At 36.5% G+C, this 144,179-nt stretch overlaps 4 protein-coding genes across 8 annotated transcripts; 3 read left to right on the forward strand and 1 right to left on the reverse strand.

Annotated features, from left to right (window-relative positions):
* The first annotated feature begins 1,069 nt into the window (after nucleotides 1-1,069).
* ankrd28b (ankyrin repeat domain 28b) lies at nucleotides 1,070-69,452 on the forward strand. Of its 3 annotated transcripts, none has more exons than XM_088601581.1 (28): nucleotides 1,071-1,469; nucleotides 34,301-34,384; nucleotides 41,205-41,283; nucleotides 42,525-42,595; nucleotides 45,299-45,499; nucleotides 45,875-45,962; nucleotides 47,864-48,006; nucleotides 48,506-48,718; nucleotides 49,803-49,881; nucleotides 50,398-50,512; nucleotides 51,954-52,036; nucleotides 52,485-52,548; nucleotides 53,323-53,391; nucleotides 54,133-54,273; nucleotides 56,110-56,221; nucleotides 56,491-56,517; nucleotides 57,285-57,359; nucleotides 57,802-58,003; nucleotides 58,283-58,370; nucleotides 59,241-59,358; nucleotides 59,701-59,920; nucleotides 61,892-61,979; nucleotides 62,066-62,149; nucleotides 62,675-62,820; nucleotides 63,498-63,580; nucleotides 63,952-64,034; nucleotides 67,288-67,379; nucleotides 67,631-69,452. In XM_088601581.1, the coding sequence occupies exons 1-28, from the start codon at nucleotides 1,443-1,445 to the stop codon at nucleotides 67,915-67,917; spliced, it is 3,162 nt and encodes a 1,053-aa protein (XP_088457707.1). In that variant the 5' UTR covers nucleotides 1,071-1,442; the 3' UTR covers nucleotides 67,918-69,452. The 3 variants fall into 3 exon arrangements, with proteins under 3 accessions (XP_088457708.1, XP_088457707.1, XP_088457706.1); XM_088601580.1 differs by lacking the exon at nucleotides 1,071-1,469 and adding an exon at nucleotides 31,637-33,384; XM_088601582.1 differs by lacking the exon at nucleotides 34,301-34,384 and having other exon boundaries at nucleotides 1,070-1,469.
* A 2,047-nt stretch (nucleotides 69,453-71,499) lies between these two features.
* Nucleotides 71,500-80,510, reverse strand: btd (biotinidase). Its single transcript, XM_088601583.1, has 4 exons — nucleotides 80,372-80,510; nucleotides 76,171-76,403; nucleotides 75,007-75,156; nucleotides 71,500-74,199 (listed from the first exon to the last, which is right to left on the reverse strand). The coding sequence occupies exons 2-4, from the start codon at nucleotides 76,384-76,386 to the stop codon at nucleotides 73,027-73,029; spliced, it is 1,539 nt and encodes a 512-aa protein (XP_088457709.1). The 5' UTR covers nucleotides 76,387-76,403; nucleotides 80,372-80,510; the 3' UTR covers nucleotides 71,500-73,026.
* A 59-nt stretch (nucleotides 80,511-80,569) lies between these two features.
* hacl1 (2-hydroxyacyl-CoA lyase 1) lies at nucleotides 80,570-98,639 on the forward strand. Of its 3 annotated transcripts, XM_088601587.1 has the most exons (17): nucleotides 80,595-80,678; nucleotides 82,543-82,647; nucleotides 82,881-82,921; nucleotides 83,163-83,243; nucleotides 85,385-85,457; nucleotides 85,807-85,884; nucleotides 86,287-86,381; nucleotides 86,547-86,659; nucleotides 88,756-88,891; nucleotides 89,483-89,588; nucleotides 90,092-90,175; nucleotides 90,705-90,806; nucleotides 91,594-91,748; nucleotides 92,835-92,993; nucleotides 93,457-93,564; nucleotides 96,328-96,514; nucleotides 97,840-98,639. In XM_088601587.1, exons 1-17 carry the CDS (start codon nucleotides 80,628-80,630, stop codon nucleotides 97,870-97,872), a joined length of 1,707 nt encoding a protein of 568 aa, XP_088457713.1. In that variant the 5' UTR covers nucleotides 80,595-80,627; the 3' UTR covers nucleotides 97,873-98,639. The 3 variants fall into 3 exon arrangements, with proteins under 3 accessions (XP_088457711.1, XP_088457710.1, XP_088457713.1); XM_088601585.1 differs by lacking the exon at nucleotides 97,840-98,639 and having other exon boundaries at nucleotides 80,570-80,678; nucleotides 96,354-96,503; XM_088601584.1 differs by lacking the exon at nucleotides 97,840-98,639 and having other exon boundaries at nucleotides 80,570-80,678; nucleotides 96,236-96,355.
* Nucleotides 98,640-113,523: 14,884 nt separating this feature from the next.
* colq (collagen-like tail subunit (single strand of homotrimer) of asymmetric acetylcholinesterase) lies at nucleotides 113,524-135,470 on the forward strand. The gene is made up of 17 exons (XM_088601588.1): nucleotides 113,524-113,896; nucleotides 115,839-115,948; nucleotides 116,803-116,901; nucleotides 118,571-118,615; nucleotides 119,455-119,481; nucleotides 120,367-120,438; nucleotides 121,227-121,289; nucleotides 122,396-122,422; nucleotides 122,786-122,830; nucleotides 123,931-123,966; nucleotides 124,202-124,282; nucleotides 127,975-128,071; nucleotides 129,120-129,259; nucleotides 130,104-130,223; nucleotides 130,733-130,859; nucleotides 132,348-132,450; nucleotides 133,237-135,470. The coding sequence occupies exons 1-17, from the start codon at nucleotides 113,800-113,802 to the stop codon at nucleotides 133,304-133,306; spliced, it is 1,359 nt and encodes a 452-aa protein (XP_088457714.1). The 5' UTR covers nucleotides 113,524-113,799; the 3' UTR covers nucleotides 133,307-135,470.
* Nucleotides 135,471-144,179: the final 8,709 nt, after the last annotated feature.

Consider the following 144,179-nt stretch of genomic DNA (forward strand, 5'->3'; position numbering starts at 1 on the left):
GCTCTCAGGTTCACGTAGGTATGCCCCTTGCCACTGCCGCCTCAGGTCGGTCCCCCACTGCTGGGGACTCGAACCCGGGCCTCCGGCGTCACTCAACAGGGACCCAGCCAGTTGAGCTAAAGGGAAAAATCCCCTCAGCCCAGTGGCTAAGGTCCCGGCTATTCATAGGGAAGGGCGGTGACGTCACCGCACCTGTAAACCGGCTCGAACAACCTGCAATGTCGGCCGTATGCGTTACAATATGAAAGCAGGAACATAGTTTTACTCTGGTCAACTCGTATTTCAGACTTATTTTCAGTGCTGTACACATAACATCTCACTCTAATCTCAGAAATACGTGAGAACAAGCAAATGATTGTGTGTCCAAAGGACTCAAAGAATTCTTTCTTCCCATCAGCAATGTTAGCTATTTAACCAAAGAATTCCGAAGAATTTAGGTTAATAATACATTTTAACACAAACTGTTCAAGGCTTTTTTCCTAAATGAATTTTAAGTGCACTTATTTGTCAAATAATTACATGATATTAAAGTTTATTTGAATATTTTCAATACAAAACGTTTACAGTAATTAAAGTTAATTTACTTTGTTTTTCTTTCACTTGCCCTCTAGCTCAGCACCCAGACAAGTACACAAAGAATGAGAGGCATTAAAAAAACAACAATGCTATCGAATCCGATAATATTTTTTTTTTTTGCGTGACCATGCATCCCAGTATTTATTCCTTTTACAAAATTGGCCTGTTAATAGTGGCAGTATGGTCACGGATGGAATTTCATAATTATATTATTATAATATTCACCTACATTTGTAATTAGTTTGGCAGATTTATCACTCTTTCTATATCATTACCTAGTTAGAGGCATTGGTTGATTTTAGAGAATATATATGTGATATAAAGCTATTTGAAATCACTTATTTTCAGCCCCAAAATAAACTTTTGTACAGTAGGTTTACAAAATGGAGTCCTAAATTTAGACAACCATCAGCCAAATAGTACAGTCACTGCCCCGCTTAATTTCACTCGTGTGTCCTGGGAGTAAAGAGATAGCTCATAAACTCGAAAGCTACTTCCTTTCCCCTCACCGCTCCCCTAATTCTCCTGGCTTTAGCTACAGTTACTGTGCCTTTCAGCGGTGTTTCACTCTCCCTTCCTGATGTCTATCAGCGGCCTTCAGCCAACCGCAGTTTCCCTTACTTTTTCGCCATCCCCCTTTTTTGTCCAACCGGCCTCCTTGTAATTACTGGGTGAAGGTGGCGGTAATGTTGTGGAGTTTGTGCCTCCTGTGTTTGTCTATTTCAGGAAGGAAAGCGGAAACCCAGGCCGAACGCAAGCCGAACTAAGAAAGGGAGGAAAAATTAACCCGCGGGAGTCTGGGGTCCCGAAACGTACCTGTAAACGAGGAATTATCCCTGTATGAAAGGGGGCACTGCTCTTGAAACATGGTGGTTCTTAAAATCCGGGACCAGGTATGTGTTACACTGTTATTCTTTCTCTTTTGTGTTTAGACTTCAGTGAGACTGGGGTACAACAGGGAGCTCGATGACGAAGTCGTAAGGATATCCCTGTTGCAAGTGATCATCGTTATTTTTAAACTCGATGCGCACTCGATCACCTGTTTTATTTATTTATAGTCACCATGAAGTGAGATGGAGAGTTTGAGAGGCTGGTGCTCCTCTTGGGCCTTGTGCGCTGCGTGTTGTCATCTAGTATTGGCCACCCCGCGCCCAGATATGAAGGGAAAACACTGAATGATGCAAAACGACCGATCCGTGTTCGAGAGTTTTTGCGTTAGAAAGTGGACACGGTGTTCTTGTTTAGTCACATTAAACACATTTTGATTAATCTGATCAAACTGTGGACGCAGCTGATAGATGGGAATAAGCGTCAGATAACGGCGATTGAACAACTGTTTTCGGTTAATAATAATATCCACTGCGAAGGAAAAAAGGTTTGCCTGTTCTTTCACATGGCGGTTGTTTCTAGAACATTATGGATTCTAAAGTTTTTAGCATTTAATGTGCGCTTTATAGGCTGGGAAATGAGGTTCGATACCAGCACTTGCAGAGTTCCACTTCTGTCCATGTAGTTCTTCACAAGGAAAAACATAAAATTAATATAACAAGTTCACGGCTTTGACGTCTTCACTTATTTCTAGGATTTTTGCTAAAGCCCCTGGTGTTCTTCATGGCGAACTGTCATGAAGTATAAGGTTATGTGCTTTTTTCTTTGTCAACGTGGTTGGCATGAGATTCTGTTGAGACGTCAGTGAGCGGTTGTGCTGGAATTCGAGCGTCGGTTTTGACAAAGCAAGAACAAATAATGGGTTGCTTTTGTTTCTAAATACACCTGTGCAAGCAGTAACCCACATTTGTTGTTCAACAGATCTGAAGTCTTTCATGACACAATTCCGTGGTTCAGACGACCTATGTCAGCGTTTTTACGGTTCCTGTAAAGTGCTCCTTATGAGTTTTTGAGTGCCATTTCTTAAATGACGCAAAAAAACAAAACAAGAAAAGGACTCATAAGTGCACTAACTGTGCGTGTTACTGATTAGCAGTTGGCATCATAGAGAACTTGACGATGGACAACAAAAGAAAGCTTTTGAACAGACGAGACCCGTAGGCTGGTTAAAGGCAGAACTGCAGGATATCGTGTTCTGTGTACGGCTAATCCAGAGCCATTGTTCCAGGGATTGGACAGTGTTCAAAACGTAGTTACTGCACGCATGTGGAGCAGCAGAAAGGGTTATGATTTAGACCAGTGCTATATGTACTGCATCATAATTAGCCAAAGACGTTTACTGCAACTACATTTAATTGTCCTTTTCCACTATTAGAATCCATATGCTTTGCGGAAACGATTCATTACAAAAGCGAACAGTACCGTACTAGTATTTCTGTAGCTAGATTTGTTTCTCTGAACCTTCCATTTGATTTGATGTTAAAGTTTTACTTTTGAGGAACAGTTGCCTCCTAAATAAGAGGTTTGTGTAGTTATCTTTGAAACAGTGTATTTTGAAGTAACAGACATCATTAAAATTATTAATAGAAAGGCCTAATATGACTTTCTTAATGGATCAGTAAGTAAAACTGATAATAAAGCAAACTAACCATTTATTTCTTTTCATAACCCCATTTTACACAAATTTACAGTTTTCTTTTTGAGGAAATTTGACATTTTTAATAAGAACACGCTTGGTATAAATATATTATATATAATATAAAAAAGTCCTCTGTAACACAAATATGTTAAAATACTTTTACTGCTAAAATCCATAGAGACCCCCCAAACACTACAAATCAAAACGAACTGAGAGGTTTGACCTTCCCTTTCACAGCACCTGTAAGTCAGTGATGCTGACAGAATTTCAAAATGGGGAATAATTTACTTGAATACAGCTTTTCAATCCAAATGATTTCAGGGCTCTTTACATATATGAGGGGACCCATTTAAATCCAGAACAGATGTGCAACACCCATGTGGCTGACAAACCAGAAATTACTTCACTAGGTAGATCAAGGATCAAGTAATCATTAGCTGAGTTTGACATTTAATCTGAAAATTATTTCCTCCATCTGTCTGTTTTTCTCACTGTCTTTTCTTTCTTCTGCTCTTTCTGGTAATTTCAGGTATATTTATAGTTGGCCTTGTAATTTCACATAGTTTACACCTGGTTTTCACATCAATTTAAAAGCAAATTCTCTCACCTGGTTATGGTTTGCTGAATCTGAACATTATTTTGTGCTGAAAGACTTGCATTGCTACTACTCTCTTATAGGACAGACTTTATGATTCTGTTATTGACCTAACAGGTTGCATGGGCAATCTCCTGTGTACCTTCAAGAGTTGCTATTTCCACATGTCCACTGGTTTTAAGGACTTCACATTGTACATTGTGGGACCGAGCTTTTTAAGCAGTAGTCTCCTGTCTTTGGAATACTCTTCAACACCATATTAAAAATGCAGCCTCTGTTGACATTTTTAAATCTTACTTTAAAGTGTACTAATAACCTGTTTCTTTAATTTCACATTCATATGCTTTCATTGTATTTTTTTGTTTGCTGCACTTTTATGTCTAATTTATGTTAAGTTCCTTGAGAATGTTCTGGTTTGAAAAGTGCTGTATAAGAATAAAATTGATTGATTGATTGAACTCTATCCCAGAGGTTGGCCCTAGCCCAGCGCTAATGCTAACTGTGTGGTTATCGTCTGCCAAAGTGGTTTGCAGTTATATTGGGGCTATGCAAACTTTGCTAAATAGGGCCCACAGTGTTAATATCTTTAGATTTAATTAGCAGTCAGATCTAATAAAATTTGAATTGAAAGACTATGGAAACAATCACACAAACGCTGTTTTAAATACTCTGAAAAACTGATGTTAATAAGTCCAGTCAAGACTAATTATTTTTTAAAATGGCAGACATCTGTCCCAGAACACCTGCTTTGAAATCTTAATTTCTGGTTACATACAATAGGTAGTAAACCTGTGGTGTTCTTTATGTAAACTTTTGCATTTTGTAATTATTGCAGTACTTCAGATATGTCTTCAGGCCTGTGAATGCTGTAGTTCATTGTGAGGGTATGTTACAAAGGATTGGACCACTATTATACATAGAATTGTATTATGGAGGCACCTTGATCACAGTAATTCTTGGTGCTAATACCATTGACATGGCATTGATAAAACCTTTTGAGATACTACGTCATTAAACGTGAAGTATAAGGACTGCAGACATAAGGCTTCCTAATAACTACCCTTGTTTGGGCATTTTTTTTCCTAACCTGGTAAAGAAGAATACTTGGCTCATTGAGGTCAACAGGGATATATTAGAAGACACTTGGAAAAAGACTTGGTAGCAAGAAAGTTATTTCACATAGGATGTTGCTGTGCTGTGTGAAACGTGCAGCGTTGAAGAACCAATTATTCCAAACAGCATAAGTAAGAATCAAGTTTAATCACTTTCTGTTTTTGGCTTTAAATAGCTCAGTTAATTTAAGTATGGATTTTTTGTTTCATCTGATAATTGAAAATTGTCAATTCCTTTTCTTTTGTCAATTTCTTCATTACCGTCATTGCATTTTTCAGGTTCAGGGATATTTTTCTTAAGAACTCGCCTATTGCTGAAGTAGATGGACTTTTACAGTGAATGCTCCATTAACTAACTAGATTTTGAAGCTTTTGTGTTGAACTAATGATAACCGATTCCGAATTAAAATCAACCTGTTTTCTATTCGTATTCGTCCGCCTATAACGAATGCGAGATTTGCAACGCAACCACTCAAATAGTATAACGTCACCGAATCATGCAGTAACGCTGTGCAACAGGCTGGGAAAACTCAATCTGATAGAGAATACATGTGGATTGATTTAGGCTAATTCTGCTTGGGGGGGGTAGCTTGCCAATAAATGCGTGTGGGGAAATTCCTGCATTTTAAATGCTGGATTTGCGGGAATAACTAAAATTGTGCGGCGTACCCGCAGGTGCGAATAGAGGGTGCCGAATAGAGACCCTTAAAATGGCAGTTTGGTGTATAATTTTGTACAGTAATTATCTGAAGATGATCTGTAGGGAGTTACATCAGCATGCGTAGTCTGCAAAGGAACAGGTAAAGGTTAATTCCATGCTGAATGGTAAAGAAAATAAACACAATGTTTCGGCAATTGAGACTTCTTCAGGTGTGTGAGTTGGAGGAAAAATAGCAAATAAGTAAGGCATAGGAAAACAAATAGTACCTAAGAGGTGGTGGGAAACTGGGGAAATGGGCCTAAACCAGGTGTGAATGGATACCCAAACTCAGAGAGAACAAGAGGAAAGGTGTGGATAGCCAAAATCTGCAAATGAATAGAGAGGATTTAGAAGCAGATGAGTCTGTTGTTGAGAAAAGGGGAAAAGTGATATCCAAGTTTTAGGATAATTTTGGTTTGAGTGTCTTTCTGTAATAGGAGTTCTGAAAACCTTGTGTGAGGGCACTGATGGAGAGATCTGAAAGATTGTCACAGAGGTGAAATGTTTAACTAATGTGAAATGTTGAATTAGGAATCGGTTTGGAGAGATCTTTGTTCCTTACAACTCTGACAATGTTTCCTGATACAGTCTGCCAGTCTTCTTCTTGTCTCACCAATGTGAATGGCTTGTTATTTTATGCATGAGATGTAGTAAATGAGGTTTCTGGAAATACATTTATTTCTTCTGGACTATACTGAATTGTCCAGAGGAGCCTTGAATGTGTACTGTGTTTTATCTACATATTGTAGGTGATGCAGATTCTGTTGACGGGGAAAGTGCCTGGTGTTGTGGATGGTTCCTTTGGGCTGTTAAGGAAGCTGTGAACAAGAAGGTTGAGCAGATTAAGTGGTCGGTGATATGAGGTGATGGGGTAGTCAGGAAATGGGGTTCCAGTGGAAGGGTTTTGTAAGAGTTGATGTTCTGATGGCTATTTTTTGATTGGGTGAGTGCCCTGTCTATAACATGTTGGGTATTCTCTATCAATGAAAAAAGAGTGCATTTTGAGGGCTTCTTTATGGAAGTTCATGTTGTCACTGCATAGTCATCAGAGTTTGAGGGACTGTTAAAAAGGGAGAGAGGTTTTAGTATGTGTGGGGTGGAAGGAGCTGTATGGAAGACAGCGGTGTGAGTCATTGGGTTTGTAATAGAAGTTTAGAGTCGTGAATGGTTAATGGAGAGGTTTATGTCCAGAAACAGATGAGTGGTGGAAGATATGTTAAATGTAAACTTAAGGAATGGTGAAAGTTGGTGAAGTGATGCAAGAAATGGTCTAGTTGGTCATTAGAACTTGCGGTAGCATCAATGCAGTCATCAATGTATCTCTTATTTGGTATGTTTATAAATCTGATCTGGTCTTAATAAGGGAAAAATAGAAAAAAAATAAAACTTTCCTTGCTTTGTCAATTATATGTGATTAAACTCCACATTGTCTCCACATACAGTATGTGGCGTGTATATTGGCTTGGTTTTTTGTTCTGTTGTTTAGAATACAGTATGGTCTTGACATTTACAAAGGTTTGGTGCAGAGAACAATTTGCCAATTTCCAAATGCTGTTGCATGGTGTACTGCAGTATATAGTGTGTACTATAAGGTTAAAAAAAAGTCAACATAAGTAACCCCCATTATGTGGTAATAAAAGTAGTAATGCAAGTTAATTAAAATAACACAGATCAACTTAAACATCACAAACTTTTAGTACATGAAAGTACATGAAACATTAAACCCTCCTCAGCATACAGTGGATTGCTTGTACTTTCACTTTCTGCCTTGCTGATTAGCACTGTATTAAAAAGAGCAATATACCTATCGGTGAACTTGTGAAGTAATTTCAAGCCTCTCAGTCCCCATGCTAGCGACACACAACTGAGAGACCTCCATCCCTTTTCTTACTGCTTAATGCCATTCAGGGTCGCATGGGAGCCAGTCTATCACAACAACCAGTGGCAGGATGCACTCTGGATGGGACACCAGTCCATCACAGGGCACACACTCACACCAGGGCCAATTCTCTCAGCAGTCAATTAACTTACCAGTATGTCTTTGGGCTGTGGGAGGATACCTACGCGTAGATGGGAAGAACATACATATTCAACACAGATGGCACTTCAGGTTTGGAAATGAACCTGAGCCCCAGTGCTTTTTTGAAATGTGAAAGTTGCACTTACCAACCTTCAGCTCCATTTCATCCTGCTCTGTTTTTCTTCCTTCCAGGTCTTGACCCTGTCACCCAGACCAAATTCACAGATCTTGAGACCCTACTGTATATCTATTTTACCAAGTGTAATTTATTACCGCATTACTTATTAGGTTCTGTTAACACTCATGCTCACAAAACTACAAGTTTGACAACTGCTGCTATTTCTTTATAAATCAGGTCTTCCCACTGGAGTCCTCATGACTTCAGTGTCTGCTGTTTTTGTTACAGTTGAGCTGTTAATTGTGTAACCTAATTGAGCTCCACGTTTTATTTAACAACTGCATCCTTTAACGTCAGGAAAGAAAAACGAAGGTAAGGTAAGAATCAGATTTTGTTCAATTAAGTCTTGAATTAAGCAATTAGAAATCCATTTATGTAAAACATCAGCAGACACTGGGGTCATTCAGATTTAAATTAAAGACTTCAAGCATTTCTTTGAGTAATTTAAAAACCTATTTTCCAGTTCACATAAAGTTTACTTAATTTTCACAAACATACAAATTTAAATAAGCTCTAAAATAATTTAAAATTTCCAACTGTGACTGTGCTACTTTGCATTTATCAAGTCTGACTTGCAGGTATCTGGTTTTTGGACCTTTGGACTCAATAAAGTATTTTATGTTTTGGTTCTTATTATGTTTAAGTAGCGTGCTTACAAAAGCAAAGTGTCCTGAAGAAAGCAGCTACAAACATAACAATTTCACAGACTCAAAATGGATAGATCAAAGCTTCTTCTATCAGTGGCACTAAACAAAATACTCAACTAGTGTAGCAATTCAAAATCTAAAGGCCAAAAAAGGACACGATTGCATGGATTTAATTCACCATACTTAAGAGTCCTTGCAATTCCTATAAGGTTGACTAGTTTGTAAGGTCAAGTTCAGTATGACTTCAGTGTTCAAGGTTTCCAGCTCTGTATTTCCTTCATTGTTGTCGGGCCCAAGTCTCGGCATGCTTATCAATACATCTGGTTACCTCAGTTGGTTAGAACATAGTCCTGACAATGTAAAGTCGTGGGTTAGACTCCTGTACAGGTCAGCAATTCCACATTTTGCAGGCAACAGTGTGCAGTAGTGGTTAGTGGTCTGGACCTGGAAACTGGTAACTGAAGGTTGCATGCTCAAATTCTGGATTTTGCAGTAATATTGTGCTATTGAGCAAGACCTTTCATATAAATGTAGTTTGTAAAACCCCTTACTACACTAAATCATCTGCAGAACAGTGTGGAATACCACAGTATGTGATTGGCTGGCAAAAATGACCGACAGGCGGCGCTCGTGGTGCATTGGTCGTTAGTGAAACGATTGCTTCATTTAATCTCTTTACTGTGCATGTTTAAATCTGCTTAATATTGGATATTTATACGGAATTTTACAGCTAAATGGAAATTTTGTAGTGGTAGTTTAAATAAAAAATACACAACAGTATTCCACTTTCTTCATAAACATTTTAAGCATCAAAGTCTTTCATTTGGTTACTTACTATGGTTATTTTGGAAAGATTTTTACTTTCTCCTTCTGACTGTATTAAGTTTATATACTTTATAAACAGATATAATGTTTTAACCTTTTCTATGAATACTTGTGCTAGTTATCATGGTAAAAAAAAGAATTATTTTTAGAATTTGATTAATAGAGAATATAATATGGAATCGCATATAAAGAAATTAATTATATTTAAGGATTTATTCATTTTCATATAACTCAAAGTACTACCGTAGTCCACTTTTTTGTAAACATCTACATTAATTTGACTCATTCACTCAGTTCACATTTTGCCTGCCCTTTTCAGCTATAGCTTAAATAGTCAAGTGGCGCGTTGGTGTAATGGCTTTGGCGTGTGACTTACATGCGGGAGATCGGGGGTTCGAACCCAGATCCTGGCATGAGTTTTCCTTTAACAAAAAAATATTTCTTTGAAAAACTAAAATAGTGAATATGGACACTATATTGAATTTTTTGGTATTTCTAAATATCACAACATGTTCAAAGTTAAGTGATTTATTAATAACTAGTAAATAATAATAATAATAATAATAATGATTATTATCATTAATTAGTTATTAATAAATAATTTATTATTGTTATTATTATTATAAATAATAACTTCTTGCATTTTAAAATTGTATTTTCAGGGTGATTCGTCACTGTTTTCACAGACTTCAGTTTATTAAACATCTATTTTTGAGACAGTGTTCAAGACCTTTAATTTCTGAAACTCCCTCTGTATTTCCTGTTTTCACACAGATAAGAATAAACTACATATGCAAATCTTTTCACAGGCGGAAAGATGTTCTGTGCTCAATAGCTCTTTTACCACAGTACGCATAATGTAACATCTTTAAGCATCAGTCGAAGCATTCTGAAAAATCATAAAAAATGTTTCCAGATAGTTTTGGTGAAACTGTTACCTGTCCTGGATAAAGCGGTTAGAAACTAGATAGGTGGATTTGCACTTGTAAAAAATGTTCCAATTTTAATGTGATATGGAAGATATTAATAATAATTTACCTTGGACGGCCTGTAAGCTGAAGATTTATAGAGGAGACACATTGAGTCTTTTCTTTTCAGCGTGGAATTAACTTTTACCTACTACGGTATATTCCATTGCAGCCTATTTATGTAACACAGCTCCGTACTTCTCACAAAGGCTAGGCTAGATGTTACACCCCGCTGCGTTTATGTAAAATAGACAGTTCTGCTGGGGGATGGGAACTAATTTTCAGTAGCATATTCTGTTGTCATTGTTGCTCTTTAACATAAGACAACCAGCAATCCAATGTCCTGTTTTTTCTTAAGACTCGTTTTTTACTACTGTAGTTTTAAAACTTGAACAAAGACCTGCCACATGCATTTAGTGCGATGTTGTATAGTTTTAAAGCCACTACAGTATAGTGTGGGAAATACATTTATGTGTCTAGCATCAAAGTTTAACTTGTTCAGAGCGTCCTACGTTACAAGCTCTGAGCGTATCATTTTCTATTGCAACAGTATCGACAGCAATGTAGTTAAAAGGAACATGTCAACAGAACAATGTTTTCAGTAATTTTATTAACAGGCTGTTTCGTGTTCTTTCTAAGATTGTTGAGTGCAGTGGGGGACATTCGGGAATGTGATTTCGCGAAAGCTTTTGTTCTGTTGTTCTTAATTAAATGGATAAAAGCATTTAATTAAACACACGTTTGCGATTTTAATCAAAAATGGATAAAAATAGTATGAAAATGACTCTCCATTATAAACATAAATATAAAGCTCCAAAATAAACACACTGTAATAAATAGTGTTCTGCATTGATCTTTTATCACTTTATTTAAGTGATAGACAAAAAGCAGGGTAATGACTTTCTCTGCAAGCTAGTCAAAGAAGTAGCCGATTGGCACCCAGCAGCAACAATTATTAATACAGTGTGTATTCTCCTGTCATGATACAAAATAGAACACTGTAGAGTATATAATGTGGTTATGTATCGGGATCATTTGCAAATGTTGCGATAATTGTACAGTATATGCTTTGCGAATTAGTTTTCGAGCAGGTAATTGCTCACTTCTGCTGGCGTAGAGTGTTTTGGAATCTACATGCTCTCCCCGCATAGTTATCGACAATGAAAATGTCTCTGGAATAGTCTCCCGCTCCCAGACAGACAAAAGGGTGTGATCTGTGTTTCACAAACTCTGCTTAACAGAGTAAGTAAGGTGTAAAGTGACCTTCTGTTCAATTAAATAAAGCTACAGTACAGATTTTAAATTCTTCAAGCAATCATTTGCTGTTTGTCAAAATCAGCTGCTTTGTAAGCTGCACACAACCTCTTAAAATAATTCAAAAAGGTACCTTTTGTCTCTCGTGTAAACTCAACAAAAGTTTATTTTTTAGAATTCTGAAATCTGAACAATATGCCTCATTCATATTAGCCTCCCCCCAGCCCCCTGCGAAGTCTCGCCTCCCGCTGTTCCACACACGCAAATCAAATCTACAAATATAGAGTGCCTTGCAATAGTATTCTTGCTTTGTGCTCGGTTTTGCTGTTTTCTAAATAGTCTTTCAGTGGAAGGCGTAATATTCCTAATGGATGATTCAGCTGGAGTTTTCACCCAGTTTATTCTCTCTGCTTTAATCCTCGCCATTGCTGATGTGTGTTTCGCTTCATGGATTTCCTTCTTTGAATTAAACTGCCGTTTTCACCCAAAACGAACAAGAAAAAGAGCATTTTCAGAGAGCAGTTACTTTGTGTTTATATCTAAAAAGCGATTAGATTTATGAACTAATTTCTTATTTGTGTTAAACAGTGAAATTTCAGCTGCAAAAAGATCGCACCAGAGACTAGAGCACTAGTTCTCATTGTCATGTGAATTAAGCAATGTCAAGTGCAATACTTCTGTGATCAGTAATAACAGCTTAAAAATTAAATCAAAATGTATTCATCAAATGCACAACAATACAGCGTGCAGCAGTAATTGCTGACAATGAAATTGGCGGGGGGGGATCACTAAATGAAAAGTTACATAATAAGTTACATAACAATAGTACAATAAAAATAGAATTAAATTAACTCAATATGAATAGAACTGCTGTATGGTGTCCAGGGTGTACAGGACGTCCAATACATTATGTCCAAGTAGTGTAGTATGCCAAATACAATGAAAACTTTATTCCCAAGTAACCTGACCATTTAATAGAGCACTGTAAAAATGCTGGGAACTTCATAATGAAAGGGCTCTGTAGGACAAGAAACAAAAGAGAAAATTAAACTTTTTTAAGGCTGAAACTAAAATTCAATTAAAAAAAGGTAAGGCAAATGAAAAATTGGAACATTAAAGTGTTAGAAATGTAAATAAATGTGAAAAAAAATGCATGAGCAAAACGTTTTAGAATTGGATCAGGTGTCACCTTGAAATAACCAAACAGAAAAAAGCCATGACCAGAGTGCAGAAGGGATGCAGGAACACTTGCAAAAGCTTAGATGTACAAAAGAACATGTGAACCTGAAGCAGATTTGGCAGAGAGTTAGGGGCTTGAATAATCAAGTGCATTTACGGAAGGGAGATTATGAAGGTTTGATAGGATAGAGAGTCAGAAAATTAGCACACATGAAAAACAGCAGTTTAGTAAGAGAGCCCTTATATAAAGTAATAGCAAACATGGTTTCATGGAAGGCTTCTCAAACAGCTGGGCATTCAGGTAGATTGCTAGGGGAAAGCATTTGTAAATACATTTTGTTAAAGCAAGTCACTTTTTGAAACACATTTTTCCAAGAAAGTAATTTATCCTTTGTCACAAATTGAACTACTAAATAAAGATCTATAGAAATCTAAAGATTTTTTTTATTCAATCCTGGTAGCAGTTTGAACTAAAGACTCAGCAGCTGTTAGGTTGAGCACAGTGTATATTTTGTCACAGAGTTGGTGCAAGATGTTAACAGTGAAAACAGGTAATTATAAATTTCCCAATTCAAGAAGGAGATTTTCAGAATAACTATAAATCAAGCAGGATAGGGATAGGGAAACCACAGAAAATGGGTAGTTAGATTGATCATATCCAGAGAAGTGAAAAAGCTAACTCCTTCAACCAGCACTATAAAAGAATTTATCCTCAATGAGATCCTGCCATCTCATAGTGAGTTTCTATCTGTGTATACAGAAGTTACACAGTGCCTTTAGTTCCATCCATTTTCTAAACTCTTATCCTTTACAGAGTAGCTGAAGTCTATCCCAGCAAGAAACGGATGCAAGGCAAAATACACCCTGGACATAGTGTCAGTCCATCACAGGGCAGACAAACGGACACAAACCCACACTTAAACCAGGTTCAGTATTCCCATAAGCCAATTAACCTACCAGTATGTTTTGGACTGCAGGAGGAAATTAGATTACCTGGAGAAAACCCACATGAACTCGGAGAGAACATGCAGATTCCACACATACAATACCTCAGGAATTGAACCTAGGGCCTCAGCACGGCAAGATAGCAAAACTAATCACTGCGCCACAATTAAAAATGGATGGATATCTTAGTCATCTTTCTAGTTTAAAGATAAAGTGCAACAATTTATTAATGTTTTAATATTATTGATTACTAATAATTTATGTTCACACCTGACTTTCTTATTTAGGTGTATTTAAAATGTTGAACTAAGATGTGCCATAACATTCAGAAATACAATCGAGAATAGTTTTGTGGCATTTGTATAGATGGCACTTTGCTAAAATGTATTAAAAAAAAATAAAAACGATTGCAATCTAATGTTTCCATGTGTGATGCCATTAGGAAGTACAATAAGCTCCTGCTTTGTTTAATGATGGTATGAAAAATAAATCTAAATGGTGAGGAAGCTATGCTGAAAGTTAATTAAAGGACTTTGACAACAAAGATAACGATTTTAAGTTGTTTAATTTTTAAAACTAAGTGATGCAGTCGCAATTGTTGCTATTAGCACTCCGTGCTAAAGAAAGCTCATGTTGTGCTGCTCCTCTTCTGTCTCTTGGTGCCCCCCACCAATTAAACTTTTTTTTTAATTCCAAGTTAAATTGTTGGCTGATTACTGGCTGCTGACATTTGGATTAAGGCAAAATATAGATTTTCTCAATTCGGATGTAAACCTGAAAGAGACATCATGTTCACAATAAGCTGTAATAGTGGACTATTTTTATGCATTCGGCTATATGAAAAACAAACAAAGTAATGCTCTGAATGCGCTTTGAGCCACCTGGGTGCAGCTCGCTATATTACTGTGCTCATTTCCACTACAAGGACAAAATAAGTTTTTTTTACAATAGAAACCAATGTCAAAATGTTTCCAAAACTTGTGATATTTTAGCTGCTTAGTTACATGATTCCATATGAATATAACTATCAAGTTACATTAAATCATTACAACATTTATCTTTTTACATTAACAGCAAGTAGTGTTCTTATTACATATTCTTAGAAAGGATAAAACGTTATTACTTTTTATGAAGTACAGAATATAAGCATGTTAAAACCAAAACTCACTGTAAGTTACCAAGTTAAAGACTTTGATGCATAAAATATTTATGCATAATTAAATTATTTATGATGGTGGAAGGTTATGTACTTTTGTACAACTGAGCAATCTTGCTTTTATGAAATATACCGACTTTGTAATGTTTAACATGCTGTAATACACAGTTCTAAATTATTCAAAGTCTAAACGGTATACAACTTAAATTCTTAATTGGAAAAAGATTTGTCCCTCAGTAGTGACCGAGTTTTGAAACTGGGCATTTTCTGGTGACAACTCAAATCCTGGCAGTTTTACAGGGTACTTCCGGATACTATTATCCTATTTAAAAAACTTGCGGTATGTTGCGCTGTGTTGTGGTACGTCCACCGCGTTTTAACACAGCGTACCTTGGTCATTTTAAATGGCTGGATCTGTAGATGAGTCCATACTTGAGTTTAAGAAACAGCAAGTTGCTACAGGTTGTTGGTGGTCTTTGAAAATATTGATCTTCAGGAAACTGAATGAACTGAAATAGAACATCTATATATCTATACTGTGAGAAAGTAATCCTAATTCCCCTGTTATTGCACATTTTTGACACTGAATGTTTTCAGGTCTTCAACCAAAATCTAATATTAGATAAAGGGAACCTGAGTTTTTTAAACTTATTTCATTAATTTAATGAATACAACTATCCAACACCAACTGTGTGAAAAAGTAATTGCCCTCAATTAAAGGGATAATTAGAGTCAGCTGATTGAACACAGCCAGGCTTGATTACAGCCAGCCCTGCTCAATATAAACCTCACTTACTGTATTTTAACCCTGAACATCAGAGTCAAGTCGCCAGTACAAGGATTCAACAAACACATTATGCCGCGATCAAAGGAAATTCCTGAAGAGATCAGAAAAAACGTTCTTGATGTCTATCACTCTTGAAAATGGCTTGGGGTATAAAGCCATTTCTAAGGCTCAGGGACTCCACCGAACCACAGTGAGAGCTATAATCTCCAAACGGAGAGCACTTGGAACAGTAGTGAATCTTCCCAGGAGTGGCTGGCCAGCCAAAATTTCTCCAAGGGCGCAGCGTAAAATCTTCCAGGAAGCCACAAAGGATCCTAAAAAAACATCCAAAGAACTGCAGTCTTCTCTTGCCTCAGCTAAGGTCAGTGTTCATGACTCCACAATCAGAAAAAGACTGGGCAAAAATGGGCTTCTTGGGAAAGTAGCAAGGGGGAAACCACTGCTAACCAAGAAGTGAGAGAGGTAGTATTATGTTTATAGCTATTCTTTTATTCTCTTGTTGTATCCAGCTAGAAATTCAGAGTCGCATCTTCCCAATTCGCTGAAAAATCTCTGGCTTTTTTAGGCTTGTGAAAAACTTTCCTGATGGAGTACAGTACGTGTGAAGCCGTTTTGTCATGTATTCATTTTTGTAGCAGCAAGTGCACGCCCCTGTTCTGTTGAGGAAATCGTCTTCCTACATGTACTAGATTAAAAACACTGCATTTTTCTATGAACATTGAATAATTAGTGGGACAGTTAATTAAAATATTTGACTAAATTTGCTGGACTCTGTAATGGTTTTGTCCATAAATACATGTAGAATTGGCACTCTAAATTCATAATGCTGTCGTATTCACTTTACTTTCCATTATGTCATGACACTCATTTGTGCTGATTTGCATGTTTATACAAATAGAGCTGTAATTTGTAAATCTGAATCTTTACACCTGCAGAACCATCTGCATCATGTATTGGGTGATTGGGAGCATATTCTTAATTAGCCTGCAGACATAGTTGTTATAAAAAAAGACCATATATGAAAATGCACAATAAATTCTTATTAGTTTTAAAGTCCATGTTTCTGAAAGAATGCAGGAAGTTATATTTTGTATTATACTAGAGAAGTTATCTTTTTCTAAATATCTGTAGATGGTGGGGTGGCACAGTAAAATAGTGGTTAGCATTGCTGCCTTCCAGCACTGGGTCCCTGGGTTCAGTTTCAAACTTGGGGTGCTATCTGTTTGGCTTTTGTATGCTCTCCCCATGTTCTCATGAGTTTTTGCCACAGTCCAAAGACATACTGGTAAGTTAGCGTCTGGGAAAATTGGGCCTGATGTGAGTTTGTGTGCCCTCCGATGGACTGGTGACCCATCCAGGGTGTATCCCACCTTGTGCCTGTTGCTTGCTAGGTTAGGTTCCACCTCCCCCATGACCCTGAATTGGATGAAGGGGTTAGAAAATAGATGGATGTTGATGGGGGAACGCTGTGGGGTTCTCTAAATACTGAGTATATCAGCAGTCTTGCATACTGTAGATTAAACTTCATCCCTAGAAATTATTTCTTATCTTTCTCACTGTTACACAATTTGCATGGCTTGGAAAGGTGGACTTGCTTCTTTTTTAGAACAACTTTTCTAATCCTTGTGTACTTGCTGTTTGAACTCTTGTGTAAGTGTAGCTTTTAAAGCAAATGAGTGGTATATCCCATAATGCACATGAAGATCTGCGATCACATTCTATACAGTATATCCGTTTAATCTAATCCTTTAGCGGAAGAAAGCTGTCTTGTCAAAGGATTGGTAGACATTGACATTATTAATCTTGGTTGTGGTTCAAAGGGAAGATGTCTTCAAAGACCATTCCGTTCACTTGAGCTAACTATAGTGATACTTAATTTGCATTAGAAAATTCATCATTTCAGATCTTGTGAGTGATAGCTCATTATGACTAAAGGTTTGCAACTACAATGTTTCAGAACACTGCATTTACCTCTAAACGTTCTCTGGCACATGAATAGCATTTCCATGTAGCAGCGAAAACTTTCAGTGCAGTCATATTAAAGAAAGCAGTTATATTTTTTAGCATATTAGTATATCAGTTATATTTATTGTAGCTCTCGGTATACTTTGTCTTATTAAATTAAAGGTACTTTTTCACTGAAATTACATGCATTCTATGGCATGCAGCCATATCACCCTGCAGTTTACAACTGGCAACCAATTGAGGCTAGGTAGGTGTGAGCCTGGTCAGTACCTGGATGGGAGACTCCTGGGAAAGCTAAGATTGCTGCTGGAAGGGGGCGCTTCTAGTAGGGGGCGCTCGTGCTGCAGCCTGTGTGGGTCATAATGCCCCAGAATAGTGATGGGGACACTATACTGTAAAAAGGCACCATCCTTCGGGTAAGATGTAAAACCGAGGTCCTGAGTCTCTGTGGTCATTAAAAATTCCAGGGAGTTTCTCAAAAAGAGTAGGGATGTTACCCCAACATCCTGGCCAAATTTCCCATTGGCCTTTACAAGTCATGGCCTCCTAATAATCCCCATCTATGAATTAGCTTCATCACTCTGTTCTCTTCCCCACTGAATGCTGGTGTGTGGTGAGTGTACTGGCGAACTGTCAGCACTATCATCATCCAGGTGGATGCTGCACACTGGTGGTGGTGGAGGGGAGTCCCCATTACCTGTAAAGCGCTTTGAGTGGAATGTCCAGAAAAGTGGCATTTAAGTGTAAGGAATTATTATTATTCTGTGGTGGTCTGCATAAGGTTGGGATAAACAGATTTTTGGATACAAATTTATGAGAAAATACTTTTCTTGCACTGCATTTAATAATTTGGAACAAAAATTTAGTCTGGGAAGTACTCAGAAATTTTTAAAAAATATTAAATGATAGTGTATGCAGGGCTTGGTCAGTATTGGGATGGGAGACTTCCACATGAGGTTGCTTCTGAAGAAGTATTGAGAGATCAGTAGGTGGTGCTATTCCCTGTGGTTGAGAATGTACAAACCCAGTACCTAAGAATGGTGATCCCACTGTGCTTTAGATGTCCCAGTGTTGAAAGGTCTTTAATCTTTGTAATGAAAGATCTTTAAAAAAACGAGTAGGGGTATTAGCAGGGCATCTCTAGTTTGGCCTACCTAAACCTTTCCTTTAAACCCAGTTTAAACGAAACATGTTAGTACATAAGGTGTGCTGCATATCATGCAAATGGATACTGCACTTTGGTGATGGATGAAAAGAATCCTGTCCTGTATGCAAATGCATGGAGTTTTCTTTTAATCTCAGAAACTGTTATTTACTGTTTTTTAATGTACTGTGCACATTGTGTGGTGTTTTCTATTGTACTGTGCATGACTCTAAAGAACACCCTAAATAAGAATCCCAATGTATGGATGGCTATTAAACTCCTCTCTCAGATGAAATTTGTGTTAAGATAACAGCTAGAAATCTGCAAAAATTGAAAGTTAACATAACATAGCTGTACACCTGTGCTTCTTCCATCCTTCAATAACACAAATGTAGCAGTGACCATTACATTTATTTCAGTATAAGTCTTTTTGTCTTTGGTCATTGTGGCCTCATATTCTAATCATATTTAAAAATCTGGTTACATACTGTACTGTATATTCCTACTACCACTTGAAAAGCATTTTTTTAAGACCTTGATAACCCTGCCGAACAAACTTTTTAAAAAGCAGATACAATGAAAGTATGTTCTATGACACGCCACACTGGCCAGGAAAATTGCTAAGCAGGCGAAAGAGGATAATCCCATAACCAGAAAATTAAAGTTTTCTTCCTGTTGCAGCTCTCAATAAAAAGTAAGAAAGTCTAAAACCTAAACTAAAGAGATGACCAGTCCTGGTCCTGGAGAGCCACAGTCCAGCATGTCTTCTAAACCACCAATCATAAATTTGAGAAGACTTGAATCATGTGACTTCTAATTAGTTTAGCAAATCAACTCAAAGTCGGGGAATTATCAACTTTTCTTGAGGGCTACAGGGTGCTTGCATTTTCTTATGAAATGAACCCAAAACTACTTGTACAGAAAACCTCCTTAGGTGATCACAACAAATGTACTTCAAGTGTTTAGAAACTGGAGATGTAATGGTGGCCCACAGGAGCTACACATATCTTCAGGAGGTGGACAAAATAATGGAATCACCAAGCAATATATGAATTTTAACTAATAATGGAGTTGGGCTGCCCTTTGCCTTCAGAACACCTTTAATCCCTCTTGGAATACTGTATATGAAGTTTGGAACTGTATCTAGTCGGATATTTGACTATTCTTCAAGAAGGAAAGCCTCCTGTATTTGATAGATGAAGGAGGTAGAAATCTACACTACACTCTACATTCCAGAACTTCCCTATAAAGGTTCAATTATGTTTACATCTAGTGAGTGAAGAGATGGCTGACCACATCAGGTGTCTGGTGGCCTAAAATGGCTTTGTATTGCTTGCATAATAATTGGAGCCAATGACACCCATAACATGGCTGCCCATACCATAACAGATTCATCATCATATTTAATAGCTGGGAACTGGCGCAGTGTGGGTTGAAGGCTTGCTTTGGCTTCTCCATACAGAGTAGAAGATTCAGTTCTGTGTTATTTTGTGAGGCTGTTGTTTTGTGATTTCTAGCAACTATCCTGTTCCATCTATCACTGTTTTCTACCACTGTTCCTCTTTCCTGATGCTGTTTTTCCTTGTTTGGTGCATACTGTAATGATTTAGTTACTTCAAAATACAAAGCCCATTTGTGTTATGTTTCCATTATTTTGTCCACCCCCTGTTGTTTTGTACTCTAAGATTAGGGTTGGCTGCTCCTGATATTGCCATTTTGAAATTGGATGCATACACTGGATCTGAACAGAAGCATTTTGTGATGCATCATAACAGTACCAAAATGCAATGTAAACTGCACCAATCACCCCCAGTAAACAACCAGTTAGAGTTTGAGTATCATACATAGGTCAAGATCAATCCTTAAGACTTAATGTCTTTTTCACCTCCACTGAAAATGTCAAGTCTCAGATGCATATAAATACAGTGCAGAATAAACATGACATTTAATCAGAACCCATAATTTGATATCGTAATTAAAGATCCCTACATGAACTGTAAAGACAATCTTAATAGAGAGGGGTCTAGAAGCCGGCGGACTTAAAATCCGCTTGATTGGCTTGACCTGAGCCCTCTCAGGAATTTAAGGAAATTAAGGAGGGAATGGTCATCTTTACCAACCTGTTTAACAATGGTAGGCCAAGTTAAGATCACCATTAAAAACGTGTTTTAATGCACTGCATGAAGCGGGATGGATAAAATTAGGCACCTGGCAAAGTACTGTCAGTGGATTTTAGGGTAGTTTTTAATCAACCTTTTCTCGGACTATCGTTTCCCATTTTCTGAAAGACTAAACACTAAAACCTTATGTGATATTCAAGAGACTTTTATTAGCTGCATTGTAAGTTAAAATTGATAAGCTTCTGTACAAACCAACAGAAAATACAAAGAAGTTCACTTCCTGTGAATATGTGATGAGGCTGAACCATAAGAATTCTTTGGTTTTGATTATTACAATGTCTGACGTAGCAGCAGTACTTCTGATTTTTTCCAGAGTACACAGACAATGGTTAACAGGCCAGAGGTTGCTAAGAAAAGCAACTTTCCTTATACACAAAGAACAATAACAAAAAAAAAAGGGTCTGAGTGGTTGTAACACTACTAATATCTTTATACCAACTAGCAAAGCTTAAGATGGATTAAATTATATTATTTATCCCTCCCCCAGTAGACATTTCACAACTCCTGCATATTCAAACTAACAAAGCAGAGAAACTAAATAAGCACACAATACTGTTTACTTGACATTTAAATTTATTGTTTGTCATTACTCCTAGGAAATATCTTAGAAAACATGCATTATGGCTTGGTATTTCATCCAGTCTGAAAACTGGGATTCAGAGCTAAGCTTGAGGAACCTGCATACCAAAGGAAAAATTGAAGCCCCACTGCCCTTCTTAGTATCTCTCTCCTCCTTAGTATAAAAATAAAGAGCCCTGCCGGTAGAAGCTACCCTAAAAGTTTCTGGGGTCTTGAAATATTGCTACAATAATTATTATACTGCTTTTTAGGGATAACTGCTTAAAAAAGGCAACAAGTTAGCATATAAAAGAATCAATATGAATATCATGTTAATAAGACAAGAAAGTCTTTTACTTTCAGATAAGTCAGATCTGCTGTAAGCAGATCTGTAAAAATGTGCAGTATTATGTTCAACAAATAAAAGGTTCCTGTTGGGCACACAGGCAGACTAACCACAAAGCCAACTCCAGCTTTATTTCAAGGAAAATTAGTCTCAACTAAGACCTTTAGATAAGTTAAGGTAAAAAGACCTCCTGTTCAGCTATGCAAATTGCCACTTTGTTCCATTACCTGTACGTGTTGTGCTCAATTTGAATCGCACAGGAAGATGATGAAGACAGACTTAGGAGGCATTCTCAATGAACTGTGCCAATATATGAAGCTTCCTCTTTTAAAGAAAATCTCTTTTGATTTTTTACAGTAGTGAAGTGCAATATATTTTTTATATTGTGCACGATTGTGTGGAATTCTAAATCATGCCCAAACCATTTTTTTATTTACAGATTCTAATATATTATTTATTTTTTATCATTCACAAGCTTAAAACCACACCAAATATTTCCTTTTTCCCTGTGTGAAGTTCAAGTGGACCTTGTGAAATTTATAGTGGACCGGTTAATGTTTCTTTTCCTTCTGGTTTTGAAACTAATGAGCGAGTATGATGCTGTCCTTTGGATAAATCACTAAATGGGATCATTAAACAATTCAGATGAGTAAGTGTGTTAACCCTGGAAGGTCTGGATTAATTTCTTTTCAGGAAATTCAGGATCTCCTTGAGTTTCTGCCCCTAAGTCAATTGGCAAATTAATTTCATGCTTTACATTAGTGTTCACACTTTACACAATTCTAACCAAATTGCAATGTAGTGGGGCTGCTGGAGCATTCTGCCTGCTGTGCATCACTCGGGTAGATGCAACACTTAAATGGTGGATTAATGCTGCTCTTTTTGATATATAAAGTGCTCTGATGTGAAGTATTCAGCAGAAGGAAGTATCATTAAATACTAAGTACTAAATGTGAGGAACATACTTGCCCTTCTTGATTCTTCAGTGGAAATTGGATAGTGTTATCAGATATGTTCTGTCAGGATGACTGAGTAACGTGAGTTTACTGCTATCATCACTAGAACCTAGGCAAAAAATAATATAACTTTTGTGGAATTAAACTCTTCCAGCTTACTATTACAATGTACTACTATGAGCAATATCTGTTATGTAAATTCAAGTTTGAAAAATTTAGTTGTGATATGTATGCATTCTTTTAAAAAAAAAAACACAATACTGATTTTTGTCCAGATACAAGCCACAGTTTAATACTCTTTACAGGGAATAGGATTCAAGGCTGCTTGAAACCTTTTGGCAGCAAGAAGGGCTATGATTGACATGGCTGTCTCTAAACCATTGTTTGGTTACAATTAAAAGGCACACAAAGCTCCTGTGACTAAAATAGAAAGACTCTACTTTGAAAAGCACTGGAAAGTGTGTATGAAAATTAAACATCCTTCTTTTAATTAATGCTCAGTGCTAACTGGTGCAAATCTTGCTGTAGGTGTTCCAAGTTGCAGTCTTTTGTGATAAATATCATGCATGCAGCAGAATTCTAGTATCCATGGTGATAGTATTTGCCATCAAGACTTTAGTTGGCCACGTAGGAGGAGGGAAATAAGAACAACCTGGACTCTGTCCCACGAACTGGGCGCTGTGCAGAACTGCTGGAACATGGGAAAGCTAAGGGTAGTATGAGACTTGAAAACATCAGTAATGCATAGGAAAAACTGCTCTGTCATTCATTTTAATGCTGAAATGAAAAAAAACAAACAATTCCTAGACATGAAGCTGCTTTATCCTAGCAGGGAACCAGTGCCTAAACAGGCACAGGAAGCAAAGTGGATAGTGACTATACCCTGGATAGGCATTTGGTCCACTGTAGGGCACACACACATACTTATGTGGATATCCATCCATTTTTTAACTGCTTTATCCAATACTGAGCTACGGGGGATCTAGAGCCTATCCCAGTATGTAATGGGTGCAAGGCGTGATACACCCTTGGAAGGGATGCCAGTTCATCACAGGGCATCACAGCACAGACCCAAAACGCGCATACTCACACCAGGGCCAGTTAACCTACCAGTATGTTTTTAGACTGTGGGTGGAAACGGGAGCACCTGGAGGAAACCCTTTTGAACACAGGGAGAACATGCAAACTTCACACAGATTGCACCACAGGTCCAGAACTGATCCCAGTGCTGCGAGGCAGCACTGTTAAACATTGTGCAGTCCTGCCACCACCTGAGCACAGAGAAAACATGCAAACTTAACACAGGCAGACAGATGAGAGGCAGAAGGCAGACTAGTATTGAATTGCTGACTCAAGAGCTGCGAGACTGTGACAATTGCCATGCCAGCATGCTACCCCAGCCCTGATGAATAGAGCTGGCATTAATGTACCATTACTTACTGATGGTTTTGTAACTTTATTATGAAGAAGACTTTTAAAATTCTTATTTAGGTATGCTGTGATACACTTTGAACACCTTGGTTTTCAACCACTAGAGGGCATCTTAAGGCTTTAATGTAGCAATTACGCAACGTAATTTCCTTTAACATGAGCTTTTTATGTTTATTTAACATCACTGACAATCTCAGTGAATTAATTTAATAGAACGCATTTTGTAACAACATTTCTACCAATACAGGCTCCTGGTGCTGGAAACTTAACCAGTCTATTCAAACATATATATTATGACTGCTTAATTAGTAGCCTCTAAGGTAAGTCTTTCAGAAAATTCAGCAGATTTTTAAAAAATATTGTGAAACTCTTATTATTTGCCTATTAGAACTTGTTTTCTAAACATTTTAAAATGTTTATAGACTTTTTAATATTCATTTTATTTTGGCATTAATGTCAATTGATAAATTATTTGCAGTGATGACTTGGGGATCTCATTTATGTTGACAGACATTTATTTGAGTATATATCTACCTGGTGGGCCAACACAGAGGCACACAATGGCATGTACAGCAGCACCAGCAGCCATGGTTGAGCAGGCTATGATGTAAGTGTGAGTAGGCTAGGTTGATGAACTTGGTTTTCAGTCTGTATTTGAATACTGAGATTGACTCAGTATCCAACAACAGCAAATTCTCTCCTTAACTTCCTGTCAAGAGCCCTAACGACTACACCACACTGCTGCCTTAAATGCAATCAGTTAAGTACAAATAAATGTTAAGAGTGTACTTTTATCTGAGTGCTGAAAATATGTTATGGTATAGTTTGAACAGTGTGTATGAAAGTATATACAGTTAGTACATATGTGAATATAGAGTTGCTTCAGAAAACTCACTCACGTTACAACTTCAAAGTACAAGAAATATTTGCCAATTCTACATATTTCAGTGTTCCTTACAACGACAAGCTCTTTTGAATGGTCAAGGTATGATTCTACCACACTGATGAGCCCTAAGGAAGGTGCAGTAGCTATCTTTCGTTGTTTGCCTTTCTGTTCTATATGTGAAGCAGAATTGAGTCTCTTCTTGATATTGTGAAATTATCCTGTATCCCTTAATCCATAGCAATGTCTGCCTGCTCTTAAACACACTCAGAACACTGTTTCTTTATAACCTATCTAAGCTGCTGAGAGCCAATTTAAACCAAGCAATTGTAAGGATAAGAGCTGTAAGGTTTACACAAGAATTTGTGAAGAGAAACATTCAACCCATCAAGAAAGATTGATGACAATTTGAAGACCACATTTCCATTATATCACTTTCAATTACTGCTTGTCCAATTCAGGGATGCAGGGGAGTTGGAGCCTATACTGGGAAGCTTTGGACACAAGGCGGAACATACCTTGGACAGGGTGCCAGTCTATTGTAGGTACACACAGAAACAAACATGCTTGCACACTCTCACCAGGGCCAATTTTATAGAAAACAACTTACTAGCATGCATTTGGATTGTGGGAGGAAACCAGAGCACCTAAAGGAAAAAAAGAAAAAAACATGCAAGCTCCTTGAATATAGCACCCCAGGAATTGAATTAAATCCAGGGTCCCAGTTCTGCAAGGCAGCAATGCAAACCACTGTGCTACCCAGATCATATTTATTTTAAATAATATTTGTTATTCTCAATATCTGCACCATTTTCTCAGTTCACAACTGCAGCAAAACTCCTTTAACAGCTGGTATTTTCTTTTTGGTGAATTATTTGCAGCATGTCTCATCTCAAATAATTGGTAGAATTTGTGTTGATCTTTAGTCCTGAATTCCTACCTAACTGGATCTGTAAGTAGAATAAGATTGCTGTTGTTAAAATCCAAAGTGGGACAGCCTCATTTTTGTAAAACATGGTTAATATTTCTGTTAGTTTTTCAGCATGCAGATTTAAAAATGTATTGAAAATAAATGAAAGAGAAACTTCCCCTTTAGAGGACATAGCCTGTTGCTCTTTGTTTAGAGAAGCGTGAGAGAGGGGGCAGGGAGAAGGAATGGCAATGGACAGGAAGCTGGCTTCATAACTTTTTCAAATAGTTATTTCCACATAGGCAAATTCCCCATGGCTTCATACACTAAAGTCTATACTTTTATTCAAATTATTGTTACAAGTCGATAGGTTATAAGATAAGTGTGATGTAGTTGTATGACACAGGCTTTCTGAGGATTGTTAATGTCTGAATTTTAAATATGAGTTGTATACAAATAATAGGGATGGCATGTCAGACTCTGAAATTGTATTATTTAGTATTATAGGTGAACTGCAATATGTGCTTACATGTAACTGGGAAATTCCAATTTATTTTGGTTGTTTACATTTACTTGTTAATCTGCCTGACGGGCTGCTTCCTAAAATTATGGTATTGATTGCAGCTTTTGCAGTTGTTATGGATACAGTAATTTGGGATCTTTTGCATCACTAAAGTATGTTTCTAACTTTTGGGAATGGAGTTAAAAAAACGTAAGGCTCTTTCATGTTGTCTTCCTGGCTTTTCACCACAAAAATGTTCCTACGTGACCTACATGGAGAGTTAACAAAAGTAAGTTGTATTTGTTGGCAAACCCGTCTTGAAGTTGAGACCAACATTGCTATTGGATTAAAAGAGATGTATTTACAAGCCTTCTTTTTTATAATGTAATAGGGCCACTTTACCTCACCGGACGTTTGGTTCCCTCATTCTGAATCGCAGAATAAGGCTGTTTATGTTTGTAAATCTTGTCTATTTTGTGATGTGAATTGGAGGTTGTGGATGTTACTGTAAATGTTTTACTTTCGTTCTGGTTTGAAATGCACTCACCAGTGTCGATTATTTCTTACTCTGAAATATAAAAATAGCATTGCAGATCCACTTTTAAGTTGTCAGAGTTCCTGTGCTTAGTGGTGAGCTAAGAGTTACCTCAGTAGTAAAGGTTTAGATAGTGTAAAGTGCCTTTCCATTATACTATACTTTTGTAATGTGTTCATCCACACCTTTTCAAGGTTCATTCTTTACTGAACATTGAGCCGTGTTTTAAAAGTGGTTTTACAGATTTAAAGTTTTATTCATATTTAAAGGAAACCAAAGTGAAGAAAAATGTTTCATGTAACAGTTTAAGTTTGAAAAGAATAAAATATGCTCTTGCAGTTAATGAGCTGGAATCCATACTTAGTCATATGTTCTTGTGGTTGGAAAAGCCCAAGGCTATGTGAGTCACCAACCTTTTTTTAAAATAAAAAAATGCCTTCGAAGACTCCACCCTAGAAGTCTGAAGTTTTATTTAAAAATATATATTTATGTCAAATATGACTCAGTTTTCCAGTTGCATTTGTCGTTAAGCCAGATGTTCTTTGTGGGAAGCCTTTTTCAATTTGAACAGTAGGCCTCTCCAGTAGAACTTCATGTGTATTCAGTGTTGAATAGAGGTGCACGGTAAAACCTGCATTCCGGTTTTAGACTGTACCGGTAAGCTCTGTAATTTCCGGCAATTTCCATCAGTGGTTTTATTTTTTCAATTTTAACAAAGATTTTCTACTGTTTACATTCATAAAATCAAATTTGATTATAAAAACAAAATGACTGTGATAATGTTGTTAACTTTAAAAGGGTGAGTAAAAAAGTCATACTAAAGGTATTTCCTGCATATCATTGGCTATAAAGTTTAGAAATATGACGGGATTTTGGAAATCACGCGAAAATAATCGCAGCTGATTGGTTCAGAACGACCTTCACTTTCATCGATATGGGCATTCCCAATCAAACAAAATTGCGGTATGAGATAATCAATAACACAAGGGCCAAATCTGATGTTTGGGAACATTTTGGACTTAACAAATGTAAATCGGATTCAAGAATTGAGGAAGGTAATCTTTAGAGAGATTTAATCATTTAATGATTGACAAAATTCTGCATGTTGCTTAATTGTTCTGTTACACTGTTCAGTGTTATTTCTAGTTCTTTCATTCCAATAAAACAACAAAACAACATAATTTTCATTACCTTATTTTGTATACAACTCAATATGCTTAACTAATCATGAAATGAGAAAGTCTCCATATATAAAATACAAAATAGTTAACAGTATACAGCGATATGTTTTCCACAGGCGGTACCCAACCCTAATGTTGAATGGTGCTTCCCACCGTGAAATGTGCCCATTCTATATACAAGTACTAATTTCATCTGAAGAGTGTATAAGTAATTTGAAGGAATTTACTTTGGAAATACTTGGTCACAAATTCTGGGGTCTAGCAAGGAGGAGGGTGATTAAGTACAATAAGTGCTATTATAGTAAAGTATTTTTTTACTGGCTGTTTGAAAATGAACAGTTAGTGGCTGATATTTGTTCTTGTGAGCCACTTATGTATTTTGTTTTTCTTATTTTTTTATGGATGTTAATTTGCATGTGTTCAGTTGGAGTTACCAACTGATAACTGAAGTAACCAACCTGAGATCACTGTATCTTTTTTAACGTTGTGTATGTGCTACAAATTGGTATTTGTCACCATAAATAGCATTATTATTTTATTAGTATATAGAACTTGAACCTGTATCTGCTAATTGATATGATTTTATGTTAAGGCTGTAGTTTAGTTTACACTAAATTGAATGATTTCCAGAAAATGTATTCCAGAGCTTTGTTTTAAAAAGAAAGTTTGAATTTAGTTTATGTCATTACTTCAATTTTAGCATTAGGCAGTATTTTAGTTGTATTCAGAATGAATTATTTGGCTTTGTCTTCTTCTGCCTTTTTATTTATACATTGAAGTGATCCGGATTCTTCGTGATTTCTGTCATTCTTTAGGCAGCAGTAGGAAAGTAGTGGTTGGGGCTTTGGTATTTGGACTGCCGAGATGCAAGTTCATACTCCTTACGTGTATGGCGCACTGCTAATGTACTGTTGAGCAGGGTACTGCATTCGGATTGCTTTAGTTTGCCCAATATAAATGGGTCTTTAGTACACGAGAATTTGTAATTGTGGTCTAAATCTAAAGAGAGAAACATTGGCCATCTGCAACATTTAGTATCGGAGAGTTGCATATTTCTATGTCTTCTATATCACAAATCTAAGAATTCTGTGCATTTGCAACTGTTCCTGAACTTGAGTGTTTTCTGATTTGTTTGCATTCAGTTTACAGTTGAGACGAGGTCTGTGTTTAGCTTGTTTGATTGGAGTGAAGTTCTTACTGTATTTTGTAGGTAGATGGCAGCCCTATTTTGAATTGTATCAAGACCTTTGCCAAACTTCAAAAAAGAAAAATCAGTTTTAGCCTTTATCTTACAAGCCTTAGCATGTAATGATATTTACATATTAAAGATTTTATAAACAATTATTGCTTATTTTTATAAAGTAATGTTTTAGCCTCTTTTGTTCCAAAAATGCAATATTTTAGCACTTTTGTGCATTATGTATGACTTGGGGTGTCTTTTTTAGAAAAGTGTTTTTGTCTTCTTAAGTTCAAATATTAAAGCGTTCAATGGACTGCAATAGTACCCATGTTGCTGATTTTAAGACCAGCTCCACTGACATAGTGATCACTTTGTTTGGAGAAACTATACCATACTGCAGAACTACCATCCATGTCTAAAACAGGACACTTGTAACCAGTAAAGGAAAGACGGAGGGTGGTGCCTTGTTGTTTCAATAATATGGAATCTCCATTGTTGCCAACTCTGAATGAGACGCACTGAAATTCCTTTGCCTCCTCATGACTCTTAGTTACTAACATGCCAAAGTCTTCCTGTAAATGCTTGAACTGCTTTGTGTTGTTCATTATTAATTGTCGTATACATAATTTATTGTTTGAATTTCTTGGTTGTACAGTTTATTTTGTAGTTGTTCTGTTGTATTTTGACTACAGTGCAAAATGACCCATTTGAAAGCCCCTTTGGGATTTCTTTCTGAAAATTATACTTTTAATTGAATTTTTTTTTCTTTTTCCACAAAATATGGGAGCTTGATTATTGTTACTGGTGAGAGTCTTGGCAGCTTTTTTGATTAAACAAATCGTATATGGCTTCATATAGTTTTTGCTAAAAATATTCACTGAATATATCTGCCCTTTTCCATTCTTGACCAGCACCACATTTCTATTAGTCTGGTAAAAACCTGTTTGATGGTAACAATACGGACAATGTGACGCTTGAAATGAAATACCTCAATAAAGAGAAGATAAGTCAGTGAAGAAAACAAAAAAAGCAAGGCAGTGTGATCAAAGGTGTATTGTTAACCTGTGGTAGAAATGATTTAACATTCATTAAATGTAATTGCATTTTGGATGTAAGATAAATTGTGCCGAAAGGTCATATTTGACTTTTAGTACCTAACCTCGGACATTCTTGGAGGTGTAAAGTAGCAAGCCATAGTTTAGCTTCTGTGCGTGTTTACTGCACCTACTGTCCTTCAAAGGTCTCATCTCAGAGTCATGGGCTCTAGTCTTTTGTAATAAGCATGACAGGGTGCATTACTTTGGGTTGTTGCTATTTTTAAAGTGATCTAATTGCCTTTGCAGTTTTTTATTTAGGTTTTCTGCATTCCACTTTAATGTTTTATAGATTAACATTCGGCATTTTATACATTTTATTTTCAGAATTATTTCATTTTGCAAATACTTTGTAAATCATGTTGCCTGTTTTGTGCCAAAAGGAGGTAAGGTGACTCAAATATTAAACGGGGAATCTAACCTTTTTTTCTTTTATTGGAATATAATCACCATTGTAAGATTTTCCTTTGTTACTTTAAAATATTTTCATAGGATAAGGGAAATTGCCATGTTTTCTAGTGTATGTATTTTAAGGTGTTTAATTATTCAAAATTATAAATATCGGCACCATGAACAACTTGGTTTGTGGTTTGTACTTTATTACATTATTTGGTATTGTTATTTATCTCAGATTTGTTTTGTATTTTTATTATACAGATTGCTCAAAAATGGCTTTCAGTCTGTTTTGCTGGCATTTAAATTTTGATGCTCTGAGAACAGTAGTACTGTAAAAGTGAAGGACTTATTTTATAGCTAATAATATGTATCTTTATCCTGTCATTTAAAATAAAAAAATGATTCTTTACAGTTGTTTGAGTATGTACTGGCAAAAGGAAGGTGATAAACATTTTTAAAGCAATGTTCAATATTGTATTGGATTATACAATTAAGAATTGATTACATTTGATTTATTAGTGCTCAATGTAATGACATGAAGGCTTTAAAACAGTTTTCATTGTAAATGAAGGCAGAAGGGGCTGTAGTGAGACATTTTAAAACAATAAGCTCTACTCTACTTTTGCAGATTATAAAGAGTTAAGACTGTGTGGTAAGGCTGAAATGCTTTAACATGCTGGTTCATATGAAAGCAGTTAAAACTGCCTGCTGGAGAGAGTCACTCTCCTATAAAGAGGGAGACTAGAGAACCACTTGCCATCGATGCCTGATTGTTTCCAGTTTCCACTGGAAAAAATATGTATTGAAGCCTAGCCATTTTTCATTTGCACAGTCCTATTGGACGAGCTGATTAGTCACTCCTCTAGCAGACTGTGCGTCTGGGAAATCCGCCTACAAGGCAACATAGCTCTAAAGAGAAAGGCAGTGAGAAGCTACTGAAAGATCTTTTGATCCTGGTCTGGGTGGAATTATAGCACTGTGATGTTACTAGGTGGTTCATCAAGGAGAAAAGAGAGTGTGCTCTTTGGTTGTGCTGTATTGCTGAAGATAGTGATTTCTCTTCTGCAGAGCTGCTGTTTTTTTCACTGTTAAATTCACATTTTAAAGGCTCCGAGCTTCTGAAAGTGGAAATTGTATACTAAAGAGGACGGCTTCTTGCAAAAGTAGTGTTTTTGAACAGTGCTAAAGAATATTAAAACAAATGCTTGAGGAACTGGACTAGGCTGTAACATTTTACTGGATTTCTTAAGAAATGAAGCGGAAGATAATAACCTCCCTTTTTATTGCTTCGTATCAAAGCAGGCATTGAAGTGATAAAGGGCTTCTGCTGGAAGTGCTCAGTGGTAATTATTCCAGCTTTCACACACAACAGTTCATTCACTACTGCAAGTGGAGCATACTAAACTAGCACTGCACCTCCCCCTCTTATTAGACAGGAAACTGCAGTGAATTCTGCATCTTCAGGACTAAGGGGACACTTGGGCATAAGCACAGAAATCTCAGTGCCTATGAGAATATCCTGTGTTTGCTGTTTAATTATGTGCTTCCTAGCACTGTAGATGGATTCCCACTGGAGCACATGGACTGACTCATTGGACTTTATGGAAATATATTTCAGTTACCCAGTAGCAGATCTGCTGTACACCCACCGTGCTCAGCGGCAAAACAGCACATAAGCATCTTGTTTTGTGTCAGCTAACTGAAAGAGGGAAGCATGCACAAGCAGGAAGGTGCGGGATAATCTGTACAGATAATCAAGTGAGACTTGTAAGCCTCTGTGAGCAGCTTGGAACAATCTGACCTGAGGGCTACAATGGGAAAATGGCACTGACCTTGTCTACAGCCTGACTTTTTTTTGTTTGGCTTTCTGTGCGATTGTTGCTGCTTCAGATCTCTCTTTCTGTCTTGGTAACATGGCTTGCTGCTTTCCCAGCTGTTTACAGACTGCCGTCCTGTCACCCACAACAATGATCACTCTGTGCGGATGAACAACCACTCGGGAGAAGGCAGCCTGATCAGCAGTGTCACTATCCCTGCTCTTGTACGACTGGTTGCACTCAGAGTTAAAGAATATTCTCATGTATGCAAAGGATCAGATGAGCTTAGCATTGTTTTAATGTGCCTGACTAGCTTGTAAACAGGAAGAGTATTGTCAGCGCAGTTGCTGGATGCAGATGTGAGTCATATTGCTACTTTCAGCAGCCTTCTGAATGAATGGGGAGTTCGGTGGCTTTGACTATTGGCTTAAAATAATCAAAGTAATTGATCCATAACTAGAACCGTCTATGTGCAGGTTCTGCTCCTTTGGGTTTCAAATGTAAAATGTGAATTTGTTTCTCCTTCTTGATTAATATAATGAGCATCTGATTGAAGCGTGCTTTAATTATGAAACTTGTAGTGTGGACTTCTGTGCTTCCCTGTTCTCTGTCTTAAAACAGCGTTTGTTGGGCAGCTCTGTGTATCTTACTTTGTTGCGGGAGCAGTGCATTGGAAACTTTGGAATATTATAGAAGTGCATGAAAGCAGATCGGATGAGCCGAGTGTGCATTGTTGTTTTAGAGGAGGAGGAAGATGATCCCTCCACTTTTGTTTCGAAAGTTTCTCAGGAACATTATCCCCTGCCTGCATCTAACTCAAATGCTCAAGATGGAAAGGTGAGAGATGTAACTTTTATAAAATGTCTTCTGTCTTACTAGCTCTTTAAAGAAAATGAAGTTTTGGAAAGAAACAGTTCAGTAGTTACAGTGCCTTTGTGGCACTTTCTCAGAGGCTGGAGGGATTGTGTTTTTGTCTTAGTCTTGTAAATAAGACAATTACATTCAAATATTTAGAGCATTTAATGTGTTACTCTGCTGCGTCTAGTAATGTGACTGTAAAAATGAGTATTTTTAACACTGTCTTAGTTATAGAACTCAAAAAAATATTTTGATTAGAAATTTGATGTTCATAAGAGTACAACGAGTCTTGTCTAAATTGAAATTTAAGGTAACATTGGTCAGCTTTTTTCAGGGATGCGTGCTGGGCCAATCCTTGTTTTTTATTGCATGCAAAATATACAGTGATATGCAGAGATAATTTTCACTCAAAAAGATCAAAAAGAGTTAAGACATAATGCAACGTTTCAGACGTTGAACATTTTTAGGTGTCTTTTTTTACTTTCTAGTGTGGAATTAACTTCTACTTTTTCCTTTGCAGCTCACGCACAAACACAGCTTCCTGTTGTAAACCGAAATTGTAGTTGATAATTTGTGCATTTTAGACAAACTATGAAAAAAAATAATTCTGGTAATTTTCTACAGAAGATCTGTTGGAAATTTGGACAATTCCTATCGAAAAACAGACATTTGAAACAAATGGCGTTGGCATTGTCCAATTTTTGAACTGCTCATTTTATACTGGGAGGAGTCCATTTTCCTGGAAATGATTAACTCCTGCTTTTATACTGAATATAGTATTTGATGCCAGCTACAACAAACTGATGCGTAAGCGATCCCATGGCACATGGTAGTCCTAACATCTAATCCTGTCAACCGGATATTAATATATTTATTCCTCTCTCCTCTGTTTCAGCCACCACTGCTGAAAGCTATATTTAATGTGGATCCAGATGAAGTTCGCTCCCTCATATTTAAGAAGGAAGATGTAAATGTACAGGTAACATGTCTTGTGTAACAGAAGATGATTTTCTGTAATGTGAAATTTCAGCTGCAAAATAACTTCAAATTAAAAAGTAGTTTGCTTGGTTAAGTGTTTCCAAATAATACATTAACTTTTATCTTTGGCATTGCTCACAAATGCCATCTTAATGAATATTTTTGGGCATTATAAGTAGTAGTATAAGGATCATTTTGACTTGAATCTTGTGTGAATATGCATTTAAAAATGTTTTTCATATGACATATGGTATTATTGAACAAGCAGAACAATGTCAAACTTGATCAGTGCACTTAAGTATGAATTCAGAATTCATTTTTTTAAGTAAACATTGTTTTCTTTTACAAACCTACTCCATAATTTTCATTTGATGAAAAAATGAGTGTTGGAAGACAGCTAGGATTTGTTCTTCAACTGCTTCAGACCCCAGACATGTAAAACCGCTCCAGTGATCTGTAAATATCACTCCTAACATTTCTGGCTGCAGACAGAATCATCTGACTTGTTTTATGGGAGCTTCCATTTTACGCCCTTTTACTCCTAGTGCATTCACTTGACTGGTGGCGTTTTGAATATGTTTTGCATCTAGGCCCTTTGCTGCTTTAAATCATAGCACATTGTGAGATTGCTGAGGCTTCTGCTGGTGTAAATGCATTTTGGCTACTCTGTGTTTTATGATAAGGAGAGCTTCAGTAGAAATATATAAGAAGAAACAATAAACAGCCACACAGCAGCACAGAATTGCAGGTTCACCTGGGTTTATTATCCTTTAATGGTTAACAGGTGTGTGCTCTAATGGAGGGGAAGTAGGGAACAAGAGAGATTATAGCTAGCAGTTCATGTGGAAGGAAAATTATCCTTTTAAACAAGGGGAGGAGAAATTAAATAATGACAAATGAGAAACATTTAAAAACCCTTTAATTAGAATAATTAAACACCAACTATAGCATACACATAAAAATATACAGTATTAATTTGAATTAATTACAAATACTGTACATTTAATAAATCCACACCGTATGGTTCAGGTTTGTGTTCAGTTATATACAAAGGAAAATGCATAGTAAATAAAACCATTTGGATGCTTCCCTGACAAGATTGCAATACAGCTTACTGACAATGTTCAGTGAAAGTGCGAGATGATATGCGAACGTTATCGCACATGCATGAAAGCAAAGCAAGACTGAAGTGTAAAAAGGGGCCCTGGTGGAAGCTGGTGGTGACTGCATTATGCTTACTCTGCTCTATTCATCCATGGAAGGAACTTACTGTACTGTTTGCGCTTTGCTTATCCAACATAAAACCTCATTGTCTTGAAAATGTTAATATGGGGCCCATGGGAGGATTTATGGAGTCGAGTTTTCATAAGTTTAGTATTGCCTAACCCGGGGAGAGATGCGCATTCTAGCATACTATATTTAGTAAATTGGTTTTCAAATAATTAAACATTTCCAGTGCTTTAACAAATTCACACTAACGCCTGCGTGTTATGACACTTTAAAGTTGTAAAATGTAAATTGAAAAATATATTATTGGTATATATGACATTGAGTGAAAATGTGAATATTTTTATCTATTGAAATTTTTTCCTTATGTTTGAACTTTGCATTTTTTTTATTGGGGATGAGCAATAGGGATGTCTTGTTGACAATACACTTAGCCAGATAATACCGTATTTAAAACCTTAGTCTTTTCCAAGGTGTTACACTTTAGTTGCTTTACAGAATCGTTCAAGTCAACAGTCACTGGTTTTCCAACTCTCCAGCATCTCCAGCCAACGTTGCAGTTTTTTACCCCTCGAATCTTGACAAAGGGGTAATCAGTCATGTGTGCAATGAAAGTACCAATATACGGTCATTATGTGTTTCAAGGTACTTTTCTTTCCCTTGTGAAGGAAGTTATCCTAATTTCATGTCTGAAATTAAAATGGTAGGCAGTTCATTGTAGACCTCAAAGTGGTCAGTAACACCGAGACGCAGCAAGTTTCTTGCCATCCAGTCATTGATAAATTGAGTAAAAGAACGAAACTGAGCAGAGCACTGAGTGAGTTGATAAGGGATTAGCAGAGCCACTGAATCTGATTAAAGAGGAGTGCTCAGTCTAATGACACTTCACCAAAAGGGAATTTGAAGTGGAGTTAGTGTCTATGTAAACAGGGCAATAACAGTCCACTGGTGTAGTCAAGAGTCAAACCAATCAAGCAAAGTTAGCAGCAGTATTTTGCATTTTGTATCAAATTTGTAAGAGAAAAAATAAGTAAGGAAACCCATGTACCTTTTAATGTCTCAAGAGTCACTTTAATATTTAATCTGGCAACTAGCCTAGCCTTATTCATTCCTTGTCTGGCAGCTAGACTTCTTTATTCCTGTCCGAAGTGTAGTTTTCTTTGTATGACAGGGGGATTTTGATGTTTCTAAAATACATTACTGAATGTGAGGCTTGAAATTCCATCATTCAGATTTTGTGTTCAGTGTAAAAAATCTGTTTTACAAGCTATAAGTTAAGCTTTTATTTCTAAATTAATAAATATTAGTCCTGTGTTAAATGCTAGAGTACAGTGCTAACACAGCTGCAGATATAAGTTGAAACTCGCGGCTTTTTACTTAATTAACATTAGCCTTGGCTAATGTCTGCACAGCAAGTGCTAATTAGTAAAGATTCTAGAACGTTTGTCATTGAAACCGTCATTTCAACATACCCATTGTTAAAAGTGAAAGCATACACACAAAATACAAATTATAAGATATGGTATACAAAACTATGCAATACTTATGATGTAGAAAGAAGAAAAAAAGTCTTATTTGAAAAATGACTAGGTCAGTCACAAAAACTCTTCCCTGCTGGATTTGTGCTTGGTATGCAGAGCAGCATTGTCCTTGAGGTGTTGAGATATTTATCTGATCGATAAGAACGGAACATTAAGGCTTTCCTCATACAGTATAGTTTTTAGTGGAGCATCTTCTAAGTGCTCTAATTCTAAACTCTCATCCTGTTTCCACAGAATGCAGAAATGTACTCTTTGATTTAACTGGATAGGGCTTTTGGAAATGGGATTGCTTTAAACTGTAAAATATTTTTTCTTTTGAAGTTTTTTTAGTTCTCAAAAAATTCACTTTGGTAATTCACTGGCATTGTTACTACAGAAGCCTATTCAAAGAAGTTAAGATTGTCACTGACCGTACCTTTCATTGTAGCAGCAAAAGTATTGCTCTTCTGCTGTAGACATTATTTCAAGGGCGGTAGTTCAAAGATAAGTTAGAAATTCAACAGGTGCTTTTAATTGGCATCAGTACCCATTTGTTGCAGTTTTCATCCTCTGTATTTTGAAACTTGCAAACTTCTTCTCAGCAGACAAATTTTATAATAAAAGTTAGGAGGGAAACCAGCTATACAATTACAGAGATATATTTTTTAAGTAATAATCAGTGAAATAAAACCATAGCTACACTGCGATTAATCCAGCTTTTTATTTTCCAAGGAACACTTATTTATAAAAAGCTTCTCTTAACTGCTTGTAATTTAGATAAAGAAGATTTAAAATCTGCTACATTTTAGCACGACACTTGATGCCTCAGGTGGATAGCTGTGTCAGCGTGGGTAGGCTGCAAAGGAACAAGTAATAGGTTTATTTCATGCTGAAAAGAGAAGAGAAAACGCAAGGTTTTGGCTGTGGAGCCTTACACCCGAAGAAGGCTCCATGGCCTAAACATTGTTTCTTCTTTTCAGCATTTGATGCCTCATCCTATTTCTTAACTGAAGTGATGAGTTTGCCATGTAGCAAATACTTGATTTTCTATGATAACATTTGGTTGAATATTTACCATCTTTTTTATTGTTTAATGAATACTGGCATCATTATACTGCATTGAATACTGCATTACTTAATGCAATAAGTTATATATTCACTAAAGTGTGCAATTTTAAAAAAAGTTCTGCAATTTTCTTACAGATGTCTGCTTCCAAAATAGTATTGAGCATTGTGCATATCATTAGGAATTAAGTCAGAAATTTTATTAATTTCCCATTTCCAACATTTTTTGCTTGTATTTTGTTTGGAATAATTAATACATTAATCTGGCAGGTGTTATTGATTAGATGCCTTGGCTGCTGAAAGCTACTTACCCCTGTTTTGTTCTGATGTTACACTCAGACGTAGTGGATTTCTGATCTTATTGATCTGTGTTTTTATTTGGATACATAGATGTTATTTTTTTATTGGATTAAGGCTGCAGTCTCATTTTTTGCAGGGATGTTTTTGTCCTTTGTAGCTTGTTAATGCAAAAACATTAACACCTTTTTAGCCCCTCAAACTACTTCTGAATTAGATATAGAAATTCTAACTATCTTTCCATTTTCTATTCACTTCATCCAGTTCAGGGTTGTGAGAGAGCCTATATCCCAGGCAACAGGAATAGATTCAACAGGTGCAAGGCAGGATATACCCTGGATCACAGGGTACACACAGATACAAACAGGCACACATTCACTCCCAGAAGTCAATTAACCTGACAGTATGTCAGTGGGCTATGGGACCAAACCTGAGCACCTGGAAGAACCTCGCAGATACTTGGGAAGAACATACAAACTCCATGCAGACAGCACCCCAGGTCTGGAATTGAGTCCAAGCTCCCAGTGTTGCAAGGTAGCAATGCTAACCACTGCACCACTCTACTGCCCCCTCAAAAAGTCATTTGTAGTGTAGAAGTCTACAATTGTTCTTTCCATACCTATTGGCTAATTGACTTTTTTTCAGTTTATCTCTGAGTAATTGAAGTGTGGAGCCAGATCTGGTCTTATAGAGACACTTTTACATTGCATCGTCACTAGTCTCATCCTGTTCTTTTAAAGTGCAATTGGTCTAACACAGATGAATGGCTTGAATTGCATTTTTTTCTTGATAGCATTTGGTGTACCGCTAAGTATATGAATTTACATTCTTAAAATACGAATCATGGAGTATTTTTCCTTTGTGGTGAATTAGAGACTCAACATTGACTCATTCCCTTTTGAGAGAGGCAGGGGAGGTCTTTGAAAGTAATTTGGAAAGTAATTTTTAACCTTTTAAGTTCTAACCATGTAAATGTATTATATACATCTATATATAGTGTGTATCAAATAGTCAGAAAATATGAACTGACATTAAAATAGTAACAAAAATAAAAGAAAGTGAATGAGATCGGGTCATTCTTTTCATCTTGCTTGTTTGGTAGAGTTGCTAAAAACATCAAAACCTAAATTTCAGGTTGCCATTTCAGTAGTTTGTTCTGGTACTTACCACAGAAGGGAACAGTATTCTATGAGGAACTTTACAGTTGAAGACTACAATTTGAATATAAGAAGGTATTTAAATAAACAATGTTTATTTAAAAATAATTTGTGATGGAAATATATATTGGCAGTCAAAAACTTGTAAAGATTTAATATTCAAAAATATGAAATAATTTCAAAACAAGATGAGAATGTAAATGGTTTTATTTTCTTCAGTTTGTTTTCCAGAGAAAATATTTTCTTTTACTAATTTAATTACTGTATATATATTGGAGGGTAAACACAAGTGAAATTAATGTTATTCTCAGCTCATTAACTGAGAACTAGTGGTAGTTATCATCTAGAAATTTTGACATGTTTCGGGAAAAAAACATGTTAGATTTGACTGTAAACCCAGATTATATGGATCCAAAAAGCTAGTGTGTTGACACTTCAGCAAGCTACTCCAAACATGTAAAATGTTCCAGCTTCTTGATAACTACTTCTTTGACTAGAGTCCAATTCCTGAGGATCTGGAACTTGTCTTGGGAATTAGCATTTTTTTACAAAAAGTATTTTTTTACAATTCACAAGATTTGCCTGCCTTCTGTATTTTGAAGTGTATCCTTGCATACTAATTGTGTAGCTCTTTAATAAAGTGATCCTTTTGTATTTAAGAGAAAGGGTCCCATTGTCTAAGCAGAGGACTGATCAAGGGGTCCCATTGTGTAAGCAGGGGACTGATCATTTAGCTTTTAATTTAATCACCTGGTCAATTCTATAATCAAATTGAGCTGTTTTTTTATGTCCTTTACCCCATGTTTCAGAGAGAAAGTAAGCCAATGACTTGTATTTTATATCCTGTGTGACTAAGTAAAGCATTTTAAGTGCTTGCTTTTAACCCTAAGATGTTTGGAGCCAATTTTGGGGGCAAACTGGTATCTGAACCAGAAATTTTCTGTGTGATTTTACTGAACTCCCAAATATAATGGGAATATATATTTTTTTTATTATTGAAAGAGGTGTGATGAAATCTATCTGTTAGCTCAAGATTCCACTTGAGACGCTTCTGTTTTGTCACAAGGAGATGGCCAAAACTTTTTGTCTCAAAAATATTTTAAAGGTGATGATTCATTCAGAGTATTTCCTATGGGCACTGAATAGCTAAATTACAGAAACAAACTGTTCTCTACTTTATCTGCAGCAGGCTGTTGAATGTAAGTCTGACTTTCTGCTTGAATCCTTTCAAAGCAGATGTTGAATTTAAGATCTGTTGTCTCGTGGCTTTAACTGAGTTGTAGGCTTAGCAATCCTGTTAATTTCCTAATTTCTTACGCCTTCAGCTAAAATGCTACATTCAGCAGGATCTCAGTGTAAATGTTGTAAGTTGCATGTCTCTTTTTCTTATTAAAACTTAATTAAAAAAAACCTGAAAGTTGTTCTTATAAAGCATTTGAAGGTATTATCAAATAAAGATCCTCATAAAGTATGAAAGTTATTGGTGTGTCTGGACTTCATCCTCCAGATGTTTTTGTGTGTGACGTGCATTAATATGTTTTGGTTTGTCCTACAGGACAATGAAAAGAGGACCCCATTGCATGCTGCAGCCTACCTTGGAGATGCAGAAATTATTGAACTACTTATTTTATCAGGTAGGATACATATTCTAAATGTTTTTTTAATACAAAATTGCTCACACTGTATTTGCTCATCATAGCTCTTATTTGCTCGTCAGCTTAGTCCATGTGGTAATTGTGTGCCTTTTACAGGTCACAAAACCATCACAGAATTCATGATCTTCTCTTCTATTTTGGAAGATGATAGGCCTTGTTCAAACTTTGTGTTTTAGACATTTTTCTATGTACACCACAGTAGACACGATTTTGTGGCTATTGTGCAAGTGATTTGTGTATTATAAGAAGAGGAATGTCTAGCCTGTTTTTAAAGCCTATCTGAATAAATTGCAGTAGTTGGGAATCCATCATTGCATCCATTTACCACTGGAGAACAAATTGTTTCAAAACAATAGGTTTTAAATTTTGATCAACTGGGCACTGTAAAATCTTTAAACAGTTCTAAGTAGAGAAAAAATATTACTGTATATTTTTGTATATACTTTATACCTTCAAAATGTATTATGCTTTTATTTCACGTTTACTTGATGAAAGGTTATTATTACATTGGAAATTGTAGTATCCATAGTTAATATTTGTGTGCTGTTATATGTTATAACCTTGCATTGACTAACAGAATGTCTTCAACTAATTGAAGGTCTGTCAGCAAAAAGAACAGATCTTCAAAGGGGTAGTTGTGTGCACGCAGTGGGTTTTTGGGTAATGCCAGGTCTTAGTGCTCTTTTTCTGCACTGATACTGTACATCTGTGGTGTACTGTTTTTTTCCTGGAAAAGCAATGTTTTCACAACATCTTTACTGGAAAGCGGAAGATCATTTGCAGTCAGTTTACGATGGACAGTAACAACAGATACATGCTGCTTATTTTGAACAAGAGCAAATGTGATTACAGAAGACTCCCATGCTATTTATGTCCCTCTTCTTTCCTTACAAGACCATAAACAGTGGGGTCCATCATGGGGCTACAGTATATTCTAATTCACATTTTATTTTCATTTAATGTCAGAGAATCTTAAATTCAAACCTGGTTTGAGAATTTCTTAATTATTCACAAAGACATTGAGCAGAGTGACACCACATGTTATGGAATAACATTTAATTTGTTTTATTTTTATTTACTGTTCAGGGAAGTATATCATATATAATGAAGCAAGCCATGAATATGGTCATTTTTATTATAAAAAAAATATATCAAACACATGTTAAACAGATTTATTTTTAATTTTAATTGTGATTTTTAATGTTGGGTCTTTATTTCAGGGGCTAGAGTAAATGCCAAAGACAACAAGTGGTTGACTCCCCTTCATAGGGCTGTTGCTTCTTGCAGTGAGGTATGTGAGTGCTATTTCTGTAACAGAGAGATTAAAGTGAGGAAACTGCGTACATTTAATTTAGGGTGGGTTTAGAAATATGATATGAAACCTTTAAACTCTGAGTGGCTCAAGCCAGCTGTATTGCAAATGTCACAACTTCTCCACCGTTTCCACACATACGTATGTTAAATGAGCATTGCTGGTCTGCTGACAGTTTTTAAAGGACAAGGCAGTACATGCACTTCTGAATTGGAAGATGTTAAGTAGCAGTCACTAAAAAATGTAGGAGTCTAAATAGCATTCAGTACTAAATAGCACACTATATGATTTTGACTGCTATTTAATATGTTTTAGTATGGTACATAGGAGAACAATAAATATAAGGTCAGTGTATTACATTTTTGACGGACATTATTTTAATATATTTTTCTTGTTATTTGACACACCTGTGAAATTATAGATTTGCTAGCTGTAGTTTTATAAAGTATTACAGTACAGTGATTTCGGCTTATATTGTCAAACCTCTCAATGATGCAGCAGCCTCCCACATTGTTTACAATGTAGACATTTTATATTGTCAGTATCAAGTAGTCATGTTGCCTGAAGATCAAATGAGTATATAAAAATAACTTACTCCACCAGGCATTGAAAACAGTATTTTTTTTAATTTACCATTTCTAAATGGTGTCAGAAAATGTAATTCAACAAAATCTACCCATCCTTATATAAAGAATCTGTACCTGATCATTTTTACAGAAACAGAAGCTAATCTTCAGAAAAAATATGATAAAAGAAAGGAATTTACAGTTTAATTATCAAGAGTCTTAAAGTTGAAGTTCCTAAACAAATTGGTTAACCAGACTGGTTAATCAATCTAATATTACACGTATTAGATTTTAAGCTTCATGGGCTGGATAATGTTGCTGAACAACATTAAATATCTGGAGGATTAGTTTAGTAAGCAACTTTTCAGCTGTTGTTTTATTATAGCTTCAGTCCACAAGCCGATCAATAAAATCATTATTTTACTTACCACTGCAACTTTGTGATAAAGGAGGTTCAGTTTTATTACCCAAAAATGCAGTCTATTCTCAAATTGTTCTAGCTGAGGGGAATCTTGTTGCAAGCAGTCACTTCTACTATTATCTTCTATGATTAGAAGATCTGATCAGAGTTATGGTGATTATTAATAATGAAGTACACATAGTTCTGTATTTACATGCTCTTAATTTGTGTATTTTACGTTTGTTTATATATATATACTTAATTGACTTAAAATTGATTGGATGTTCAAGTTTATATATGCTGTGTGTACCAGTGGTTTGCATGTATAAATAGAACCATGTAGGTAATGTACAGCTAGCTGGGCAATCTTTGTCTCAGTGTTTCAGCCACTGTTCATCTCCTTTCATTTAACACATCCTAATTAAATCTAAAAAATGCCTTTGTTGTACCATGTTTATGTTGTTACAAGTGGGGGGTTATGTTTAATAAGTAAATTAACTATTCATAACTCCTAAATTGTAAATGAGTTTGGCAAGAATGTTCCCAAGAGGTTGGTTTAGTTAGAGGTACATGAATTATCTGTTCTCTGACATAGAGTAATAATTCAGGCACACTTGGTTAAACAGATATTTATTAAAAATGACCATACACACTACAAACAACATAAACATACAACACACAAGTTACACTATGTACAAATTTACAATAAGGCATCCCTGAGGCCCAGCGTCCTAACAACCTAGAAAACCCCAGACTGTTACCACGTATTCAACTCTTTAATAATGCATACAGAGGCAAAATGTAGACATTAGCTGCCTTCTACACTAACCAGAATACAAACTGCAGTTAAATCTCTCTCTAAACCTAGATGCCACCAAATGAATGGGAACCTATTTCTCTATTCTAAAATGTACTCACAAACCAGGAACTGAGGGATTCTTTACATAGGAATTCAGAGTTGAAAAAGAAATACAGAATAGCAAGCTCTCTTAACCAGGTTCAATTACTTAGCTTCAATCTCGTCTTCCTGGGTGATCTGGAACAAGGAACTCTCAAGGAACAAAAACATAAATATAAGATACTTCATTATTGAAAAATTATTGAAATAAAATTCAGTGCAAAGTAATTATAAGCAAAACTTAGTCATTTTAAAAAGGAAAAAATTATAACGAACCTTTACATTTAACAAATAAAACAATTAAACCTAAACCTAAATAAACAATATTCATGAGACATAACAAAGCATTTAAAAAGCTCACTTGGAGTAGGACCAAAAATAACAGCAGTTTAGATGCATCTATTGGCGTGACTCCTGCACCTTTGACCACTAATAGCATCTTCGCATTTTGCATGAAATTGATAAACATTAAAATATAATTTTTTTTTTGGACGAAAATACAAACATTTTATTTTTCTCGATTTTCACTTGTAATTACTTTTCAGAATGTTTGAGCTTTTGTTTTTCACTTGAAGGTTGTGTGTTATAATGTGGAAATAAAGCCAAAAATAAATTCTGATTGAATGTTTCTTGAATTTAGGCTGTTAAGCCACTAAATGTAAGATGTAAATGTAATGTGTGTTGACTTTCTGTAGGTTCTGGTTTAGGGCCATAGTAAACAGATGACCTGATGCATAACTGGTTGTCTCCTTGTTTTGGTATTGTCTGGGTGCAGTCTGTTAGGGGCCTTTTTTTATGCTTGTTGTTTTGCTTTCCAGGAAGCTGTTCAGGTGTTGTTGAAGCACTCTGCTGATGTCAACGCTCGTGATAAGAATTGGCAGACGCCTTTGCACATAGCTGCTGCAAACAAAGCTGTGAAATGTGCAGAGGCCTTGGTACCTCTCCTCAGCAATGTCAATGTCTCTGACCGGGCAGGGAGAACTGCATTACACCATGCTGCCTTCAGTGGTCATGTGGAGGTAACCATGGCATTGCTTTTAAAAGCTTCAGAGTGTTTTTTACTTATTGAACAAATTTAGTTTTAAATGAGTGTGCTTTCAAAGAAAAAAACACACTCTAGGTGTCCCATTGTGTGCATTGTGTTCCCATTCATTTTAAAATGTATTCTAGTTTTATTTATTTTTTTTGCAAGGCCTTATTTTGAGTTGTTTACCTCAATCCCAATTTAAGGACGTATGTTTGAGATCATTATACAATAGTTGTCCTTGGACATGTATCCAGGTTTGAAAATCTGGAAGCGAGAACATTATATCAGTGAATTAAAACTTCATACAGTTAATAAAACCATTAATGCATGCAGTGTCATACAAATTATATTTTTCTTTTATCTGCAGATGGTAAAGTTGCTGTTGTCTAGAGGTGCCAATATTAATGCCTTTGACAAGAAAGACCGACGTGCTATTCATTGGGCGGCCTATATGGGTAAAAATTTCAGCATTACTGATATGGCTTGATATACTAATTCATTTTAGCCCCATGTAGTGACAGAACATCTTTCTCTACTCTTTAAACCTACACAGATTTTTTGTATTCTCATGCTGCCTATGAAACTATTCTTAGATTTGCATTTAGTTGTAGCTAGATTGACAGATGTACTTGTGATTGTATTTTTAAGTTATGTATCGAAGAGTAAGTTATCTGTATATGGTTATTACTTCTATTGTTCACAGTATGTTAATCATTCATTTCAAGGAGTCAGTTTGGCCAAATTTCAGGTTTGGTTTTTTTGCTGGATATGCATACATTAGACTGGACTTTCAGTGGGAAGGTAGCTAAAGTAAGTGCAAATGTGCATTAACCTGTTATATTTCATTTTCTGCCTGTGCCCCTGATTTTATGGTTTGAATAGTTTTATTCATAACACAAATGCAGAAACTGAATACTTCTAAGGGTAAGGTAAATGACACTCATAGTCACCAAAGACTTAAGAGATAAAAAGTTAAATATGTGGATTGTATAAGTATTCAGATACATAAACCCAGTAGTTGGTAGAAGCACCTTTGGCAGCATTAACCCAATAAGACTGCAGCATATCAACTCTATCAGCCTCTACCAGCTTTACATATCAACTTTACATATCAACTTGGTGCAATTTGTGCTCAGTTTTCTTGGCAGATTTGCTTCGATTCACATGTTGCTTGGGGGTGGTTTATGGACAACAGTATTCAAGTCTTTCCACAGGATTCAAAGCAGGAGTTTGACTGGGCCTCTCAGGGGCTCCTGTGTGGTTTCTGCTTGGTGATTTGGATTATTGTTCTTCTGAGAGTTGAATGTTCACCTCAGTTTAAAGTCTTCATCTTTCTGAAACAGGTTTTCTATTATTTACCTATACTTTGCTCTGCCTGTGTTTTCAGTCCTTTCCAGTACCTGCTGAGCATCCGCATAGAATAATGCTGCCATCACTGTGCTTGACAGTAGGGCAGTGTTGACTGGGTTGTGCACTGTTGGTTTTGCACTAGAATTAAAGCTTTGCAGTTACACAGGAATGTCCCAAATTTTGGCTACATGTTTGCAATATCACTTACATGCTTTGCTGCAAACTATATATTGGATCTGAGGTGGTTTGCAACTCTGCCATAGAGGTCAGCTTTGTGGAGTGGCTGGGATATTGTTAACTCATAGGGCATTTTGTGTTTCATCTTAGCTGAGATCAACTCACAGTGGCATTACTTACTAGATTCCAACTTGCCCAGTTGTTCAGTTCAGAAAGATGACCTTATCTAGGCAGTGTCGGGGTGGAGCAATGTACATTCAGTTTCTTGATGATTTAGTAGAGTGTGCTTACAGAGATATTTAGGTATTTATTTACCCTTCTGATCTGTGCTTTTCAATTACTTTATCCCCCATGTGATTTGAAAACTCCTCAGTCTTTGCTTGAAATTCACTACCTTACCAAAGAACCTCAGAGATGAGTGTTTTTATTCTGAAATAATGGGAACCACTGTTATTGTATGCAGACAGAGGCCACTCAACTAATTAAGTGACTTGTTAAGTTAATGTTGTGCACCTAAATATAGGTTTGCCACAACAATTGGTTTGAATATTTAAGTAATCATGATTTTTCTGTTTTTCTTCATATTATATATTTACTTTGTTTTTAGCTTTAGATGTCTTGGGTAGATTATGTATGTAACAAGTATTTGCTACTTCAGAATGTACTGACACTAAAACATTGACTGTGACTGACTTTTCTTGGCGCTCACCTGTTGATTTATAATTTTAATTAAAACATTTTTTAGTTTTGTCCCATTTTGTTTAATTTCCATCCAATAAAAAATACAAATAATATAGAGGTGGTAAATGGTCAATAATTGTATTTTCAGGCCATATTGAAGTTGTAAAGCTTCTAGTGTCCCATGGAGCTGAAGTGACCTGCAAAGACAAGAAAGCCTACACACCCCTTCATGCTTCAGCCTCTAGTGGAATGATCAGTGTGGTGAAATACCTTCTGGACCTTGGGGTTGATGTGAGTTCTTAATTTGAAGTTCATTTCCTTTCCACTCTTGTTCTAGGTCCTAATAGGTGTTGTTTACTTAATAACATTAAATAAAATAAGAAATCATCCGTCATTGGTAATATGTGAGAATACCCATTGAACTAAAATAGAAAAGTTGTATTTTATAGCTCTTGCTACATATTCAGTACGTTCTTTTCAACATATCTTTTGAGAAGGTTTTGGTTGAAGTGATTTTGATAATGTGGGCTTGTGTGATACTGTCTTTGATGTCTAAAGCCCTCTCAGGAAATAATATAATTTTTCCCAGCATTCTTAGACACTATTGCAATTAGATGAAAATCAGTATTCAGTTATGTATGGAAGACTTTTGCCTTCTGAGTGGAATGCTTCGTCTATGGAGCAAGGATATGTGCAGGTTAATTCTGATACTGGAAGACTGTCTGGTTACAATGATTTGTCCCTGTGTTAACTTAATGTATTGTTTTCATAATTTTGGGTGATCCTACAGATCAATGAACCAAATGCATATGGAAACACACCACTTCATGTGGCCTGCTACAATGGACAGGACGTTGTTGTGAATGAACTCATTGACTGTGGTGCTAATGTCAACCAAGTGAATGAAAAAGGCTTTGCTCCTTTGCACTTTACTGCTGCATCTCGACATGGAGCACTGTGTTTAGAACTTCTCGTTGGCAATGGTGCAGATGTCAATATCAAGGTGAGAAAGATGTATGCTGTAATCGTCTGAGCCTGAATTATTGTTTAATGACTTCTGCAACAAAACTAGTTAAGAAACCCTATCCATTACCAACACTGATGCTCTTATTTAACACCTATGATCGTGCAGAGCCCTTTAGATAGGGTATGTGGGTTCTAGAAAACATTTGGAGAAGTAGATTTTTAAATAATTGAACTTGAGTCAGTCAACACTTTTGATCACATAAATATTAGCATGTTATTTTTTTGCACATTTTAGCCAATATTAATACATCTTAAAAACATTAAAAAGTGCACGATTTATTCATGAAAATCAGTTTGTTCATTGAGGAGTTGAGTTTTCTAAAAGCCTTCATGGTGAAATATATTATTTAAGGTTCAATTGACAGTTGCCAGATAAATGCAAGCTCCTCTGTTTTACAACATTTACCCCAAAACAAAGAACAATAAACTCCTCAGGTATTTAGTCCACAGTATATGTAACAGTAGAACTGTGTATACCTATAAAAACTAAATTGAAAGACTGACATTAAGTTGTGAACTTTATTCAGCAACCTTCAAAAGTATAACTGATATACTGCACAATGTAGTTGGATTATGACCAGATGCTGGACAAACCCTTAAAAATCTACAATGGTTCCTGTGTTGCTCATACTTTGTCATCTTACTGTCTTTCTCACTTGGAAGGTGATGGCATAATTACCTGCAGCTAGTGTCTCTGAGTGCTTGAACGTTAATTTATTCCAGTGTTTAGGCTGACCTACTTTCCTTAATGTGCAACCTGAGGTTTCCCTAATGTACAATGATATATGGTTACGTAAACTGTTTTAACTAGGGCCAGTTGTACTCTATGTTGTGAGATACTTAATATGCACTTGCCATTTCCACTTCCACAGTATCAGGTCATAAATAACCTGTTTAACCCATTGGAAATGATTACATTTGAATCTTGTTATAAGTACTGTACTTGCCAGAGGCCCTGGTCTTGAAATGAAATGGCAGATTGTTTTCATGCATGTTGTTTGTTTTACACACAGTTGCAACTGTAAAAAGGATTTTTTATCTCACTTTTCTTTCTGTTCTAGAGTAAAGATGGGAAAACTCCTTTGCACATGACAGCCATTCATGGCAGATTTTCTCGGTCACAGGCGGTCATTCAAAGCGGTGAGAGAACCATTCCAGTTGGGTAAAATATATTAAGAATAATATGCAGTTTTCATAAAGCAAATGGTGGAATTAATATATTATCACAGAGCAAAACAAAGATTCTGATATTGAGCAATATTTCTATAAAATAACCTTGTTGTTACCTGTTTACAGTTTATTTTAGGAACTAAGTTTCTGATATTTTATTGTGGGTTATAGTCTTGCCAATGTACAGGTTCCCATATTGGAATCTGATATTAAGTCTATGTAATTGTATGACCTCATAGCTGCTACACACAGAGAGGGTTGCATTTCTGTTCTTCTACCTTCTTTTGACTTCTGTTTTTTATGTAGGTGGGGTGAAAGGGTTGACCCCAATGCAAATACAAATGATCAAATTGGGTCAGACTTTTTTATTTTAAATAACATTGAGTTTGATAAAACTTTTGCAAGTTCGTGTACTGTATAGAATATTTCAGACTTGTTTTTGTAATTGGCTTGTTAGTTCAACAAAGTACTTGTGTGTTCTCTCAGGTGCTGAAATAGACTGTGAAGATAAGAATGGCAATACTCCTTTGCACATAGCAGCGCGCTACGGCCATGAGCTGCTTATAAACACTTTAATCACCAACGGAGCTGACACTGCAAAGTGAGTGGAGTGTATTGATCCTGACAGAGGTGATGGCAAAAGGGAATGCATTCACCTAGTGATTCATGTCTTAGCAAAAGCAAAGCTGCAACTTTGTTTTAAACAATCATCGGTAACTTAGAATGCCGTGGCATTTCATTAGTATTTTATTTGTTAGGTATATTACATTTTTTCTTCCTCCCTTCACACACACCCCAATTAAGAGGTGTCTTTGTGTTATATTTACATATTTCTGACAATGGAAACATTCACACATGGAAACATTTCTTTCCTGTAATAAACCGTTTTGAATCCATAAATAATTTTCATGACAGCTTCAAAACTTGGGGACGTGGGGACTTTTCTTTATAAGGTTTCTCACAAATTTAAAAACTTTTGTGATAAAATTAGTACTTTCTCAATATTTTTGGTTAAAAGTGCTCCTAATGTTTTTCTATAGAATTAGTTTGTAAACTTTCAAACTTGTGTAAAAAATAATGAACAGTTACTTTGTTTTCTTTACCTTTTATATGTAAAAAAATGGTATTCCAAAAACATATGGAGAAGTTAATAATAATTACTTACACTTATTTAGCGCTTTTCTGGACACTCCACTCAAAGCGCTTTACAGGTAATGGGGACTCCCCTCCACCACCACCAATGTGCAGCATCCACCTGGATGATGCGACGGCAGCCATAGTGCGCCAGAACGCTCACCACACATCAGCTATCAGTGGGGAGGAGAGCAGAGTAATGAAGCCAATTCATAAATGGGGGTTATATTAGGAGGCCATGATTGGTAAGGGCCAATGGGAAATTTAGCCAGGACGCCAGGGTTACGCCCCTACTCTTTTCGAGAAACGTCCTAGGATTTTTAATGACCACAGAGAGTCTGGACCTCGGTTTTACATCTTATCTGAAGGATGGCACCTGTTTACATTATAGTGTCCCCGCCACTATGTTGGGGCATTAGGACCCACATGGACCACAGGGTGAGCGCCCCCTGCTGGCCTCACTAACACCTCTTCCAGCAGCAACCTTAGTTTTTCCCAGGAGGTCTCCCATCCAGGTACTGACCAGGCTCACACCTGCTTAGCTTCAGTGGGTTGCCAGTTGTGAATTGCAGAGTGATAGGCTAAATGATGGTTCTGTTGTTTTTTTGTACATAACTCTAGAATTATATTTTTAGTTGCTATATTGTGTGTGTCTTGTTGCACAGTGCAAACCTTATACTGGATGTTCAGTTTCTTAACTACCAAAAAGTTTGCTGTAGTTCTCCAGTGATTTGAGCAGCTTCCTGGCATGTGTCCTGTGTTTTGACAGAACTATTCATTCAATAGCAGTACCCGTGTGAAGATAACTGAACTGTTCTCCATGTCAGAACATCTAAATAAGAACACAGAATTGCAGAGTGATTAATGTGGACAATGTGAGTCATTTAGTTCACTCCATCTTGTTGTAGGAGGGGCATCCATGGAATGTTTCCACTGCATCTAGCAGCCCTTAGTGGCTTTTCTGACTGCTGCAGGAAGCTGCTTTCATCAGGTAAGTGTCTTATCCCAGAGGATTTTCGAAAACCACACAATTTAATTTTATGTGTTAGCGTAGTTGTCATCTAATTAGAATATATTTTGAGAGTGTGGATTTGTATGTTTTAACCTCTTTCATTGTGGGTTGGCTTCTCACTTTTCCTGATTAGACTGGAATTGCACATATATACAGGTTGTGTAGTTTCTCTACTCTGATTTATCTGAATATCTTTTTTGAAGGAAACTGCTTTGCTTTCCTTCTGAACCAAAACAGGCTTGATGGGCTGAATGGCCTCCTGTTATTTGTAAACTTTCATGCTCTCTGTTAGATGATCTCTCTTCATTTGCTCCACTGATAGTGAGCATGCCTAACAGCCCTGCAAAGCACTACCCATACAATAGTGATTTTGAATATTTTGACAGTAATCCTGATTTCAGTGTGTCATACTATATTTTTTTTGCAGGCTTTGACATTGATACTCCAGATAATTTTGGGAGAACCTGTTTACATGCTGCGGCAGCTGGGGGGTAAGGTTTTATTTCAGCTGAGTAAGGATGATTTTGAGAGGTAGAGTTAGGGAGAAACAGCACTTCCTGAGCTGTAAGTTAAGTAACAGGCATTAATGAGTGTCTTGATTGCTTTCCCTAAAACATAATCTAACTGTGACTTTACTGATTATTCTTTATGAATGGTGCATTCTGTGCTGTCATCACAACTTTTACTTGAAGCTAGGGGTTAATTCAAATATAGAATCTGCTAGGATGAACTGTAAACAACTCCCTTTGATTTTAATTTTAGTTCTATGTTTTTTTTTAAATTATGAAATGTGTTTATAGGAATAACATGATCAAAACAAAAAAACTTTACAGTGCAGAATTACACTGTAATTACAGAATTAATCTCTGAATAATTTCATAGCGTTAGTTTGTGACAGCATGTATTTGTTAGACATTGTGTGGCATTGTGTACAAAATATGCTTTAATGTAATTAAAATACCCTAAAATGTTAGTTCTATTTAAGCAGAAGTATAATGAGTGCATATTGGCTTGGTGGAGGTTAAATTATTGTAGCTTAATATATTATCTTTTAAGAGTGAACTGCAATACCTAGTTTCCTTTTTCGAAGTTAGGAAACTTCTATATGTAGTGCACAGCATAACTGTTCAAAGATAAAGGATGTTCTTGTGGTCATCCAGTCCACATTACATTACCTATAAACCATTTTGTAATTTAACACAAATTTAGTATTTTTAAGTGATAACTTTGCATTTGTTTTGATTCTATGTTTTTTCTTAAAATAGGAACTTGGAGTGTTTAAACCTTTTGCTTAACACTGGAGCAGATTTCAACAAAAAAGACAAATTTGGAAGGTAAATTGCTTCTTTGCAAAGCGTTTATAGATTAGACATCTATTACAAATTCATTTTTGCTGTTACTGAGAATTTGAATTTAAAAGGGTTTTTAATCTGTAATTTGTTATTCATTATAACCAAATGGTAATGAAGTGTCTTTACCTTAGAATAAAAAAAACTTGCTACCCATTTATTGTCAGTTTTACTTGTAACACCAAGGACTATGCCTTGATAAGACTGAGGTGCAAATGTGTATTAAATAATTTGTGTCTTGAATTCTGCCTGGTTCCTTTTTGTGCACCTTAAAAAGAAAATTAAAAACAAAATATTGATTTGAGACCATTGCTTTTAGGCATTTTATAACATATTTAAAATGTCCTTTTACACTGAATTAGTGAGATTTAAAATAATGCAGGTTGATTTTCTTCCATTTTTGGTCTTTTACAAGTAGTCCATGGTCCAACAAAGTGTGTAATGTTGTTAAAACTGATGGACAACCCCGTTATGATTTACGTATGCAAAGTGTATCAACAATAAGAAAGCACAGTTGAATCATTACACTTGACTGTTCCTTTGTGCTCTGCTGGGGAGTTAGGTAATCGACTTCTCTATTCTGTATAAATCAATCAACTTCAGTAAAACACAATAGCAGCCTATGGGAAAAGCAATGTGAAACAGATTAGCAAAGGCCAATTTAAAAAATGTTCCTCTCAAAGAATCATTAAAACGTATTAATACATTGTTTTATTCTTCCTGCAGGACCCCTCTGCATTATGCTGCTGCCAACTGCAACTACCAGTGCCTGTTTGCTCTTGTAGGATCTGGAGCAAGTGTGAATGACCTTGATGAAAGAGGTTGCACACCACTGCACTATGCAGCTGCATCAGACACAGATGGAAAGTGAGTGATTCACAGCCTTGGAAATTCAAGCTGATTGACACAGAGCTGACGTACCAGTCACTTTGAATTCTATCCCAAGACCAGAGTTGCTGAGGCAGCAAGCATTGCCATTTCCTTTGAGAAAGGATCAACAGAATGCAGTTGTTAATTATAGTAATGCAGCATGAGAAAAATAAGGGACTAACACAGAAAGGAGGGTTATCTATTTTTTTGTACTTGACATGAGCACTGTTTTACAAGAATAAATGGTTGATGCATTGAGTTTTGAATGCAGAATACTGACACGCAACAGAATTTATTGATGTCAACTGTCCACTTTTCTTAAAAACCCTTGCGATGTCCTTAAATAATAAAAAGCTTACTGTATGTCATACTAATATTTAGGCTTATTGCTGTAATTATCTGTGGTTAGCATTATTAATTTTAGTTCAGGTGGGTAGCTGTGTCAGCATGCGTAAGCTGCAAAGGAACAAGTAATAGGTTTATTCCATGCTGAAAAGAGAAGAAAGAAAACACAATGTTTCGGCCGTGGAGCCTTCAGGTTTCACACCTCTCCTCAGCTCTCTCGACCTCAAACCACTTGATTGGCCAATCTGCCTCTCCCCTGCTCCTGCCTCCTCCTCTCTCCTGGCTTCTGTTTCCCAATGTTATATTATCTTTGCTGACTGCCCTATCTTTCTTACACCTGAAGAAGGCTACACAGCTGAAACTTTGTTTTCTTTCTTCTCTTTTCAGCATGTAATACACCTATTACTTGTTCCTTATTAATTTTATTTTTTACATGAAAGATATTTATGCAGGTAGCATGGTGGCACAGTGGTTAGCATTGTTGTCTAGCAGCACTGGTGCCCTGGGTTAAATTCCTGGGGTGCTATCTGTGTGGAGTTTGTCTATTTTTCCTGTGTTCATGTGGGTTTTTGCTGGGCGCTCTGGTTTCCTACCCCAGTCCAAAAACCTACTAGTAGGTTAATTGGTTTCTGGGAAAACTGACCCTGGTGTGTGTGTCTGTGTGCCCTGCAATGGACTGGTGTCCTGTCCAGGGTGTCTCTAGCCTTGCGGCCATTGCTTGCTGAGACAGGCTCCAGTTCCCTCATGACCCTAAATTGGATAAAGCTGTGCGAAAATGGATGGATGCTCCTTATCTGTCTTGTCTGTTGCATTTCAACAGAACTATATTCTAAAAAAAGGACTAATAAATGACAAAGAAAGCCTGTGCACAGTCAGCAGGGTGTAACACCATTGATCAGGCAAGAAGAAAGACTTCTTGGGTGGATATTTGCAAGCCTATAGCTAGAAAATATATTTATCAAAGTGAACAGATTTTCACTTGGGAATTGTGTTTAAAAGAGCAAAGGTACTAAATCATTCATAAACAATTGGTATGTTCCTTCATTACAAAATAATGTGATTAAAGCAAAAGCAAGTACTCTCTCAATACGTATTACTCTATCAGCGTTTTTATCTCAAACCAGGGAGATTTTGGCCATATTGGCTTGTGGGGGGGTCAGTGTTCTGAAATTGTGTTGTACTTACAGTAAGTTAAGAACATGTAAAGTTTACAGATCCCTACAAAACTGAAGAAACTTACTAATTCTCTTATATTGTCATATGTTCTCAAATGGTTTTCAGTTTAGAGGCACTCAAGTTTAGTTTTGTTACCCAACAATTTGTTTTTCACCAATTTTCTCTCTGTAAACTTAGTTTTATGATTTACATGTAAAATACCTTTAATTCTCAGTGTAAATCTTTTTGTTGACTGTTTTAATGATGGGGTGCTGTAGGGCCATTCTATATAGGTCTGCTTCTGTGATTCTGATGTTATTGAATCTTCCATAGGTGCCTGGAGTATTTACTCCGGAATGATGCAAATCCAGGGATTCGAGATAAGCATGGATATAATGCTGTGCATTACGCGGCTGCTTATGGCCATCGCTTATGTCTTGAGTTGGTAAGTCATGTCCTGTATTGTAATCAATGTTTCCAGTGAAGACAGTCCCAGAGTTTGTCATACCTGGTTGTTTCAGTCAAATATTTGTGTAGTAGTATTCCTTATGTAAAGCTGAGACTGAAGAATACATCAGAAAAGCTTAATATTCCAGAAAGTAACACTTTTTATATGGATTTGTTTTTACATGAGCCTTCATAATCTCCAAGTGTGATTATGTACAGTAGGTCACTGGAGATCATGGTTTCTGAAGAGCTTTTATTCTATTTCAGATTGCAAGCGAAACACCTCTAGATGTGGTAAGTATTGACTGTTCATAGATCTTGGTATTAGTTGTTGCAAACGTATTTGCATTCTAAATACAGTATAGAGTAAAACGTCTCTAAAAACCAATGACATTTTTAGATCTTAGAAAACTCCAGTTATGTACTATGATTTGTTGGTAGATGATGGAATTAAATATTTTGGTAAATTTGCAGCCTGATTACACTGATTTTTACAAGTTTTATTTTGGAAATTAACTATAGTTGGTTTGGATTTACTGTATCTTGTTTCTTATTGCTGTTACATTTAGATGATGCTTGGTTAAGATTCTACAGTCAGAATGACTGATCTATCACTAATAGGAAATGCACAGAGAATTAGTTGTATGTTAGCATAACTGGTTCCACATTTAACATAGATCAAAATATATCATGTAATTTAACATCATGTAGGAAATATGTTTAAATCTGGAAATGAACTTTATTATAAATCACTTATTTCAATAATGGCTATCTCCTTCTGAGAAGCTCAATATTTAACAGATTTATCAGTGTTAAGTTACTAATCAGTTACTTCTGGTATTTGGTTGTAAGATCAGTGGTATTGGTAAACCATTTAAGAATCTTTTATTTCTGAATGAAGTGCCTTGATATTTCTTAATCAGTATGAAATGTTTTTAACTTAATTTAGTGGCAGATATATGTAATTTGACATCGTTATATGGTATGTCTAACAGTTAATGGTTAGATGGAAAAGGGCCAAATAAAGACAATTCTGCTGTTTTTAATGTTTTTATGCCCAGTTAATGGAGACTTCTGGGGCGGACATATTAAATGACTCTGATGCAAGAGCACCCATTAGTCCATTGCACTTAGCGGTGAGTGAAATACTTTGTTCATTTCGACATGTAGTTTTGATTAGATTTATAGTCTCGTACATTTTACAGTGTACTAAGTATGACTTGTTTGTGAATGTTTCTATGTTTCGTTGGATATTGTTTCTTAAATCCTTTGTAAGTTGTAAGTTAGGAAAGTTACTTTTGAAGAGTAGCGCTCACCCATGAAATATCATAACCTAGGGCAATCAACTGTTAAACTTGGATTTCATTCCTGAGGCAGCCAGCTACATTGCTGTCTAAACTCATGCAAACTCAGTTCAAACAGAACCCTCCAGGAATGAAATGCAGGCACCACTGTGTCCAGTTTACATCATAGCTTTGATTGAATTTAATTAAATGCAACTTTGAGTAAAAGTTATGTGGTATCTATGATGTTTCAGAGATTTAAAAGAGTTATAGCATTTTTTTATTTTCATTGTAGGCTTACCATGGTCATCACCAGGCCTTGGAGGTGCTTGTTCAGTCCTTGCTTGATCTTGATGTCAGAAACAGTAATGGTCGGACACCACTGGACTTGGCAGCTTTCAAGGGCCACGTAGAGTGTGTGGATGTGCTAATTAATCAAGGCGCATCAATACTTGTCAAAGATTATACCTTGAAGAGGACGCCCATCCACGCAGCAGGTAAATTCCTGTTATTTGCCATTCTGTTTTAAGAAGTCCATTAGATTATAGTGGTAAACAGAGCATGAAGTAGCAGTAATATCTTGCTGTGTTGTGATGAAAGACACTATCTTTCGTGTAATTCTCAAGTTAAATTGTTTTGGTTATACTGCTGGAAATTAGCTCATTGTGTAATGAGCTAATCAATTTTAGGTTAAATCTATATTTAAAACCTAATTATATCTATAAAAATATTTTACCTTAACAGTGTTTGCTTATGTAAGACTTTCTTTCCTTAAGCCACTAATGGACATTCAGAGTGTTTGCGGCTGCTGATTGGCAATGCAGACCTTCAGACTGCTGTAGACATTCAAGATGGAAACGGACAGTAAGTTTAGGAATTAATCTAATTTACATCTTTATTTGCTCTTAATGTTCTGTTGCCTAATATACTTCTTGTGTTATAATGAAAACCTTATCACTTGATGCAGTACAGTAGAGTCTGGACATCTGCAAATTCTACATTCACAAGTTCGCTTGTTTTCGGTTCAATCTGGCTGAGGGGGGTCTTGAATGGAAGAAGAGCAAAGTGGGATGAAACTGAGCTGAACTTTAAGAGGAACTTTCGAAGTGGTCGTGCAACAGGCAACGATTGTGAGACTAAGTCTAACTAGTGAGTGAGCCCTGTCCACACCCATATACCCACTACCTAGTGTCCGCATCCCAACATTGTTGTTTTTAAATTGTAATGAAGATGTAACGGTTCCTTGTGAGTGGCATGGGGGACAGGCTGGAAATAACGTTATAGGCTCACTGACAGTTTTATTGCCCTTTTCCTTACAGTGGGGTATGATAGTTATGGAGCAGGGAAATAGCTGGGAAGGCAGAGAGAAAAAGTACAAGTGTCTGTTGGACGTAGAGGGAGGATTAATGTTGTGTATTTAGGCTGATTACTGTAAATTTGTGATGACTGTTGTCTTAGTTGATCAGTGCTATTTTAATTAACTGAAAGCCAGTGCACTAGTACTTTAATTATCATATAGGTAAGGGTTATTTATGTATTTTAACATTGGATACTATGTAATGTTGTACATTTTGTAACGGTATGGGGTGGATGTGGATATATGCAAATTGGGAAATAGGTAATGATTCTCTGCACCAAACCCTTGCACATGTTGAGTCCCTGCTGTATTAGAATTAAAATTGTTAGTTTTGTTTTTTCACAGAAACAACTGTTAATTTTTCTTGCCCTGGCTAGGACACCCTTGATGCTGTCTGTTTTAAGTGGACACACTGACTGTGTGTACTCACTGCTGAACAAGGGAGCAAATGTGAATGCCAAAGACAAGTGGGGAAGAACGGCTTTGCACAGAGGGGTAAGCGATATTTAGTGTCAGCCTTTAAATGAAAATTTAATGATCTCACTTTAAAGTGGTTAAGGGATGGTGCATGCAGCTATCATCTCCTCTTATCATATGGCTACAGTTGTGTTTTCTGTGTCCTCCCATGCACAGGTAAACTAAAGAACATAGGACTTTTCTACCGATAGCTGGAAAAAAATGTGTACACTGGTTGGTCTATGTTCTTTACAATTTTGCTGTCCTATTATTTACTTGTTTTAACTCCTCTCTTTTTTTCTCGACACACTGTGTTCTTATGTGTAGGCCCTTGTGATCAAATATATGCAAGTATGCTTAACTATTTAATTTGGCATGTAGGCAGTAACTGGGCATGAAGAATGTGTGGAGGCACTGCTCCAGCACAATGCCAACTTCCTTATTCGAGACTGCAAGGGACGGACAGCAGTGCATTTAGCAGCTGCATGTGGTCACATCGGTGTGCTGGGAGGGCTATTGCAGGCTGTGCAATCCATGGACACCGTTCCAGTCATTACAGACAATCGGGGCTACACACCGCTGCACTGGGCTTGCTACAATGGTACGTCATTACTAAAAAAATAATGAAGTTAAAATATATCTTTTGTTAATGTGTAGTCTCCATTATCAATGTTCAAAATGCTCATTTGGACTGAACAGCATTTTTTCATTAACTGTTTTCCAAATTAGTTCACTCTTTAGTATATGTAGAAAGCTCTAAAACAGATTTCTTGTTGTACCATTAGACTATGGTGCCACCTAGTGGTTTGCCAAAACATTTTCAAGAAATGCAGTAAATTCAAGATAGGCTCCAGGTCTATAGACCTTTATCCAGAATGTCCTATCCAATATACCCAGTTAGAATCACTGTGTGTGAATAGTCACGACCTCACACAGATAAAAATAAGGAAGTGGGTAGGACAACTCCCCCGATTGATGCACATTTGAGCCTCTTGTTGGGGTTCTGACATGTCCTGGAAAACCTGGAAATCTAAGATGCATATTTTAGGCCTGGAAAACACTTGAAAATAAGAAGAATGTCCTGGAGTAATTCATTTGTAGTCTTTCAATGGGTGTGATTAAATTGACTTAAATAGATATATTAAACAAACTGAAGATCACAGTTTTTGTTGTATTACAAAAAAAAAGGAAATAACAACCTGATACAAAAGTATTCTGCTTCATGAATACAACAATGCCTCCCTTTCTTGTCTCCCCTCACTACTTTGTGATGTTCCACTCTCCATTCACACTCAGACACACACCCCTAATCACCTCCACATATATGTGGGGAAGAGAAGAGTGAGGTGTATCAGTGTCCAGAGTCACATCAGCTGTGGGAATAAAACAGGAAACATCAGAGATGTCTGTTGAGAATTACATGAAAATTGTACCTGAGAAATATGCAAGTCCCAAGAAAAAAATTACCTCCACCCCTCCACATCTGTTTTATTTTTCCAAAAGCAGATGTGGAGTGTAATAGTCTTTGAGTGCATTACAGTGGGTGGACAGCACACAAATCCACATATAGAAGGAGAGCACCAGCTTGCCTATATACCGACCGAATGTTCCAATTATAAACATCTGATGAAGGTGCATTTTCCTGCTAACAGAAACTACTTATAGTTGCTTGATGTAGTAGATGTAAACTTTATAAATTCCAATGCTTTTATGTACATTTGTGAAGTGCAAGATATAGAATTATAAAATAAAACAATGAATATTTATTACCTGAGTCTTTGCAGGAGTATTTGCAAATAGTAATATTTGCAGTAATTTGGTGTATTTGTTCAAATCCAAAACACCTACCCTTGAATTGGATAAAGTGCATAATGTTTGTGGTTGTTGAAAGATATTTAAGTACCTTAAGTTCAGAATATAAGTGATTTTAAAGGTGAAAGGACACGTTTGGCCAACTTTTTCATCTAATTGTTCGGATCTTTTTCCTTCCACTCATTTACAGTATAGCTTGTTGGTTCCTGTACAGCCATTCCTGTTGTCAAGATTAAGTAGCACTTAATTTGCATTTTGTCCCTCTTTAACAAAACGGTTTAGGTCTGACTTTTTAAAGTACATTTAAAACATTGTTTCCTCAAATCCTTGTTTCTTTCAAATTAAAAAGACATTTTACTGCAATGTATTAGCACATTACATACCCTCCACACGTATTCCAGTGGTCCTTCTCTGTACTCTTCTTAATTCTATAATATATTTTAGTAACATTTTGAAAAGAACTAAGCAGTAAATATAAGGTAAATATATCCCAGATGGGCTAATATTTTAGATATTTAGAGTGGCTTCCTATCATTTATTCATTCTTATTTCTTATTTGATTCCTTTTGTTGCTGAAGAAGTTAAGTACTCCTCCCACCCCATCTTAATTGTGCATTCATTCATGTATTAATGATTTTTGGAATGTTCTGCCACAGAGTACATTGCTCTGTAGGGCAGTAAACAAAATATTTGTCCTCTGCTCTTTTTAGTTTGCGATTGTATTTAGAGGGTAGGTGTCTTTTGTCTCCTTGTTTTCCAGGTCATGACACCTGTGTAGAGCTCCTACTGGAGCAAGAAATTTTCCAGAAGATGGAAGGGAATCCTTTCAGCCCTTTGCACTGTGCAGTGTAAGTTACTATAAGTATACAGCCACCAGTTTTCTGAATGTGTTGAATAAAGGAAAAAAATGACTTTTTGTCATCTGATTTGGCAGGATAAATGACAATGAAGGAGCTGCTGAAATGTTAATAGACACACTGGGTGCTGCTATTGTAAATGCCACAGACTCAAAAGCAAGGTAAAAGAGCTTCCCAAGCAAGTATAGCTGCATTATAGGAGAGTTGATTAATATTCATCGTATATTTGCATTGTTGCTGTTAGTGACCCTTTAAAGGAATTTCCCATTATTTTTCCCTGATGTTTTTTAGACCTTACTCTTAAAATTCTTAAAAAGACTGTTACATCCTGTCTGATAAAAGAACAGCAGCATTAATAAATTATCCAATTTTGCTGAGTGTTAGGTTAAAAAATCCTCACATATGAATACTTTCTTTTATAAGAGACCTATGATTAAATTGAAATTGTTGTGAGGACAGTGTAGAATGATTGGTTAAAGTACACTAGAATTTTAAAGTCTTGCAGCATCAACTGAACTCCACTGGTATATGACTGATTTAAGTCCTATTGCATTGGGAATAGGAAAGTGAAGGTGACCGTTCTGAGAATTCCTCTGCAGTGGTGCTAAAACTGCTTTCAAGGCACAACTTGAATGGCTGAAATCTGTAATTCTTTGTAAACACCAGTCTTCTGTCCTCTATACTAGAACCCCTCTGCATGCAGCAGCCTTCACAGACCATGTGGAATGTTTGCAGTTGCTGCTCAGTCACAATGCGCAAGTCAACACAGTTGATTCCTCGGGAAAAACACCATTGATGATGGCAGCTGAAAATGGACAAACCAATGCCGTTGGTATAAATGACTTTTTAAATGCATGTGTACGGAATGTTGGTTTCTAATATGCTTGTCTGTTACCAGTAGTTTAAAATAAATAATCTGGAACTATGCACTAATATTCATCTAAGTCTTTGTACAAGTAACATTGAATTAATGGATCTCAATATTATAGATTTCACATTTAATGGACAGTCTCTGATATTCCTGCTTTTTATCCAGACCCAAAAAATGACTTTTTGCTTAATCAACAGACAGTAGCCCTTAAACCTTAATATTTCCAGTATTCCGGTATATACAACAGTATACATTATAAATTCTTGTTATGTATTATTGCATGTGTGATCACTATACATTGTTACTAATATGTTTAAAGTAAAAATAATTTAATAATGCTTATTAACATACATTTTGTTAACATATCTATGTGAATAAATGAAATTTTCCACATGTGTATGATGTTGGAATAACTACACAATTCTAACTAACCATCTTCCCATTCTGTTTACACTCTTGCTAGCAGCAACATATCAAATCTTCATGCATGTACTTTATTTGAAAAGGTATTTGTGTCTGTATTTTTCTTAAGATGACATCAAGTGAAACCCTACAACTACTGAGAAACCTTTGTAGGTGTTCAGATTGACATTTTTTCTCTTACTTAACAGCTCTCTTTGAAATTTGTATTTGCACAGAAGTGTTGGTAAGCAGTGCAAAAGCAGACCTCACTTTACAGGATTCCAACAAAAATACAGCTCTTCACCTGGCTTGCAGCAAGGTGCGTGACTTCGCAACTATGTATAGAAATGAAATTGCACTAAGAGATTCATATAATATATTCTATAAGAATCCTGAGATTGAAAGAACTGATAATGAGAATTAAATCTGACGTAGTCTTAAAAGGGTAGCACAGAAATTAAATACATTCTTAAAAGGATTGATTTTCATTTAGAAATTCTGTGTATATAGCTGACAAAAAGGTTTATTAATGATTCTGATTAGAGTGGACAATTTAGTATAAGCATTTATTCCAGTTATGCACAATTATAAACCACATTTTAGTCAAGCTTTAGACATAGAGTTTATAATTTGGTGTTTAATATTAATATAAATTTCTTTTAGGTTCAGGTTATTCTTTTTTTTTTTCAGGGCCATGAAACTAGTGCCTTGTTAATATTGGAGAAGATAACCGATCGGAACCTCATCAACTCAACAAATGCAGCTTTACAAACGTATGTGCTACAGAGACTGTTTTGTGAAAGTTTTATATACTAATGCTGTTATTGACAGGAGTACACCTGTGAGTACTACTCAGGTTTAAATAGTGAATTACATTTACATTACATTTATTCATTTGGCAGACACTTTAATCCAAAGCAATTTACAACATGCAAAGGGTAGTATAATAGTAGAATTTATCATTTAACTTTTTTACATGCCTTTTTTAAACCAAACTGCTAGTACATCTCAAAGACCTTTGATATTATTTCTATTGAATGTGAGTTCAATAATACAAAACACAGTATTTGTACAAACAGCCTCTCTGCAAACCTATAGGTTCTGTAACTGTCCTCTTTGATATGTTGCATCAAAAATGTTTTGTGTTTCTGAAATTAACCTGATTTTATTATTTTGACAATCAAGAGTAAATGTATTATTATTTAGGCATACAGTACTGTGAAAATGTTTTTGATACCTGTGTGATTTGCATATTTATACATCTTTCACTTAACCCAAGTAAAGGGATGATTAAGGTCAGCTGATTGGATACTTTGGTTAACAATCAAGATGGATTTAGAGGAACAAGTAAAGGAAGAAGGCTCCACAGCTGAAACATTGTTTATTTTCTTCTCTTTTTAGCATGGAATAAACCTTTACTTGTTCCTTTGTAGCCTACACATGCTGACGCAGCTATCTACTTAAACTACTGTTGTAACAGAAAGAATAAGGTTCTTGATCCCGAGATGAAGTTAAACAGATGAGTTTATTGCATGCAAGGAACAATAAAGCCGAAGTCTTGTTTCCCGCAAGAAACAACAAAACCGAAGTATTGTTCCATGTGCCGGTACAAACTTTTGGGTTATATAGTAGCTTCTTTTCCGTTTCTGACGTCACTTGGTCTGATGGTAAAGAGGGGGGTCATGGTATTTGGCCAGTTAAGAGATCCTGGCCAAATGGTCAGTTTAAGATTACACCCAGGGGGGTTCCCAGCTTGCATCTGGAATCCTTATCAGTTAACCCCCTTTCCTCCCATAAACCCCAGCTTGTGATTTAGAAGTCTAAACCTCATACAGAAAGGATTTAATTTAAACCCCCCGTCTTCACATCTTTCTTCACTACCTAAGCCTGATTTAGGTCAGCCCTGCCCAATATAAACCTAACTTTGGTCCTTACGGTCAGAGAGAAATTGTCAGCACACAAGATTTACAGACGCATTGTGCCAAGATCAAATTAAATTCCTGAAAACGTTTTTCATGTTTGTCAGTCTGGAAAAATTGCAAAGCCATTTCTAAGGCTCTGGGGATCTACCGAATCACAGTCAGGGCCCTAAATGAAGAAAGTTTGGAATGGTAGTGAATCTTTGACAGGACAGCCACTCCTGGGAAATCTCTCCAAGAGCAATGTGTAAAATTGTCCAGGAAGTCACAAAGAACCCCAGAACAACTGCAGGGATCTGTCTCGGCTAAGGTCGGTGTTCATGACTCCACCATCAGAAACACACTGGGCAAAAATGGGATTCATGAGGAGGCAAGGAGAAAACCACTGCTCACCATGAGTGCATGTCTCAACTTTGCCAAAATGCATCTTTCTCCTCAAGTGTTCTGGAACAATGTTCTATGGAGAGATGAGTCAAAAGTTGAACTTTATGGCCAACATGGGTCCTATTATGTCTGGTGAAAACCACACACCATTCCACAGTATGCACCTCATACCATAGGTGAAGCATGGTAGTGGTAGTGTCACAGTTTGGAGATGCTTTGCTGCATCAGGGCCTCGACAACTTTCCATCATTGAAAGAACCAGGAATTCTGCAGTATATCAAGATAATTCTACAGGATAATGTCAGTCCATTCATGAGCTGGATCTGAAGCGTAGCTGAGTCATGCAGCAAGACAGTGGTCCTAAACACTCAAGCAAGTCTACAACAGAATGATTGAAGAACAAGAAATTTAGAATTTTGGAATGGCCTACTCAAAGTCCAGACCTAAACCCCATTGAGATGTTTTGGCAGGACCTGAAATGTTCTTGTTTGAAAACCCACAAATCTCACTGAGTTAAAGCAGTTCTGCAGGGAAGAATGGGCCAAAATCCCTCCACAGCACTGTAAGAGACTGCTCAATACTGCAGGAAACGTCTGGTTGCAGTTACTGCTGCTAAAGGTGGCATAACCAGTTATTGATTTCAAGGGGGGGCAATTACTTTTCTTAAATATGGCATTGTGTGTTGCATAACTTTCTTTATTAAATGAAATAAGTTTCAAAACTTTGTCTTATCTGTTCACTTAGGGTCCCTTCTATCTTACATTCGGTTTTGGTTGAAATGTGGAATGCTATAACATTCATGCTTATTGTATTACAGCTGCTGTATTGTAGTTACTGTATGCCATGGACACTCTTTACCAGACTTGAGCTCCATTGAGCACTTGTGGAATAAACTGGAATTATGCATGATATCTAGAGTTTAAATATCAATGAATAAAAACATGCTTGTCTGTGTTCTTTAAGGGAAATTGGAGAGAGTCCTGTAGACAGCTTGTGCAACCTGATGCAAAACATGTACAGAAGTAAATCTTGTATTGCTACCTGTACTGGCTACACTTATTACTGTTGATCAAAAGGGGGTATTTAGATCTCCGGTTGATCAATCTTGTTGATAACAAATGTTAATCAGTATAATGAATTTGCTTGTGTTATGCCTGTGAATCTTTTGGAGTTATAAGTAATAAGCTTCTGTTGGTCAGAATAAAACTAAATGTTATTGAACCTAATGGTGGTTACATTACACAATAAATTACAATAGTTTTCGAACTTGTAGTTTGCATGGATGTTTTGTTAGTTTTTAGTGTTTTTTATAATTTGTTTGGGGTATCTTAATTTCAAGGAATTAGTAAAAGATGGAAGATGTTACTCAAAAGTAGTGTATGGTAGTTGCGGTTCAGATTCCAGGTGGCGATAACACTGCTCTATGCTCTATACTCCTAATTTCTGTACCAAACATGCTTAATTTGTTTTCCACAAATGTGTATGGAAAAAAAATGAATAATTGCAAGCTCTTCAATGAGTAATGATGATGATTTGTTTGGTAGTTTGTTTTCTAAAGGTATTATATGAAGTACTTGTCCTTTGTATTACAATATCAATGAGTAATATTTGCAAATTTACTAGTATGAATGTTTATTCTCATTTGGTTAAATGGACCCATTTGAAGGCTACACTTCAAGAATAGTCTAAAACTTCTTTTAATACATTTTATTTCCTTTCCTAGACCCTTGCACGTTGCTGCCCGCAATGGTCTTACTGTAGTGGTGCAAGAACTGTTAGGAAAGGGGGCCAGTGTACTTGCTGTAGATGAAAATGGTGAGTATTTGTGAGGTTTTATAATGTTTAGGTGTTTGTTTATTAAACAATAACTGTGTAAATGTAAAATTAATCACTTTCACTTATTAGTAACAGATTGAAGAATCTTGACTTTAATTGCATGAAATTACATTGAATGTTTCTTACCAGCAGAGTGCAGTGTAGCTAAACAAAGAAGTCCATTCTTTTTTATTTTAAATAACAACAGTCATGTATTTACAGTAAAGTTTTTGTTTTGTTGTTCTTTGCAGGTTATACACCTGCCTTGGCGTGTGCCCCAAACAAAGATGTCGCAGACTGCCTAGCTCTAATTTTGGCCACCATGATGCCTGTGTCTCCAAGCACTACTATGCCCAGCCTGAGTTTTAATGCCATTAATCACTACACCAACCCTTCGAAGACTGTGACTTTTGACACATTGCCCATCTTGAGAAGTGAACACACCTCTTACTGCAGCTTCAACAACATCGGCAGGGAGGATGGATACTCTTTTAATGAAGAGGATGAACTCAATGACTCTGATTCCGAAACCTATTGATCAGGATATAGAGTGGTTCTAATACACATCCCTGTCTTAATGACCAACAGCCCACTGAAGAGAAAACTTCATCTGTCTGACTTGAAAAGCTGAAAGCAGATTTGACAAGCTGCTGATGTTTATGGAAAACTTTTCTCATTGGGGCCTTAAGAGTCTGACATGGAAGGATGCTGAGCTTCAAGACATATGTGAAGTCTGTCAGAGAAAACAAGAAAAGCGAATTATTTTTCTTTACCTATTTAATTTGCTGTGCCAGAAGTCATTTCAACAGTGTACGCTAGAATAAAGTGTGTTATTTTCAAATGAAAACATTTTAAAGTAAAGTTGGAGACTATATGAATAAAACTATCAATTTCTCTAAGGCAATAATGCAGTCTGAGACGCTAGCACTTGAAGAATGAGTTGCCAAAGGGACCAAAAGTTTCAAAAATAATTTATGGAAAGGAAGAACAAGAGTCAATTCAAATTAATTAAGACTTGTAAGCCAGGATTAATTTATTATAAAGGGGGAAAAGAGGAAGTACTTATACAGTGGCATAGAGGGTTTTGAAAGTTCATGCCTCCGATATTTACAACATATAAAATATATGTGGGAAAACAGGAACTTATTTTTGGGGAAAAAATTCTAAAAATGGCCTTGTCATGCAATTTCTAATAAAAGTTTGAGACCAGCTGTAGTGGTACAGTCAGGGTTATACATTTTACACTACAAATAAACAGAAAAACATTTTTGAAATACACTTTGAACATTGATTTACTGTATTTTTATGATTAGGACTTAAGATTTTGAAAAATGTATGAGGAACATCCGTTCAAGGTGAGTTGATAGCAACAGCAAAATAAAACTTACCTTTCCAGTATTGCAGCCCTAGTCACACCATTCTTTCAATAATAAATGTTTATTTTTAATTTGTGTGAATATCTGTACATTTCTTTTTGTTTTTTCACATGCCTTCATGGTTATTACAGCTAGTTATTAGGTTTGTGAAAGACATTTTCTCAATATGGCTGTCTCAATGTTTTTAAAAGACCCCAACACAATTTTAAATTTGACTCCCAGTTTTATGTTAAACGATAATACTGTATTAAACCCAGAAGCTGCAAGCATTATTTGCTTTGTATTGAAGAATACTGTATATACCAATGACAGGATTGCATTGGACTTTCTTTAACCAATTTTTTTTCTCTTAACATCAATGCCATTTTTACAGAATTTGCTTGCTTTGGTTTTTACATACAAGACCTTCTTAATCTTGTTTGTTGCTGTTAAAGAATATTTTTTTGATAAGAATTTTAATCTAAATGCATATAAACTGGAATTCTGTAAAGTATATCAGCTGGTTTTCTGAAAAGAAAGTGTGGAACAGAACAATTTGATTTATTACAATTATTTTTTGTTTTTTAAATTACATTCTAGCATGTAAATAGAAAGTAGTGACTGCTTGAATATTATACCTACCTGCACTCTTTAAATACATCTCTGAGATTCCTGTATATTTTATGGTTAATAAAATCCAGATGTGGGTTATATGTAATTTAACAGTTTATTTGTTTCATCGTAATTTTAGGTTAATGTTTCACATTAGCTCTCTAATGTCAGAGCCTAATTAATGTTTGGTAAAGGGGATGTTTATTAAATCATAGTTTGATTTCAGGTTACTATAAACCTAAGCAAATCTACTTGATGTACAGGTATTATTTGTAATAGGAAGATTGATGGTTGACAACATTTTCTGGAAATCCTTCATATACAAAAGTTACCAACAGTAAACATATCAGTTTTCAGAAATGGATTCATATATTCTGTCCTGAAACCTATATCTTCTTTAAGATGTTCAGAAATGAATTACATTTCTCAAAGCTTTTTTTTACTTTATACTTTTGTTGAATATGTTTTGTGGAGTATGAAAACATTGAAATATATATCATTGCTATTGTAAATTAAAAAAAAATTATACAAGAGAAGTGAAAAATGAATGGAGACCACAAAAGAGTTTGAGACAAGCATGGTTGTTCAGTAAACAGCATTTAGAAATGGAGAATGCATTGAGAATATGTAGTTTGAATGATTTATTCCGACTGCAACTGGCTTTTTATCCAGATTCATGTCTCCACTATAAAGGCACTCATATGTGATTCCCAATGACATGAGTGACTTTCCACCTGTCAAATGTCTGGGTGCTCTTTGTACACTGTAAATTAATTCTAGAAAGTCTTCCAAAGCAAAGCTAGATCCCAAAGATATTGTGTTGATTAAGGTGAAACATAATGTACTTAGGCTTGTAGTTTGTCCTTTTTAATTTTAATCTTCCCACAATCTAGCCTGTATTTCACATTTATGATTACATGCATTATTTTATTCTGAAAAATTCACAGCTGTCAACAAATGTTGAGTGCGATTGGCTGGAGAACAAATGCAATAGATAAATCATTTTCCCCTTATATGCAGATAGATGTCCACAAATTCCAAATTCTAAGCACGTGGAAATGGACCAAATCCAATTTGTGAGCTCATTTACTTCCAAGAAGAATAAAGCATTGTACATCAACAAACATTTTATATGGATCTGTAGTTTTTGATGACTGGAAAAGCACTAATGCATCTATTCTTAGCAATCACTGTATCCTTAGAGGGTTGTGGTTGAGCCAGAGCCTAACCTTGCAGGATTAGCAGAAGATTCAACGTAATGTTTGAGCATTAGGCCTTTACACCTAAATTTATAATCCATGTCAGTAATACATGTGTCTAACAGTCTTCACTCACAAGTACTGATTCTTAAGTAAAAATGTCTCAACGTACCTATTCAGTATAACCTAAAGAAAGGAAATTGTCACTTCTGTAACGTCGGCCTAATTTCCCTACATTTTTCATTTATCTTTTGAGTGTGTAATGCCCTCTAAATTTGTATTAGTCAAGGCTGTCAAGGTAAATGACTTGAAGTATTCATTCTTAAAGCAATAGAAAAGGCGTAATTGAAAGCAGTGAAAACCTCCGATCAGTAAAGACTGTTCAAACTTTTAGGATTCAAAGGTAAACCAAACTAGACCTTACAACAACTAAATTAATTAATAAATAGGTCAGGTTCGTATTAAAAGTTCCTTAATACTGGTATTTTTTGCCAATTCATTTGTACTGTCATCCATTTTGGAATCTGCAATTGTTCATGAGTGCTGCTACTCTTGCACCAACCCGGATGGGATAAGAACCATTCGTGGTTTTGTGTTACTGGTCACGTTTGAGCCATGTACCCCACTTCACATTGAAGGTCCTAAAGTGTCTGCAGTGGTGCACTGGGTGCCAATCAAGCTACGGCAAGCCAAAGACACCCAGGCCAACGGAAGCATGACTACTTCTGGAGGTAAGTCAGCCACTTTTCTGTGGCTGCTTGGGAAATCCACCCATCCATTCACCCATCCACCCATCCATTTTCCAACAGCTTTATTCAATGCAGGGTCGTGGGAGAGTAAGAGCCTCTACTGGCAAGCCAAGGGCACAACGCAAGACACATTGTGCACAGGACCATATGTTGTAAGAAGCCCGAGTTGCTCTTTTGTTTGAGATAAAGCAGTTCTAGACATTACTCAACTAAGGCCAGTTTTATTATGCATTTTGGTGGACTCTAGTTGAAATGCTATCAACAGCTTCGTTAAACAGATAACTGATGTGCATAATGTGGAAAGACCAAAAAGGTCTTTGGGATGGTCAAAGAGACAAAAACATCATGTTGTGATAAAAGGAAATTAAACTAAATTTTGATCAACATAGCATATTTACATTGCTGTACACACACATATATATATATACACAATTCAGTACTTTATTCCAAATGACTATAAATTACCTGTTTGATCAAGAGATTTACTGTAGACAATTTAAGTTTCTCTATGCTTTCAAAATTGCCCAGTTAAGTCATAAAGAAAATACGATGGGGGAAAAAACAAGGAGCATTTTTCTTAAGGTTCTCAGAGGTTTTTTTTTCTTAAAGTTGCAAGAATAAATCCAGCCACAATCTCTCTTCCTTTGCCCATTAAATACAATTACAGAGATTGAATTCATAATAACATGGAATAGCCTTTCAGATGATGAAAGAGAAGATACAGCCTCTGTACAAAAGAGGCACATTTGGACATCTTCATAACAAAAAAGGATCAATAGAATGAAACTCCATAAGTATTTTGGACATAAATATTCATATCTAAATGATGATCAGAAGATGTCTATATGCATTTCAGGTACTCTAGTGGTTTAATGGATAAAAACAACCTAAAATGTTCTAAAGTGATACTACATGATGCTATCACATTCTGTTCTATACAGACCAAAGTGAAGATAAGTTTACAGATATTACTAGATTTTATTCTTTTTAGCAACCTTTTACTTGTTAAAACTATTTTATTTCATCTGCAAGAAAGGTAATTATAAAAAAAACATATGGTGATTGATTTGTCTATTGAATAGCAAATGTAACCTTATTTGGAGATCATTTTGTTAAACTGAGCATACTCATTTTAATATGTAAATATTTTTTTATTGTTGTGTGATAAACAAATACTGTATATGCACTTTAAGATGAGCCTTCATCAGAACACAAATCCATTTCTTCAGGATGTTACACTCTCTGTTACACTGTTACATTTACATAAGAATAGCCTGCCTTCCAAGTAGTGCCCACAACCAATAATCCAGATATAGTATTTAAAATTGAATGATAACAAATTAATTCTTCAAAAAATACAAATATATATTTTCCTTGATCATTTTACAATTTTTCCTTCTGTTTATGTCTTACTTCTGTAAATCATGCCAGTTAAACTGCAGTCTTGTTAGAGAGTCCTCATTTGATTGTGCTCAGAATTAGCCTAGCTCTGACTTAGTAGGTTATTGGATAATGGGAACACACATAAATACATATGAACACAGCTGAAATGTATTTAGCAGAATGTCACCATTTAAAAAACACAACCGAAGTATTGCATTAATAGACACAAAATGAGGAGGTATTGCTCAAGTTCTGTAAGCCTCCATGGTTCTGATCATGATGATCTTTATAGTTCATTTTAGTCTGCCAAGATCACAATGGTCCCCAGGTTTCTTATTTCAGCAGAACTTCAGTCTTTTTCATATACCCTTCCATAAAGAACAGCTGTGACAAGGCCAGAAGACATGCTCTTCTTATTCATAAAGTAGCTTTCCTGCTCCCAGCCCACAAGGTCTGGAAAAGCCAGCTGCATTCCACTTGCCAGTATGCTGGGGAAAATGTATTGAGTGCTAAAGTTGCCCTCTATATAGAAGTCCATGAGGGTGCTGGCTTCAGCAATCTCTCCTCCACAGCTGTCAAATGTGGAGCCAGCACACCTGACCAGAGCACAAACCTCCAGATAGTAAGTGCCATGGACGACGTGAAGGCCATTAAAGACACCCAGAGCATACAGCTCATCAGAGATGTGGGATCGGTGGTACAATAAATGACAGCACAAAAGTCCATCGCAAACTGTGAGATCTCCGTCTGTTCCCATTACAGGAATAAATGTGTAATTATCATACATCATAACTGAGTGGAATGTTTCAGCACGAACTGAGTCTGTCATTAGTTTTGGCACAAAGGATTTGGCACACTCCCGGTTCTCATTTAGGAAGAAATGATTAATTGGATGGGTCTTTGAGGAAGGTGGTGAAGTTTTGTGACTAGCAGAAAGTCCACTGTTTGTTTTATTGTAGAGAGGGAGAGGAACCTTACTCACTAACAGCTTACCTTCACTTGTGTCCAGGTCATAATGGTAGACTGAATGTGAGGGAGTGTATATACCACTTCCAGTCATTCCAAGTCGAGAATTATGAATGTTAACTCCTAGAAAGTTAAGTTCAAAAGCTGTGGCAAATGCCTGCTGGATCTGAATTGCAGACAAAAGTGGGAGCTGGTTCATCCAGGCTGCTGGATAAACAACTTGTTTTACCTTGTATTTTTCTAAAAGAGTAATGCCAGGGTCATAAAATAGGATGTCAAAACATGTGAAAATACCAAACCTCCCAGCAAATGTAGTATCAAATATTACATGCTCACATTCTGGTGGAGAATCAAATGCTGACTCGAAATACAGGTTCTGCTTATGATACTTGGCAATTAGTGTTCCGTTGTCATTGAAGATGACATCAGTGTTGAACTGGTATCTGCCATCTGGTGGACAGTGAGGATCGCTGCTTCCACAGTCTTGGCTATCAGGCATATTTGCAACCAAATACACTGCATTGTTTTTTGCCATACAGCTTAGACGGTGTAAAACCTACAAGCAATAAAATAAAAAGAGAACATAGATTAATTCTTACATTTAAAAATTAATTATTGTATGCTTTGTCACATATAATGAATAAAACACAATGTTATAAGATCACTTTATTGGCCATTTTCTTGTATTAGGAATTTGTCTTTTTGCATACCCCAACTTGCTCTCCATGAGACACACAGACAGGGAGAGAAGCTTGAGGGTCAGAGCGCAGGGTCAGACACTTATACAGCACCCCTGGAGCAGTTGGGATTAAGGGCCTTGATCAGGGGACCAACAGAGTAGGACTCCTCTGTTGGCCATGGGATACAAACCGACAACCTTCAAGCCACAGGCACAGATCCTTAACCACAGAGCTTATACATAAGACATTTTTCACCACAAACATTTTTAAAAAAAATAAAAATTCCTCAAATTCTAAAATTAAAACAAAATGGGACATCCAAGTTATTCAACTGGTGGCTCTCACTGATGTCCCACACCACTGTGTAGTATTATTATGGGGAACAATATGTAAGTTGATTTTGGTCATAAATATTTTATGAAAATAATGATAAATATGTTGTACTCCTATTGTAAAACCCCTTGAGTCTTTGGAAAAATATTTAACTCATTCTGCCTACAGATTTATCACACATCTTGCTCCTCATAATTAAAACGGCTACAAACCACGACTGTTATCTGCAGGAGTTCATGTCATTTGCTCTTAGTACTTAAAAGAGGAAGCCTTGATTCAAAAGTAAAACAAATATACTGATATGAATTTCCAACCAGAGACACTGTGAACAGTGAAAAAAATACTTCTACCTCAGTGTGAGGAAACCTTCCTGGCTGTAAACAGGGGCTCCAGCTTACAACCTGTGGATCTGGAATAGACTCTAGATATCCTACAATTGACTGTCTGGTGAAGTTGAAACCATGGATACCATCTTCTGGAAACACGATTATTTGTGCTCCCTAACAAAGGAGAAAGGAAAAAATAATTAGTTGTATTAGCTGGGAAATGGCCAGCAGCCATTTCACCCTGCTGCTCTCAATTGGCTACCCACAGAAGGTAAGCAGGGTTGAGCCTGGTCAGTACCTGGAAAGCTGTGGTTGCTGCTAGAAGTGGTGTTAGTGGGACCAGCAGGGTCACACTGCAGTCTGTGTGGGTGCTAATACCCCGGTATAGTGACTATACTGTAGTGGGCGCCATGTTTCGGATGAGACATTAAACCGAGGTTCTGACTCTTGGTAGTCATTAAAGAATCCTGGGCATTTCTCGATAGGAGTAGGGAATTATCTCGGTGTCCGGGTCAAATTTCCCCCCTCCGCCTTTACTGTGGCCTCCAAATTCTCCCTATGTATGATTGGCTTGCACTTGCCCTGTGATGGACTGGTGCCCCGTCCAGGGTTTACCCTGCCTTGCGCTCATTGCTTGCTGTGTAGGCTCTGGCTTCCCAAGACACCGTATGGTATAAAGTGGTTTGTCAAATGACATGGGAAATGCTTGCATCCATATCACTCTGTGGCATAGTGCCTATGCTCACTTTACCATGCTAACAGTTTTATTATACACAACTGTTTCTTGACGTTTAATGCATTTTTGGATATTTTACAATATTTTACAGTTATTCTGCTCTTCATTTGTGTGTTCAGTGTTTCATTGCTGAATTAGGCTTAATTAAAAAGTGATGCTGTGATCCTTTTATATTCCACAATAATGTCAAAAACAAAAATGGTAAAATGTAAATAAACAATAACTGTTTTTAACCGACACCTGAAGAAGGTTTCACAGCCGAAACGTGTTTTCTCTCTTCTCTTTTCAGCATGGAATAAACCTATTACTTGTTCCTAATAAAAAATATTGTAACCTTGTACATGAATTCTAATTGTGAAATAAAAATGTCTAATCCAAAATAACCTATAGCAAGTAGAAGCAAGTAGAGTGTAGTGTTGTCATGTTACAGGTGGCCAAGCCCAAATTCTTACCTTTTTTGCTGCTGTAGCCACCTTCTCTTCATAAACATCTAAGTTCTTTTTCATGTGTTCCAGTGCAGCCTGACGACTGCAGGGAACACTAGGGTTTGGGTTTAGTATAACGTTATGCTCATAAACAGCGGCAGTATAATATGTCCCATATGTCTGAGAAGAGACAATGTGGCTCTGCCAGAGAACAACAACCTTTACTAAGATAGTTAGATCCATGTCTTTTCCATGGGTACCTAGACAGAGGAATAGAGCAACAGATGAAGGAAACAGGGATCAAAGGAAACATATTAATCTAATAAGCAACCAGAGTTTAACATTAATGAAACACTTTCAGGAGATACACAGTCCAATACCCTGGAGAAGTATGCAGGGTTGCAATACAAACTGTTTCTGAAAAGTATGTTAAATAAACTCTTGCGCAGCAGACATCTCAACCCAGAAAGGTCCAATGTGATCTGCATACAGAGTTAACAAGTAAGTTGTATTTGTCAGCAAAGCCGACTTAAAATCAAGAGTAATATTTATATCGTATTAAAAGAGACTCCTCTGCCAGCTGTGGGATTTGAACCAGCAACCTTCCAGCCACAGGCACATATCCTTAGCCACAGCACCACCGCTCTGCCCCCATTTGTATGTAGATTAGCCTATAGTAATTCAAGAACTTTATAGATTACTTCTCCTAACTCCCATGTTGGGGTGGTGCAGTGGCTCTGTGGCTAAGGTTCCGTGCCTGTGGCTGGAAGGTTGCAGGTTTGTATCCCGTGGCTGGCAGAGGAATACTACTCTGTTGAGCTCCTAAGCAAGGCCCTTAACCCCAAGTGCTCCAGGAGAGGTGTATAGATGGCTGACCCAGCACTCTGACCCCAAGCTTCTCTCCCTGTCTGTGTGTCTCATGGAGAGCAAGTTGGGGTATGTGAAAACAAATTCCTAATACAAGAAATTGTATATGGCCAATAAAGTGATCTGATCTTATCTTAAGTTACTCCTTAGCATCATGTCTAACAGACATATGTCTGCTTTAGAAAGCAACACCACAGGGACCCCTCAATACTTTCAAAGCCCTTGTGAAAAACAATAAACTAGTTTCTGTCACAGGAGCCTCAAACTCTCCTTGTTGAAATCTAAAATAAAGATTTTTATTTAACATGTAACATTTTATTGAAATCACTACAACATTAGGTTTTGTAGAAACAGACAAATAAGTTCTAGAACCTGAGATGAAGTGTGAGTAACTGAGTTTATTGCATGCAAGGAACAATAAGACCAAAGTATTGCTCGCAATATAGGTACAAAATTTCCAGTTTATATAGCAAATTTCACCCGCTTCTGATGCAAATTGTTACCATAGTAATGGGGGGCCCCCTATGTTTGGACATTCCCAAGACCTTGAACACTTTTGATGGTCGGTTTTACAGTATCTTTCCTTAGTTGGGGGGGTCTTTATCTTGCACTTGGAATTTCATATCAATTAACTCCCATCCCACCATAACTCAAAGGTGCCTAAACAGGGAATTTCTTGTGTTACAAGAAGTCTTTGTGCAGAAAGAAATCAGTTAACCCCTTTTTCACATCTTATATCTTTCTTCAGTTTCATTGTGAACTGCTTGGACTTCTCTACACATAAGATATTTTCTGTTTGGACTCATTTCTTATTTGCACACTATAATTCTAAACATTTATGAAGTATGTATCAATGTTTGGAATTGTGTCCTGAATGTACAGCTTGAAGGCTGTACATTTGTTATTTTACATTTACTATAAATTATGTTTTAAAATTCATTTCTTGGTTAATTGTTCTTGGTTTGTTGTAATTTTTGTTTCTTTTGTATTGCTTTACTTCTCTGAATATACAAAGTGCTTTGTAATTAAACTCTGTGAAAAAGCAATTCAATAAAATACAGATTATTTATACACAAGTGAAATTTTTATACTGTATATCTGTATGAACCTTCCCAGTGGTTAATAGAAAACTCTTTCCATAGTGTGTATTAATTTTGTTAAGGGCATTTTAGTTTCTCGGACATCAACCTTTATATATTACAGTCAAAGAGTTAATGTTTTATTTCGATATCTGTTAGAGTGAACAGCACCTATTAGACACATTTAAAAAGTGTCTTTTTATACAAAAAAAACATTCTACATGAAACTACATGTCGAGAACATCACAATTCTTTATTTGTGCGATTATTTACCATACCTGCTTTAGATTATTTTTGACAGTCTATATACATGTGGGTTGCACATACTGTACATGTAACAGAAAAAAGGAGTAAAATCACTTTAATAGTTGCTTCTCCAATAGCAGAACTGAAGGTCAGTTAATTTACTTTGTTCATCTCATTGCAATTCAAAAATGCTAGGGGAGTGGGATGGCTATTATAATTCAAGGTATAAATTCAGGAGTCGAAGGGAATGGGAAAAAAAACAGAAGAAGAGCACCTGATGTTGATAGCCCTCTAATTTTTATCCACAGAAGAAACAAGAGTGTGAGCCAAGTAAAGAACCCACTAACACACTGATTTTAAATCCATTTCTGAACTACTGCAGATAGCATGTTCCTGTCTTACTATCATAAGGGTTTATATATTTACAATATTATTAGAATTTCCATATTATTTCAAATAAAACTTCCTTATGTTAAGTATAAAACTTCATCATGGATGTATCAAATGCATTTTTCCTTGCTTTATTATTTTTTTTATTTTGGAACAGGATGAGACATTCTCTGCTTGCTGTAGCAGCTGTGGTAGCTCTGCTTGTTACTTGTGTCACACCTGATCACGGTGTACGTGAAGGAGAATGGAAGTCCCTTGGAAATCCACAGAACAGGAATCTGGTAAGCAATGTATTCATCTTTTTTATTTTATCTTCCTTGCTTTGACTTTCATTGTTCTCTAGTAATTACATGTAAACAAAATGCTACAATTATTGAAAGGATTTCAGAAGCCTAGTACTAATTTGTCATCAGTTATAATTCACCTACTTCTTTATCTGTGTTGATTTTTTGTGGCTTTAAATATGATGTATATATATATTACTTTGATTTATAGAAGTTAAACAGATATAAAGTTTACTGGTCAATTGTAAAAATAAACTATTTTGTCTAATTAAATAATACCTTATCAAGACTTCAGCTATTGTATCATTTGTATGCATCATTTTATGTTTTGTTACTGAACTGTTACTGAAATAGTTCAGTAACAGATAATAATAGATGGTACAATATATATATATATGTAGATACTATGTATTGTCCAGAAATTGATCTTTACTTAGATTAGGAAGAGCTAAACAAAATATATGCATAACAAATGAAAATCCAATACCTCACATAGATAATTTAAAAAAATGTCAACAAATTTATTAACAATTTTTCTATTCCTTTTTGCAGTTTTTCAGAATTCTTCAGTCTTATTTCAATGGCAGAGGTATGAACCTCGGATCCTTGGGGAGAAAAAGCAAACTGCTGGAAAACCTGGACAGCAGAGCCAGTCCTAATTTCGACAAATACCAATACAGTCTGGAGAACAATGACATCATTAATATTTAAGATATTAATAGTTTCTATACATTGAAATGGTCATGTTCCGGTCAACTCTGTGAAAATAGATGTTCGTATACGTGCACTATGTCACATTTTACATAATATTGTATATCTGTAAATATAATAAATTAAGGTACATTGATCAGCTAGGTGGTACTGTATGTGTCAAGCGCACACAGGTTATGAAATCAGCGCACATAGGAAACTAAACTGCGCACAAAAAAATTAAATTAAAAAAAATATAATAATAAAACAAACACAGTCGTTAACTGAAAAGTGCAAAATTGACCACGGGACCGGCTGCGACTTGGCTGTGTGCATTATTATTGCTACTCGATATTATCGATATCTATGTTCTTGTTGTCTCGTACCAAACTGTCTAGACTGCTCACCGTGTCTTTCATTTCTTAAATGACTTTCTAAAATATTTTTGTTTTCACTACTGGTGTTAAAAGTTTCTATATATCTGATGGGCTTTGAGACCCTTCGCAAGAAATATATTCATAGTGTGTATTGATTTGAAAGGAGGAATTCAACGAGTAAATTGAGAACTAAGCCAATTATCTGAATGTAGCGCTGAACAATTAAATTCCATACATATATATGGTGTTTTCCAGGACAGTATAAACATTTTTTCTTTACGATATTTTGACTTACTGTGAACTGAACCTCACTCTTCTCAGAGATGCATTTCAACATTGGGGCACACGTACAGTACACGAAATGCATGAAATTCACCCACTGGTCTCCTCCCCAAACACCCGCACAGCAATCTACTGGCTCATCTATGTGCCTGTCACGACCAGAGTGACTGCTTATTGGCTGAAAAAGGTTGAGCTGTCCAGGGTTATTGTTATTAACTTTGAACCTTGAACCTAACTACAGTGTGACAGGGACGAAGGTATCGAGAGCAATGGAGGAAATAACTGGAGCTCAAATAATCGCTGAAGCACTGAAAGCGCAAGTATGATCTCTTCTCCTTATTTATAGAGAACGCATTTTGAAGCTTTCATTTTCCTGTCACTCAGACTTCTGTAAACTGAAAAACACAAAATAGAAATACATTTAGAAAATCAAACATATTCTGGGTTGTCCAACTTCAAGGACCTTGCAGATATACTGTTCTGTAACAACTGTCACACATAGCAAAGAATGATAACATTCTTAAAAAAGAGGCTGATTTTCTAGGTATACTAATTGACCGAAACAGAAATTCGAATAATACATAAAGGTAACTTAAAATATCCTGTCAACAGAAATATTTTATTGTTAAAGCAATGATTTTGCATCAGTGGTTTATATACAGCCTTATTCTGAGGTTACATAAAATGTATATTGTACAGTATAAATTTAGGTAACAGGTATGAACCCGAAAAAGGTATGAACTAGCAACTACAGTATGTATACTTTACATTTAGGGGTTCAGGAGACTGCCATACGAACCATTCCACACGGAGTTTATGTGAAATGAAGAGCAGACGAAGTAAATACATGAAGATAGAGCGTTGAGAGAAAAAAAGGAGCAGAAGACGTGGATGCCGAAGTCCCCTTGGCGCTTAATAATTTACGGCATCATCATAAAGTTTACAACCGCAGCAGTACTTGACCTAAAGAGTACGATCTTAACATTGGAGCTCTCACATTACCAAGTGTCATTCCAGCAGAAATATCTGGGATGCTGATATAAATTACAGTATGAAATAGTCTTTGAAGTCAATTTCCAGTACTTTATATATTTGAATCCCAGATATATTAAAATGTACTATTAAGACCTAATTTAGAATGGTTACCATGTAACAGAAAATGTACTATTTGGTTGCTTTGGAAGTTCAAAGTACTGTATGTTTTTACCGACCGTAAGAGATGAATTCCAAATGTTACAAACTCGGACGCCTGGGACAGACCGTATAAACAGAAGTTTTGCTACAATTACTCAATATATTGTAACACTTCAGGGTTCACATGGGCATCCTCACCACTACTGCATCAGGTTGGCCCCCCCACCGTCGGGGACTTGAACCCAGGCCTCTGGCATCACTCAACAGGGACCCAGCCTCTTGAGCCGAAGGGAAATCTGCTATCCACAGGGAAGGGCGGTGACGTCACCGCTCTGGAGGCTGTATGCGTTACACTCTCCCCCGCTTAATTCGCCGTCCTCGGCAAAGGGCAGTCCTCATCCTACTGCTGACACCAATGTAACAAATTTGGGTTCGGTGAGGACGAACACAGAGACTCAGACGCAGTTAAAAACTGCGCTTTATTTGTTCTCCGTCACCACCTGCCAGCCCACACCAGAGAGAGACAAACCCGCCAAGAGCGCGCGCAAACCCGAGAGAGAGACAGTGTAACATCCAGGGGTGCGGAACCAGGGAACTATTTACATGGAAAACGGGCGATCTCCCCATACTGTACGCCCGTTTCACTGTGGGACAGCTGCACTGGTCGGCGGCCCTCCTAAACCCCACCCTGACCACTTCCACTTCTGTCCTGCCCCTCACCGCATACCCCAGCCGGGCGCTCTTCTGCCGCTGCCCGGGGAATGCGCTACAATATAGATGCACTAATATGAGCTCTCTTTATCACGTGTATTTAAACTTTTGATGTATGAAACATCCAATTTGTTATGTTTAATTTCATTTAAGGGCTTAAACAGATTCATACCATACAGTAGATAGAACTGATTAAGAAACAAAGGACCTTTAATTTATGCAGTACATTATATTAGCTTGATTAGCTAATATGAATGATATTTAGCTGTACTGAAATAAACTAACTTTTTTTTACACTGCCCACATGTGAAAGTAATATTTTTTCTCCCCGTTATTCAGAACTTGGAGTACATGTTTGGAATAGTTGGTGTTCCTGTAATAGAGGTGGCAATGGCTGCTCAGGCTGCAGGCATAAAGTATGTAGGCATGAGAAATGAGCAGGCGGTAAGCATCCGTTTTTAAACCTTATGGATTTAGACTGCATAGTATTCTTTTTATATTTATTTGAACTTTCCACTACTTGAAAAGCAATGTAGAATTATTCTTCAGTGCATGAATTTGAAGTGTTAAAGAAACAATGATGCTCTTGTCATTCATTTATCTGTTACACTGCAGAATTCTTCACTCTTGTGAAGTATGAATCTTAAATATTTGTCTAATTTAATTTCTTTATTTAGGCTTGCTATGCTGCATCAGCTGTGGGATATTTAACAGGAAGGTAGGAGTGAGTTCAGTTGTTCTGAAATGAAAAGCAGGATAGTGCTCCATTTTTCATGTACACACTTGTGGATATTGTCTTTTTCAAGTAAAGTAGCTTGTTCACTTTTAAATGAAAATAAAAAAGTGACATTTGAGGGAGGGGTGTTAATTAGTTTAATAACAGGCGATATTACAGAAATACATAAATGTTCTTAATAGTTCATAATATTATAGATATATTTTTTTTTTCTTTTTTGTAGGCCAGGAGTTTGTCTAGTTGTGTCTGGTCCGGGACTCATCCATGCCTTAGGAGGAATGGCAAATGCTAACATGAACTGCTGGTAAAGTCATGCTTTGTTACCAAGGCAGTAGATTAATGTGCATTTTAATAAATGCCTTTTATTTATTTTTATTAAATAATATTTTAGTGTTTTTTTTAACTAGAAACGTGTTAAGCTTTGTAAAACACAATAAAGAATAGATACTATAAGAAGCTGTCTGTTTTACTCAGATTTAAATTTTTAAAAATGATGAACCTGTTAAGAGTTAAAGAACTGCAAGCTCAGAATCTGATGGGAGTTTGTCTCAGGGTAGATACAGGAAGCTTCTGGTGAACAGAAAGCTTCCATCAAGTGACCTATTGTCAAATAAAATTTACCTATTGTGAATTTCTGAAGTTTAGATTTCATCTAGGTCTAAGTTCAGTGTACCCTGCCTTTCCAGTCTTTGGCATCTAGAAAAATAACATGAAATTAGGTTAGTTGTGATGCAGGTTTTTGCTTATCAAACAAATCCTTTAGGGAATGTCACAAATCTTTTAACAAATTGTGTGGAATTCTTTATGAAAGAAAATTCTTGCAACTATAGCACAGATTAAAAATTAGATTACATTGTTTTAAAATACTTGTGCAGAACACATCTTTTAATACTTAACTTTCTATAGAAGTTTGCAAGGTATTGTATGTTATTAAATGTGCAAACATTAAAAAGATTAATGAGAACTGCATGGGAGCAAGCAGAGGTTAATTCCACGCTGAAAGTTGAAAGAATAAAAAACAACATTTCAGTTGTGAGGGATATATTGAAAACATACTTACAATGGCAACAAACATCTCTTTCTCTAGGATTTACTGTAGAAGAGGAATTGTTGATCAATATAGAAAACGTTCAAATTAATGTGCTGTAAACTTCCCCTTTTAACTCTTCTCTGGAAACTGTACTAAAAACATGCATTTCTATAATTGATATTTATAATTTATTCTTGGTTTATAGTGAAAGCTATATTGAAAGAGCCATGACAAACTTGAAATGTTACATTCATAAAATACAAAACAGTAACCTTTCCAGCTATCTTTGAGAATCGGCATTATATATTTAATAAATGATGTGTAACAATTATGGTATTATTAGAATTTTAAATTGAGTGCATTCTAAGAGAAAATGAATCATTTGGATATGCTCAGATTAATTAATTATATTGTCCATGTTTTTTTTAGCTGGAGACAACTTAGCATAGTAATTGGTGGGTTGTGGGTTCAAATGCCCACTGCAGACATTGCTATTCCTTGAGTTAGACATATTACCCAAATTGCTCCAGTCCACCAAGTTGTAAGAATGGCATCCAGCTCTTTCTGGGAGCAGGCTCTCTGATGGGGGTGTGATCATTTGCTCTCTGTGAACTTAATGCCATAGAACCCAGGATAAGCTCAGGACCAACGGGCTGTTGGGGCTCGAATATGTAACCACCTACAGTACCTAATAAGTGAATCCAAACCTGTACTTTTTAACAAAGAAGATAGTAACATTTAACAAGCAAACTCTATAATGTTTTTTCAACTCATCAAACAACATTGTATGTGATAGATTGAAAGCTGTCTGATGTATACATCATAAATCATCACAAATGAATATCTGCACTAGATACAATATTGACATATGCAAGAGAATCTATAATGGCTGACTATCCTTCTGGTTAAACATTGCTATTATCTCTGACCCCATCCCTTTGCCATAATTTTTCATGATATCAGCCATGACTCTCAGTCCGAGTTATCTGGCAGGGTGGAAGGTGATGTTTGTCTCAGTTGTTAAAAATAATCCAGTATTTCACAACTGGTAGATGAATTCAGCTCCTAAAATCCAGGTCTGGAAAATCTTACACTCCATTATCTAAATATTGGGGAAAAACGTCTGATGAACATCAAAAACAAAATCTCAGTTTGAGAGAGTATGGGCTGCGCATATGGCATTTAAAAATGGTTTATTAACGAGGATAGCAGGTTTTTGAAACATTTACTTAGTATATATCATTTTAAAATATGAGTGATTAAAAATTATTTAATGTGAATATGAAAAAGAAGTCACTTTATGGTCATTTTCTGTATCCTGTTGTTTGATTAAGAATGTAGACAAAAAGTGGTGGGCAAAGAAAAGAAATGCAGAAAAAGTGCTACTTTTTAGGAAAATCTTTTTTTTTTTGCAGGCCTGTTATTGTTGTTGGGGGCTCTTCAGACCAAAACCAGGACACAATGGGGGCATTTCAAGAGTTTCCACAGGTACCATAGTAACCAGAAAAGAGCAGCTACAGTCAGTTCACCCTAAATAAGTGAATGCTCGAACAATTCAGTAATAGTATAAAAGGGCTGAGATGTTCAAATCATTCTGCCTAATGAAGAATTTCAGCACCTGTGTTGTCAGCTATACCTTCCATCAGGATGTAAATCTTCAGAGGACATTAGGAGTCACAGATGTATTAGAGTACTTGCTCACTATTGGGGCTTACTTTATACTGTATAACCACCATAATCCAAATTATATTTGAGAAACAAAAATTTTATGTTTAAGAGTTAAAAATGCAAACCTCTCTTATTGTTTTTTTTTGTCTTTTATCACTTCATACTGTAGGTAGAGGCATGTAGGCTGTACAGCAAGTTCTCTGCAAGACTCAGCAGCCTTGAAGCCATTCCATCAGTGATTGAGAAGGTATCCACTCTGTAATGTATAGAACACAGTCCTTGGAGTCCAGTATCCAGAAGTTTTTCTGTGTCTTCTTAAGTTATATATTAAGTTATATATCTGGTAGATGGGTTAAATTGATCCTGTTAAGTTTACCTGAACCTGTCTCTCCTTTCTCCAGTGCAGTCAGCTGTTGACAAAGTAGAGACATAGAAAATGTTCTGGAATACAAAACTAGGAACATTTAAATCTTTGGTACATCTGATTTGGAAGAAGATCCAGTTTGCAGTATTTAGAGACATCTGATACTGATACCTTTCAAAGTTCAGAGATACACAAACTAAAATATTTGACATACTAAGCATTTTGAACTTATTATTTAGTTTGAATTACCCTTTGCTAAAACTCCTTGTTTAACTTTGTTTCTAGGCTGTTAGAAGCAGCATATATGGCCGCCCAGGGGCTTGTTATGTTGATATTCCAGGGGACATGGTAAATGGCAGAGTGGAAAGGGCAAAAGTCAAGTAAGTCATCAGCTGTCTTTAAATACAGTGTAGTGTGATTTTAATTGTCTTTTCTGTGGTTCTATGTCTGTATTTATGTCCATGCCAAAAATGCAATCATACCAGTGTCCTTCAAAAATGCAAAGGATTTCATTTCCATGTATTGTTGTATTGTTTGTCTTCCAGGGTGGTCTCCTGTTGCTTGCCTCCTCCGGTGGCTATGGCAGAGCCTCAGGCCATCGCTCAAGCAGTGTCTGTGCTGAAGAAAGCCATGAGGCCTCTCCTCATCATTGGAAAAGGTGCCTATTAACAATGATAGCATTTGCAAAAGGGCAGGTCAGCAGCATAAATATGAACATTTTGTCACAACAGTACTGTTTTTATAGTTGATTAAATTCTGTGAAAAACCTGGAGCCACTTGCCTTCTGGTTTAAAGATGCTAAGCTGTCAGAAGAAAAATTATATTAGCATGAGATTTGAAGAGAAAGGGGAGGTTGTCAGCTCAGGTTGTCTTTCTTTACTAAGAAAGCTAATAGTGGACTTTCGGAGACACAGGCCACACACTCACAGCCCACTCAGTATTGATGGAACGGAAGTGGAAACAGTCACCAGCTTTAGGTTTTTGGGAATTCACATCTCTAAAGATCTAACCTGGACTGTGAACACTGACTCTATCATGAAGAAGGCTCAGCAGCGCCTTTATTTCTTGCGGTGCCTCAAGCGATGGGGGATGCCAATACATGTGTTGGTGAACTTCTACCGCTGCACCATCGAGAGCGTCCTCACCAACGGGATCACCGTGTGGTATGGCAACACCTCTTCGCGAGAAAGAAAGGCACTGCAGAGAATGGTCAATATGGCCCAGAAGATCATCGGCTGTGGTCTCACTGAGATTAAACAGCTCTATGAGGACCGCTGCCGTGGTAGAATTCTGGCCATCACAGAGGACAGTCACCACCCCGGGCATGAGCTCCCACTGCCCTCAGGCAAGAGATATAAGAGCATACGGACACTTACCACTAGATTCTTCAATAGCTTCTATCCACAAGCAGTGAGACTGGCGAACACATTTAGCCATCCCCCTCGGACCACACCTACACCATCACCATCTACCTCTTTATGATTTCTTATCTATTGCACATCTCCAGTCATTGTTTACACATCTGTATTGTTTACATTCAAACTGCCTACATGTTTACTTGCACATTGTCTATTGTTTGTTTGTACATTGTCTTGATGCACTGTTTGCACTTTGTCTTGTTTTTTACACTTGTTTTACAATCGAGAGACTTTCTGTAAGTAAGAATTCCATTGTACCAGTACCGGTTACATACAGTATGGCAATAAAGTTCAAGTTCAAGTTCAAGTTAATTAAAATCCTGTACTACTTTCTGTCCTGTGATTTTGTTTCTCTGTGACAGATTTTCTGTTGTTTCTGTTCTGTTTCTAGCTTATTTAAAACGGTTTATTTGTGATTGCAAACACTGTATGCAAGCAAAACTATTTGACCTCTGAAAAGCAACCAGCAGCAAGCAAAGTAACTTAAATCTTCCTAACCTAATATTCTTTGTCAGCAGTACAGTACCCTGTAGTAGTTCAGGTGGGTAGCTGCGTCAGCATGCGTAGGCTGCAAAGAAACAAGTAATAGGTTTATTCCATGCTGAAAAAAAGAAGAAAGAAAACACAACGTTTCGGCCATGGAACCTTCTTCAGGTGTGAGCCTCACACCTGAAGAAGGCTCCACGGCCGAAACGTTGTGTTTTCTTTATTCTTTTTTTCAGCATGGAATAAACCTATTACTTGTTCCAGTACAGTACCCTGTTTACTTAAAGTTTATTAAAGGATTTACATTAAGGGCACAAAATATATCATATTAATTGTCATCATGGGAATGATATACAGTACCTAAGATATTTAATTTTTGCATTTGCCCTTCAAAGATGCATACTAGTGTTAATTTGTTTTACCACTTTGACTTGAAAAATTCTAGGCTGAAAATCTGTTGGTTGGATAATCAGATAATAAATCAGATAATAAGGTTATTTATCAGATTGCATATTTTATTCCCATATTCCCAGTTTGTAAACGTGTTTGAAAAAAAAACAGCCAATGTTGAACATTGAAGAAAAATTTGTTTTTACTTGAGACTGAAAATGATAATGGGGAAAGGTTTGGAATGAATCATCCCGACATGAATCATAACACAGTACTTCAAGGGCTTTTAATTACCCAGTGGTAAATGAAATGTATTGTTGTTCAAAGTCTTTTCTACAAAACTTGAAGATATTTAAAGTAATTCATCTCCTCACAGTTTGTTGAAGTGGATGGAAAGGGTAAAATGAAGTTGAGTTTGCAAGAATTCTGACAAAAGGATTTAAACATAAATATCTTTCAGGTGCAGCTTATGCCAGAGCTGAATCTAAGATCCTGGATCTGGTTAATCTTTGCGGATTTCCATTTTTGCCTACCCCAATGGGAAAAGGAGTGGTACCAGATAATCACCCAAACTGTGTGGCTGCAGCCCGATCTAGGTCAGATCCAGGCACGCTGATTCATAATGACTTCTTTTAATTCAGATTTAGCTGTTTGTACTCCAGGATTAGTCAAAGTCTAAATCTGGTAATTTTTTTGTTTGTCCTGAATTGTTATATGAATCACTAATTACTGAAATATAGAAATAGATCACTTTAGATCAGGGTCCATAAATTCAATTTGTAAGTTTTTATTACCTTTAATATAATAAAAGAGTGTTTTTATTAACAAGCATTAATTATTCTTCTTTATAAACGTTTTACAATTGTATAGGTGATTTTTTTAATAACTTGTCCAATATTGATTTACATAGTGTAGTTTGCAGTCCTAAAAATGAAAGTGTTACCATGAAACAATTGACTGCTAACAATGTTTATTAACCATATTATGTGTAACATAATGGAAATGCTTTTGTAATGCAGATTATGTTTATTTTATACATGGGACATTAGAAGTATTATTTCTTCAAAACAATGGTGTTTTCAAATATCTGTACTGATGAATACAGACAGATTCAGATACTGAGCTAGGAACTCAGCTGTGCTATGCAAGACAGATGCATGAAATTCCTGAAACTCCTTTCTACACAGGGCCTTGCAGCAGGCTGATGTGATTTTGCTTCTTGGTGCTAGACTGAACTGGATACTGCACTTTGGACTTCCTCCTCGGTTTCAACCCAATGTGAAGTTCATTCAGGTTAAATATTTACCATATCCACCTTTCAGTTATTGGCTAACTATCATTGAATAATATCGCAATTACTGGAAAATAATTATACACCTTCATCATTGATTACTCAAATATTCATTTTTATTTTTATGTAAGTGTTTTATGTAGAGAGAAAAACGTAGTTGATTAAAGTATACAGTATCTTATTTCTTTTGAGCACAAGCACTGTAAAATCTTTATCATTGTATACATATTTTCATACTGTATATCTCCATTTTTATTTACACTATTTGATTGTAGAGTTTTTTAAATAGTGCCCTACAATTATTTTCAGTTCTAATTTTGAAATCCATTTCGGTGATTAGTATATCAACCACGGAAGTTGTAATAATACATTTCTGGAATGAAAATTGGTCTGACTCAGTGTTTGTTATACTTTTAAGCAGTACCCATTAGCACTTCTTATACTGTGCTTGTATAACCTGTTTGTCTCCTAAGTAGCATTATTGATTTGTGCTTTTTGTGTCCAGGTTGACCTGCATGCTGAAGAGCTGGGTAACAATGTCAGGCCGACCGTGGCTATACTTGGAGACATCAATTACGTTGTGGAACAGGTGGAGGAGTAAAATGTATTAATTTATTTCAAACTTTGTTAACCAAAAAACAAAGAGCCCATCAAAGAGCCCATCTGGAGTTACAAGAATATCTCAATAATTTCTATACTCATTCAGAATTTATCAAACAAGCTTCATTTTACAGTGCTTTTGATAAGTACAATTTATTAAAATTATACTTTCTTTCAATTATATCACTCTATATTATTATAGAGTAAGCATTATCTTTGAGTGTTGGTGAAAGTTTTTTTGTGAATGTAAAAGATTACCCAAGCAAATAAGTCAGTGTAATCATGATTGGGGAAGGTAAAATGGTGGACTATAGACCTATAGAGGGGAGAAAGAAATCCTGATTTCTTCCCTGAAACGGTCTTCTTTACACATCCGAAGAAAGCTCCACACATTGTACGTTGTGTATTTCACTTTATATTTACTTTTTTACTTGGAACTTCTGCTAGTTATGGAGTATATATAATGTGTGATAAGCTGATCTGTGCAAAACTGTTAAAGAAATGTATCCATCTTTTAGCTTTTAGCATCCTTCAGGAGAGACATCTGGAAATACCCCAAAAATACGGAGTGGTGGGGGATGCTTACAGAGAAGATCAGAAGCAATGAACAGGCAACCAAAGTATTTAACTGGCTTTTATTGCTTAATGATAGAGTATAAAATAACTACTATCAATGCAATTGCGAATATTACGTATGAAGACAATGCTTTCACGTCTGAGAAATTTTATAATGGATTCAAAATTTAGTTTTCATGTTGCATATTTATCATATCTGCACAATGCTTATTTCTAGATGTTAAAAATGTACAGCTTTGACATCTGCCACACACACACTTCAAAATCAGCACTTGATGGTAGCATTTTATTTGATAAAGGCTTAAATCTTCTACTTAGTAAAAAGCCATTACCAGACACTGACTTTGTAATTTGTGTTGTGTTGTGAGTTGGACAGTGGTTTTGATTTAATCCTGGCCCAGATCTTGACTGAGATTTTCTATTTTAACAAGTTTTTATGTTTTTCTAAAGAAAAAGCTATTTTAAGTAACTATATAATCAGTATTTTGATAATATGAGAAAGTGTGGGCTAATGGTTCATTTTACCACACTGGTTTCCTTCATATGCTTTTTAAACCACTGCCTTAATAACATTTTATGAAAAGGACTTTCTAGGCAAGGTGACATTTATTCATTAGGCCTTGTATAGTCAGACAATATTTAAATATGTAGTAGTTCAGGTGGGTAGCTGCGTCAGCATGCGTAGGCTGCAAAGGAACAAGTAATAGGTTTATTCCATGAAAATAAGAAGAAAGAAAACACAACGTTTTGGACGTGGAGCCTTCTGCACCAAAATGAATGTTCAAATACATCATATGTTTGATAGTTCATACATATAATTTATTTTTGTAGGAGCTGTCTTTGCAGTCATCAGGTCTTATGAACTACTATACAGTATTTCATCATATACGAAACCTGTTACCAAACGACTGCATCATAGTCAGTGAGGGAGCAAACACCATGGACATTGGACGGACCATGCTTAAGAACTACTTACCTCGTCACAGGCAAGTTTATTTAAATCTCAAAGCGCAGGATAAATTAAGAGCATTGTTACATCCCAGTGTGTGTTCTGTGTGTGTTTTTTCTGTTATGTCCACACTGCTGACCTTTGATAGTTCTCCCTTCCCCATTGGCCAACCATCACACCACTGTTTCAGTATGACATCATCTTATTCAGCATATAACATGGAGGTTTTCAGCAAGGACAGGCCTTTCATTTGACTTCGGTCCCGTTTGGTTTTGGTTATCGCTTCGCTTCGCTTCTGGTTATTGCTTGGCTTCTTTTGTTGGTTTGTTTTGCTTTGTGTTTGTGTATTTTTGTATAGCTTTGGCTTTGTTGTTTGGTTGGTTTGTTGTTAGTTTCTTTGTACTTTTGTTTGTTTGTGTGTTCATCCTTGTTTTGCCATTACCTTGCCCCAGTGTTACATGTGCAACTTTTGTGTTCTTTTGTACCTGCTCCTGTTGATTACTCTTGTTTTCCCTTATTTGTATTCCTGGTTCACTTGTGTTTTTGTGTGAACTTTTGTATATAAGGTTAGTTTAGGTTGTTGGGTACACTTTACACACTTAGTTGATTTTTTGTATTAGTACACTAGGTTAGTACGGGTGAGTGCCATTTGTCTTGTATGGTTTTGGGTAGTCAGTGCAGGTTAGCTAGGGTGTTGAAGACGCCGAAGACCGTGTGTTTCGGGTTTTCTTTTGTAGTCAGATTAGCTTTCCCTCACTGTCCTAGCCAGCTCCATTTTGTTTGTTATTTTCTTTTCTTTGGCATCACTCTAGTTCCTTACCCTTATCACGCTTCCTAGTCCCTCACCAAAACCCACCTGCTTCCAAAAGAATTATCCTAAATGTTACACCCTTTTACCCCTAGACACTTGGGGTCGTAACAAGCATAACAAAATGCACCAATCAACAAAATGTATGAAAATATACCCCAAAATTTTAAAAGCTACATTTTCATCCCTATATTAAAATTAGTCTTTTAAGATACTAGAACAAAGAATCATTTTTATTTAGCAAAAGAAGCATACAGTAGATGTAATGTAACTTGCTTCCATAGGTGATTAAACTAGTATTGTTTGTTTTCTCAGGTTGGATGCTGGCACCTTTGGTACAATGGGGGTGGGTCTGGGATTTGCCATTGCTGCTGCAGTTGTCACCAGAGAGCAAAATCCCAATAAGCGAGTCATCTGTGTTGAGGGGGATAGTGCTTTTGGGTTCTCAGGCATGGAGGTAGAGACAATATGCAGGTAATTCTTCTTTAGAGAATGGATCCAGATTTCCAAACAGCTTTTCATTTGCTCAAATACAAAAAACAGCAGTAACCTCCAGTGGGTAAAGACTGTAGTATTTAACAAACTTTAGGATTATTTTTTCTGTTCATGCATTTCTAAGCTTTTTCTAAAATATGAACTGTATTTCAAGAAAAGAACATTTTAAACACATGGATAGACTGTTTTTTTTATAGAAGTCTGAGTATAATAAGATAGTCACAAGCTTCTGTTTTTTTCCTACTGCTTATGTCAAACTTGTGAGAAATGTTTTGTTAGTATCTCACTTGCTTTCTATGTGAAGCCATGTAGTTTAATTATTAGTACTCATTTTGTTGCTCATTTTTGCCTCACATTGGTTTAAAGATCAGAAAGGGTTCTGAAATGCACAGAATCCTTAGCACTTTTTTGCAACATTTCACTAATCTTTTTTGAATAACAGGTACAATTTACCAATAATAATCATTGTTGTCAATAACAATGGAATATACAGCGGCGTAGACAAAGACACTTGGAACACAATGAAAACCATGGGAGACCTCACCAAGATGTGAGTACTGCAGACTCCAAATTTTGCATTAAATTGCTGATTATGTGCAGCTGTGTGTACACTGTGGTGCAAAATATTAAACATCTTAGACACAATCAGGCTTTGTTATGTATGTATATTTTGAGCATCAACAGTTTACTTAAAGCCTTCACTGGTACTTCTGCTATTGTAACAGCTTTGACAGGAAAAAAACTGTAATTTGCTGTCTCATACTGATGTTTATTCATACTGATTAAAGTCTTCAAAATATTGACCATAATTCAAGGTAAACTATGCAACTAATATGCAGTGCCATAGTAGCTAATCCATCAAGCTTACCTGTAAAATCGGACTCATTTTCAGATGTTCTTCATCAACATAATTTTTTATTAATGTTTTTGCCAGTGTTGAATAAAATTAAAGAAAGGTAGGTACAGTGCTGAGAAAAAGTTGGTGAACCCCCAAGGTTAGATTGTATTCTTGTGTATTTTAGATCAAAAACATAGCTGGATCTTACATCGTACATAACATACATAAAAAACTATAACACAGACTTAAGATAAACTTGGATTATTTAATTACAGTAACAAAATATTCCAACATTAAATTTCTTAATGTGAATAAATATTGATCCCTTAGTTTCAGTAACTCTTTGAGCAGTAACATCTTCAACTAGTCCTGTAATTGTTATCAGTCTCTTACACTGCCTTTTCTGAATTTTAGCACATTTTTCTGTTTCTAGAAGTATTTTACGTTGGTTGTTATTTGAGTGTTTCCTTGAAGAAACAACTCACTTCAGCTTCTGCCACAACATTTAAATGGGGTTTTTGACTTTGTCCATCCAGAATGTTAAATTTCTTCTTCAGCCATTCTGTTGAAGATCTGCTTGTATGTTTAGGGTCATTTTCTTGCTGCTTGACCCACATTCAGCTCAGATTCAGTTTACAAACAGATGGCCTGACATTCTCTTCCAGAATTTACTGACACAAAGCATCCCCAAACTATGGTACTCTCCCCACCTGTTACGGACAGGGTCTGTAGCCCATGTCGGGTATTGTTGTTGACCTATGTGATGCGGTAAGAGCTGGAGAAAACAGAGGCGTAGTATTGTAAAACACACAGGGGTTTCATAGTGCACAAAATAATAGTGACAGTCCATGAGACAGTGAGCAGGGGAGACAAAGAATGGCATCCAAATCCAAGCAGGTCCAAAGGCAGGTCAGGGTACAATCCATGAGTTCATCAACAATTAATCCATCCTCTGACGCAACAAGGTTAAAATCCCCGGGCTCAGGAAATGGGAGGTGCTGGGGATGAGGCCTACAGTATGCCCTCAGGAGACGGACGTAGGGTATTCTGGTGCGAGGCGGGACTCGTGATATCCATACCCTAATGTTGAACCCCGAGGACTGGAGGAGCTAGACTTTAAATAACGGTAGACATAATAGGGTACACCTGGAGAAAATAGCAACAATCACGGAACTAATGACAGGAGTAGTGGAGCGCCCTCTATGGGAGGAATGTTGGGTGTGACACCACCATGTCTGATGGTTCTTCTATTAGCCACTCAAAATGTCTAGTATTTTGGCTAAAAACTTCAGCTTTTGATTTGCCTGTCCAGAGATTGTCCAGGTCCAGGCAAACTTGAGATGAGCAACAGTATTTGTTTAGAGAGAAATGTTTTCTTCCTGGCTATCCTTTCATGATAAGGAGGATAATGATGAATGATCCTGTTCAGTCTTTTCCTGATGGTTGAGGCTTGAACATTGACATTAGCCCCAACTGCAGAGGCCAACTGTTCCTTAAATGTTTTTCTGGTATTCTGTGTGACTTAGTTTGATGACTTTCCAGATTGCTTTTCTTTAGATCTAGCCTGGACCTTTTGTCGTGCCAAGAGTCTCTCTGGTTTTAATATTTTTCATTTATAGACTCTGTCTGTCTATCTTTGTCTGACTGTAAATGGAAGAAGACATAAATTATATAAATGTATTTTTTTAACCACACTAATGAGCAACAACTATGTTTTTTCTGAAATGTGAAATCCCTTTCTGATCTTTTTGGCGTGACATGTTTTCATCAACCACCAATTTGGTCAAGACCAAATTCACAATGGTTCTGACCTTTATATACTACAGTATATGACAGGTGTACCCAAACTTATTTCTTGTTTACTGTTACCCAATTATTTAACCACCTGATTCTAATTACACTCTTAATTGTGCTAAATAAACTAAGGGTTCACTTATTATTTCACATACAGTGATTCTAAGTCTTTTTATTTTTTAAAACTTCATACACCTTTACTAGTCAAAAACAAAACATACCCCTTTACCTGTCAAAAACCCTTTTGGTTATTTAAAAAAAGAATGGTTTCAATTAAACAAACATATTATGGTAAGAAACTGTAGTTTTCATAATTATATTCGGGGATCTCAAGCTTTTTCTCATCACTGTACATCATATGTGAGAGCACACAAGTAGAGCTTTATCTGGTGCTTCATCAAATAACATACAAAAAAATAAACTTGACATTTAGTTAAAAGTTATGAAAAAATTCCTCCCTCGCCTGCATGATGGTACAAAATGAACATAAGTGTCAGTATTGATGCAGTGAATATAACTTGTAATGATCCTAAATATTATGTTCAGTGTGAGCACACCTGACTGGAAGCATTCCTTTGTGTTTTTCCAGTCTATGTTTTGTTATAGACATCAATTCTATGGTAAAATGATGGAGCAGATATTTAAATGTGAGCACCAATGTACAGTATCTCTGGGTTCCAGTGCACCTCCTGTTTCCCTTCTGCCAGAAGCTCGCTATGAACAGGTTATGACAGCCTTTGGTGGGAAAGGCTTCTTTGTACAGACTCCAGGAGAGTTGCAGCAAGCTCTAAAGGACTGCCTTGCAGACTGTGAGAAGCCCTGTCTTATAAACATCATGATCGAGTCATCTTCAGACAGGAAGCAACAAGTATGTACCTGAACAGCAGTACTTGTAGAAGTAATGACATACTGTATGATTTAATATGTGCTTAAAACATCAGATAATTCATCAAATCATAATTACCTTTCATGAAATGCTTTAATCATGCATTACTTAGTATGAATTTTAATATAGGAAATTTTAGTTAATTGATTTCTTACGCTTATATACAGTAGCACTTTTCTGGACACTCCACTCAAAGCGCTTTACAGGTAATGGGGACTCCCCTCCACCACCAGCCATAGTGTGCACAGTACGCTCACCACACATCAGCTCTCAGAGGAGAGGAGAACAGAGTGATGAAGCCAATTCATAGATGGGGATTATTAGGAGGCCATGATTGGTAAAGGCCAATGGGATATTTGGCCAGTACACCAGGGTAACACCCCTACTCTTTTCGAGAAACGCCCTGGGATTTTTAATGACCACAGAGAGTCAGGACCTCAGTTTTACAGTATGTCTCATCCGAAGGATGGCACCTGCAGTTACACTGTTGGTTTACAGTAACAACCAATGGTAACAAATAGTAACCAAGGGTACCCAACAGTTACTATAGTAACAGATGCTTGCGGCCTTCATTTTGTTTATTCCTTTCAATAAAATGAAAGTTTCTTTCTCCAACTGGACATTCAGTCTTGACATCCGGAGATCACAAATTTTTCTAGTTGCTCTCCTTTGGGCACTTTCTAAAGGTTTAATATTCTTTTTGTTGTATGGTGACCTAAATAGAACACAATATTCTAATTCTTGAGTAATCAAGCATTGTAAAACTTGAGCAGAACTTTCATTTATTTAAATTCTACACTTCTTTTCATATTGGCAATATTCCAGCTTCCGGCATGAAACACTTTGCATTTGTCAATATTAAAATTATTTTGTCCTGTGTCTGCCCTTTCCATGATCTTGTTGAAGCCTATTTATAATTCCCTTTTTCTTGTTTCCATGTTTGCCCCTAATTGTACAGTATATAATCTGCAAATTTTAATTTACTACCGTAACTATGCTAGACTCTAAATAATTGATATAGAGAAGAACAATTATCTGCAGTACACCACTGCTTATATCAACATTAAGGACTTGTATATCCTAGGAGAAAATGAAAAACAAGAAAATAGAGTGAAATTGTATTCCTTCTAAAGGTGTCCTTACCAAAATAAAAGTTTGCATTCAAAGGAAGATTAGGTATAAATTTTAAATATATTTAAAATTTGTGCATTTTAATGCTTTACATGGATGACTTGAACCAATATTAGAATACCTCATTCTGTTGAAAAACATTGTGTAAAATGATTGTTTTTGTGTTCTTTCCTCAGGATTTTCCCTGGCTGACTCGCTCTAATCTTTAACCATTTATTGAAATGAGGGTAAGAAGTGATCATGTGGCAGACCTGTTTGTGAAATCCTAAGAGATTATCACTATTCTGGAGAATCCTTTAAAGTTAGTAAATATATATATGTAATTTCAAGGTCACATAAGTTACATAGTTTAAAATAACATTTTATCAATACTTTTTTTACCTGAATTATTTGTGTAACGGAAGTAACAAGTGTTTATATACTGTAGGAAAGCTTTAGTTCGTAGAAAACTATAAACAGAATTAGAAAAAAAGTTTATCCAACATTTACAGGTGGTGAGACTTCTGAGAGGACTCTCTGCACCTACAGTATGTTGAATGTTCTGATGTTTTAGGTTCTCGGTATGATTTTGATACAAGATGTACATGTATTGCATAAAGGGACAGCAGTATTGACACAGTAGTTCAATACTGCCTCATAGCATTGGGGTTCTGGGCTCGATTCCAGAGGTGCTATCTGCACTGAATGATCTTCCTATGTTTGTGCAGGTTTCCTCCGGTTGCTCTGGTTTCCAATGCTATGGACTGGTGTCCCGTTCAGGGTGTATCCTGTCTTGTGTCCCTTGCTTTCTGTGATAGGTTCTGGGCCCTCTGTAACCCTATACGGAATAAAGCAGTCCGAAAATGGATGGATAAAATAACATTAAATGTTATCAACTTTTCTAGGATGATGAGTGAGATCCATTTGTTGAATAATGATTCAGATAAAAATAATTATAGTAATTCAATGTCAAATAAAAATAAAACATTTAATCTATGGTGAGACTCAAGCTGTTCTTTTTTCATTTAAACAAAGCACTTCTTTTGCAGGGTGAGCACCTTGAATATAGCTGAGAGTTCGTTTTTTAGTGGCACGCAATTGAATCTGTCTATTTGGCAGATGAACTCTGGCATGTGTCCACCTTGATTCTGCAGTCTAATGTCTTTTGACATTACTTTTCATTCCTGCTAGGCCAGAAGTCCTAATTCAGAGTTCATTTTCTTCTTGTAGAACTTTAAAGTCCTGAAAGACCATAAAGGGTACAGGCAAATAAGGAACATCTATTTTCCGTCTTAATTAACTAGAAATCTTGATTATATGTATTCCATCACTGCCAGTGAAGCTGTCAATAATCTAACTGTCATTTCCAGCAGTATTTTATTTTGAAACCCATCTGTCTTGAAAAACACACACAGATTTCTAAGATGATTTTCCTCTTCCTTTGTGTTTTAATTATTAATCAGCAGTGATTATTTTATTTTGTACTTCCTAATAGGAACTGCCGTATTCTAAGCAACTCAGCTCGCAGTTACAATCGTTGAACCAGCATGAGAAGAATGAGGACTGTAAACATACTGTACTCTCCTGACAGGCCCACTGTTGATGAGCTCACCATTTAACATGCTGTGAGCTCAACAGTGCACTACAGGAGATTCTTACTGGATGATTTGCATATCTCTCAGTGATGTCACTGAATACTCAGAGGTACCTACTGTAGCACATCTTAGCAATTACATAGTGCCAAGCAACAATATATTCAAGCACCCCCGGGCACTCTATACCCCCAAGGTGCTCATTGTTGGTGTGTCTCCAGTTGTGGAATCTCTGTTAATAATATACACCAAGTTTGACGTAAGGTTTTCTGAACTAAAGGGCTCAACCTGCACTCTGATCACATACCTTTTTAAAATTACTGATATTTTTCATTCCAGTAAGAATATGTAGGTAAAAAGTGCAGAGAAATAGCATAAAAATGACAGTTAACAATAGATGGAGTTTAGAATACAACCCATGACTACAGAATTAATGAAATAATTAAAAAACCCATACTTTAGCATTTTACAAAGTGTATATAAGTTACCTTTGATTGTGGGGTGGTGCTGAGGTGTAAATGAGTCTCCTTTCGCTGTAAAAGCTGTAATAAAGATTTAGAGTATTTTGTCACCAGTCCCCACAGCAAGGGATGTGGAGAGTATGATCAGTCTTAATTTACACTTCAAGGGGAAATGAAATATATCGTTCTTAATATAGTATCTTTGGCCAGACAGAGCACTCACCCCCAGAGGACGTGTCAGCCATGACTGCTGAGCCAGGCTCACTCCCACCTGCTGCTTGGCTGCCAGGTTCAGACCACACAGCAAACAGTAGAGTTCTGGGCCAGACTGCTCTCTGTATAGTGGCCTTGCTTTATCTTATGTTATTTTTTTGGTGTTGTTTTACTTTTCCCAAAAACAAAAACAACTATTGTGAAGCAGTAGTAAGCATACCAAATAGGTGTAGCAAAACAGTAAATGCCATGCAAATGTCATGATAAACCTGCCTTGCCAAGATTGGCCACATTTCTCATACAGTTGTTGTACAGCAAATTACGTAGTGAAAGAGTCTGAGGTTTGTACTAGCTTATATCCAATAAATTAATACAATTTATTCAAAACAGTAACTTCAGTGTTCATTCAAAACAGTAACCTTTGCCAAATTCTTTTATTTACATGTAGCTAGATATTTAAGACATAACAGTAGCTTTCATTAGATATTACAAAGTAGTCAGTTTCTTTAAGATTCGAAGTCTGGAGAGAAGCATGAATACAAAGTTGACTTGATTTATTATCCATGAAAAATATTTGAGGGCAGTTTAAAAAAGTGGAGTGGGTTCATCATAAAACGTTAATAAATTAGTGGGTTGAGTTACACTGACTGAATTATACCTGCAATATAAGGATGTGATGATTTCTTCAGGGAAACTGCTAAATAATGAATTTTCATCTTCAAAAGCCCTGCTACCTCAGGCTATACCAAGTCAGGGTAATATGTGTATCCCACTGGATGGTGGAAGTATTTTGGACTTACAAGTGACTGTGAAGAGCCCGTTGATTAACCCAGACTTGTTTTTTATACAAAACAATACCTACTGCTTCACTATCACATACCCTTGCTATGAAGGGTACTGTGCTTGAATTTCAAACAAAATTGAAGAATTTAGGGATGATATTTGATCCTAGCTTGATTCTTCAATCTCAGAAATATCATCAGACTATTTCCGATCTTTGAGCAGAAAAGCTGGTCAATGCAATTTTCTTTTCTAGAATGGTTTACTGCAATTCCCTACTCACAGGGTAATCCAAATCCACACTGAACAAACTCCACAATATTCACAATTCGGCTAGCAGAAACTTGACCAGACTGTGTGCAAGCAATCGCATTGGAGTCTTTGCACTAATTTCACATCAGGTTTTGAGTTGACTTCAAAATCCCTTGGTTCACCTATAAGGCTTTTCATGGGCTTGGCACCTCAGTAATCTGTCTTATTATCTGTCTACTCTACATCTGGCAACATTCATGTCTCTGACTCTGGTCTTCTATATGTACCCCAAGCTTGTTAACATTCTAATTCATAACAGAGCCTTCTCTTGCTACTTACCAAATCTCTGGAATTCAATCTCCAAGGAAACCAGAGAGTCACCTCCACTGAGTGCATTTAATTCTAGACTTAAAACCTAACTTTTCAGAATGACTTTAAATTAATTAGCGGCTTAGTCTGCTCCATTTTGTAATGACAAATCTTCTGCTGCATCTCTAACCACTTGTGTTTCTTATAATAGTTTAACATTATGGTCAGCAGCCATATCACCCTGCAACTCCCAACTGGTAACCCATTAAAGCTAAGCAGGCGTGAGCCTGGTCAGTATCTGGATGAGAGACTTCCTGGGAAAGGTTGCTGCTGGAAGTGGTATTAGTGGGGCCAGTAGAGGGCACTCACCCTGTGGTCTGTGTAGGTCCTAATGTCTCTTATATTGATGGGGACACTACACTGTAAGAATGCACTGTCCTTTGGAGGAGATGTAAAACCGAGGTCCTAACTCTCTGTGGTCATTAAAAATCCCAGGGTGTTTCTTGAAAAGAATTGTTACGATGCATCTTTCAGGACCTATGCAGACAGTAGAATCCGGAAGGGAGTGCAACAAACACGGAGAGGAGACGAACAGGCCAGGCGCTCTGAACCCCGGACTCAGCTGGGTCAGGACACCGATAGGAGGCCTATGCCCTCAAGCCATGGGTATAGGGGGACTTGGTGGTAGGCGAGCCTCTGGGCCTCCGTCTTCCAATGTAGAACCTGGAATAGAGTGAGCGCCTGGCTTTTAAGGGATGGATAGGAGGCAGGTGCAAAAAGTCAAATAAAATGTGAAAGAGCCAGAGCACCCGGAATTACAATCATGACAGAGTAGGGGTGTTACCCTGGCGTCCTGGTCAAATTACGCATTGACCTTTACCAATCATGCCTCCTAATAATCCCCATCTATGAATTGGCTTCATCACTTTGTTATAATCCCCACTGATGTGAGGTGAGCATACTTTGCACACTATGGCTGGTGGTGGAGGGGAGTCCTGGAGTGTCCAGAAAGTGCTATATAAGTTTAAGGAAATAATTAACATTTTAACTAAACTAAAATAAATTTTAAAGATTTTAAACTTAAAATATATATATTTTTTAAATAAAAATACAGTGTACAAAAGGCTTTCCACTTGATTTATATATAAAATTATATATAATGACATTGTTAGTCTGTAATTTATCAGTTTAATTAATATGAATGAAGAGGTTACAATTTGGATTGTACTGCAATCTTACATGCTGACATTTTTGTGTAAAGCACTTTTTTCCTGAAGAAATGGATTCGGAATTTAAAAACCAAGTTGAAGGTGGTCAAAGTGACAACAGTAATGAAAAGCCATCCTTATGTAAATAGACAGACGTTCAACATTACATGAAACAATTATCCAAAAATACGTCAGTACTAAAAAATGTTTACATTACATTTACATTTTTAAAGCTGAATTAAAATTTGGAGCTGTGGAGTTAGGGAACACATCTTGGTATAAACTATAAATAAATGACATTACAATTTCAGACTTCCTTTAGAATTGGGGAGATAAATCATGTGTACACTTAAACTGATGTGTAATTCCCTGTTAGCTGCTGTAACTGTATTTCTTAAGAGTTCAACACAGTAGCAGGAGATGTTCCATCATATGCATTGTTCAAAATAAATTTCTTTAGAACTATCCTTTCAGTTTGTGAATCCTGTATTGAACAAGAAAAGTGTCAGATCTCAGTTAAGCTGTACCTTAGTTGACTGCTGTTGGAGTCATAGAACAGGACACAGCATTTACAAGTTGTGTGTTGTCCATCTTTAATCAGTAAAGCAGAATTCAAATCATAAACTGTAACATAATTATGAGGATTCTGTTGCTCTTCAGATGAGACTACAGGTACCAGTTTAAATGAAATAATTTGAATGCTTCTTGTTTGATATAATTTTTAGAGTAAATTTGAATAAATATTTAATTTTTTTGTTTGGGAGAATGTGTACATGTCTATGGTCGAAAGATGCGTTTTGTTTGTAGATTACAGTTCAGTCTCTAATACAATTGTCTCCCACAGGAGTGTGGGTAAGGGTGTGGGTCAAGGGTGGTGTTTCTTGATTTTAGATCCCTTATTGGTCACAAAGCTGATGATCAAATTATACTAGAAGCACTCCTACCCAATGTTTACAAACACAGGTGCCCCCCAAAGCTGCTGTCTATCACCATTCTGTTCTCCTAGAATACTTGTGACTGTGTATCTACTGCTGAATCTGTGAAAATTATTAAATTTGCAGATGATACTACCCGGTAGGGTTAATGACAAACAATGGTCAGTGTCTGTACAGGAAGGAGGTCACTGCTTCGGTGAAGTGGGGTAGTCAAAATAATATTCAGCTTAATATAAGTAAAACCAAAGGTTCAATTTCGTATTTCAGAAGGACAGAAATAAATTACAACCTCGGGTGTCAGACTGAGGATAGGATACCTTTAAGTGTTTGGTATAATAATCACCTGTACCTTGCAATGGGAGGAAATGGGGGGCTGATTTACACCATATAGTGAAAAAAGCCCATCAGAGACTCCATTTTCTCAGCCAGCTTTTAAAGTTTAATGTGTCTCAGGAAGTCACAGATAATTTTTACAGAGCAACAGTTGGGAGCAAGTTGTCTTTTTCTGTTATGGTCTGGTTTGGGATCCTAGTCTCTGAAGATAGAAAACAGCTGGACAATGTGGTTCCACAGCTTCTAAAATAACTGGCTATGACTTAGTGGGTGGGAAAGATGGGTGAAGAAGGCACCAGGGGTTGTATGGATGCTAATGGCATTAAAGGGCCACTAACACCCTAGTGTTGATGCAGTTTCATGCCCTATCCTGCGCTTTTTCTGCCATGATCAAAGGCCAGAAAAATCTTAACACGGGCACACGACAATTATTAATGAGCAATTAAAATGGCTACAGTAGGTGATATAGTCATGCACAAAACAAGAATAATTATTGTTTCTAGGAGTCACCTTACCATGATGTATGAAACACATGATGTATTAAATGTAATGTTTAAATCAGAATTTTTTAAAGATTTTTAGTGGCCACTCCCACTCCCAGCTTTTCCCTTGTTTGAGCTTCTTCCCTTGGTAAAAATCTAGAACAGAGCGGTTGCGGAAGAGGACCTATCTTAAGGCTGTTACGACTTTTTCAGCTCAACACTGATATAAAAGTATGTATTGGGCAACTTTGTATAAGGATATTATGATATTCCAGATATTTGTGGTTAGTATTTTGCACAAAAAATAATGGATTATTATATTATAATACTACTATAATGTAGTATTGAATTGTATTTTTGCATAAGATAGGTATATGTTATTTATGCTCTTTTTCGTATCTTGTTGTTTTGTATGTCTAATATTTTAATGTGTGCATAAAACATTTGTAACAACCAAGGGGTTGGTTTGGCAATAAAATTGACTGCTATACAGTATGTGCTGCTTATTGACAGTGCCAAAGAAATCGACAACCTTGAGTAGAGCACTTACTGCATAAACATAGTGACATGGGGAATGAAATGGGATTTGAAAACAAATGGGAGCTTCATGTAAAGTTAGCAACTGTCTTTGATCTGAACCTACTTATCCTACCTATTTCCTTTGATCATAATGTTTTGGTAGTGGTCTTTTAAAGTGCTTCATAAGGGCAAGGGTCTCTTGTTCCATGAAATTTATCTGCACAATTTGTAAATCTCATTTGTTTCAAATAACAAAGGATCAAAAAGATTTCCAGTACATAAAAGGTCTTTCCGTATTTAGAACTAAGGGCAAAGAACGTAAATACAGTTGCTCTGATGGCTTCAATTAGTTAGATGATTATTATTGTCAATGTATTACATGACCAAGGCTGACTTTGAAGAATGTTGGAGAAATTTAGTAATGCTGAAGTTTTATGTTAATTTGTTTTTGTTTTTGGATACCTTGCGCAAAAAACCTACAGTATGATCGTGGAGGCATAATAAAACAGGAGGAATTTGTAAGGAAATAAATATATAGTAAATGTATGTCACATTTTCACAAAATTGAAACCTTCAAATTTGGAATCAGTTTCACCTTGATGCTTGTTATTCTTATTGTCATTATGAGTTTATTTTTAATCCTTAGTCCGTGATAAATATCTTAAGAAGTTTTGACATTAGACCTTTTCTCTATGAGGCGCATCTGTTCTAGCAGATTTTGCTTCAGTGCAGGCAACCTCCATAGATGTTATACAGCATTGCATTTTGTCACCATGGTAACCAGTCTCTCCCCCATGTAATGTTACTATGTTGTATGTTTTTTACATTCACTGATTGAATTTAAAGAGGACTTTTGTTCTTGATTAAAAAAACCAGTCCTATTTAGTTTTGTAGTGGTCTGAACAACACTGTACATTTAAGTTGGGTATCTACTTGTTTTTCATGTCTGCTTCAAAATTCTATCTTTTTTATCACTTCCTATTACTGTCAAATATGAAATGATAAGAGGGAGAGTGCGGGAGAAGGTGTTAGCAGCAGGTATCAGTTAGATACTTTATTTGTTGTTCCAATTGACACTTTATACCGTTCATTAATATACAATGTAAGCAAGCTATTAACACTCATTAATGCATTAATAAAGCATTTATATGTCTAAGAACAACCTAGATTTAGTTAATGTAATTATGACAGGGCAACTTTTTATGTTACAAAGAAATATGAAGATATTATTTAGGAAGCTGTTTCAGATGTTTCACAAAGTTGTTAGATAATTGCATCTACTGTATATTGAAAATAATCAGATTATGAATATATTAATCTTATTTCTGATGTTATTGAGCTAAAAGGTGTAGTTAAAAATTAAATATCTTTTTAATAATTAAATAGAATGATTAAAAGGGCTTTGCATCCACAGCTCCATCCATGCACAGCCTAACTTAGACAAACTTGGAAGAAATATCAGAAAAAAAATCAAAAAGGGAAATTAAAAAAATGAAAGGTTAAGTAATGGATTTCTTTTATTGTTTTAATATGGCATTATGTGCTTTTAGTTATTGTTTTGAAAAATTAAACTATGTAGTAGATAAAAGGCAGCACTGGAAGATAGGAAATATAAGAAAAGTGAGTGTTTTACACATCTATATTAATACTGGAGTACAGAATGAAAAAGAGCTAATGTGAATGGTAAGAAAGATAATGTTAACCACTCTTTCATCTAGTCCTAGAAATATGAAGTTGAGTGTGTAATATCTGATACCCACAGTTAATGGAATTGTTGTAGCAGTTTATTTTCTTGCACACACTGATTTCCCTACTTGTTCTTGAATAAGTTTACCTTTCCAAAGCTTTTCTTAGATAAAACCAAGAAAATCTCTCTTTAAAGCTATATATAGTTATATACTTGCCCATCCATCCCTTTTCTAACCAATTTATCCAATTCAGGGTCTGTCACGATTGTAGTCCCTCCTCCTTAAGGGCGCTCTGGCTCTTCACTTTGGATTTAAGTCTGTCACCTGACCCCTGTTCCCAGTCCACCTTAAAAACAAGGCGCTGACGTTCATCCGGGCTCTGCATCTGATTTCCGTATCATGCGAGTCCGGGACCTGGAAGCGCCTGGTCCCGTTAAGGTTTTAATCTCTGTTCCTGTTCCCTGTCTGCCGGTTCGGACCCGATTCATGTTTTTAATTCCTTGTTGGATGGATCACCGGGCTATGGACTAATTCTTGTGTTTTTGGATTCCCTCTCTGGATTACTTTTGGATTGTTTGCCAAGGCCACACCTCCCCCGTGCACCAGCGCACTTCGGACACGCCCCCCTGTTTTCATCCCCGTATTCCTGCATGATCTTTTTCCTAGTGTTTCCTCACGATTCTGGATTGTGTCGTCCGCATAGGGTCCGGAAAGAACTGTTCGTTACAGGGTCATGGGACAGCCAAAGCCTACCCCAACAAGCAGTGGGCACCAGGCAAGAAACACCATGGACAGGACACCAGGGCGCACACTGATACAAACATGCACACACCAATTCGCAGAAGCCAATTCACCTACCAGTGTGTCTTTGGATTGTGTGAGGAAACCCAAACACCCAGACAAAGCCCTCACAAACACCTGGAAAACTTATAGACTCTACACAGATCACACCCTAGGCCCAGAGTTGAACCCAGGGTCCTAGTACTGCTTTGCAGTAGTGTTTACCACTGCACCACCATACTAACCTCAGAAAAAGAAGTTCAAATAGGTAGCTGCGTCAGAATACATAGGCTGCAAAGAAACAAGTAAAGGTTTATTCCATGTGTTCCAGCTGAAGAAGTCTCCACAGCCGAAATGTAAAATCTCTTTTCTTCTTAGCATGAAATTAACCTTTACTTGTTCCTTTGTAACCTCAGTAAATATTGATAGAGGGAGACATGCTGTGATTCTCAACATCATGATAAAATAGTTAAATGTCAAGGGTATATTTTGAAAGTTTTTTTGTAATGGTTCAAACAACACAGTTTTGATTTTTTTTAGATTACAGCAAGCAATAATTATTTCTTATAAAGTTTAGTAAAGACAATGGTTTCTCTTCTATGAATCACTAATGAGATTATAATGGTGCTCTGTTTTAACTAGATTTTGCATGCAGGATGCTGAACAGTTTTCTGTTGTGTATGTCAAAAAGTGCACAGGTTGGAAACTCTGTTGATAAGCTTGCACTTTTCCAAGGTAATGAAGCTGTAGGTTTCTGCCTATGTTAGGAATCTTCTCCTGCTTACTTTAGAATCCTATGGTACTTATTAGCAGAGGAACTGTAATTAAAGGCTTCCTCTCCTGCTGAATAAGAACTTAGTAAACTTTCATTCAAGCAAGCAATGCTGCACAGAATCCGAGGTGCTCAATAAACAGAATAAGTGGCTGTTACTGTATGCTGGAATTCCATTAGTAGATATGTTAATACAGTAGTTGTATGAAGTTTGAGTTTGATTTGTGATGGGAATAGTAGCCCTAGTCAGTGATACGGTGTGCTATGTGTGGTCAAGGTGAACTATATTCCATTCAATATTATTTAAGATGCATACTGAGTTTTTAAATAAATTTCAATGGCACAGAGCATGTTATGAAGTGTCATCCCCCATCCACCAAAGGAAGGCTCGAATATAGGATTCTCCAGTGGCAGGTGAACTGATTTCTTGGCATAATAATGACATAATAGTCCTATGGGAACTAGTCCTACTACTAGTGGACATGGGCCATCTTGGTGAAGTGGTCTGTAACAGCAAGGACAGCAATTGTTCCTCCTGTCATTCACCTCACCAGTAGTCAATACAGACTAATTCTATTGGTTCAGATGTTCAAATGCCAAATATTTTATCAAACACACAGTGATGGCAGTTCTTCTCATTTGATGTTATGTCACACTCCATACCAGTCCTCAAGAATCCCTGTTGAGTTGGTGAAAGTAAATATGACTAAATCTCTTTCTCAGGGAATCTGGAAGAACAATAGAGCAGCTTCTTGCATGTTGGCTAATCTCTCTTCACTTTAACAATGTGGGAAAAATGGAATAAGAATCTCATTGTTGTTGTTAAACTGAGTCACAGGACCAACGTGAGAGTTGTAGATCTGCCTGGATTTGATCATGGTCTCCCACACGTTCAGAGCATACTATGCACAGCACCTCTCTCCATACAGACCACTGTGCCAACAGACGGGTTTTCTGCCAAAGCAGAATATTACACTTTAAAACCACGTTATTCTTGTGCTATATGACAGCATACTTTTTGGAGAACTTTCCCCTGATTTATGAGTTCAATTCCCGAGGTGCTATCTGCATTGAGTTTTTATGTTCTCGTGTGGGTTTCCTCTGGGTGCTCCAGTTTCCAAAGGCACAGTCCAAAGACATACTGGTAGATTAATTGGATTCTGGGAAAATTTGCCCTGGTGTGAGTGTGTATGCCCTGCCATGGACTGGCATCCCACCCATGGTTTATCCTGTCTTACACCCATTGTTTGCCAGGATAGGTTCTGACTCCCCTGTGAGCCTGTATTGGATAAAGCAGTTAGAACATGAATGGATATTCTTTAAGTTTTGCAAGGCATATATAAGAGCATTTGAAGATGTTTTTAGTACATTATGCACTCCAGACTCACTTTTGCTTCATCCTGCAAATGACACACTACATTCTTGCTGACAATAGCATCTCACAGTGTCTGCATACATGTCATAAAACAATTTTATATCTCTTATGAATCATTGTTTTAAGTGGTTAGTAAATGGAAACAAATTCTAAATAACATTTTCTAAAATAAACTATTAAATTTGTAGTAATGGTGGTAGAAGGTTCAATTCCCAGATGGAGTTCTGCTGATGTAAGGTACTTCATCTAACTTGCTTGAATACAATGTGCGGCTACATAAAAGCATACAAGTAAATTGCTTTGGATAAAGCCAATTCAAATTGCAGCCTAATAAATTGCAGTTTTGAAGATTTCCAAGCACATTTACTTAAAGAGGAACTGTAATCCCAGTTTCTAAGACTGGTTATTGAATCTTGATAACAAAATACAGCTGTGAGAAAAAGTTTGGGAACCCTTTGGAATTATCTGGATGTAAAATGTGATCTGATCTTCATCTAAATCATAATAATAAATAGACAGTCTTATTTAACAAACAACACACACAACATTTTACATTGTCATATCTTTATTGAACAAATGGTTTAAGCAATCAAGATCATTGATTGGAAAAGTACAGTATGTGAACCTTCAGGATAATAACATCTTGAAAAGAGGGTAATTAGAGTCAGGTATTCCAATCAATGAGTCAGGTGTTCCAATCAACTCAGGTGTGGGTTTGACCTGGCCTGCAGTATAAAAAAATCACACAATTTTGGTTACCTGTTCTTCACAACAGAATTCTGTTGAAGTGCGATATGGTCTGATCAAAAGAGATTTCAGATGACCTCAGAAGAAGAGTTCTTGAAGCTCAAAAGACTGGAAAGGTGTCACGGGAGCCGGTCCAGACTCCCGTAAAGTGTGTTGTTTAGGACCCTATGCGGATAGTATAATCTGGAAATGACTGGAGAAGGACAACAGGGAAAACACACCTGGGCTTCCGTGTGTTTATCTTCCAATGGTGAGCGCAGAGCTTAGGAGGCACGGGATTTAAATAATACATGGGGAACAAGGGGCAGGTGAACGTAATAATGAAACTAAAATACAAAAGGGACCGAGCGCCCTCTAGAGAAGGGATGACGATAGTGACAAAAGGGTTACAAAAGGATTTCTAAAGACTTGGGCCGCCATCAGTCCATAGTCAGGCAGATACAGTAGTTTACAAATGGAAGAAATTTAGCACCATTGCTACTCTCCCTAGGAGTAGACATCCTACAAAGATCAGTGCAAGGGCACTCTGCACAATCCTCAAACAGGTGACAAAGAACCCTAGGTTGACAGCTAAGGATCTTGCACTTGATAATGTATGTGTTCATGAGTTTACCATAAGAAAAACACTGAACAAGAGTGGTGATCATGGGAGGTTACCACGGAGGAAACCACTGCTGTCTAAAAAAAACATTGCTGCCTGTCTCAAGTTTGCTAAAGACCACCCGGATGTTCCACAGCACTTCTGGAACAATGTTCTGTGGACAGATGAGACAAAATTTAACCTTTTGCTAAATGTACACAGCATTATATTTGGAGAAAAAACACTGCATACCAACACCAAAACCTCATCCCAACTGTGATACTTGGTGGAGTGAGTATAATGGTGTGGTGCTGCTTTGCTCCCTCAGGGCCTGGATGGCTTGCAATCATTGAGGGACCAATGAATTCCAAGTTGTAACAGGAAATGCTACAGCAGAATGTCAGGGTGTCTGTCTGTGATCTAAAACTCAAAAGAAGTTGAGTCATGGAACATGACAATGATCCAAAACACAGGAGTAAATCAACAACAGAGTGGCTCAAACAGAAGAAATTCCATATTTTAGAATGGCCTGACTTTAGAAAGTCAGAGTCCTGACCTCAATCCCATTGAAGCAGGCCGTTCAGGCAAGACATCCCAAAAATATAAATGAACTTGATCAGTTTTGTTTAGAGGAATGGGCCAAAATACCTCCTAACTGGTGCACAGGTCTGATCAGCAGCTACAGAAAATGTTTGGTTGAGGTTACTGCCAATAAAGGAGGTTCCACTAGATACTAAATATAAGGGTTCACATACTTTTTCCATCAATGACCTTGATTGTTTAAACCATCTGTTCAATAAAGATATGTAAAATGTTGTGTGTGTTGTTTGTTAAATAAGACTGTATTTATTATTATGACTTAGATGAAGATCAGATCACATTTTAAGAGCCATTCATGCAGAAATCCAGATAATTCCTAAGGATTCACAAACTTTTTCTCACATCTGTAAATTGATGGCATACAAAAAATGTACTAATTTTGAATTAAGCACAAAATAGTTAACTGGTCAGACCACAGGCGAGAGTGAGAGTTTGCGTGAATTGCGATGTGTTGTTGATGTGCGATGATAGTTACTGCAATGACAAATGTAATGTGATGTACAGTCAGAGCGCATAAGGACAGGTTGTGCAGCAGACATTTTACCACAGAAATGTTCCAACGTATATTGTCCGATATGTATTCACAAGCCTGCTTGTTTACAATGTAATAGGATCATTTCACGTCACTAGATGTTTTGTTGACTTTTTCTAAATTGCACACTATTTTGTGATGTAAATTGGAGGTATTGTGAGTTAGTGTGTACTTGTGGTTACTTTTCTTGTGGTTTGAAATGCACTCATCAATGGTGATTCTTTCTAACGCTGGAATATAAAAATAGTATTGCACTTCCCGTTTACAGCAAAATACTTGAAATACAAATAAACTAACTGACACCTAGAATATTACCTACCAATTTTCGAGTTCATTGGACAAAAAATGTTAGAAGATTCTCAAGGTAATGTCAGTTTGAGTTTTGCCAATAAAATAGCAATCAGTAGTAGTTGTAGTTTTTGCTGTGACCCCAATTTCCCATGTTATCTGTATTGTCTATATTGTCACTAGAATTAATTGGCTAAACAGGCTACATTAATTGAACAGGAGTAGTTTATGTAAGAGGCTGTGTTTTACCAAGCAATTTATGACCTATTGCAGTAAGGAAAATGATTGCAGCAGCCAATCAGATGCAGCCTTGGTTTTTCATGAAATGTATTATGCATCAGTTCAGCTGATAAAGTGGGGATTTACTTATTGGAGATTAATATTTAACATGTTTAGCATTTCTCAAGAGAGCTACAGTACCTCACCATAAAAAAATCCATTCTGTGCATTATATAGATACAGTACCTGTGACAATCTGTTTTCATTACAATTCTTTCTTTTAAAACACAATACAATCTCCTATCAGCTACATTACTAGCTTCAGATTTAACTGATACAAAAGCAACTACCAGAGCAAAACAAAATATCCACTGTTTCTATGCCTCCCTAATAATTATTGCTGGTGCTGATCACCCTTATTATTATTAATTATGAGATAAATTTTACTCCTCAGTTCTTAAGTGTGTCAAGCAATGCAGGCTCAATAAGCAAAAGTCATGTGGGCCCTCTCTTTAATTGCATTGTGATTAATTATGGGGTGAAAGGGAGAGGTTAATAAATTCCAGAACTGATCAATAGCTCTTCTCGGTGGAGCTGTGATGTAGCTGCGAATCTTTTGAGACCAGATTTCAGTAATAGCTTTGCTTCAGTGTCTTCATTAACTAGGATTCAAAGCACATCGTTTCTTGGATCTGACATTATTTTTTAACAGGTACGAAAAAAAGAGTTATTTCTAATTGTTCAATTAACCTTTGAATGTGTTTTTTTAAAGTCATGTAATGTGATATTAAAAATGCTTTTGAAATATTTTATACTGTATAGGCTGTTAAAATGTTACATTTTGTTATCAGTTAAACTTTATTGTATGAAGTTTTACAATTTAACTTTTAAAATGTATTTTAGTAAAAGAAAAAAGAAACAATGAAACAGGTTCATTTCTAAACATATCTTATCAACAGTGTCCAAATGTATTTTAAAGTTCTTTGGTATCTGAAGTGTTTTTAGAATGGAAAATGGTTTAATAATGGTTGGGAATACAAAAAACAGTTTACTGAATATATATACATTCAAAACTGTGGTTTTCACATTGAGTTTTTTAACTAAATGACATTTTTAATATAGAAAATTTGTATTTTTAACAAGCCCAAATAAAGCTTAGTGTAAATTTCACTGGTCATTGTTATAAAGTCTTTGTATGATTATATGTACTGTACAGTATATTACAAAAGAGCCTCTATTTTATAGTGACAGTATCTGATATTCACGTTGGGGGATCTGATCTGTTGGCTGGTTTAAATATAGCTCTGTCTGGTGCAAGGAAAAGATTTAATGGGAAATGGTTGGCATTCCTTTTTCCTAAAGGCAGGGGGATATTGAGAGTGAGAGAGTGAGAGAGAACGAAAAGCAAGGGAGAGAAGAGAGGGAGGGAGAGAGAAATCCCAAAGCCAGCACCAGAGCCACGAGTTTCATTTGCTGAGTATCTCCAAGCAGCATGGTCCTGATCGCAGTTGGATTTCAGTTCCAGCTTTTTTTCTGCTATGTGCTATCTCAGTCTTCCTTCATGGACAACATTCTTTCCTTTCCGGCAGGTAAATACTGCACTTTCCCTCCATTCTGTTCTACATGCTATTGAGCTATGTAAAAAATGCCTAGGCTAATGTTAAACAGCACAGCAATATCCGGTATTCACAATAATGTTTACAGGGCTTATCATGCACTGTACTCCAAGAGTTAAGATTAGCCTGTCTTTGAGACTTGCAACAGAAGGTGTTGCATGCCTTCATTAATTTCTTAAAGACTGAGCTTGTCACAACAAGTGAATTGTTTGCCATTCTGTATGTTCCTTTCTGTTCTAGTATAAAGATGGGCAGAGAGAGTGATCCAAATGTAAATGTTTCTATATATAACCTCTCTTTCCACCCCCTCCACTGTCATCCACAACACAACCCCCAAAGTGCTATAGGACTCCACTCGGATGTTAGGAGAGTAAACATCAGCTGGCTTTAGATATGTCACTAGCAGATACTCAGATGACTTTTATAGCATTCATTGGTCCTGTGCATGGAAAAACCTCTAATATCTAGTGCTGACTGCAGAGCTAACAGTTGCACAGGCTTAGTAGTCTTTCCACGACCTTTACACCCATATGAACAGTTAAGAATTTTGCCTGAATTTATTCATAAAAACATTTCCCTTCTTTAGATGCCACTATCACGTATCATGTGTTTTAAATTTGCTTAAAACTTGTGCATATTTCATAAACTAGTTTCCTTCTCTTGCAAATAGTATGCATTAAAAATAAAATAACTATTGCATTGTGAAATCTTTTTTATTTGAGATTGATCCTGCAATATATGTCATGTTGGCCTCATTAATTTTCAAATAAATGGTACAAATGTAAATGAGCAAAATAAAGCATATGTACTCTCAACATTAATTTGCCAGGTAGCTGAAACAGAACATTGCTTAATTGCAATTGATTGTTATTGTTTATGAAAAATGCATTATTTTTTTCTACCATTCTGCTATTTATGAAGGCTTCACAATATTACAGATATTACAGTAGGAACAAAATGTTAACAATTTGTTCAAAACCATGAGGCATTGAATAATATCTTTCTAGTAAAACACCAAATTAGTTTAGCTTCATTGACACCATCATTAAAACAATAACAGCAATTTCTCATTTTGTACATTTATGAGGAGCCCAGATTATGTACCTATATACACACTAAGAAGCATTAAAAATATAACATTGGAAGTATTGTATTAGAGTGTTGGAACCAATAGTATTTGATCTTTTTTAATACCTCAAAATATTAAAAGGACCATCATCTTCACAAGGTTTTGTTTCAATAGTTTTGAATAGATTTTTTTAATGTAGACACAGAAAAACTGATGTTGTAACCTGTGTGGAAATGTAGATTTGAATGTATATATCAAATATAAAGTCTTATTTAAGGAACAGACAAATATTAAAAAGTTTGTAAATATATATAGCTATACTCTTCTTGACTGGTGTTTATTTGTTTTCATTTGGAAGTGGGATCATTTTCATTTATCTATCTTCTGTGTACTGTGTACAATATGCCTTGGTAACAGTTTCGCAATACAATATACAAAATACAAACTGGATAGTCTTGTTGCCAGATGCAAGTGGTACAAACAAGAACCACTTCACTATTGTTATTTTTAACAATTTTATCTTTGTCACCGTCACCAATCCTCTCAGATTTCATTTAGGTTACAAACAATTTGTTTGTGATATACATACCCACATATGAACAACAAAGTTTGTAGTTCTCAACCTTATTTCTAAGTATTAATGCATTAAATAATCTAAAAATATTTTCTGAAGAGTGAATAGCTTCTTTGAACACTTATACTAAAAACTCAAAACTCTTATACTGTATCAACTTAAGCATTTTTCAAGTTCCAGGCATGTTATTTCTGGTAGCCTATTTTTGTGCTAGGAAATGGCTTAGAATATCCCTCTCTGTGTGTCTGTGTGTACTTGTTCACTTGATCTAGCCCTGAAATCTCTGGATCACAAAAAGAAACTCAATATATGCTGTCTCTTAACTCCACCACCTCCACCGCTGTTCCCCCCTCCCCCTCTGCTCAGAGAACACAAGAGTCATGTGAGTACTGTAATACTTGATATTTCTCCAAAAACAATGTGATCCCTAGTTAACTCTGTTTCATATATTGTAAGAACAGCATTTCATTTGCACTGAATAATTGTTTCTTGATATTCCCTGGCAAGAGTATTGTTCTTATTACAACCTCATTTAAGAGATGCATCAATTTAATTATAAAGATTAACACAAATTTCTAGTTATCTAAGGGAACTTAAGATTCTACATTGATAGTTAAGCATTTCTGAACTTTTTAAAAGTAATGTGCATTTACTTTTCCTGAGCCAGGCTTTAAAATCCAGGTCCTTAAAATATTTTAAGGACCCATATAGCAGTAAAGTGTAACTCCACTTGAAGTACACTTGTTTCATTCTTTTATCCTGGTTAGTATATACTTAGAAAATGTAATGTACTAACTTTTTCAGAATTTTACAAAATATGAAAATCATACAATGTACAATAATATGTCTTCAGGGATTACACTTTTAATGGTCACAATTAGATTATACAGAGTTGTAAAAAACTGTTAAATTGTAGGGATTTTGTTGGTACATGCCCATAAGATCAAACATCCATAACTTGGATATCAGTCATCATAGAAATCTTGGACATGGTACCAACATAAATACCATGCATGTGATTTGGATTATAGGCATAGATGAAAGAGTTGTTCCATACAGAAAACAAAAAATAAAACAATATTTTAACTTTTCCATTTAATAAATTTACATATACAATAAATATAACATAAATATTAATCACATATTCATCAGTTCTTTCTGGATTACTCTGTGCCATGGATTAGCAGCTCCCTTTTTGTATCTCTTTTTATACTGTAAACCTCAATATTTTTTTAGAACGAGAAAGTAAATAACAATGAAGATGGAGGGGAAAAGCCCACTCTGCCCACATGTGTGCCAGGTCCTCCTGGCCCTTCTGGCCCTCCTGGACCACAGGTAGGAGTCTTTCCCTAGGCCTTGTTCCATTAGGAACCTTCTGTCAGTGAACAGCTGTCAGGGGACTGGAGTTCACATGGCCCACTATGGCTTAAATCCAGCCCTGTAACAATAAACCAAGGTCCTGACTACTTGATGTTTAAAGATCCCATTGCACAGTTTGTTGAAGTGGGGGTGTTAGCACCCAGGTGTTTTGGATAAATTCCACTTCATTGTAGCCTTGTAGCCAAACTAAAGTCCCTCCTTAATTAAACTGTTTGAAGTAATTTTTAATTTCTCCACCTCATTTGCTATGTAATGAAACTTGGGCTCTCACTTGTATCCCAGGTGCGTGCTGCAGTTCAGTAGTGTATGGAATAGCTCTCCTCCTAAACATGAAGTGCTATGGAATCCTTTAGGTTGACAAGCATTATACAAATACAAGTAGTTATTAAGTAGTATTAGAAAGAAAACAGTCATGCTGGAAATTAGCAAGTGATTAATAAATTAATAAATTGGCAAGTGATTTTTTTACAACCATCCAAGTCCAGGAAAATAATCGTGTATATGGCTTTATGAAGATTTATATTTATTCCTGGATAATATGTTAGCTTTAATCTTGATTTTTTCTATAAATGGACAGTCTTATTAGCTCTGAACTAGTTTAGCTAGTCTTTTGAACTATGGATCATACAGTAGGAGTCCTGTTAACATACTACATTTAGAAGAGACATAAATAGCCTCTTTCCACTGTCTAGTGCAGCACTAGAAACCTATTCTCAGAAATACTGTAACTTTTACCTGTTTGCTGGAGGTGTTTTTGTTTAGTTTGTTTTGAACTCACCATCAATGAATCCATCTTACTTGACACATGATAGCTGGTTACATGTAGAGATCAAGATCCGATGAACATGATCTGAATTGAAAAAAAATCCTGTCAGTCTTTTATTGCTTGTTTTGTTATGTTATTAAAAAAAGACAAGAATTCTAACCAATCAAACCATCTTTAAACTTGTTATGTAGTAAGCATATACAGTATAGGATATACAGTATATAACATGTGCAGTATAGTTATTTTTAATCTGGGAAATTTATAAACTGAACAGCTCTTCTACTAAATTTTAAATACTTCAAGTGACTTTTAACAAAATGTATTTCTAAGTTAGGAGTGCAATGTTTCAGGAAATCAAAAGCCAAAATGTATAATCATCCTTGGATTTTTTTCTGATAAATACATCAATCTATTTTCTAAATACTTTATCCAATTCAAGGTCACAGGCTGGTAAATACAAGATGTCAATAATTTTATTATTGAAAAATGTTGAATGGGGTTTAAATATTTCGCAGGTGATATTTGTGACAATGCTAATATGTGAATTTTGGTTTGAGTCTAGGCTGGATTCGAACTGATTAGTAAAATGGGAAAAAGTACTGGTACATCTGATTATACCGAAAGCTAAACTGAAAACAAGAAGTCAAAACTGATGTACAAATAGAAATGCATATACTGTATTTCTTTGTATGTATTGTACATAAATAAAATTTGTAAACATTTTGAAAAATAATCAATTTTTAATTGCTTTAATGGGGAACTTGATCTATTGAACAGTATTCTGTAGATCATGATTGAACATGATTGAAAGTAGATCATGATTGAAGAACATGTAAATGAGATGTGGTTTTCTCTAAGGGTCCAAATGGAATTCCAGGTTTAATGGGACCAAAGGGAGAAAAGGTCAGTTTCTTTTCTTTTTAAAATATTTCATGTACAAATTACTGAGTGGCACATTACAGTTTCATTGTTTAAATCTATGAAGTTTTAATCCAATGAAATCTGAATGTTTTGTAAAAATATTGTAATAGAATCCAGAAGCATTAACCTACCTTTTAGACATCATAGAATCTAAGTGTTTCCTTGTATGTCTTTGTTCAGTATTAACATGTCAGTTGAGAAGGATATTTTCTTTCATTTCAAACAGTGAACAACAAATTCACAGTACCTTGACCCACTGGTAACTCATACAGGTTAAGGAATCCCATTGTATGTTAAGGTTTTAAAAACCTAAAAAGACTTCATATATTTTTCATGCTTTGTAGTTTTATTACAGTAGATCTGTAGATACAGTAATCTGGAATTCAATCCCCTTTTTATAGTAAATTATTGCATCCTGCTATTTGTATTTTTGACAGGATGTGTAAAAACAACTTAAATATGCCTATGGGTGTATTAAATGTCAGGGATGGAAGCTAAGGAAAATGGTACATATCTCTTTATTGCATGATAAAGAAAAAAGGGGAACAGTGATTGTTTTATCCTTGAAACAGCAGTATTGCTCTCATCAAGTATCCCTTGAATTTATTAATGGGACTTTCTCTGTATTTTATACTGTAGATGTAGACTATTTTTCATGCTACAAAAATTGCTGTAGTAAGGAGTAAAGTAACAGTATAATAAACCAACAATGTTCTCTATTCAATTATAGAATGTTTAAGAAAACAGTTTCTTGCACCTAAGTAAACAAACTAAAACTGTCTAAGAAAATAAATGCCCTGTTTTTTGTCTTGTGCGGCAAGGGAGAAATTGGTAGACCTGGAGCAAAGGTAAGAGCCACCATAATTCATTCAATTTTCTTTTTCTGTAAGTAAAAATTGCTTTAAACATGAGTACACTTCTTGGGTTCTATCTGAGACTGCTCAGCATTGTGAAATTCTAAACAAGTTCAGCCTTCAGTGTGAAGATAGCACTAGATTCTGTATCCAGAGCACTGAACACTGATGAACACTGAGTCGTAAAGAGCTCCCTTTCTGTGCTATCAGCTTTTATCATCTAAAGTGAGGGTACCATACCAGAATGCCAGGGCTACATATTAAATCTGGAAAAGAATTGAGTTATATTCTAAAGACATATTCTGTCTTTTCTTTAATACTGTACTCAGAGCAATGTGGTTTAATTTTGCTAAATGTACATGAAATATCATAAATCATTGTATTTCTACAGCTAATACTGGGTCATGTTGCTTTTACACACCATCATTCTTTTTTAAATTGCAGCCTGACCGTATTAAGACCCATTTATCTTTTTTCTCTATAGTTCTGCACTTTAGATACTGTATGTTGTTGAGGCATATTTAGCAAAGGTACTGTATCAATGTATCTTTTGTTGCATTATAGTCTTCACAGTTGCATGTAGAAATTGTTGAAGCTCATTTGTTGTGTTTATGTAACTATTTACCATTATTTGAAGCCATCTACAAAGAAAGATGTTTATGTTTTTATATCTCTAGAAAAATTGTTCACTTGTGATCCTCTTTGATTGTTGTCCTTAATATCTTGACATGAAAGATAGCTCAGTAAATTTGTTTTTAAAATTGCTAATAAAACATTTTATAAGGTATTGAAAGGTTGATTTCCTTTCTGTTTACAACAGCTAATATCACATATAAAAACACCACTCCTGTCATGGTCCTCTTTGTTTTGTCATTCCAGGGTCGGCAAGGTCCCCCTGGTCTCCCAGGCCACCAAGGGCCAGCTGGTTGGCCTGGACCAAATGGGCCCAAAGTGAGTAAGTTCTTCTTTCTAATACAGATAATTTTAAACTGAAAGTCTATCTTAAAACAATGTGACAATAGCAATATTAACAATATGAATCTCTTTTTTGCCAGATAAATTGTACCAATTAAGATCCATTTATATTTTTGGTTAATCAAAGTCTTAAGAAAGTCATGTTGAAAATAGAACTTTTTAAAAGTTATTTTATTTGGACTTTTTAGAAGTTATTTTATTTTAAATTCTTCTTTTTTCACCTGCCATAATTGAACAAGCTCTTTGTTCAGTGATTCACAGATGCCTACACATTTTTATTAACAAAACATATAATGGTTGTATCCTGCCTTTGTTTTTCTATTTAGAACCCAAAGGAAGTTTGACTGTAGTCTTAAGAACAAAGTAATGCCATAGTTCTGTATCACAAAATAATATGTGCAGCTATCCAATTTCTTGTTGTTTTCTCATATTCAGATGCACATCCACTAGTTTTCACCTGAGTCCTCTGTTGATTCGAAAGAATTCTACTAGGTTGACTTTGTCAATGCCACTACTTTATATCAAAATCCTATTGGATTAAGTGGATTAAGTTTTATAAACTTCCTCTTATTATACAGGCTGTGGTATTACTCTTTGACTAATATTTTTTTTATAAAATCATATGCTAAATATGAAATTTTGTTAAACTGTTGTTGTTTTTCCCTTATTTAGGACAAAAGTAATTTCTCAATTAAATCTATGTACTGTATACATCTGCAGGGTTTTCTCTATGCTAAGTCAGGACTTTATTTTCAACATCACAGGGTGAGAAGGGAGACCCAGGTTTAATGGGACTGCCAGGTGCAAGAGGACCAATGGGCCCCAAGGTCTGTCAGTGCAGCTGTTGGCTTTAAACACACACCTCCATATTAGAGCAAAGCAAAGGCAGCTGTCTGCCATCTTCCTCTCCATCATTGAAATAATACCTGCACAGAGCTGACCACAAGCAGTAGATTCTGTGTTCTGCAGCAGTGTCAAAGAGATTTAATTAAGAATTAATTGTAGGTTGCTGTTGTACTACATAACCCAATAGCTTCTTTAGAATAATTCATAGCTCAATATTGTGTCCTGCAAAAGAGTAACATCTCATTCATGGTGTAGTCCTGTCTGCACCCTTCGCTTCTAGGACAGGCTCTGGTTTGTGCAACCACTAACAGGAATCAACATTTATTATAAGATAAGAGATCGCTTTATTGGCCATATACAATTTCTTATTGTATATATTAAAAAAAAGAGGGTGGAGTGGTGGTTCTGTGGCTAAGGATCTGTGCCTGTGGCTGGAAGGTTGCCGGTTCAAATCCTGGAGCTGGCAGAGAAATCCTACTCCATTGGGCCCCTGAGCAAGGCCCTTAACCCCAGCTGCTCCAGGGGTGCTGTACAATGGCTGACCTTGTGTTCTGACCCCAAGCTTCTCTGTCTGTGTGTCTCATGGAGAGCAAATTGGGGTATGTGAAAAAAGACAAATTCCTAATGCAAGAAATTATATATGGCAATAAAGTGACCTTATCACTTCAGAGCACAGGGTTAGCTATTTATACAGCACCCCTAGAGCAGCTGGGGTTAAGGGCCTTGCTCAGGGGCCCAATGGAGTAGGAGTCCTCCACTAGCTACAGGATTTGAACCAGCAACCTTCCAGCCACAGGCACAGATCCTTAGCCACAGTGCCACCACATCACCTCTTTTGCTGCTTTGTGTTTAGAATCTGTAGTGAAATGACCCAGAGTAAAGAGATGTATTCTGTTTATATATTTTATGTGTGCCAAAACACAATTTAGTCTTTAGTATCACAATTTATGATGGCATTTGCCTTGCTTCTCTAGGTTTAGGGTCTCATGTGAGTAGGTAATACCAGCATTAAAGATTGTTACAGTTACAGTCAACCCCACAAAAGAGATTTAATCAATAAATACTGCATCTTTCTGTTGCTTTCAAGGGCATGCCTGGATACAAAGGAGAAAAGGTAATTAATTGTTTTTAGTTTTAATCCTCCATACATAATGTTTGGCACTTAAAATGTTATACTCTGTTTGCTTAAATCTCCCTCTGTAAATAGACTTTATACTATATGTCCATCCTGGAGAAAGGTTTTATATGTCATGTTTCTTCTTTATAGAGATTTACAGGTATCTCTATGATATATACAAACTTCAATAGCATGATTCCTAATGTGAACAGATCATATACAGTAACCCTGTATGATACAATATGGTGCATATATGCATAATTATTTGCTATTTATTCCAAAAATTCATATAAGAAATTCTAGAAATCAATGTCTGTTTGATATTGATTTGATATTGAAATTACCTGCTGTTCTTCTTAGGGTTCCAGAGGTGATGAGGGAGAACAAGGACTGAAAGGAGAAAAGGTAGTGTAAAATTCACAATGGAGATCTGTTTTACAGACAGCCCTTCTACTTTGGAATTCTTTTGTTTTCTCAGTATAGTAAATACTTCAGACTTACTGTGCATGCAGTATGTAGTACTTCAGTCCTAATGGTTTGGTTTTATCTCCCACCAGCATCCTGCACTGTATGTTTTATTGCTATACTGCAATGTATTATTTGTATCCCCAATTATTTCTGTTTTGCTAAGCAGATTATTGCTCATCACTTCATCTTTGTCAGAAATGTGTATAATGGAAGGTACTTCTTTAGACTACTTATACTTCTCCTTGTTGAATTATAAAGTAGATGAAGTCTATGACTGCCTTTTGTTGCTCAGAAGAAAATGTTCTCTGAAGGACACAAAGGACTTATAAAGGACTTGCTTTGACTTGCATTTACATTAATCACAGGACTAAAAGGCTAATGGTAGTGGATAAGGATTAGAATTGAACGCCTACAGATTACGACAGAAAACACAATTAAATTGTTAGAAAACCCACATGGATAATTACAGTGAACAATTATTTATCCCAAACACTGGACATTGTTCTTGTAGTCCACCCTGTATTACTAAATTACTGTATGACATTACTGCAATGAAGTAGTGTTTAATGTACTATACTGAATTATATTCTGGCATCCCCTTCAGAAACCGACAAGATGCTCTTACGTTTCATATTTTAATCTGGCACAAAAAACATAGATTTAGGAAATATTTCCTGTCAATTAATATACACACTGCTCACCTTCTCAGGAGAGTTTCTTCTGCCTCACATCCGATGCTTCTTCCACTTACATTGTGAGGAGACCTTTAAAACGGACCTAGGGTCACTTACTGTACCTCACTCAGAGCTAAGAGCAGAGCATATCACGGAACTCTTTGAGTACGGTGTACTTATTTGATCAAATTTCATCACTCTATATGAAAATATTTTTAACAGATTTCAGACCAGGTGGAAATAAAAAAGGTCAGCAATGGAATATATGTTAAAAAAAGATGTTGTGTTTTTGCTTGAAGTGAAAGATTCTGCTTAAACATTACAAAAAGATGGATGGCTCCTCATTCGTCTCTGTTTTTCTAGGGGAATATGGGTCTCCCTGGAATGTTGGGACAAAAGGTCAGTAAATAGTAGCACTACTAATGATAATATGTATTAGTATTCATAATAATAAGTTCTGAATTTCTACATCATGGCTCTAGTTGGCATGAGGTGAATGCGTAATCCATTCCACAAGAAAACATGTTTCCATTCATTACAGTCTTAGCTTGGTTTATTAGTGGTTCTCATTCTTGTATGCACCCTGCCTGCCTGTCTGATGAAGAGTGCAACTGATGTTTACTTTGGGTTTCAGGGAGAAATGGGTCCAAAAGGGGAGCCTGGAGTATCAGGGCACCGTGGACCCATCGGCAGGCCGGGCAAGAGGGGCAAGCAGGTGAGTGAAAACAGCCTGAAACCAAGAAAAAAGACCTGGGGTTTCAAATAGTCAGCAGTGAAAAAGAAAGTATTAACTTCTGTTAGAGGTGTTTTAATTTGATAAAGGTACAAAAGGATATTTTAAAACTGGGTTTTGGAATTGTGCAGACAAAGCTTTTCACTCATTCAGAAGAGTGTGGTAATTAGAACAAGTGTAATTGTATTGATCTCTTCAACACAAGAAACTTCAGAATAAAAACATTATATGGAAAGAACCATCAGGCAGAAAGCATACACATGCATATGTTTTCCTTCCATCTTTTAATTTAATAAAAGTAGTTTAATCAAAAATCATAATTATAACAGAAATGTTACAGTAATTACATTTAAACATTACAATAAATTTAAGATCTAGAGAGTACATTTATCAAGGTTTATTTCAAAATATTTTTTTTATTCTTGAAAATAACAGATAATTAATATCTTATTTTTTGGAAAAGAAAAACTCAGACGACCCTGTTTCTTCATGTAAAATCCATCTTGCTCTTGGGCCAGAATGGAAACAAATGCTCCTGGGAGTTTTCTTTGCATAGACTGTGGTTTCCCAGTTAAACAAGACAGTTACCTCATCAAAGAAATGACATCTCTATCTACTAAAAATATGGAAACACTATCTCATAGTTGATGTATTTATATATAGTCATGGAGTGTTGGCCAGCATAACTGAATGCTGCATAAAGTACTCAAGTTAATTATGTAGCGCTGCAGTTACCAACAGGACATCAGTCGAGCCTTACTATGTTTTAACTCTTTGTAACCTGCAGAAATATATTATTAGAATTACTAATGAAAAGTGATTTAGAACTGCTGTTATTAAAACAGTTTTCTTATATATTTCTGTTGATAGTATAATTGATTCTTCTAATTTTCTGTGGTGTTTTTTTAGTCTATGACCACATGCTCAGCAGCTGCAGCACTGCCACATATTTAGCATGAAAATGATACCTGTTTACAGTTGCACAAGGGCTTGTGAGCTATCCATTGGATACTTGTAAATGATTAGTTTTCTGCCCAGGTTCCTTGGTGAGCAAATGTCCAATAAGGGGAAAGACATTCCATTCTTTGCAAACTGATCATTTAAAACTGCCCTGCCAAAATTGTAATAGTGTCAACATTTATGGCAAAGAATCTATGTATGTTACAATCTTGAAATGTATCCCAATTTATCCCAATTAATTTTATCAAGTTCTTAACGAATAGTTATAGTATTATAACATATTATACAAATATTGAAACAGGTTATAAAACATAGCTGGGCAGTATAGTGGCACAGTGACTAGCATTGCTGTCTTGCAGTGCTTGGGCCCTGAGTCCAATTCCCAGGCTGTTATATGTGTGGAGGTTGTATGTTTTCCCAGTGTTTGTGTGGGTTTCCACTTTGAGCTCTGGTTTTCTCCCACAGTCCAAAGACATACTCATAAATTAATTGGCTTCTGTAAAAATTGACCCTAGTGTGACTGCATTCATGTCTGTGTGTGCTCTGCAAAGGACTGGTATGCAGTCAACGGTGTATCCAGCCTTAAACCTGTTGCTTGCTAAGAGAGCAGTCAGAAAATGTATGGAAGAATGGATTATAACACACAACCATTATGAACCATTAGTACATACTAAGTAAACCTTAACAGCCTTATTTTGTAGATGTACAACACTTGGAGTTACATGACTCTATTGGAATTGAAGGCATACCACTGTGTTGTTGGGCTTCTGATAATACAATTATGTCTGTAAATACAGAATTAATCACACTGTTTTATATAACTAGTTTGTATTAATGATGGTGTATTAGAAAGTTATTTAAATATATACTTTATAAAAATAATTATGAAATTTACAAGAGTATCATGCAGTTCCCACCCCATTTATTTTTTGTGTCTGCCTAGGAAATAGTTATGTGAGAGTACATACAGTAGCTCTTCTCACAGTAGTCTATTTCCTGTACCCACATCTGTTTTATACTCTCATGTAATACTGCTCGGCCATGTAAAGCATGGCACCAAGACCTTTAGCTAATTTAGTAAGGGCACTTCACTTCCAGTTCCTCTTCCATTTTAAGACTAAGCTTGATAATTGTTAATCCCTCTATAGCTCTCCTTTTTAACCCATTGCCTTCTGTATTTAACTTTCTTCTTTTAAGTTAAACCAGCCATCTTTCATTGGGTGTTTGGGAGGACCCCTGTACAATGTAGAATTTGTGACAATCAAATAAAATAATGTGATTTGCATGATGACATGATGGAATCTTTCACAAACTAAAATGGTTACATGTGAAAATGACTTTTTCAGAGGCTGACTCTCTGCTTAATGCCAGTTCATGTTTCACAGGTTGGCACAGACCACTGAGGGAAGAGTGATATTGAGGAAACTCTTGTTTACTGGACTAGCTCCACTCTTCTGTGGGCTTCTGTGGGCTTATGAGTACTGTCATGTTAAATATTGAAACAACATTCAAAGAGTCACAAATGGCAAACTGCATAATTAGTATAAAATATGTTATGGTGATGAAAATAAGTGGACCTAGAACTGAGGATTTCTTTCTTTTTTTTTTCTAAATCAGATCTATTATTAAAAAGCTAGAAAGCACATCTTTAACAAGCTCCAAAAATATGAAGGAGTTTCTTACCTCATTGTCAATCTCATTATACTAGTTATCTCAGTGACTTTCACATACTGTAGTCAACAGTCTCTTACTACCAGGTTATCACACAACTTAAAATATAAAGAATGAATCTTGGGGGACTCTAGTTTCAAACAACATCCCTTGCTATATATTAAGCAATGGTTTCACAGAGCCAAAAACGTGGACTACCATTACATTTGGTAAGTGAGCACAGCACTAGAGCTACAGTAATTGAGGTTTATGAAAGCAGGTCTGACTAAATGTTTCATTGATAAAATAATTTAATAAATACAGATAGTATTTCTTATGTGGCATGTATGGAAAGTATAGTTTTATAAAGGCTTGAAGTTATTTAAAATATTTTGCAAAACCTCCCTTGTTTAACAACTCATTTTAATGTATAATTTCTAAACACAATAAAAACATAAAAATAACTGTTCTCCATACCACATTAACACCTGCAGTACTCCCCTTTACTGTCAGTGGTACTCCCCTTCAAACTTTTACACCTAAAATAAAATTCTACTTCTGAAGCTTTTACCTAACATGTGGACCAATGTCTGCAATAGAAGTCTCAAGCATCAAGGCTTTGACTATATCAGCAGCATCTCTCCAGGCTATCCCATCCCCTGATGGCACTATGGATTCTAGCAGTTGAAAGTTCCATGTTAATAATATGATAAGAGAGGAAATGTGGGGACCAACAGAGCACCAGCAGCATTATAGCTGTAGCCAATTCAGCCAACAAGACCTGTTTGTGATGCTGCAATAGGTTCAGATAAGAGTCGTTGACTGCCAAGAGTATAAATGTGAACAGGGAACACCCATATTAAGAATGATGAGCAAAGAGAAAGTGGCTTGTTTCCAGAACTTAAACCTTGGACTCAAACCTTGGATGCTCGTAGAAAATCTATGAAAATGTACCCCCTAGATAAATTATACACTGGAACTGGACTGGAAACTATTTTTATAAGTACAACCTTTTCTAATGCCTTAATGTGTTGTTAATAACATGGCATTATGCTTCCTTGCAGGGGGCAAAAGGAGACACTGGGGCTCTGGGACCCATGGGGCCTGCAGGGCCTCCTGGTCCTACAGGCTACCCAGGCCCACCTGGTCTTCCTGGGTCAGGTAAGGATACGTTAACTGACATTCCATCAGGAACGTTATCAGTGGTTGTTATTGCAGCTGTATTATGAAGATATTCTATGGAGGTTAGTTATAGTTGTAGAATTCTATAAAACTCTTTCAGCAAGACAGATTATGAGCCTGCAACTAAAACAGATCTAAACAATATTATCATAATAGAGTACAGTATTTTTACAATGCATTCTAAATATAGTACATATGCTGGAGTAAAAGAAGTTGCCTTTTGCAGGATGTGGCACTGGTATCTGAGTCTTTTTAGGTCTTGGATAACAATAGCAGGTAAATGATAGATCCTGTGAGATGCTGATGTAATGACATAACTCCTTTAAACTGATTAATAGAAAGGAGAAAGTCTTCACAGGCTTGCAAATACAGTATCACCGTATACCATCAAGCAATTAAAATTACAGCTTGTGTCCTCTTCACATTCCATGGTGTAATTCATTGGACTGCAAGCTTCACCATGAATGATTGTTTTAACAGAGAAAATGAGAAATATACTTACTTTTTTGACCCATAATGTTTGGCTGACATATTTGTCTGAATAGATAGTATTTGCTTTTTGGATTACCTCATCATGTATATTTTACTACTCAACAAAAGCTTAAAATTAATTTTTGCATATCATACTAGACCCTTAGTCTAGGCCAGAATTAACTAAGATTTATTCGAATTTAATTAGAAGCATTTGTGACAGAATTTACATACTATTGTCTGTAGTTAATTGAAAGCAATGTTGGGCTTTGGAAGTTACAATTAAAGTGAAAATCAAGGAACAGGATAGCAACATATGGAAAGTTTCTTGTCTTTTAATGAAACAATGCCTTCGGGAATGGAAAGATAACTCTTAGTAGAAATATAACATAGATTGAAATAGAAATCTTATTTGAAATACAATTTATGAATTCAAGAACACTTCATCATGAGCAGCTGAAACATTCTTAGGATTTCAATTATTAACAAATATTGTCAGATCTTTTTTTTTTTAAATGATTAAGATTTTTTTTTTATTTTATTGATACAATCAAAGGGCATTTCATGGTGGGACCAAAGGGAGAGAAAGGAGTGCCTGGTCTCCCAGGGCGGTGCTACTGCAACCAACCTGTGACTGTGAATAATCCCCCCTATGAGGAGCCCTCACTTGGTGTCAACTACCCCAGGGTGCCAGTGGTGTGTCTTGTACTGCCAGTCTCATCCAGTTGTTTTATATTTCAATCACTACTGACATTTGCTACATACTGTATATAACTCTTGCACACAACTCTTCTAGCATTTTGTCTCATCTAGCCTACCTCCACCTTCGGAGCTAGCCCTTGGTCAAGTTGTCTCTCTCAAGGGGAGGTTGAGCCTCCCCTTCCTATGGCTAGTAGGCTACTTCTTAACCAAAGGAACAAGTAAAGGTTTATCCTATGCTGAGAAGAGAAGAAAAGAAACACAAAGTTTCAAACCTGAAGAAGGCTTCACAGTTGAAACATTTTTTCTTTTCTTCTCTTTTCAGCATGGAATAAACTTTTACTTGTTCCTTTACCTCTTAACCAAGCTGGTTAAGCCAAAAATTTACAATACTTAAATACTCAAACATTCACAAAGCATCTGATTCTTGGATGGCTTTATTTCTCGTGAACTGTATACAGTATTTGCTTTTCTGTATACTATATATTAACTATGTATATTAAGTGTACTGTATATATAGATCCATTTGTATAAGTGAAACTTAAAAATTTTGATTGAATGCTCTCCCGTTCAATAACTGGCACAGGGTAAGTAAAAGGTAGGTTAGTGGTAGCTGGGAATTACAGTTTTCATCATATATATTAACCTCTAATCCATTCAAATGTGGAAACAATGAGACAGTAAGTAAATTTACCAACACACAAACAGTAGTTTGCTTCTATAGCTCAGGTAGCTCAGGCTTCAGTCACGTTTGAATTTTTCCTATTGGCAGTTATTGAACAGATATAATATATTTTTAACTACCACGTCTTTATTCAAATAACGAGCTGTCTGTATTTAGATATTTGTGGTCAATAATGAAGAGGAACTTGGGAGGCTTAATACTGACAATGCACTGGCATTCCGAAAAGATCAAAGATCACTTTACTTCAAAGACATTGAAGGATGGTTACCAATTCAGGTACAGTATGTGCATTAATTACTGTTTTCTGCAATAACCATACTTTGTATATGTCACGCCCTCTGCAGCCAGAGGGTGCTCCTTCTCTGTCCTGTCTCTCATTTCCGGTTCTTTGCTGTCCTTCCGGTGTTACTCTCTCTCTGGGGCTATATATTTCTGGGTCTTTCATTCTGCCTTCGCCCAACATTGATGTTCGGATGTCCTGAGACCCGCCTAGCACCAGGACGCCCCACGTCCGCTACCTGAGGGCATAGGTTTCTATATGGCATTCCCTGAACAGCTGAGCCCGGGCTAACCCCCGTCTTCCCGCTACACATAGGGTCTTTTTCACTCTCCTGCCATTCCACGGTTCGTCCTTTCCGACATCCGTGACAGTATAGTGTTTATTTAGTGGTGTGAATGATAAAAACTGGCAGTAAAGAAGCTGTAACATTTATTGTATATAAATATAGAATTTAATTTCTATATAATAATTATTTAATTATTTAATAGACTATCTTTATTTTCAGCTAACACCCTTCCAATCCATTGAATATCCTCCAGACCCTGATGGCTTCTGTGGAGATGGGATAGTTCAGGCTTATAATGGAGAGGACTGTGATGATGGCAACAAGATTGTCACAGATGGCTGCATTAGTGAGTTACAATGAAATTGAATCATATGTACTTTTTTACTGTATGTGCAAAGACATCAATACATAGTTAAAAATTTGTAATAAACATAATTTAGAACACCGTGAAAGGTTCACTTTGACAACAGTGACAAAGGCAACTCCACCTCCAAGGCTGAAATTAATTAATATTTTTTATTCAAGAACGTTCGTTTCTCCAGAATGAAAGACTTACATTTCTCATTTACAAAAGTATTCACCCCACCTTGTCGATACTTTGTACCTAGTCCTTTAGCAGCAATTACAGCCATGAGTCTTCTTGGGTATGTCTGTATGAGCTTTGCACATTTAGATTGTGGAATATTTGCTCATTCTTCAATGCAAATTTGCTCCAACTCTGCCAAATTAGATGGAGAGCATCAGTGGACCTCAATTTTCAGGTCATAACACAAATTTTTAATTTTCAATTGGATTCAAATCTGGGTGTTGGGCTGTATTTAGTTTGTGTGAAAAACATAGCGCTTTGTTTTCAGGTCAAATAGCTCAACTTTAGTATCATCAGACCACAAAACTTTCTTCCAAAAGGTTTCAGGTTTTGTCACATGGCTTCTAGAAAACCCCAGGCGCGACTTAATGTTGGCCTTTCTCAGAACTTGCTTCCTTCTATCCACTCTCCCAAAGAGGCAAAATCTGTGAAGTGCTGAAGAGATTGTTGATGTCTGGACAGTTTCTCCCATTTCAGCTGACTCTGTCAGTGTTGTACAGTAGCTGGCCTCTTGGTCACTTCTTTGAGAATTGCTCTTCTTGTCCTGTTGCTCAATTTGGTAGGACGGCCTGATCTTAGTAGTGTTTTGGTTGTGCCATGTTTTTCCCATTTTGTTACAATGACTTCATGGTGTTAACCTTCTCCAGCTTTTTTCCTCCTAACAACTTCTTATCAAAATTCCACAGGCAGCTAATCTGATCTACTGTTTTAGATGTGAGACCTCACAAAGTCAGTGATATTTATTGTGCAATCAAGCAAATAAACACAGGTGGATTCGAAATGAACACAGGGTGTACCTTGTTAACGTATTTAGTGTGATCTCTCAAGATAATTGAATACCTCATCCAATTTAGGGGTGAATAAACAAAGGGGGTGAATACTTATCGATTAAGTAATTTTCAGATTTTTATTTTTAATATAATTCTGAAGACATCAAAATACTTTATTTCATTTTAACATTATAGATAATTACTTCTACAGGAGGGGAAAAAAATCTAATTTAAATATGCTTTGATTTGAATTTGCAACACAGCAGAATGAGAAATAATCAATGGGGGCTAATTTCTTTACGATGGCACTGTATTTAATTAATATAAGACATACTATACTATCTGACTTCTAGTGCATATTTTCAAAATGACAGCTTCAGTATTTAGAACTACAGTATGCAACGTCAGAGGTTCTTATTCTAAACATTGCTAATAATTTTCATATACTTTGTCAACATTTTTATTTATTGTATTGAAGAATGCAAACATGCATACTGTGGAGATGGTTACCGGTATGAAGGAGTGGAAGAATGTGATGGAAAGGACTTTGGTTATCAGACATGCAAATCCTATCTTCCAGGGTATGGTATTGTTATTTCAATTATTTTATGTACATCCTTTATATCCCTGAGAAATTCAGTGGACTTTAAGCATCTCCTACTTACATACAGTATAAGGCACAGACGGAGTCTGGCTATGGTTAGTTAAGGAATTACTGCATGATTACAGTACAACAATCAATTTGAGAACTGTTGATTAAGACCTTATTCTTCCACAGACCAGGATCCGTACTATCATTACATTTTTTAATGCATACAAATGCATTATTATAGTGGTTGTTGTTATTTTTCTTTGTTGTATTGAGTGCTTAACAGAAATACCTCTGCACAGTCTAGTTCCTGCAGAGTACCCTGGTGAAATACGTCTGCTTCTAGTGTTGTGTACAGTACCTCTGACAGAGAGAAGTTTGAAAAAGTAAATGAAGCCAAGACATGCATTAGTAGTGATAACTCAAAATATATTATTGGGGACTTTTTAAAGTGTAATTAAATTTTACTCTTGATTTTATTGGGTAAATTTATTGTACTTTGTTTTCCTTTTTATTTCTGTTATTTGTATTTACATCTGTGCTTTGAATTTCTTTATAAATTGTATTATTCTGAATAATAATAATAATAATAATAATAATAATAATAATAATAATAATAATAATAATAATAATAATAATAATAATATAACTGTTCAATAACAGTAGTTCCAGACATCTCATATGATGTTTAGATTGTCTTGAATGATAAATTATTTCTGCATGATATTTAAGACATATCTTTGTTCATACTGATCAGAATTATTCTATTGTTTTCCAGGTCTTATGGACAACTAAGGTGCACCTCATACTGTTACATTGACTCTACAAACTGCAAGTATTTCACATGAAGTAAAGAAGGGACATCGGGCCATATCCCGCACTGTCTTGGACGCCTGGTGCTATATAACCCAAAAAACGTGACTAAAGCAACATAAAAAAGAAAAGTAGAGATGAAAAAGAAAAGTAGTAAAACCAAGAAAAAATAAATAAAAGCCTTCTGTTCTGTTGCTGCTGAAAAGCCATATAGCCAAAGGGGATTTCTGTAACCCAAATATATGTCCAAAAACACATAGGACCATTGCAATCTGTCTTAATAATTCAGCAAATGATTAAATAGGATTCACTAGGTAGACTTCCAAAGCTTAGCTGGGAATGCCTGAGGAATCTGCCCTGCGTGAAACCAATGGTGTGGCAGGTGCGGATTGTCCAGATCACTGCAGGAGCCTGGTGTAGATGGAACAACATTACCTCAACTTAGCGCTGTTATTTAGAATATTCAGGTTTTTTGGGGACTTCAGAACATCTGTATTCTGGGTGCTGTGTTAGAAACAATTTAATATTTAATGTGAACTAATGTATGTTGCATTTGCATGAAGATGATTTCACAGAGGCATCAGAAGTACCCATCACTATAAGCTATGTATATAAAGTAGGGTAGATTTTTCTGTTTCTGTGCAGTATTACAGTATGTGTCATGATGTTCTATTATTGCAATCAGGGAGTTCTTGGATACCATGAAGATAATTCATAAAAGGCAGAAATGCTGTTTCAGCCCACCTTAGTGAACTTCTGCATAAAAGAGCAAGTTTTTAAAATACATTTTTAAAATAAAAAAAACAGCAGAAGTCTTAGGGGGACGGTGACAATAGTGTTTGATTGAGGACATTCTTCAGAACCTGTCTTCATTCAGGTTTCTTGCTGGCATTAAGCCTTCTTATTTGTGAGCTGCATTTCCTATAGTAACTCAGGAATAGACCAAACAATGTCGACTCAATGACAGCCCTTTTACCTGCCCCAAGCCTGCCCTAAAAGTATCAATATATGTTTGAAGTATTATTAATGAAGTGTTACCGTATTTTAAACGGTTATATCCTGTGAGTATACTTGTGTAATAACATTAAAAGTCCAGGCATTTCCTCTTTAAAATGTGTTTGTAACATACTATTTAACTGAGAATTGATAGTAGATAACTTTTGTTGCTATTGAACTTAAAATGCTCAACATATTTGAAGAAATTATATATAGTACATGCTCACAAAATGGAATCCAGACACATTATTTATTGTTAGTATCAAATATTAGTGTCCAGATACACTAATTACTAATATAATCTTTATTACACCACCTAATCACTTCTTAATTTTGCAATTGTTTTTCCTTCTTTACAGAACTCAGCCTTGACATATACCTCATTCTCAATTTACTGCCTTTGTTGGCAACAATCATTGCACCTCTTATTAGTCAAATATCATATCTGGTGAGAAGCCAACTTGTAAGTATAAAGTGTTTAATCTCATACATTCTAGAAGTGGAGCTTTGCACACTAAGCAGAATTTTTGACTGCATTGGCACTTTTTATTAGAAAGACCTTGAAGTCCAGAAAGAAATGTGCACACTTGCAGTACATAGTCTACAATACGTTTAATATCTGCACTCAATAAAATATATTTTTAGAAGAGTATATGCTTATCTTGCCGATCACCTAGAATGCCAGAGCCAGAATGGAATGCTTACAAAGTGCACGTGCATACATACACAGGCATCAGGGATGGGATTTCAAATGATTCTTTTGATTTTATTTATAATTTAGTACTGTCAAACTGAGAAATGACTGAAGATAATGTAAAATATGATGTACAAATCATTGTTTTAATATTTTTTAAACTGTGGTGTTAAGGCATAACTGCACGTTCATAATACAGTCTCACAAAATAGATTGCCAAGGAATCACTGTGATTTTCTATATACTGTATGGTATATATAAACTATATGCTTTTTGAGAATTTTTCTTAAAATTTCTCTGTAGAATTAATGGCTAAACTAGTTAGTATAAACACTGGGAGCATGTATATTTCAATTTTACAACAAGTTTGTGAAAACAAATGTTTGTTAAGGCACTTTGGAATGGAAATGTATGAAAGCTACTGTATAAACTACAGTATGTTTTCGGGCTAACTCAAATGAGTTTGTTACAGACATTTGTTGTGGACAAATAAAAACCCTTAACATAAATTACATTTGTAGTGTAAACTTTTCTTTTGTAACCAGTACTGTGTCTCTTTGTTGTGTTTTTTTTCTAAGGGAGAGTCATGTCTTTCAGTTGCCAGTCCACATCATAAATAACTTTTATTGTTTTGTATTCAGAGCAAGAGCAAATTACCCTATATCAATTCATCCATACTTCTATCCATCTGTTTTCTGCTTTATCCAATACAGGGTCATGAGGGGGCTGGAGTTTATTTTAGCAAGCAACAGTAACAAGACAGATTACACACTGGAAGTGATGCCAATCCATTGCAGAGCACACACAGACATGCACACAGTCACACCATATTCAAGTTTTACAGAAGGCAATTAACCTACCAGTATGTCTTTGGACTTTGTGGAAGAAGCACCCAGAAGAAACCTATGCAAAACATATTGAGAACAGACATACTCGATGCAAATAGGAGCCTGGGAATTTAACCCATTCCCCTGTGTGCCACTGTGACACCCACTTACATAGCATATTTAGTTTCAAACATAATGAAGGATACAAATGCTTTTAAGTTCACACTTAAGGTGTCTTATATCTTATGTACGTATAATGTAGAACCATGTGAAATAAATAAACATATGATGAGTGACATTAGAAATGAAACAAATGAGAAGTGTGTTTTTAGTGCCTCTCAAATATGTATAGTTATACTCCTCAAGAATCCTTTAAATAATGTCTTTATTGGTAATAGTAAAAGTAGTAATAGCATCAGTTTACTTTGTGATACAAGGAATAGAGTACTGTTAGAGGCTCCCAGTCTGTGGTTGCCACAGGTTAGCCCATGAAGGCCAGGTAAGAAGGGCCATGAAGGGTCACCTGTCTGTATGTCTCTCTTTCAATCAGAGACCCAATCGTCCCCCCAATTAATCACCATAATTAAGCCTGAAACAACTCTAATTCTGTGCTCTGCCATTGAGAACCTAGGACTAGTGCAAATCCCTGGATGCTTAAAGAATCTGTCCTCGTGAAATACCATTTCTCCAAAATGCCACTTTTCTGTAGGCATCCAGATACTTGTATTTGTCAGTGTTATCCCTGTTCTGACATCCACACTCCAACAGGCTCTACTGTCTGCCTTTATTCTCCAAGCTTCCAGCAACCATCACAGCTCCACCTGTCAGTCCAACTGTGGCATTACAGAATGTCAGAGCCAATAGATTGGAATTTAGTGGGGCTCGGAGACCTGCACCAGGTTCTGGTCTTGCAGAGGTGGTTTTGCAGCTTCAACAGGACATTGCAACCAAGATAAGAGCAGCCCTGCAAGACCACCGTGGCCAAATACAGGAAATGATGCAGGCTGCCACTGTTCATCCAACATCTCTCCAGGCTCCTGATATCCCAGGTACCATCCCTCCCCAGGTTCTCCCATCCTCTTCATAACTGGTGCCCACAAGGAATCCCAGATCCTGTATTCCAAGGATCCTGACGGCTGCAAGGAATTCTTGATACAATATGGAAGAGGGATCAACACCAGTTCACACCTAAGTCATCAGAATCAGAATACTGGCAATCAAGAGTGGATAAAGTGAAAAAGCTCTGTGCTCTGAAGAGCTCAAGGATAAGACAACTTGCAGGGACCTCCTGATAACAATGAATGACCTCACCACGCAAGCTATCCAGATCAACACAAGGGAACACTACCAAGAAAGAAATCAAGGACCTGTGTATGCACCTCACAACATTCCACTTGGTTCCTGCCTCTCACACATGCGACCTCCTGACTTGCAGATATCATTTTACCAGGGAAAACAGAGGAAGAGCATAAGCGTGGGCATCATACAAATCACCCGAAAAGAACGTCAGGCAAGACCGAGAGATTGCTTTTGTGCTACTGTGGCGTACACTGGCACACACAGATAACCTGCCTGGAGCACCCCAGAAGACATCCCTGCTTGTTAAGCAATAAGGAGAGCATATCAAGTGGAGCAGCAACTTCTCTCTTCCTGCAACGACTTACTCTCTTCACCACACTGTCCTGTGGGTTGACCAGCCACAGCTTCGTCAACTCCGGTGCGGGAATTTCATCAACCTGAAGACCATTCAGTATTTGAACATTCCCCTGGTTTCCTGTGAACAGGTTCTGATAGCACGGCATCTGAACGAGAGCCCACAAGGCTCAGGCCAGATTCTGGAAAAGACCACAACCCTGACCCTGACTGTAGGGGCACTCCACAGTGAAACTCTCAAATTCCTGTGTGTTCCTTCAATGTGCTGCCCATTGATTCTTGGTTTCCCGTGGCTCCAGGCCCTTAACCATCACCTGGATTGGCCTGGGGTTCTACCTGTTGGAGTGTCTGTTTCCCATTGCAATTTCTGCCTGATGCCATGGATCTCAGTCTTGACGACCTTCCTCAGGCCCATCACAATATAGTGGACATATTGAGCGAGAAAGAGTCATAAATGCTCCCACGGCACTGGAAATATGACAGCCCTGTATATCTTCTACCTAGCACCACACCATCCAGAGGCCTCCAGTTCATCCTCTCATTGCTGGAGACCAGAGCTCTGAAGGAATATATTGTGGAGAACCTCTGAACCCTCCTCATCTCTGGATGAAGAGAGTCTTCAAGGATTTGAAGCCATAAGTCACTTCGGTTCCAGTTCTCCATCCAGGTCCCACTTCTCCCTTTGAAGTCAAAGGGGGATGCTTCAGATGTGGGAGTGGGTGTGGTCCTGTCCCAATGAGTGAGAACACCACTCGCACTTCACCCCTATTATTTATTTTCCTGGAAGTTGTGCCTGAGTGAGCACAATTATGATGTGGTACACCATGAACGTCTAGCAGTGAAGATGGCCCTGGAAGAATGGAGGGACCTTCTTAAGTGAGACACAGATCTTGTCTGCATCTTCACAGACCACAAAAATCTGGAGTATGTCCTCTGCTAAAGTACCTCTCTTCTGGATATGGTCCTGGTCCAAAAACTCAGGAATCTGGCCTTATGCAACTCCATCTGCAACTGGATATTGGATTTCCTGACGGACAGACCTCAGGTGGTGAAAATTGGCAGCAATATCTCCTCTACAGTGATCCTAAACACTGGAGCTCCACAAGCCTGCTGTCTCAGTCCTAGGCTATACTCCTTGTTCACCTATGACTGTACAGCCACTTACAGCAGCAACCACATCATTAAGTTTGCAGATGACACCACTATTAAAGGGCTGATCAACAATAACGATGAGTCCACATACAGGAGTGAGGTGGAGTATCTTACAAAATGGTGTCTTGACAACAATCTGGCCCTGAATGTCAACAAGACAAAATAACTCATTGTGGACTTCAGGAGCCCCAGAGGGAGGCACACCCCAATCAGCATCAATGGCACACCAGTGGAAGTTGTCAACTGCTTCAGGTTCGTGCAGATCTCCACAGACTTGCCTTGGTCTCACAACACTGTAGCCAGTCTGAAAAATGCACAACAACATTTGCACTTTCTGCGGTGCTTAAAGAAATGCAGCATGAGGAAGCAGTTCCTCATGAACTTTTACCACAGCACCATAGAAAGTGTTCTCACTAGTGGTATCACTGTGTGGTACAGCAATACTACAATGCATGACAGAGATGTTCTACAAAGTGCTGTCAACGGCACAGAGGATTATAGGATGTGATTTACCATCAATCGATGAGATCCACACCATCCGCTGTCGAAATAAAGCCCAATCCATCATTCAGGATGCCAACCATCCCGGCCACAAACTGCTCTCCCCACAACCCTCTGGCAAGTGGTACTGCACTGTTAAGGCAAAGACCACTAGACTCAAGAACAGCTTCTATCCCACTGCAGTGCACATCCTCAACAGCTAACTGCAGTGCCTTAATACACATCTGCACTATGCACTTTTTACATAGTCTTTTGATCTCACTACTAATTTATTTATTTTTTCATAACATATTATTCCTGTTGTCTACATTGTGTGGTGTTGTCTTTTGTACTGTGTATGTCTCGAGAGATCAGCACAATCAAGAATTCTAATGTACTGTATGTGTACTTATGGCAATGAACTACTCTACTACTTCTCTACATCTAATCAGACAGATAAGCGACTCAAAGACCTAGCTGCACTGCCACATGTTCACTTTTCAAACAACTACCCTTCTGCTTTGATCTCAGCTCTCTCAAGACATCCAGATGAACATCTCCTCTGATATGACTGTTTGTTTGCCATTATGGGCTTCAACCATCTCTCCTTGGGCTATATGCAGAACCCTCAAATGTCCCAGCAACTGACAGGGTCACCCAAGACCTAAAGGGGATTTGGTGGGTTGTGCATGCGAATCACCAGAAAGGCCATTCAATGTCAATAAGGAGTTGCCCCACCTCTGAGATTGAGACGTGTTTAGTTCTCCATTAAGCTTCTCCATCTCTGCCTACTGTCACGGAATTTAGCTCCCCATTTCATTGGCCTCTACAAGGTAATTGAACATGTCACCTACTGCCCTGCCCTTTACTGTTTCCCGGGATGATGGATATCCTCAGTATTTCATGTGTCACTTCTGAAACTAGCTACCAGTGATCCATCTGTTTTTGCTTTAGTGCCTCCAGCTCCATTTCACAAAGACTCAGGAGTGCTCATGCCACACTGCATCCTAGATTCCCACCAGGTTCAGTCCAGTACCTTGGTCATTGGAGAGGATAAGGAAAAGAGGAACAGCACGGGTACTCCCTGAGCCATGGATGTTCCATGCATTCCATGCACGACATCCCTCAAAACCATGTCTGGTGTCAGGAGAATACCCATTAAGTTGGGAGCACTTTCATGCCAGAGCTGGGAGCAGCTCGCTGCCTGAGGTTGTCAAGGATAGCTGCAGCATTCCCACAAGCACTCACATTCCAACTCAGCCTATAATGACCAGGCTGGGTCATCTGTTTGTGCGTCCCATTCTCTTTTAATCAGGAACACAATCATCCACTCCTTGATCCATTAATCAGCATTTAAGCCTGCATCCTCGCTATTTCAGTGCTTTGACATTGAGCTACCAGGTGGTGTAGTGCAAATTCATGGCTGCTTCAGATACCTGTCTTTATTAGACTCTGATTCCTCAAAACACTGCTTTCCTTCTGACTCACCTATACTGTCACGACCACCAACCTGCCCAGACCAGCCCCCAAGAGAACAAATCAGTACCAGCAGCAGGGCGATAATTACAAATGCCGCCGCACATGTTAACTCTACATCAGACGCTGTGGCAGGCTGCACTATTTAAGCCTCTCCAACCCGTGTATTGCTGCTCGGTATTGAGTAAACTCCTTGAGAGCTCTACCTAGCGATTAATATACCCTGTGACTTCCTGGATTATCTACTATCCTTTTCGCCTTCGGACATCGGATTTCGCTTTGCTACTCGGATTGTTTGCCACCTGTGTCTACCTGTGATTTCTACCTACCTTCCTCCCTTCGACCACAATATCGTCTCACGACTTGGATTGTTTGCCACCTGGGTTTGATCTGGTTTTCGACCTTCCTTTCTCCCTCTGACCACGCACTCGTTCCATGTTTCAGATTGTTTGTTGCCGTGCCTCCCACCTACTCCAGCTTCTGCACAGGATCCATATCTCCTCTTCAGAGTATCCTTACAGATACTCTTGACTATCGGCACTGAATTTAGAAAAGTCCCTGTCCTGTCAGCTTCACCGTAGCAGTGTACCTGTCCTCCTTTATTTTCCAGGCTTCCAGTCAGACAATGTGCCTGGCTTATCAGTCAGTCTGCCTGCATCAACCTGAGTACTGCATTTAATCTCCACCCGTCAGTCAGACTGCATCAATGCAGGCCATCCAGCCATGGGAAAACAAATACTGGTTGCATATAGCTGTCAGATTGTTAACCAAGATGTTAAGATATAAACTGTAAAATAAATCTGTTATTCAGTAAGATCTTACGATGCCTAAGTGGGGAGAATGCAGAAATTAAAACAAGAACAAATTTCCTTAAAACCTGAAGTGTCTGATTTGGTGTCTCATCTACAGTATAGGATACTTTGTCCTACCTAGTATATATTAAAAATCATGGTTTAAAGCTGGAAATACACATATAACTGTAGCTTCCAAATGCCCCAGCAGTATGATGGTGAGTGCACTGTAGTCTCCAGAGGCAATGTCATTAGTCTAATGGAAGAGGTTAACACGAATATTGACTTCACTTCAGCAGACAGCCCACAAAGATTATAGAGAATAAACCAATTGAGGTGAGCTATAAAAACAAAACACTGCCAGCTCTAACAGCAAATTGAAGTAGCAGAATATTTCTTTAGGGAATATATTTTAAAAACTGAAAATTATAAATCTCAAATCCTACAGCAGTCTTTAACCATTCAAATTAAGTATAATTATAGAATGCTGGAATCAAACTCCTCTTTAAAAAAGATTTTAATACATATTTTATTTCATTTGCTATTTGTTACTTGTAACTGTATAGGGTATTGGTCCAGCTCTGTTTTTTCCAACCCAGACTGCAGAGTAGTATATTTTTTAAATATAATTACTGAACCAGTCAGGAATGGAGCCCTGCCAGTGTAGCAGATGGAGATTATGTGTTTAAAGCTGGTCACGCATTCTTAAGTACATTAGCCAGCATCACTCTTCTCAGAAATTACATTAAGGGTATTTGCTGGCAAAAATGCAGAAGTAAAAGGCTACATATGCCTTTTATTCCATCACTGTAATTTCTGTTTTGCAGCTCCATATTTGTGCTTGAGTAGCTTAAATTTACTTAAATGTATTTAAAAAGTACCTGTAATAAGAATTGCACCAATGGCTGACTGCATCACCACATTTCAGGTTAAGAAAATTTATAAAATCACCAGATTTCTTAAAAAATCTTAAGTTTACAAACAAGAGGCAGGCTGTTATGCCAAACTGGCCTGTTTGATAGTTAGCAGCTTACTGATACAAGGATCTCATTCAGCCATTTTTTGAAGGGAGCTAAACATCAGCTTCAGATGTGTGGCTGAGTAGTGTGTTCTATACTCCCAGAACACTATTTGAAAAGAAGTGCCTTGTATTCTCCATTTTAAATACACTTCCTTGTAGTTTGCACTTGTGTCCTCTGATTTGCATTTCACTGTTCATTTTAAAGAAGTCCACTGCATTGACTTCGTCATTGTTTTTGAAGTCTCCTTGTACAAGTCTAGAAGTCTACACCCCTTCTTGACCTTTTCACATTTTATTGTGTTACAGCATGGAACCATGGTACATTTGAGAAAGTTTGCCACTCATCAACAAAAAGTACTCTATAATGTCAAAGTAAAAAAAAACAGACATTTTACCAAATTAATTAAAAATAAAAAACAGAAAATAATTGAATATATCAGATTTTAACCCCCCCCAAGAGGTGATACTTGGTAAGACCACCTTTGGCACCAATTACAGTTCTGTCTCTTTGGGTAAGTCTCTATCAACGTTGCACATCTTGGCACTAAAGTTTTTGCCCCTTCTTCTTGACAAAATTTTTCAAGCTCCATCAAGTTGGATGGGGACCATTTGTGAACAGCAATTTTTAAGTAATTCCACAGGTGCTCAATTGGATTCAGGTCTGGGCTTTAACTTGGCCACTCCAGGACATTGACCTTTTTGGTTTTAAGCCACTCCAGTGTAGCTTTTGCTGTATGTTTCGGCTCTTGCGGATTGCAGTACGTTTTCCTCCAGGATTACTTAGCTCCATCCATTTTTCCTTCTATCTTTATGAGCCACCACCATGCTTCACTGTAGGGATGATGTTCTCAGTGTGATGTGCTGTGCTAGGTCTCCACCAAACATAAAGTTCAATTTTGGTCTCATCAGACCATAGAATCTTCCTCCAAATTGTTGAGTCTCTCACATGCCTTTGGGCAAACTCCAGCCAAGTTTTTTTCAACAAAGGCTTTCTTCTTGCCTCCCTTCCGTACAAGCCAGATTTATGAAGTGTGCGTGCTATTGTTGTCTCCATGCACAGTTTCTTCCATCTCTGTCATGGAGGACTGTAACTCCTTTAGGCTGTAGGCCTCTTGGTGGCATCGCTTACTATGGCTCTTCCTTCCCCGACACACAGTTTTGGAGGACGGACGATTCTGGGCAGATTCACATTTGTTCCATGTTTTCTCACCTTTGTAATGATGGACTTCACTGTGCATCGAGGTATATTCAATGCCTTGGAAATTTTCTTATATCCTTTCCCTGACGTATTTTTCAAAAACCTTGTCTCGGATCTGCTTGGAATGTTCGGTGTTCTTCATGGTGTAGTGTTTCCTTAGAAATGCACTAACTACATGGGGAAGCTCCCAGACACAAGTGTATTTATTCTGAAATCATGTGAAACACCTCAACTACATGTGGACTTCATGTGGACTCCAGTCAAGTAATGATGTGACTTGGAGAAGAGAGTTGGTTATTTCAGAGGTAATTTAGGTGTGTCAAAGCAAGGGGGTGAATGCTTATGCATTCAATTATTTTCGGTTTTTTATTTTTAATTAATTAAGTAAAATGTCTAGATTTTTTTTTACTTCAACATTATTTGTGTTGATGAGTGGCAAAAATTCTCAATTAAATAAATTATGGTTCCATGCTGTATCACAATAAAATGTGAAAAAGTAATTTAAAACAGATTATACAGCAGCCATATTATTGTTGTAGCATGGTAACCACAATTATGCTAAACATTCTAAAAAGTTAGTACATTGTACAATTTTAACGTGACTATACAGTGTAGCATTT

Source organism: Lepisosteus platostomus, chromosome 12 (assembly GCF_059453375.1).
Source record: "Lepisosteus platostomus isolate fLepPlt1 chromosome 12, fLepPlt1.hap1, whole genome shotgun sequence".
Taxonomy (NCBI): Eukaryota; Metazoa; Chordata; class Actinopteri; order Semionotiformes; family Lepisosteidae; genus Lepisosteus; species Lepisosteus platostomus.

Excerpts from the sequence above, each read along its gene's own strand:
- btd (XM_088601583.1), bottom strand. The coding sequence starts at position 76,386 with ATGGATCTAACTATCTTAGTAAAGGTTGTTGTTCTCTGGCAGAGCCAC. Across the intron at positions 75,157-76,170 it reads TGGCTACAGCAGCAAAAAAG|GGAGCACAAATAATCGTGTT; the intron begins GTAAGAATTTGG and ends CTCCTTTGTTAG. Across the intron at positions 74,200-75,006 it reads GAAGGTTTCCTCACACTGAG|GTTTTACACCGTCTAAGCTG; the intron begins GTAGAAGTATTT and ends TATTGCTTGTAG.
- hacl1 (XM_088601587.1), top strand. The coding sequence starts at position 80,628 with ATGGAGGAAATAACTGGAGCTCAAATAATCGCTGAAGCACTGAAAGCG. Across the intron at positions 80,679-82,542 it reads CTGAAGCACTGAAAGCGCAA|AACTTGGAGTACATGTTTGG; the intron begins GTATGATCTCTT and ends CCCGTTATTCAG. Across the intron at positions 90,176-90,704 it reads TCAATTACGTTGTGGAACAG|CTTTTAGCATCCTTCAGGAG; the intron begins GTGGAGGAGTAA and ends TCCATCTTTTAG.
- colq (XM_088601588.1), top strand. The coding sequence starts at position 113,800 with ATGGTCCTGATCGCAGTTGGATTTCAGTTCCAGCTTTTTTTCTGCTAT. Across the intron at positions 121,290-122,395 it reads GAGGACCAATGGGCCCCAAG|GGCATGCCTGGATACAAAGG; the intron begins GTCTGTCAGTGC and ends GTTGCTTTCAAG. Across the intron at positions 128,072-129,119 it reads ACCTGGTCTTCCTGGGTCAG|GGCATTTCATGGTGGGACCA; the intron begins GTAAGGATACGT and ends ATACAATCAAAG.
- ankrd28b (XM_088601580.1), top strand. The coding sequence starts at position 33,247 with ATGAAAGCAGATCGGATGAGCCGAGTGTGCATTGTTGTTTTAGAGGAG. Across the intron at positions 62,150-62,674 it reads GCCACAGACTCAAAAGCAAG|AACCCCTCTGCATGCAGCAG; the intron begins GTAAAAGAGCTT and ends CCTCTATACTAG. Across the intron at positions 63,581-63,951 it reads TTCACCTGGCTTGCAGCAAG|GGCCATGAAACTAGTGCCTT; the intron begins GTGCGTGACTTC and ends TTTTTTTTTCAG.